This window comes from Lepidochelys kempii, chromosome 3 (genome assembly GCF_965140265.1).
Source record: "Lepidochelys kempii isolate rLepKem1 chromosome 3, rLepKem1.hap2, whole genome shotgun sequence".
Taxonomy (NCBI): Eukaryota; Metazoa; Chordata; order Testudines; family Cheloniidae; genus Lepidochelys; species Lepidochelys kempii.
The window spans coordinates 100,302,052-100,429,641 of record NC_133258.1 but is presented as its reverse complement, the minus strand read 5'-3'; the positions used below and the strand labels follow the sequence as shown (position 1 = coordinate 100,429,641).

At 41.4% G+C, this 127,590-nt stretch overlaps 1 protein-coding gene and 1 long non-coding RNA gene across 7 annotated transcripts; both read right to left on the bottom strand.

The window, feature by feature from the left end:
* Positions 1-1,312: 1,312 nt before the first annotated feature.
* On the bottom strand, positions 1,313-13,464 carry LOC140909020 (uncharacterized). Of its 2 annotated transcripts, XR_012158052.1 has the most exons (4): positions 13,393-13,458; positions 5,609-5,738; positions 5,024-5,357; positions 1,313-1,487 (listed from the first exon to the last, which is right to left on the bottom strand). It is a non-coding gene; the product is annotated as an uncharacterized lncRNA (long non-coding RNA). The 2 variants fall into 2 exon arrangements; XR_012158051.1 differs by lacking the exon at positions 5,609-5,738 and having other exon boundaries at positions 13,393-13,464.
* A 26,682-nt stretch (positions 13,465-40,146) lies between these two features.
* Positions 40,147-126,200, bottom strand: ENPP3 (ectonucleotide pyrophosphatase/phosphodiesterase 3). 5 transcript variants are annotated; one of them, XM_073337330.1, is made up of 25 exons: positions 125,991-126,200; positions 113,897-113,975; positions 109,181-109,303; positions 106,882-107,007; positions 103,331-103,391; positions 98,012-98,109; positions 95,515-95,594; positions 94,649-94,768; positions 93,362-93,471; positions 88,689-88,754; positions 81,003-81,075; positions 74,854-74,962; positions 74,547-74,675; positions 73,029-73,060; positions 64,889-65,016; positions 62,697-62,763; positions 59,579-59,666; positions 58,414-58,586; positions 58,279-58,330; positions 57,322-57,476; positions 48,545-48,683; positions 47,444-47,521; positions 44,267-44,399; positions 41,792-41,948; positions 40,147-40,459 (listed from the first exon to the last, which is right to left on the bottom strand). In XM_073337330.1, the coding sequence occupies exons 1-25, from the start codon at positions 126,105-126,107 to the stop codon at positions 40,286-40,288; spliced, it is 2,667 nt and encodes an 888-aa protein (XP_073193431.1). In that variant the 5' UTR covers positions 126,108-126,200; the 3' UTR covers positions 40,147-40,285. The 5 variants fall into 5 exon arrangements, with proteins under 5 accessions (XP_073193431.1, XP_073193432.1, XP_073193433.1 ...); XM_073337331.1 differs by having other exon boundaries at positions 48,545-48,680; XM_073337332.1 differs by having other exon boundaries at positions 57,385-57,476.
* Positions 126,201-127,590: the final 1,390 nt, after the last annotated feature.

The following is a 127,590-nucleotide window of genomic DNA, read 5'->3' as shown; positions in this document are numbered from 1 at the left end:
GAGACTCCCCGCCCTTTTGTTGTATTAACAATTGTGATTAAAATAGAGATAGAGGATGTATGTGGATGGATGCTTGGTGTGGACAATAAATGAATGATCAGGGAGGTGCCAGCCTAAGAATCCAGTGTTGATCAACTGAAGAAGGTGTCAAGTGGTAATAACCAGAGGACCACCCCCCCCCCCCCCGGAGGGCAGACTGGAATCCACCCAACAGCCTCAAGAATGGGAGAACCAAAGAACAAGATAACATCTAGCAGCACGGAGCCGTCAGGAATGTGCTATCTGCTGATTGATTCAGCAACAGCATGATGAAGCAATTCCCATAGACTGGCATAGGAAGAAATTCCTATAAAAATAAACTCTAGAAACTGAGAACTTTGGGGTCTGATTCTGCAAACCAACTTCCAGGAGCATCAGTTGAGCATCTGACAAGGCCCTGGCCAGTGGCTTGGCATGAGCAACTCTAAGGCTGGTAACTATGATAACAACCTTGCAGAACCTGTGTGTGTGTGTGTGTGTGAATAAATATGAAATTGAATGGAATGTTATAGCTATAACTAACTGCTTACTATGATTCTTTCTGTATTCACAATAAATGTGGTATTTTGCCTTTTTCCCTTTAATAAGATCCTGCTGGTTTTTATTTTATTGGTATAACACCACCAAGCTAAGAGATTTGAGACATTGTAACAACCCATTGGTTTTCCATAGAGGTTCTCTGGTTGTTTAACAGGGCCTTAGTTTTATTCTCTAAAACACCAGATTATTTTTAGACCACCACCAAAAAAAAATCTAAATTTCAAAGCCCATCTCTTGTTTTCAAAGTGTTTTACTGATCCTCAAGGAGAACATGGGTTTAACAGTAACTTGCCTGATGATATAATCTCTGTCATAGCCTTTGGCTATAATTGGAAATTAGCAAAGTCTGGACTGATTTCAGCCTTTCCATTGGACTGGGCAGGTGCAAGTCAATAAAGGCTCTGTGCCTATAGCTACTGTTTGATTATTTGCACTGATAATACCAAACTGTTGCAAAGGACACAGTCAGTCAGTAGCACTGACCTATATTTTAGCAACACGGAACACCGGTTTTGCAAGTTTTCATTTTCCTAAAGTATATAAAAATATTGTTTGCCTCTCAATTAATCCTGAAATACAGTTAGGTGCCTTTGAACTGTTATGGCTGAAATACTACAGTAACAGCATTGTGTTGGCTGCTGTTACCAGTTATGACATGAGAAGACAAACATGGGAAACATCTGAGAGACTTTAATCTTACCCAGGAAGATTTTTACTGAAACAAAATATGCTGGTGTCAAAAGTCAGTTTATTATTTGTATTTTAATCTACTTTAGCAATCACAGGTCTACTCTCTAAATCCAATTAGGAGATCATAATGAGAAAAAAATCCATGTTCTGATGCATCATTAAATAAAGTCTGAAGAAATCCATTGTTCCCCAGATACTGCCCATGTAAGAAAGTAGGTCTGTGTAAAAAGAGGAAAATGAATTAGAGCTATTAGTTCTGAGGCCTCTTGAACACAAGAAGTTAGTTCAATAGCACTTATTATTCTAGTGATGTTAAAGGCAGTGCTAATGAATTGGAAACAGAGAGCAGAGCTTCAGTTATTTGGGTATGGCTTAGGTCAATAGGTTCAGGGGGGGCAGCTGCAACATCCACTGCAATCCAACTGATTATACAAAATATAACAATTTTAGAAATTGAACACTGTATTGCAGTTCAAAATTAACACAAGATTAGATGGATACAGTCTTGATTTCTTAATCCACATCACCCCATCCGCATATGGTATCCCCCTGAACTGACCATATTGTTACTGCCCTCCCCTCCAACTCTCTCCTCTCTTCTGTGAGATCTACAAGGAATTAGCCAACTAGTAGTTCATATGCTGAAGGACTGTTGGGATAGCTGATATGTAGTAATAAATAAATAAATAAATGTTTTATACAAAAGTTACATTGACTATAACTCTCTTCCAACCACGATATGTTGCTTGTCTTCTTGGGGCCAGATTTTATCATGTTTACTCCCCTTGGTTTGACAATTCAAGTTAGGTATGACAACATGGATAAGGGTGGCAAAAAAAACAGGCCCTTAGAGTATAAACTCTTCAGGATAAAGTAAAACACATAGGAAAAGTTTAAAAGGTAAATGCTGAAAGAAGAAAAAAAGTGTACTGCAAATCAATCTTTCTGAGAAGAAATATTTTGAGTGGGATTTTCTAGGGTGCCTACGGCCCAGATTTTTAAACCTATCTAGGAATTTCTGTGCTCAGTATCGCAAAGGCTAGCTGTTTTAGGATTTAAATCTTTTAAGATCCTAAATCAGTTGGCTGTTGTGATGTTGAGTGCAGCAATGCCTAGATATCTTTAAAATTTGGGCCTATGTTACTTAGAAGCACAAGTTAAACTGACTTTCAAAGCGATTTGTGTTTCTAAGTCTCTCAGGTGCTTTTGAAATGCCACGTTTCTTTATTACAGACTTATATTCAGACAGCCAAAGACTCTTCTATGGCAAACATTGTAACCAAGGGACAAAAATACATGTGTCTAACACACGTGAAAAATGCCCTTTAGTTACCAATTATAGGAAGCAAAGGTAGAGTCTCCAATTGACAAGGATTTCATCAGTGTTAGGCGTTCTCTTTTCTGGTCTTGTTTGACAGTGACAAGAAAGGTGGTGAACTCCTAATTCAGCATGAAGCATGTGTATGGTATTTTCCCCATGGTGTACACTTGGATTATTGCTTAACTACATCATTTTGTCCACTTACAAAATTATTTCCTGTAAGAATTGGATGACTGAGGGTCTAAAGTATTTCAAAATTCAGTAACTATACACACCCTATTGAGAAATTCTAGGGCAGATGATATCCTGAGTTTCTTCATGCATCTTATACTTCGTTATTGAAGCGTTACAGGTATTTGATCATGAGATCAGAATTATACAAGGGTGATCTGGTGCCCATAAAGTAAGAGCCACATATCCCTGTGCAGACATTTGCCCAAAATCCAAAGAGAGATCCTTCTGTGAGAGCAAGGAGGTGGCCGCCCCACATTTCCATGAGTAAAGGAAAATCCAAGCACAAATCCAGTTCTGAATTATGTAGTACAAGACTGAACAAAACTGTATGCTGTAATCACAATCCTGGATTGAAAGGGTCTGGGACAGGGTATGACCAGTTTAAGTTGATAAAAAAAAATATCACTGTGTTCTGCATCGCAGTGTCCTATTTCAAATATTACATGTCACTGTAGAGTTCTCCAGAACTGACAGATGATGGCTTTCTTAGAGTTCTTACTGGAAGCTAGAGCCTGGAATGCAAAGTTTTCACTTCAGTGCTGTAACAAACCCTATTTCACATGGACAAGAGAATATATCAGCAAAAAAATGTCATGAACAAATATGTGCTTTCTAAAACTACAGAGTGAGGATTTCAGGGCTGGCATACCTAATAGCTCTCTGAACTATCATCCAAGAAACAAAGGTTGGATTTTCAGGACATAATATACGTGTCTCAGAGATCGCACAGACCAAAAACTGCTATGGGGGCAACACACTAAATCCCTGAAAAGGGCTGCTCTTCTAACCCTGGGGAGCTCCTCCTGGTGGAGACTCATCAGGCTGCTATACTGGACCCAAACTTTGGGTCCCATGTGCTCTTGACTTTCTAGGCAGAGTTGAAGCACCATCTCTCTAGCTCTGGGTCTCTCAACCCACTGGCCAGGTTCAGACCCCATGGCTGACACTCCCTTTTGGTAATGGGGATGCCATAGTCCAATTGTCTAAGCTCCAAAACTGGTGCCAGCTTTCCTAAGCCTCCCCTGTAGCTGTTGCATCCTCTGGTTTTCTGTTTCCCTCTTCCGGGACTAGATTACAGGAAATGCAGGTTACACACAGACTTTGCAAAAGGAATTTCTGAACACACACCCACTTCACTCTTAGACAGTACAAGAAATTACAGATCTATGGAAAAACAAGAAAACTTGAATGCAGATCACTGCCACAATTTCCTCACCACTCAAAATCCCTGTGGCATTTGGTCAGTGTCTTTTCAAGGATCCAAGATTCCTCCTCTCCTCAAGTTCAGCCTTGTCTACTGCTGGTCCTGATCTGCTCCCCTCTCTCCAAGGGCTGCTAAAACAACCTCTTAATGTTCCAAACCCTCCTTCCCCATCTGGTGATTCTCCTCAGTGACTTCAAGTTCCTCATCAGATGAGCTGTTGATAAGCTCACCTAGATAAACTGATTCCTTGGGTGAAAGCTAGCTCATTGTCTGTCTTATGGTATTTGCATTTAAGTGGAGACCTTCCAGGTTAATGACCCTTGATTGCTCTGCATTTTTAGCCTTCTGCTTGATGCAAAAATTTCTTCTGATACCTCTATGAAGCTTTCAGCACAATATGGAGGGTAAAAAGCAAAACTGGAGGTATGCATAGACTTACAATCCAAATGGTGGTGTGACATACCAGGGTACAACCCAGACCAATGAGTAGCTATGTCCCTCCGGCTCTGTAACCTGGGGTGCCCTTTACAATGCCTTACTGCTCACAAACAGCCTCCAGCATATAAATCACTTCCAGCTACATTTGTGTGTGCTGCAGTCAGCCAGCCACACCTTGACTCTTATCAGCCTTAAAGTTTACCATATACTACCAGTCTCAGATTTTCCCCTAGAAACATATGTACTACCCAGCACCTCCTGGGCAGAGCAAATATATTGAGCCTATTATTCCTTTGAGAGAATAATACGCACACCATTTGTTACCCCAGATGGGGTCACCAAGACACTTCATCTTGAACACACTGGATTAGATTAAAACAATAAAAACAAGTTTATTAACTACAAAGAGAGATTTTAAGTGAGTACAAGTAATGAGGCATAAAAGTCAGAAATGGTTAAAAGAAAAATAAAGATAAAACTCTTACTAGTGCCTAACTTAACAAACTATGTTAAATTCAAGCAAAGTTTCTCTCCATATGCTCCAGCAGATTACTCACCAAACGCTCAGGTCAGGACCCTTCCCCAAAGTCCAATGGCTGCTTCCTTTGTCTCTTCAGGTGCAGTAAATTCAAGTGACAGGGAGGGAGAGGGAGTGCCCTAGGGTATTTGTCCTTCCTTTTATAGTTTCTGTCCCCCTCTTGAAAAATATTTCCAGCTGAGAACCAGGAGTCAAAAAGTCTATGTGGAAGGATCTTCCCTGCTGTTTTTTTCATCTGTTTTAACTTCTTTGTCTTCCCTTTCTGCTTGATGACTGCTTAAATACAAATTAAGCAGACCACACATTCCTTTGTTTAGGACAGACCTTCTTTGCCAACTTCTATTTGAGCAGGGCTGTGTGGTTTGGAACATGTGTTAATTACATCATTCAAGGGAATCTTATAACTTCACATACAATGCTACCACACATATTGTACCAGAACAATAATGACCAGCAAATTATGACTTTTCAAAGGATAGCTTACAAGGCATACTTTGTACAAAGATTATTACAGTAGTGTGTATGGTGTGAATATAGGGGTGTATTCTAGCACAGGTACTTGCAGAACAAAATTGAGTTTGTAGTTTGATAAAAATACACATACTAATTTGTCACAGGTAGTAATAGGCAGGATCTTATTTCTCACTGGAAATCGCTCCAACCCATTAAAAGACTCTGTTAATGGATGCTGAATGGAGCCCCATTTGTTCCTCTTTGCCCAGAAGAAAAGGTCACTGCAACAGAGGAGGGTATCTTGGATTAGGAGGTATAGTGTAAGGAATAAGAATGGGGAAACTCTGAGCTACAGAAAGGATGCAGAGGAAGAAATGAGTATCCCAGAAGAGCACAATATAACATCTCATCATTTATGTCAATTCTTCTTAAATGAGAAACAACACTTTCTTTAACAACGTTCATACATGTAATGTAAATCTAGCAAACAATTCCATCAGATAAAACAGAGAGCATTTGAAAATTTCTCAGAGGTTATACTTGCACAAAACACATGCACTTTTAGAGGTTGTCAGGATACCACCTCACACACACTCTGAACTTTGGGGTACAGATGTGGGGACTCACATGAAAGACCCCCTAAGGTTATATTCTACCAGTTTAGATTAAAACTTCTTCAATGCACAAATTCCCTTCCTTGTCCTTGGACGGTATATTGCTGCCACCACCAAGTAATTTACACAAAAATTCAGGGAAGGGTCACTTGGAATCCCTACTGTGGAAGTAGATAAAGAGAATTTGGATGCAGGCCTCTGAAATGAGCAGGAGTCAGGCTAACTCTAGCTTTATTAACGTGAAATTTGTAGAAGCGGGGATAGTGCGAAGCGAGTGGAAAACAACTGTGAAAGAGGCTGTTGTGACCTTGTATGAGATAAGAATAGAATGCAGACTAAGAGAAATGGTGAGAAAAATAAGAGATCATGAAGGAATATGTATAAACAATATGCAGTTGTTGCTTATTATTGTCTGTAATAAAGGTATAAATACTTGCTCTAATTGTTTATCTTAGAGAGACCTGACTAGGTGGGGGAAACCCTGTGTCCTAGTGCACTCTCTCCCTCTGTGCAATTGCTTGAGATAATAAAGTGTATCTGACTTGCTGCACCCAACCTGAGAGTGAGAACTGTGTTTTTCTCTGACAATCTGGGGGCTCGTCCGGGATGGCAACGCCTGCTGAGACAATGGCAGCTGCTATGGATCATTCCCTTTCAAACCCCATGGTGCCACAATAGAGGTGTCATAAATATAAAGGGAAGGGTAAACACCTTTAAAATCCCTCCTGGCCAGAGGAAAAACACTTTCACCTGTAAAGGGTTAAGAAGCTAAGATAACCTCGCTGGCACCTGACCAAAATGACCAATGAGGAGACAAGATTCTTTCAAAGCTGGAGGGGGGAGAAACAAAGGCTCTCTCTGTCTGTGTGATGCTTTTGCCGGGAACAGAAAAGGAAGGGAGTCTTAGAACTTAGTAAGTAATCTAACTAGATATGCATTAGATTCTGTTTTGTTTAAATGGCTGATAAAATAAGCTGAGCTGAATGGAATGTATATTCCTGGTTTTGTGTCTTTTTGTAACTTAAGGTTTTGCCTAGAGGGATTCTCTATGTTTTGAATCTGATTACCCTGTAAGGTATTTACCATCCTGATTTTACAGAGGTGATTCTTTTACTTTTTCTTCAATTAAAATTCTTCTTTTAAGAACCTGATTGCTTTTTCATTGTTCTTAAGATCCAAGGGTTTGGGTCTGTGTTCACCTATGCAAATTGGTGAGGATTTTTTATCAAGCCTTCCCCAGGAAAGGGGGTGTAGGGCTTGTGGAAGATTTTGGGGGGAAAGACGTTTCCAAGCGGGCTCTTTCCCTGTTATATATTTGTTAGACGCTTGGTGGTGGCAACAATAAAGTCCAAGGGCAAAAGGTAAAATAATTTGTACCTTGGGGAAGTTTTAACCTAAGCTGGTAAAAATAAGCTTAGGGGGTTTTCATGCAGGTCCCCACATCTGTACCCTAGAGTTCAGAGTGGGGAAGGAACCTTGACAAGAGGTAAGAGACCTTTTGAAATCTCTATTGGGATATCAGAGGAGGACTGCCTGTGAGGCCGTCTGTCCCTTTTGGGCTTACGCCATCCTAACTTATTGATTGTGCAGCAAGATCAGATACAGAGCAGTGCTGGGGAACTGTTTTTCCACCCCCAATAAGTTTAATGTACTGGTACTGAGGGGTTGTTACCGCCTCACCTAAGGGAAAGGTTGTATTAAGTCTGAACATAAGGTAAAGATGCATCGTGGTACGCAGGAATAGAGGCCTTGGGGGTGTGTGTGTGTGTGTGTGTGTAAGTAAAAGAGAGAGAGTGAGAGAATCAGTGTGAATGAGGGTCACCGGAAGATGCCCAGAGCACCCTGAGAAGCCAAAGGCTCGTAACCAGGGCTGCCTCTAATGCAAGCCCGGTGGACTGCACCTCAGTGGATTGGTAAAAGAGCCTGACTAGGGGGGCTGTCTCTGCATGGCATCGCCCGGCGAGCAGCCTGCCTGCGTCTAGGGTTGTGTGCCTCTATCCATCTTGTCCCCTGTCCCTTAAAATTAGAATCTTTACATGCGTGAACATCCATCTAAACAATTCCCACTAGAAGGTATCTTCGATTTAAATAAAATTATACACCTCAGAGGAAGCCACAAGGAGACTCCACAAGTCTCGGGTGCAGAGTCTAAAGGACTCCCAGGAAAAATTAAAAACTCAAGTACAGGCTTTAAAACGAAACGTAAAGCATTAGGATGCCTCCCAAATTATTTTTGTTAACCCCTCAGCTTCTTTATACTCCCAATTAGTTAAGGCTGAAGTCAAGGAGGGAAAGGAACGGGTTAATTTGAAAAGTTAGTTTGGCCTAGAGATAAGAAGAAAGCTGCTTTGCGTTGAAGGTCAAGAATTGACATAGATCATGCCAAGCACAAAAAAAACCCTGCTTTCGGCCCCAGCTGGCTGTGAAGAAAATATAGACAAAGGTAAAACAAAGGCAAATAAGTTGCAGGACTGAGATTACATTTGCGAAGATTAGCCACCCGGTGAGACCCAACAGTCTGCCTTTGCAACCCTGGAGCTGGTGTGGTTTGAGGACACTAAAGAAGCCACAGGCAGCTGGCCCGAACTGGAATACCTCCCAAAAGCAGAAGCAAGTTGGAAATTTTTACAACGTGTCTCTGAACAATTTGTGCACAGGATAACCTCCCATCTCTCTCTCTCTCTCTCCTACCCCCTGGCCTGGCCAGCCCGGGAAATGTTTTTGTGAGTATAAAACGGGGTCAGGGTTTGAGCATTAATGTTTTTTTCTTCTCTTGAGTACTGTTATTTTATTAATTAATGCTTTAAATTCAGTCACATGGTGTGTTCTCTTCATCTCCGCCCTATGTTCTTGTGGTCTTAGCCTGATCAACTAATGCACAGGCAAATTGGTAATGAAAATCTGTCACAGTTGTAATGGAAAATTGAGGATGGGGAGAACCCTACAGCATGCACACCATCTCTCTCTTTTGCCCTTGATATTTTACGTTTGCTTTGTTTGGCACAGTTGGTATTTCCAGGGACACTAATAGTATCAGCTACGGTAACTGACCTTTTAGAAACATGACATGTACAATTCCCTGGGCTACTTGCCCCACAGCAGCCCTCACTTCCTCAAGCTCCACTTCACCCTGACCTCAGGGCCTCCCTCCTTGTGCCTGATATGGTGTGTACTACTCAGCCTCTCCCACAGCACAACTTCCTCCCACAGCTCCTGACACGCACACCCAACTGATTGGCTGGGAGGCTTTTAACTAGTTTCAGCCAGTCCCTGATTGGCTTCAGGTGTCCCAATCAACCTAGCATTCTCCCTGCCTTCTGGAAAGTTCTTAATTGGACCCAGGTGTCTTAATTAACCTGAAGCAGCTTCCATTTCACTTAACCTGGTACCAGGGATTTGTTTAGCCTGGAGCTAATATATCTATCTGGACTTCAGGAAAGCAGACTTCGACTCCCTCAGGGAACGGATGGCCAGGATCCCCTGGGGGACTAACTTGAAGGGGAAAGGAGTCCAGGAGAGCTGGCTGTATTTCAAGGAATCCCTGTTGAGGTTACAGGGACAAACCATCCCGATGAGTCGAAAGAATAGTAAATATGGCAGGCGACCAACTTGGCTTAATGGTGAAATCCTAGCGGATCTTAAACATAAAAAAGAAGCTTACAAGAAGTGGAAGGTTGGACATATGACCAGGGAAGAGTATAAAAATATTGCTCGGGCATGTAGGAATGTTATCAGGAGGGCCAAATCGCACCTGGAGCTGCAGCTAGCCAGAGATGTCAAGAGTAACAAGAAGGGTTTCTTCAGGTATGTTGGCAACAAGAAGAAAGCCAAGGAATGTGTGGGCCCCTTACTGAATGAGGGAGGCAACCTAGTGACAGAGGATGTGGAAAAAGCTAATGTACTCAATGCTTTTTTTGCCTCTGTTTTCACTAACAAGGTCAGCTCTCAGACTGCTGCGCTGGGCATCACAAAATGCGGAAGAGATGGCCAGCCCTCTGTGGAGATAGAGGTGGTTAGGGACTATTTAGAAAAGCTGGACATGCACAAGTCCATGGGGCCGGACGAGTTGCATCCGAGAGTGCTGAAGGAATTGGCGGCTGTGATTGCAGAGCCACTGGCCATTATCTTTGAAAACTCGTGGCGAACCGGGGAAGTCCCGGATGACTGGAAAAAGGCTAATGTAGTGCCAATCTTTAAAAAAGGGAAGAAGGAAGATCCTGGGAACTACAGGCCAGTCAGCCTCACCTCAGTTCCTGGAAAAATCATGGAGCAGGTCCTCAAAGAATCAATCCTGAAGCACTTGCATGAGAGGAAAGTGATCAGGAACAGCCAGCATGGATTCACCAAGGGAAGGTCATGCCTGACTAATCTAATCACCTTTTATGATGAGATTACTGGTTCTGTGGATGAAGGGAAAGCAGTGGATGTATTGTTTCTTGACTTTAGCAAAGCTTTTGACACGGTCTCCCATAGTATTCTTGTCACCAAGTTAAGGAAGTATGGGCTGGATGAATGCACTATAAGGTGGGTAGAAAGCTGGCTAGATTGTCGGGCTCAACGGGTAGTGATCAATGGCTCCATGTCTAGTTGGCAGCCGGTATCAAGTGGAGTGCCCCAAGGGTCGGTCCTGGGGCCGGTTTTATTCAATATCATCATAAATGATCTGGAGGATGGTGTGGATTGCACTCTCAGCAAATTTGCGGATGATACTAAACTGGGAGGAGTGGTAGATACGCTGGAGGGGAGGGATAGGATACAGAAGGACCTAGACCAATTGGAAGATTGGGCCAAAAGGAATCTGATGAGGTTCAATAAGGATAAGTGCAGGGTCCTGCACTTAGGACGGAAGAACCCAATGCATAGCTACAGACTAGGGACCGAATGGCTAGGCAGCAGTTCTGCGGAAAAGGACCTAGGGGTGACAGTGGACGAGAAGCTGGATATGAGTCAGCAGTGTGCCCTTGTTGCCAAGAAGGCCAATGGCATTTTGGGATGTATAAGTAGGGGCATAGCGAGCAGATCGAGGGACGTGATCGTTCCCCTCTATTCGACATTGGTGAGGCCTCATCTGGAGTACTGTGTCCAGTTTTGGGCCCCACACTTCAAGAAGGATGTGGATAAATTGGAGAGAGTCCAGCGAAGGGCAACAAAAATGATTAGGGGACTGGAACACATGAGTTATGAGGAGAGGCTGAGGGAGCTGGGATTGTTTAGCCTGCAGAAGAGAAGAATGAGGGGGGATTTGATAGCTGCTTTCAACTACCTGAAAGGGGGTTCCAAAGAGGATGGCTCTAGACTGTTCTCAATGGTAGCAGATGACAGAACGAGGAGTAATGGTCTCAAGTTGCAGTGGGGGAGGTTTAGATTGGATATTAGGAAAAACTTTTTCACTAAGAGGGTGGTGAAACACTGGAATGCGTTACCTAGGGAGGTGGTAGAATCTCCTTCCTTAGAGGTTTTTAAGGTCAGGCTTGACAAAGCCCTGGCTGGGATGATTTAACTGGGAATTGGTCCTGCTTTGAGCAGGGGGTTGGACTAGATGACCTTCTGGGGTCCCTTCCAACCCTGATATTCTATGATTCTATCTCCCACTACTTTTCTATAGCCATCTGGCCTTGCCCCGTCACATTAATTAAAATCTTATTAGGCTCCAAGGGGCTACAATAGGTGGTGTCTTCCTTTTCAGATCACTGTGTGTTTGAAAGCAGGAGTTAAAAGTAGGAGTTAAAAGTAAAAGGCAATCAAAAGTCTGGTAAAGTTAATTGTGTCCTTTTTTAAGTAAGAATCTTTAAGCTGTGGATAGCTTTGGATCCAAAAGCAAGCCGGAAAGCATCTGTTTTAATGTAAATTACCTAACTGATAAGGTAGAAGCCACTGAAACCTGGGCTGCCTATGAAACAAATACAAGAAAATATGGGGAATTCCTCTGTTTTGCCTGAAATTAACAATGGTATTTGTATAAAAAGGAAATATTTTAAGCAATGACTGACTGCCCAGAAGGGGTAGATCTATGTTCTTTTTGACTTTCAAAAAATCAGAGAAAACTGATGCCAGCTGAAAAGCAATTCAACATATCATGAATTTACTGGCACAATAGGAATTATGTTCTGTGTTCTATGTCCTGTTTTGTGATGTTTGTCTTGTGGCCAGAATTGCTGTGTTTAATTTTTCATAGGACAATTTAGTTTAAAACTAAATAGAAGGGTTAAATCAAAATGCAGATACTTGTTTTATTCAACTACAAAATACAAAGTGTTTGGATAATATCAGGAAAATGTGATATACTGAAGTTTACTACATTTGCATAAGAAAAAGAAATTTCATTGACCAGATCTTTTAAATTAAAAATTGTTGTTAAAATTTGCACACCAACAGTCTTTGGAAGCAAGGACATGAAAGGTTAAGGATCCCATATTACACATGGGATCCTTCTGGCTACCTCTAATTTCTAGCCAGAGGGCTGGGGAGGGAGGAAAGCTATTGGACACCAGAGATTGTACCAAGTGGACTCCTCAAAAGTGTGTGTGTGTGCTTGTCCTGGCTTGTTGCTCTAAAGCTCTATAATAGTCATTTTACTAGAAGGGTGTATGTGGCATACATTGAACAATAAGACTAAAGTGCTGTATAATGGGCAATGTATTTGTGTTCATTTTTGAATGAAGGTGTGTGAGTGGAAAGTGAAAGTTTCCTTTGTAGGTTAAAAGAAGCCAAAAAGGAAAAAAAATAAAAATAAAAAGAACTGAGGATGAGTTAACTCAACGCTGTAGCTGGCAGGTTTGGTCCAAAGATAAGACACTGGCCCGCCCAAGGACACTGCTCCCAGCTAAGACTTGGCTGACAGCCAAGAAAGAGCGGGGGCTTGAATGTGCCCAAACAGCCATGATATCTGCAAAACACTGTCAGGCATTAATGAAATATGTTAAGTCTGTTTATACACAGGTGAAAGAAGCACTACCCAAGGATCCCCCCAATATATCCCCCAAACCCCTTCATCCCCTTTCCTGGGGAGGCTTGAGAATAAAATACCAACCAGTTGCCTTAGCAACGTGAGCTCAACCAGACCCTTTGTCTTTAGGACACTGAAATCAATCAGGTTCTTTAAAAAAGAACTTAATATAAAGAAAAAAGTAAAAGAATCACATCTGCAAAATCAGGATGGAAGGTAACTTTACAGGGTAATAAAAAGATTTAAAACACAGAGGATTCCCCTCTGGGCTCAGCTTCACAGTTACAAAAACAGGATTAAAAATACCTCTGTAGCATAGGGAAATTCACAAACCAAAACAAAAGATAATCTAATGCATTTCCTTGCTCTACTCACAGTTTCTGTGGTTTTAGATTGATTATTCCAGGTATATTTTTCAGGAGCTATTGTACCTGCTTGGCTTCTCCCTCCATCCGGAGAGGGAACAACACACAGAACAACAAAACAAATCCTTACCCCGCAGATTTGAAAGTATCTTCTTTCCTTATTGGTCCTTCTGGTCAGGTGCCAACTAGGTTATTTGAACTGTTTAACCCTTTACAAGTAAAGCAATCCAGTACAACTGCCAAGGAGGGATTTTATGCTGCTCTTCCCCCTATATTCATGACAGAGGTCATAGGTAAAATTCTCCCTCCTGTTATAAAAATGTAAATGCTGAATAATTCCATTGGTTCTGGGTTTACAGTACGCTCGAGTAACAAACCAATTGGTCCTGTGCCTTTGGAACCCCAAACATTAGTCTTTATCTGGACATATGCTTTTGCGATCTGATTGTGTTTTATTTATAAATACTTTAAAATGCCAAAACTTTGGTTAAAATATTAGGTGTTCAGGCCCATGTACCGTACAATACATATTTTGATCACACAAGGATTTCAGAGTTACATAAAAACCCAAATCATAAATACACAAGTTAGATTCCCTTTCGGCACAGGAAGAATATTAAATAGGATAGTTCTTACATGTTGGACTATATCTTCCATTTAATTCTGTGTTCTATTCCCCTATTTCAACTACCCTGTCAGCCTGTTCTAAACCGATAAAGACAAACACTTAGAGAGACAAGGCGGATGAGGTCATATTTTTTATTTCACCAACTTCTGCTGGTGAGAGAGACAAGGTGAGCTGAAGAAGAGCTCTATGTAAACTCACTTGTTTCTCTCACCAACTGAAGTTGGTCCTATACAAGATATTACCCCATCCACCTTGTCTCTCTAATATCCTAAAACCATCACTATTACAACACCACTGTATAACGACAAACACTGTAAAATAAACATTGGCCAGCTAATGTTGATTAACTAGTTTCCCATGCCATCTTTTTTGTTCTTTGAATCTCAGTCGCTTAGCAAAAGAAAAATACTCCAGAGCAACAGTGGTTTTACAAAGCTTCATTGGTTACCTGTAACAGCAGCAACTAATGACATAGGGTATGTGAAAATAACACAGCACTGGATTGTTGCTAGAGTGAATACAAACTTGACACATGGGTCCAAATGATATCTGGACTGTTATCGAGGATCCACATAACATGAGTACTGTAAACGCCCACTTTCCTATTTCACTACCATTCTGGAATGAAAGAAAAGGAGTACTTGTGGCACCTTAGAGACTAACCAATTTATTTGAGTATGAGCTTTCGTGAGCTACAGCTCACTTCATCGGATGCAAAGAGTGAACATTAATTCACAGGCTAAATGTTCAAACAATTTTGATTAATTACTCACAAGCCAATTCACTGAGGTCACCTTTCCTACTATAGATTTATAGTGACGACATTTTAAAGTTTCACATAAATGTTATACTGTCCCAAGGACTTAGAGAATACTTAACTATTTAGAGCCAACTCCAAACCCTTATGATGAAGCCTAAAGACTGAGTGCAACTCTCAAGAATTCTCTTAAGCTGCTAGATCCCAATTCTCACTTACACTAAAGTTGTTTTACACCACTTCGGCAGTGGAGAAGGGCCTTAAAGTGAATGTCAGAGCAGTGTAAAGGGCCTTTGTGTAAGAGAGAATTAGGTTCTTATTTTCACTTTCTTTACGCATACACCCATAAAGGGTTTTCATATTCCTTTGCAAGTTAATTATGGTAAATAAGTGTACAGTACTCAACAAAGAATTACTTTCTTAGTTTAAAGTTACTTTTCAATATCTAAACTGCAACTTGTTAGAGAAATCTAGATACAAAGGGTGAAATCCTGGCCCTAGCTAAATCAAAGACAAAACTCTCATTGACCTCAGTGGAACCAGGATTTTACCCAAAGTCTATGACACCGGGACATATGCACATGCATTTCATTATCAGTTCAGTACCCACTTCCAGAAAGTAAGTAACTTGAGGAGAAAGTCAGTAATTCATCAGATTTTATTCATTTCACAGTTCAGCTCACTGCAGGAGTTAGTAGTACAAAGATGCATGAAGCATGTGACTGCAATTAGTCTTTTTTCAGTTGTGCTGGGTGGCACTCTAAACAAGTTGAAAAAGAGACAGACATTTAAAGGCGCCTATCCAAGATAGGTATCTGCAAGAGCTCTCCTCAGGTGGCCAGCTTAAAACTTCGGACTTCTCCCATCAAGGTTTCTTTGGCTTTCAGGAAAAAGTTATGAACAAAACTGGCCTTTATATCTGGTTCCCAAGGGGCCATCCATTGAACTATTCCTATTAAAAAAAACTAAACGTCAATCAAAGCAAAAAGCCATATTTCTTACAAAAATCTGTAGAGACTCTACCAGAATGCTAGTTTTAGTTCATGGATCTTATCCAAAAAGAAAGCAAGCTATTTACTGCTGCTTTTGTTCCTGGAAAATTCTATGAGCTGCCTGTGCAAGATTGGGCCATGTAGTTTGCAAAAATCTTCTGGAGGAGCCAGCTTGTCTTAGACCATGCACTTCAGCTGTTGAACATCTTGTCTTAACAAGATATCTTCCATTGTTCTGTCCAGAGTGTAACTCAACACTGGGGTGTTGTTCTTGCCTCTACTAGTTTATCTTCTAAGTTGCAGTTTCATAGTCAGTACTTTTCAGGTACCTCTTTCACAAACAGCTAATTCTCTTGCCATTTCTTTGTAAGTATCTGCTTTGTTTTCAACATGTTTAGGGGTTCATAATATAGCAACGTATAATCTTCTTAGGCCACTGATGATAGGATCCTGGTACGCGCTACCAAGCAATCTTTCTGCAACCAGTAGTCAGACAGACAGCCAAGCCTTTTTCACCATTTAAATCTATACCCATGTCCCTTTTTCTGGCCTCAGAACCCCTTTATTACTGCCAATAACAAAGTCTTCCCTGCCACCTGAGTTTCCCTCCCTCCTCAGGGAAACAAACTATCACAACTGCTTCTTTCCTTTCTGGGAGAAAGTTTCTTAACATAAAAATCAGCTTAACTCAAAGCCAGAACTCAACAGCCTTCTTCTCCAGACTCAGCAATCCATCATGCCCCTCAGAGGCTCCTAATGCCCTCTTAAGTATTTTTGCACCTGCTTCTCACTGCAGGTAGCTTCAACTGGGCCTTTCCCTGTGGCAGGCATGGAAGTCTTCTTCCCCAGTCCTCTCTGAATCTGGTTTCCTTCTGGATCCCCTTTAGGGATCTCTCATCAGTTATTCATGTATGAGGGCCCCAGCTCTCAGTGCCTCTGATCTTTCTAAACCGTAGAGCTCTGTCCTCCGGATTCTGGGACCCTCTAGAGAGGCCTTTCCTAGCCCTTATCTGTCTCTTCCTCTTTGAGGGAGCAAGTTCTCTATGAAGGACCGCCCTTGGGCTACCATCACATGATTCTTGGTCACTTGACCCAACCATCAAAGAGCCCCGAACCCTTAAAGGACCAGCCCATCCCTGTGACCTTGCCTTTTCCAGGGTAGATGTATTTCATTTAACATACCATAAACACAAGCACCTTGGAATACCAACATTCTTACTGCTTAGCTTTCTCACTCTTTCCTAAAAGGAAATATCGAGAGAATCCCTTTCTTCTCCTAGCAGGACACCCTATTAGGCCTTGTCTACAAGGGGTAGTTTTTTCAGAATAACTTTTTGGGGTTAAACTACCTGGCATCCACCCACAAAAGTCCTTTTTTCCAATTATCTGGCATGTTGTCCCATATTAACGTATTTGCTTTGGAAGTGAAATAGCTGCTTTTGTCAATTACCAGTGATTACTATATCATGCAATTTTATATGATGTACTTAGTAATTAATATTGTTGCTATTTCAATTCCCTCATTCAAAGCAAATTGGAAGAAAGGGAACTCCCTTTCTGAGGTGCGTTATCAGTAGTTAACTGTCTGTTAGTTTGGCATATATCATCCACCCGTCAGCAAGACTCAAGAATTTCTCTGTTAGATTCCATATTTCTGGTGCCTGATGCCCTTACTTTTTGCTCTTCTACAAATATTAATTTTGGGGTAACCCTTAATTAACAATAATATACATGTTAGGGGGCTTATTCCTTCACCCACTTACTTCCCTGGTCCTTCTCGCATGAACAGAGAGCAACAATACCCGAAGTCCAAAGGTGCAAACAATTCGATGTTTATTGGGGTGAACTTCCAGCAAGCATGATTCCAGTTTCCTTCCTTAGTATCCTCCTTCCCAGCTCTGACACCACAAAGCCTTACACCTGTGTCCCTGTTCCCATTCCTGCCCTTAGCCAAACATGATTCCAACTTCCTTACTCCCATTCCCTGTTCCCATTTCCCCCTTTAGCAAAACATGATTCCAATTTTCTTACCCCCATTCCCTGTTCCCATCTCCCCCTTTAGCAAAACATGATTCCAATTTTCTTACCCCCATTCCCTGTTCCCATCTCACACACCCACATGCCCACCCCCACCCACACCCCGTCACTTCCTCATTGACTACAGATTATATAGTAAAACTTGAGTTCTGCTTAGCTATACCTTAACCAATCATTTTCCTGAAATTTAACTAACCAATCCTAACATATTGTAACATGATTATGTAACCAATTATATCCCACCACCTCAATTAGTTTACACCCAGCAAAATTAATTATACAGCAGACAGGAACAATCACAGAACCAGACAGAGATTATACAGACAAACAACAGCAAAGTGGGAACTATAATGACAAAACAATACAGAAGTGAGGATTTCACATCCCAGCTATTGATAAGTGAGTTCTTGCCAGACAGGATGCTATCAAACTAAATTTCCTTTTACATTTTCTAGGCACTTCCCTTTCTCTGGAGGTGATAGGAATACAATCCTGTCCTGATAGTGCCTAACAGCCCAATAGCACCTTATTTCAATGTGACTAGTTTGGAATGTGAGGATGTGACCGTTCGCTTCCCAGCTTATGGCTGCCTCTGCTGCTTAGCCAAAGGCCTTAGCCTAAGAACAGGGCCTCAGACTGTCACAGTAAGAGAAGGCCCTTACACCAGCAGACAGTGATCTTGATTCTTTCTTTTATACCTCTATCACTAGCCAAGTGATAAGAATACACCTAAATTCTTAGAGTACAGGCCTTTGCAGACAGGCCTGAATATCTATATCCTAACAATACAAATCTGGGATCTATGTATGACACTACACTTCTCCATTGTTTCTTTTAGCAAACTAAACATTCTGAGTGCAGGAAATTCCAAAAATTGTTTATACATCATTAACACAGCCACATCAAACACATGTAGTATTTTGTTATTCCTCTTTTTCTCATGAAATGTGAAGCTTAATGTATTTTATTACCAATATAAACTATCATAGAATATATAGGCTGTACAATATAGCAAAGTGAATAGTCTCTAAGCCACTGTTTCTCAAATGCGATCACCATGGCCGAATGTGGCCACCAGGGGATTTCCCTGCCGCCAGAGCAGCATCTTGGGCGGTGATGGGTGGGGGCAGCAAAACATGTCTCCGGAGACAGGTGGGGCACAACACTGAAGTAGCAAGGTGAGTTCTGTACCGGGGGGGTGGCGGGGGCTTAGTGAGGCTCGGACTTCAGCCTTGGGTGGTTGGGTGGCAGTAGGGTGACCAGACAGCAAGTGTGAAAAATTAGGACGGGGGTGGGGGGTAATAGGAGCCCATATAAGAAAAAGACCCAAAAATCGGGACTGTCCCTATAAAAATCGGGAAATCTGGTCACCCTAGGCGGTGAGGACTTAGGTAGCCTGGCTGCAGACTAGGGCTCAGGGGGCTTCAGACTCTAACCCATGGCCGTGTGGCAGCAGGCTCCAATCCCCAGTTCTGGCCATGTGGTGCTGATCTCCAGTCCCGCTGGCAGCCTCTGGCCCCAGGTGCTGACCCCTGTCCATGTGCTTCAACCCCCAGCCCTAGTCACTGACCTAGAGTGCCAGCCCCAGGCGCAGACACTGAGCTCCAGTGCCTACCGGCCCCAGGTGCACATCCCCAGTCCTGGCCTTGGGCTCCCGCGGGAGCTGGCTCTGGAGGCTGCCCCCTAGCCCTGGCTCTGTGGCAGCAGCCGCAGACCCCAAGTGCCAGGCCCAAACCCTGGTGGCAGCCAACCCCCAGCCGCACGCTCCAACCCCAAGCTCTGGCTGCTGACCCCATGCACTGCTCCTGGATGTCGGCCCTCAGTTCTGGCAGGAGCTGGCCACGGGCGCGATCCCCAGCCCCAGGTGCAGATACCCAGCCCTGGTCATGTGGCAGCAGGCACCAACCCCCGGCTCCGACAGGTGCTGGCCCTGGACACCAACCTCCGGTCACACAGGAGCAGGCTCTGGTGGGTGCTGGCCCAGGACACTGACTCCTAGCTCCAGCTGTGCAGCTGCCGATGCAGACCCCAAGCACCGACCCTGGGTCCCGACTCCCAGTCCTGGTGGCACAGCAGCAGGTGTTGGCTCCGGGTTCTAACCCGCAGCTGCATGGCAGTGGGTGCCGATCCCTGGCCCTGGCCACACAACTGCAGGCACTGACCCTGGGCTCCAGTGGGTGCTGGCCTAGGACGCCAACCTCCACCCCGAGGCGCTAACCCACATCTCCGACCACGCGGGGGCGGCTCCCTGCCAGCCATTGCCCCTGGCCTCTGCTGCTTCACACACCCCCCTCAATCCAGGTCTTAATTTGCCAGGACTTGCTGTGAAAAATGATATTAAATGTACAAATATCACTTTTGACAGCATTATTTTTATTATGGAGTCTGCAAAAAAAAAAAAAAAACCCTACATAAATAAATTGCAATGATCTGGATGTTTATACATGCATATTTATTTGTTTTTCCTAAACTTAATTAAGTATTTTAGGGGAAAGTGTCAGTGCGGCCACCAGCAAGAGTTGGTGGCTGCATTCTGAGGCCACCAAAAATTTTGTTGTGAGAACCCCTGCTGTAAACTGTCTTAAAGGTTGGTATTTCCTAATTTTTGAGGGCTTGATTTCTGATCCTTGAAGTTCCAGTAATTCTAGTTTTGTTTGGAATGTATAATCTAAATGTCTTCCAGCACCACAATCCAATGCGTTCTCTGTCCAAGATCCTACGTACTGGTATGTTGGATCCCACCAACATGTCAAAGAAAATTTATGACACACATCTCTACAACAAAGACATTAACTATTGTATAAGCTGTTTTGCCAGCAAAAACAAGTTATTACCAGACCCTTGGAAATCATCCTTTTCCTTTGGTAGAAGTCATCTGGTCTTTGTACTGAGTTTTATATTAAGCAGTCTGACACAAACCACTTGTGGCTGTAGTACTGAGCTCATTGATACAGCTGCAGTATTTAGACAGAAAATTGTTAACATGAATTAAGATGGAGGCTAGCACAACCCACTTAACTTGTAAATAAAAGTGGATTGCGTTTAATCCTTCTGCCCGTCAGAGTTGGCAGCAACAAGGGCCGGGTTCAGTATCTAGGGGCTCCATTCCAATAACACAATGCAAAACTGGCTCAAGCCCCCACCCAGTGACCTGGGACAAATATATACTAACTACCCCCTCTCAGAGGCAATACTTCCTCTCTCACAAGCACAGAGTCTGAGTGTAGCAAAAGACTTTTAATAACAGAGAGAAACAATGTGGCATTATGTTGGGGAAACACCACCAACAGGATTCATAACACAACCCATGAGCAAAAACCCACCCAAGCAAATTGGGCCATTTCCTTTTCCTTTGGCTCTTGAGTCCAGCAACCCAAAAGTCTCTGTCCCTAGTCAGTGCAACCCCAGAGTTCGAAAGTTTATCTGCAGAGTTTTACCTCCCAGCCTGGGTGGAAATGGGGGGGCGGGGTTTAAGGGAATCATAGAATCATAGAATATCAGGGTTGGAAAGGACCCCAGAAGGTCATCTAGTCCAACCCCCTGCTCAAAGCAGGACCAATTCCCAGTTAAATCATCCCAGCCAGGGCTTTGTCAAGCCTGACCTTAAAAACCTCTAAGGAAGGAGATTCTACCACCTCCCTAGGTAACGCATTCCAGTGTTTCACCACCCTCTTAGTGAAAAAGTTTTTCCTAATATCCAATCTAAACCTCCCCCACTGCAACTTGAGACCATTACTCCTTGTTCTGTCATCTGCTACCATTGAGAACAGTCTAGAGCCATCCTCTTTGGAACCCCCTTTCAGGTAGTTGAAAGCAGCTATCAAATCCCCCCTCATTCTTCTCTTCTGCAGGCTAAACAATCCCAGCTCCCTCAGCCTCTCCTCATAAGTCATGTGTTCTAGACCCCTAATCATTTTTGTTGCCCTTCGCTGGACCCTCTCCAATTTATCCACATCCTTCTTGTAGTGTGGGGCCCAAAACTGGACACAGTACTCCAGATGAGGCCTCACCAATGTTGAATAGAGGGGAACGATCACGTCCCTCGATCTGCTCGCTATGCCCCTACTTATACATCCCAAAATGCCATTGGCCTTCTTGGCAACAAGGGCACACTGCTGACTCATATCCAGCTTCTCGTCCACTGTCACCCCTAGGTCCTTTTCCGCAGAACTGCTGCCTAGCCATTCGGTATCCTTACTTGGTCCAAAGCCAATTGCCCCACCTCTCCATGGGGCTCTGCTCCACCAGCCACTCCACTCTGCTCTACTAGCTGTCCCATGAACTGCTCCAGCCATCCCATGAACTGCTCCAGTCCACCAGCTGTCCCACAATATATCTTCAGCCCCCCCACCACTTAACACAGTGCTCAGTGACTTCAGCTCTTAGTAATTTTAGCTCTTTAGCAATTTCAGCTTGTAGTAGGGGAGCCTCAATGCTAGTACACCATTAGCCCAAAGTGAATTCAGCTCAGCAGTCTGTAACTAGACTCCTAATTGAATCAAAATTAGCTCTGATACTCTACAGTGAATAGAAGAAGGGGAAGAGTACAATTGGCATTTCAGGCCATACCACCAAACACTAATACCTGTCTCCAGTCTCTCTCAAATTTACTGGGTTTTGGAACCCATGACTCTTGCCTAGAGAGTGCTGTTTAGTCGATGGCGAGTCCCTCCATCATAACAAAAGGCCAAGTACAGTTCCACTATCCTTGATTCACGTAATCAGGATAATAACAGTTTATTCTTCCTGCCCCAATAACAGAGAAACTGGGGCTCCTACAGCAGCCAAAGTGATCATCTAGGCAGGGTGGGTGTGCCTATGCAAATGAGATCAGCCCCTGAAGTTCTTTTCCACTACCTGCCACAACTCACCACCAGATGTCAGGGTAGAGCTCATCCTGACTCTGCTTACATCTGCTAGCCTTCATCTTATGAATACATTAGGTTAATTATATAGATATAGATAATACATATAGATAGTTAATGCATCAGATCTGGTTGGAAGAAAAAAATGAAAGACATCCACAAAATTGGTGGCAGCAGGGATGGTGGTATGAGCAATTTTAAACTTGAGACAACAAGCTGGTCTACACCCAGTTTTTGTACCAATTTAACGGTATCAGTTTAGAAATCTAAGTCTTTACCAAAATAAACACATTTACTACGTCCACACTAGAGGTGGCACTGCTAGAAGTATATCAGTTTCTAAACATATATTGGTACAAAAACTGGATGTAGACCAGTCCAGTGTCCGGTGCTGCTCATATAACTGTCATGTTCCACATAAACTACTATTCTTTTTATTACTGAAGGAGGTAAGGCAAGACTGCTTCTTCTGTGGAAAGAGGGTTTGACAATGCTGTGTACCCAGCATCTTTGACAAGCTCTGCAATGGGCTTTTAAAAAGTGTCATGGAATGAGAGTTTGAAAGGTCTGTGTTATTCCATGTTCACACACTGCCATTTACTGCTCTTTCCCCGGGCTGTGATACAGTACAGAGATAAAGCTTAAGTAGCATTGGCAGGGCATGCTGAGCTGTTAGTCAGCATGAGTTTTAGAGGGGCACAGTACCCTGGGATGGGGAGGATGTGGGTGAAACTTTTTAATTAGGGAAAGAGTGCTGTAAGCTATGCTCTTTGGCTTCTGTTGCTGTCGTTTAATTGCACTGACGCCAGATACAGAAGAGCCATCTTGCCTTTCTGTCACTGAGCAAGGAGAAGTTTAAAGCAACTGTTATTTTTCAAGCATGCTGTGCATTCTCGAAAACCATTTAGTTAAATAAAAAGGCTGATGTTTTCCAAGTTTTGGAAACTCTATTTGCGGCTGCAGTTTTCATAGCTAGACACAAATCTGCCAACTCTTTTCCTGAAAACAACTGGAAGGCCTTTCCCATTTCTTTTGTAATTGAAACTCGCCCTAGCAGCTGGGGTGATGGACATTTCATTGTGTTGGCTTGTGTGATAGGATTCTGTAAGACCGTAGGAATATCCTTTTCGAAATATTTCCTCTCAGCTATTCTCCTGCCAGCTTCTTCCCATACCCAGTAATTTGTAGTTACCCTCAAGTCCAAGAGATACAAACGGCATGTTTTTCCCTCTGGTAACATAGAATTAAAGGGTATAGAAGTCAAATTTAGTTCCAATGATGACTGAAAACAATGGGATTTATAGAGAGAGAGATGAAGGCGTTCAATGATGTTTTACTTTACAGCTAAAGAAGCTGGAGGAGCTCTTATCTGTGGACACAGGCCTTTGTTTATGAAAACTGCCATCCATGTAGAAAGTTCATCTGGTTCATCTGAACTGCATGATGCAATTTTGGGGTAACTCTTAATTAAAAATAATATACACATCTGGGATCTGTTTATGACACTGCACTTCTCCATTGTTTCTTTTAGCAAACTAAACATTTTGAGTGGAAGAAATTCCAAAAATTAAGGTTGTTTATACATCAACACAGCCACATTGAACACATGTACCAAGTTCTCTGTGTAAGAACAGGAGCTATTTATTGCCATGGATTTTTATGCAGAACTCCCAATAGCTTCAAAAGGAGTACCCCACAGAGAATCATGACAGGAGAGTTTCCTGCACATAAATGTGGCTATTAGCCTTGCTACAACCTTTGCTGATTGTTCTGGTGGACAATGAACTTGACAGACTGTACTTGGATTGACACGCTGGATCCAACATGCTCTTAACTTGCTAGGTCTGAGAAATTAAGTTGTGCTGAATAGAATGAATATTCCTGTCTGTGTGTCTTTTTGTAACTTAAGGTTTTGCCTAGAGGGATTCTCTATGTTTCGAATCTGATTACCCTGTAAGGTATTTACCATCCTGATTTTCACTAACAAGCTAGACTCAAAGTTCTGTTGTCCTTCCCTTACCAACCTCTGCTTCCACATGGAATTATATGTTAAGCTCACTGAGAGACTACAAGTCATATCCGAAGTACCTAGAGATGAGCGTATACCTGCCATCCCCTGCATTGTCGAGAGATTAACTACACAACTGTTCTGTTCTGCAGACTCAGCTACCCAGTCTTCCCTCTGAACCTGAGACACAGACTGTTGACTTATAGAATCAGCATGGAGACATTCTTCTCTCAACAACCTTGTCTCCTCAACAAGCTGGCCAAACACAGCCACTTGGTTATAGGACTGTTCAACTTTCTTAACAGCTTTCACTCCATATGAGACCTTCTGAAAGCTATCCACACTGGATCTTTCAAAAGGAAAGTCAGTGGATCCATTCACAACAGAAAATTTCTGGCTGTTAGGAACTGAAACTTTCTTGATTAAATCACTTTCACACTCTTCAGTTGCAGTAAACTGCTTGCAAAGACTACCATGACGATTCCTTTCCCCAGGAGCTTTTCTAAGCAGTAATTCTGCCTTTACCCTCTTCACCTAGGGCTTGCTCTAAAGGAACACTTTCCTGAACAACAACAGACTCTTTCTGGGTCTCACTTACATCCAGAATCACCTCTGGCCCATCAGGCGGATTCCTACACAATCCCCTTTCAGGCAAACTTATAGACTTCCTAGATGAAAGATTACAATTATTCTCCTTCCCTTTGCCACACACAAGCTCAGGAATCAGAGTAGCAGCCATGTTAGTCTGTATTCGCAAAAAGAAAAGGAGGACTTGTGGCACCTTAGAGACGAACAAATTTATTTATTTGAGCATAAGCTTTCATGAGCTACAGCTCACTTCATCGGATTCATGCAGTGGAAAATACAGTGGGGAGATTTTATATACACAGAGAACATGAAACAATGGGTGTTACCGTACATGCTGTAACGAGAGTGATCAGGTAAGGTGAGCTATTAATGGCAAGAGAGAAAAGAAACCTTTTCCACTGAATGCATCCGATGAAGTGAGCTGTAGCTCACGAAAGCTTATGCTTGAATTAAAAAGCTCGTTTCTATTTCCAAGGCAATTACTGCATTCATAGGCAATTACAAATTAAAATCTTCTACCTCTCAGACTAGAAGCTACACTGTACAGACGCTTACAACTGAGGAAGCACTACATTAAGAATTCAAGTACATTCATATCTACCCATTGTGCAGTACAGACCATGGGGATGCCATCTACTGCTAGCGGTGCACAACCTTCAGTGTGAGATTGATCTAGTCAGCAAACTTCGACGGAAAACACAGACCACTATTATAAACACTTGTGAGATACTTTGACAATTAAGACTATGCGGTGTGAAAACATTTCATGTTCGTAAGTTACACAGTGTTGATATTTGCCATTTTTGCCACATGTTAAACAGCTTCATCATTTTTGAGAATAAATCCTTGCCCATGCACAACCAATACAAATTTTTCAATACATTGTTGTTTTCAATACATTGTTGAGCTTTGGCCAATAAAAACCACATTAAGGTGTTTAAATTAACTGAAACAGTAAAAACAGTAGTCATAGTCGTGTTGCAGTGTTTCTGGAATTGTGCAAAAAAATGACACTCATTTTGGGTGCCATTCTTTCACCTCACCTACATGCAGAGCCATCCCTAGGGGATGACAAATCTGGGTGACTGCTTGGGGCCCTGCACTCTGGGGGGCACTGTGGGCCAGTGCAATTGGCTCCGGCCGCATGGGCAGCCGATGAACTGCTGGTTGGGGGAGGCTACTCCCAGCCCTGCCCCTTCCACCCAAGGGAGAGTGTGGCCCCAACAGTGCTGGGAGGGAGAACGCTTGGTGCCACCGCAGCCTCCCCAGCCCCGAAGCACCGGGAGGGAAAGCACACGGCGGCACCTCCGCAGCCCCGGGATGGGTGGATTTACTACAGTGATGGAAGCACCCCATCCATCACTGCAGCTGTGCCACTGAGGTGTTTCTAGTGTAGACATATCCTCATTGTCTTAATTAGGTGATCCATTGCTTGGTTACAAGCCTACCTGAGTTGAGCTGTTTCCTCAGGCAGAAGTCAACTCATTACCCTAGGTGCTTCTATTTGAATGGAAGACCATCCAAGTTAACAGTTCCTGATTGCTCTGCATTGTACACCCTCTGATATCATCTCTTGGAATCACGTGCATGAAGGAGGCAAAAAGATGACAAAAAGAAAAGGAGGAGTTGTGGCACCTTAGAGACTAACCAATTGATTTGAGCATGAGCTTTCGTGAGCTACAGCTCACTTCATCGGATGCATCCGATGAAGTGAGCTGTAGCTCACGAAAGCTCATGCTCAAATCAATTGGTTAGTCTCTAAGGTGCCACAACTCCTCCTTTTCTTTTTGCGAATATAGACTAACATGGCTGTTACTCTGAAAAAAGATGACAGTGAAGGCACAGAACAGTTTTACTATCAAAATACTGCTTACAAAAACAAAATGGTGCTTGTAGATTGATACAGATGCAAGCAGACTTACATTAATCCACCACAAGCCTCACATTCACTACTTCATTAGAAAGAATGAGGAGTACTTGTGGCACCTTACAGACTAGCACATTTATTTGAGCATAAGCTTTCGTGGGCTAAAACCAACTTTATCAGATGCATGCAGTGGAAAATACAGTAGGAAGATTATATATATGTGTGTGTATATATATATACACAGAGAACATGAAAAAATGGGTTTGCCATACCAACTATAACAAGATTAATCAGTTAAGGTGAGCTATTATCAGCAGGAGAAAAAAAACTTTTATAGTGATAATCAAGGTGGACCATTTCCAGCAATTGACAAGATTGTGTGAGGAACAGTGGGGGAGTGGGGGTAATAAACATGGGGAAATAGTTTTACTTTATGTAATGACACATCCACTCCCAGTCTTTATTCAAGCCTAATGTAATGGTGTCCAGCTTGCAAATTAATTCCAATTCAGGGGTCTCTCGTTGGAGTCTGTTTCTGAAGTTTTTTTGTTGTAGTATTGTGACTTTTAGGTCTGTAATCGAGTGGTCAGAGAGATTGAAGTGTTCTCTGACTGGGAGACTACAGCGGGTCATACTGAAAGGTGAACTGTCAGACTGGAGGGAGGTTACCAGTGGAGTTCCTCAGGGATCGGTTTTGGTACCAATCTTATTTAATCTTTTTATTACTGACCTCAGCACAAAAACTGGGTGTGTGCTAATAAAGTTTGCGGATGATACAAAGCTGGGAGGTATTGCCAATTTAAAGAAGGACTGGGATACCATACAGGAGGATCTGGATGACCTTGTAAACTGGAGTAATAGTAATAGGATGAAATTTAATAGTGAGAAGTGTAAGGTCATGCATTTAGGGATTAATAACAAGAGTTTTAGTTATAAGCTGGGGACGCATCAATTAGAAGTAATGGAGGGGGAGAAGGACCTTGGAGTATTGGTTGACCACAGGATGACTACGAGCCGCCAATGTGATTTGGCCCTGAAAAAAGCTAATGCGGTCTTGGGATGCACCAGGCGAGGTATTTCCAGTAGAAATAAGGAGGTGTTAGTACCGTTATACAAGGCACTGGTGAGACCTCACCTGGAATACTGTGTGCACTTCTGGTCTCCCATGTTTAAGAAGGATGAATTCAAACTGGAACAGGTACAGAGAAGGGCTACTAGGGTGATCCGAAGAATGGAAAACCTGTCTTATGAAAGGAAACTCAAGGAACTTGGCTTGTTTAGCCTAACCAAAAGAAGGTTGAGGGGAGATATGATTGCTCTCTATAAATATATCAGACGGATAAATACCGGAGAGGGAGAGGAATTATTTAAGCTCAGTACCAGTGTGGACACAAGAACAAATGGATATAAACTGGCCATCGGGAAGTTTAGACTTGAAATTAGATGAAGGTTTCTAACCATCAGAGGAGCGAAGTTCTGGAATAGCCTTCTAAGGGAAGCAGTGGGGGCAAAAGACCTATCTGGCTTCAAGATTAAGTTCCATAAGTTTATGGAGGAGATGGTATGATGGAATAACATGATTTTGGCAATTAATTGATCTTTAACTATTCATGGTAAATAGGCCCAATGGCCTGTGATGGGACGTTAGATGGGGTGGGATCTGAGTTACTACAGAGAATTCTTTCCTGGGTATCTGGCTGTTGAATCTTGCCCACATGCTCAGGGTTTCAGCTAATCGCCGTATTTGGGGTTGGGAAGGAATTTCCCTCCAGGGCAGATTGGAAGAGGCCCTGGGGGTTTTTTGCCTTCCTCTGTAGCATGGGGCACAGGTCACTTGCTGGAGGATTCTCTGCACCTTGAAGTCTTTAAACCATGATTTGAGGACTTCAATAGCTCAGACATAGGTGAGAGGTTTATTGCAGGAGTGGGTGGGTGAGATTCTGTGGCCTGCATTGTGCAAGAGGTCAGACTAGATGATCATAATGGTCCCTTTTGACCTTAATGTCTATGAGTCTATGAGGAGGCAATTTGATCAAGTACACCTTTGTATTGCTCTTTTTAAATATTATTTTTTTAGAGAACAAAAACCTGAACAGAGAGCTGGTAAAATATAACAAGCCTTTTAAAAATATCTACAATTTAATTACATTGGACCTGACCTTCAATAAGCTGCTGTCAACAGCAGCAATCATCTATTAAATATAAAGTAGAAAGTGTTTTTTGCTTTAACAGCGATGGTTGTCACTGACGGTGAGGAAGTGGTCCCAGGGAAACACAGTTGCCCTTATTACAAACTGTGATGGTGCTAAGCAGAAAATTGCTTAGCCAACCCTCTGTCACTCCAGCTCCAATTAAGGGAGGTGAATTGGAGCGAGGTAGGTCACCTGGCCCTGATTGGGAAAGCTGGAACAGCTGCTGCCTCATCAGGCTTGGGCTGGATAAAAGCCCGAGGGGAAGGAAGCCAGGAGATGAGCTAGAAAGAGGGAAGCTGTATGAGAGGAAAGGTAGTGGGGGAAGCAGGGAGTGATAGCTTGCTCCCTCTCTCCTGCTGGTGGACTGTAAGTAGGGGACTACCAGTATGGTGGAAAGGTGGTGGGAACACAACCTGTAAATAAAAACACAGGTGAGCACTGCACCAAGGTCTCTGTGTGACTTTCTCAGCCAGCGGGAGCCAGGAGGGCTCTGCAAGGACCCCGTTAAACAAACCCGCCTTGATTTTTCCTGGTTCTGCCTTTAGGATCACAAAATTGAATTTCTGGGAGCAAGGTGGATTGGAGGATCACTCTCCTCCCTGTGACAGAGACAAGGTAAGCTGGTTTATTTATCTAGTTGTAGGGGAAGCAGTACCTTAACAGTCCTCCCTGTAATCATTTTCAGGTGTGGTTCTAATATTCAACAACTCTAGAAGATCCAGGCCTCCCAATCTCCATTAATTTCAATGGTAGATTTGTGGCTAAATCACTTATCCCCTGTTGAAAATATCACATTTAAGTGTAGGTAGGCCTGTCCTGACATGAGCAATTAAACACATGGATGTGAGGGGAGGCTTCCTTCTTTGGAAGATAGGATTAGGGAGGTAAATGAATCACCAGGCTGCAAACAGGACTTTGGTCTAACAAAGTTAAGTAAATAGGTCACTGGGCTAAAAAGACAGAATGTCTGAGCAGCTAAAATAAAGAGAACACCCATGAAACTGGTTACTATGACCAAGATAACAATAGACAAGTTAAGTTAGGAATGTAGAGATGAGGTTAAGAGTAGGCTGAGAGTGAACAGAGCATGCAGTACAAGGACTGGGTCCTACACTGTAACCAAGCCATTTCAAAAATGTATGATGCAATGAGATATGTAAATGTGTATAAAAGGAGAGGGTTTCTATTTTACTTTGGATCTGTGATGTACCCTGCATTCACCCCCTGCATTTGAGTCTGATCAACTCAGCATAGCATTGCTATTTGCCGAATAAAGATACCTCAGTGACATAGTCTGGAACTGAACTGAGTTCTTGGGAAGCTGAGTGTAAAGAGGTCTTGGAGGGAATCCCAACACTCAGAACAGAGCAGTGGTGGGAGGCTAATTGCTGGCACTCAGTACTGTCCATTTTTACAAACGGAAAATAAACTGATTTCCATTTTGCCTCTTTTTGATACAGAGATCTCTTGAGGCAGGTGGAGAAATATAGCACCAAAGCAGTTGCTATTTTCAAAGCATGAATCTTGAGTTGATGGCTCATGTATACTGGGAAACAGGAAGAATTTGAGACCATTGAGAAGGAAAACCTCTTCTCCATTTCCAGGGTAGAGAAGAGAATGTGAATCTTTTCCTTAAAATTGCAACTCTACTTGCTTGTGTAACTAGTTATTAAATGGTACTGCTAATTTGTGTTCATTTTATTGCTATAAATCTTTGCATGCTTCACCCTTAATTTCTGGATAATAAACTTCCTCTCTTTTATTTGCTCCTCCTCTGGGACATTATTTTCTTTTGCCACTTTCCTGTGAAAGTGGTTTAATACCCTGAATGAGCAGAATGGGCACAGTGTCACACAGTTTTACCTTTTTAGGACTTTAAGGGATCATGTATCCTCTCTCTCTTCCACTTTTCAGTATTCCCAAACTTTTTAATTTTCCTGTGCTTTCTGATTTTAACTATATAAGTTACATGTAACCTTAGAATAAACACCCTTTCCCCTATTAATACATTCTGGAGTTGTGCAGTAAGGACACAACTAAGTCTTTTTGTTTAAGTAGCGAACATAGAATGAAAGGTATGCATTTAAATAGCATTTGAATAAATAAGATTTTTTTTTAAACAGGTCACCCAGATAAAAATCCCAGTACTGTGTTTTTATGGGTTAGAAGAGCAGGATCTTTGTCTGAAGCAGCTAATTGTTTCCTATACCACAAACTCAAATGGTGTCCCATTTTCAAATCTAGCTAGCTGTGAAAACACCTTTAGGAATTGCAATAACTCCAGGATATTGCAATCAGCACTGGATGTTTACTTATAATGTAGCACAGGATATTTTTAAAACATTATCAGCACCAGATAAGATTTTATATTTACTCCCGAATGGTAAAACTTAGGGCTGTCAATTAATCCATTAACTCATGCAATTAAATAAAAAATTAATCGTGGTTTAAAAAATTAGTCATGATTAATTGCACTATTAAACAATAGAATACCAATTTTTTTCTACATTTTCAAATATATTTCTATTACAACACAATATACAAAGTATACAGTGCTCACTTTATATTACTTTTGATTACAGATATTTGCACTGTAAAAATGATAAACAAAAGAAATAATATTTTTCAGTTACCTCATACAAATAATGTAGTGCAATCTCTTTATCGTGAAAGTGTAACTTACAAATGTAGATTTTTTTATTATTATTTTTGTTGTAGTTTGTTTCATAACTGCACTCAAAAACAAAACAATGGAAAACTTTAGAGCCTACAAGTCCACTCAGTCCTACTTCAGCCAATCACTCAGACAAACAAGTTTGTTTACATTTATGGGACATAATGCTGCCTGCTTATTATTTACAATGTCACCTGCAAGTGAGAAAAGGTGTTCACATGACACTTTTGTAGCCAGCGGTGCAAGGTATTTACATGGTAGATATACTAAATATTCGTATGCCCCTTCATGCTTTGGCCATTATTCCAGAGGACATGCTTCCATGATGATGATGCTTATTAAAAAAAGTGTTAATTAAATTTGTGACTGAACTCTTAGGTGGGGAATTGTATGTCCCCTGTTCTGTTTTACCCACATTCTGCCATATATTTCATGTTCTAGCAGTCTCAGGTGATAACCCAGCACATGTTTGTTTTAAGAACACTTTCACAGCAGATTTGACAAAATGCAAAGAAGGTACCAATGTGAGATTTCTAAAAATAGCTACAGCACTGGACCCAAGGTTTAAGAATCTGAAGTGCCTTCCAAAATGTGAGGGGGACAAGGTGTGGAGCATGCTTTCAAAAGTCTTAAAAGCGCAACATGGAAATTACAGAACCTGAACCACCAAAAAAGAAAATCAACCGTCTGCTGGTGTCTTTTGACTCAGATGATGAAAATGAACATGCGTCAGTCTGCACTGCTTTGGATTGTTAGCGAGCCGAAGTCCTTATTAGCATGGATGCATGTCCTCTGGAATGGTGGTTGAAGCATGAAGGGACATATGAATCTTTAGCGTACCTGGCATGTAAATATCTTGCGATGCCAGCTACAAAAGTGCCATGTGAACACCTGTTCTCACTTTCCGGTGACATTGTAAACAAAAAGCAGGCAGCAGCATCTCGTGCAAATTGTAACCAAACTTGTTTGTCTGAGTGATTGGCTGAAGTATGACTAAGTGGACTTATAGGCTTTAAAGTTTTCTTTTGTTTTTGAATGCAGTTTTTTGTACATATTTCTACATTTGCAAGTTCAACTTTCACGATAAAGAGATTGCACTACAGTGCTTGTATTAGGTGAATTGAAAAATACTATTTCTTTTGGTTTTTACAGTGCAAATATTTGTAATAAAAAATATAAAGTGATCACTGTACACTTTGTATTCTGTGTTTTAATTGAAATCAATATATCTGAAAATGTAGAAAACATCCAAAAATATTTAAATAAATGGTATTTGGCATAGACTGTCGGTCCTTCGTCAGTTAAGACTGAACTGATCACAACACGTCTTCCAATCTTCTCTCGCTCTGGCCATCCTTCGCCATGCTTGTCCATATCTCCTTGTTAGGAAGTCATCCCACCTCTTTGGAGGTCGACCGCATGGCTATTTCTGTTCTCATGGGTACCACTCAGATATAGCTGCAGCCTATCTGTTGTCGCTGAGTCAGGCCACATCTCCCGCCCACCGCATTTTGCTGAGCCTGCCTTCGACAACAACATCTCACACTCCAGACTGCTGCCTAATTATTTCATTGGGGATGTGATCACAGAGCAAAATGCCCAAAAATGTTCGTTCCATCGCTCTCTCTGTGACAGTTGGTATTCTTCAATCTTTGTCAGTGACCATGTTTCGCTGCCATATAACATCGCAGGAAGCACGGTCGAGTTAAAAAGATTCGCACGAGTTGTTTTGCTTTCCTTGGAGGATGTCCTTGATGTCATTGAATGCACACCATCCAGCTTTTTTTCTGTGCAACAGTTTGCCTTTCTGATCATGGCACATGTTGACATGTCAACATGTGCCAATGGTATTCTATTATTGTTTAATTGCCATTAATTGTAGTGTTAATTTTTTTAATCGCTTGACAGTCCTACTAAATTTCACCCCTGTGCAGAGGGGAAGCACAAGGCCTGCGCACCACTTAAAAATCCCACTGAAGCTCTCAGAGGCTTGAACCGTGGTGAATTTCACTCATATATATTTTCCAGGGTTATTTAGGGGATGGCTGGGGCAATTCCTCCCCTCGTTTTCACCTGTCAACCCCATTGAGCACAGTAGGATTGAACTTACTAGGGTGTAACTGAGGACGGAATTTGGCCCATTAGGACTGCGCTATGGACTTGATCCAAAGCCCATTGACAGCAAGGGGAGTCTTTCCATTGAGTTCAGTGAGCTTTGGATCAGGGCCTATGTCAATCGGGCCCGAAGGTATAGTGGATGATTTTTTATTACAAAGTAATCACTGTTGCATATCATAGGTGCTAGAACTAGGGGTGCTCCCACACCTCCTGGCTTGAAGTGATTTCCATCATATACAGGATTTACAGTTTGATTCAATGGCCCTCAGCACCCCCCTATACAAATTGTTCCAGCACCCCTGCTGCGTACAGGAAAAAATAATGCAAATCTATAACCAAAGCTTACTGCTAGTTCTGTATAACTTATCAGTCATTTTAGCCAAGAATTTCAAACCTACTAAATGGATTTTAAAGGCTAATTTCAACCATCCAGGTTGAAATATTTTGGCATTACTACATCGTTTGTATTTTCACACACAATCTACCTATGGATCCTAGACACAGCGGTAAATAAAACTACCATTAAAATTAAAAGTTTCACAGAACTAAACTGCAAGATTTGTCCAGCTATGTAGCCCATGTGTTGAACTACAGTACTGGTTTCCAGATCCCAGTGATGAGGGCACTGGCTTCTGGTAGGAAGGAAGGGAAAGAAGGAAAAAACAACCCATAGACTTTCCACCAAATCAGTCCAAACTCCAGACATGTCTTGAGTTACTTATGACTAAACTCACTTATTGACTTCAGTAGTGAGGAAAATCTTCCCTGTGACTGTCTCTGTAAACAGCAAGGAATGTTCGTTTTCAGAAGGTCTGTGGACAGCTAAAAGGTTGACTCACAAAAATCTTGAAAAAAATATACTGTCAGGGCAACTGTCAACACAGGTTATGAGCACTGGGTGTGCCAGGGACTGTGGTTTGGAGCTGTAGGAATTGGCTCCATGCTAGCTGATGACTCTTCTACAGCAAGGGATCGGCAGGAGGTTTGCCCTGCCAGTGGAGCAGAGCAGGGATGAGACTCTAGCTCTTTACTCATAGTAGGCCAAATTTTGCGGTTCATTATTTTTGTGCAACCCCATCGACTTCAACCCTCGTGACTCCACTGTGCCGTATAAAAGCCTTTTTGTAGGTTTTAACTAGTGTGGAATGAATAATGGGCAGGGGGGCGGGAATGGAATTCCACACCTATTCATTCAGATTATAGGCATAGTAATAATCCCTATCTCTCATATAATGCTTTTCATCAGTAAATCTCCAAGTGCTTCACAATATTTAATACATTTATTCTCCGAACACCTGCGTATGGTAGGGAAGTGTTGTTATCCCCATTTTTGGAAACAGGAAACTGAGACACAGAGTGCCTCAGTGACTCACCCGAGGCCACACAAGAAGTCTATAGCACGTCAGGAAACGGAACCTGGGTATAAATCTTAAACTAGTGCCCTAGCCCCTGGACTAGAATATTCAGCTTGCATGTGTTCAGGACCTTTTCATGTTCGCTTTCTGAGACCACATGAGCAGTCAGGCTCTCTTAGCACACACCTTCTTTGAAAAGTTATTTTTCAACTCAAATGCTCAAAAAATTAAGTGTGAGTTCAGAACTGCGTGTTTGATTGTAATACTCAACATTCATGTACTGCTGGTTAGTTACAGAAGTTTTCCTTTCCTGAATCGTAGCACTTATGACAGGTGTCACATTTCTATTCGAAGACCTAGATTCCTTGACAAATGAAACAGGAACAGTGGAAAAAGATTATACACACACACACACACACACACTTTCTCTTTCAGTCTTGAATTGGGGCCTGCTATGCTGAGTAGATGAATGCCCCCTCAGTGATGCACAAGCCCCTAAAGGGGACATCTCCAGACATGAGAAGGAAGTTCAAACCCTGGGCCTCTGCTGGAACTGCCATCTAAGGTGCCAGCTGTGATATGGATATCTTACAACGAGGAACTGGACTAAAGTCACTAGCTTCTTTCACACATACCACCAAACAGCCATCAGCTGGCAACTCTCATGCTGAGGATAAATCACAAAAGCACTATCTGTTCAAAAACTAAGTACCAGCTGTGCAGGGCTGTGTGTTTTAAAAGACATTCATGTGTTAGATAATTTTTTAAAAAAAAAAATCTGAGATTTTCAGGAATAACAGATACTACAACATATGTGTCAAAGTCTGAACAACCTTTGAAAAACATAGTTTGGCCAGTTCTGAACATATAGATACAGATTTTTAAAGTGCCCATGCTTTGCGCATAACTGTACTTAAAAACAGATTTATTCTCACTTTTGAAATTAATTTTATGATTTGGAATGAGTAATTTGCATGCCTAAATCATTTTTATAGAATACGAATGTCCATTGACTAAATTAGGAGTGAGATTTACCCTATGTTGAACATGAACTTGTGTGCTCAAAAAGATGGTTCTGCCACCAGGAGTGGCGTGGTGGTGTTGTTCTCTTGTGAGGAAACAGAAGATGTGGGTGCCCAAATGTCGCAGATTGAAATATAATTATATGTTAAAGAAGATAGCTTTGTGGTCTAACCACACATTCAAATCCCATCAGGTTTGACTCAGACCTTCATCCTTGTGGAAAAGGAGAAATTAAATACCACTGAGCTTGTTTATGTGTAAGTATGGGTCTCTCAGAAGAGGCCTTAAAACAAGGTCCTATCTGTTCTGTGTGTACTTGAAAGTCAGTTTTAAAATAGACATTGCAACTTGGAGACTCAATTACAGGCTCCAATATTGATAATCATGACTGACTACTTGATAGTGCCTACAAGTCAGACAGCTGGTCATCTACCTGCCATTTATACCTACATTGCAACTGGGATCTCAACCCCCCACCCCCACCGCCTCCGTGTAGTTGAATTCATAGAAGAAGAAAATACAGGTAACAGAGTATCACAGAATGGTATTAGAAAACGGCAGGTTTGCTGACATATAGAAGTGGAAAAACAGTCTATCAAACTGGTTTTCCCTTGGTCTTCATTACAGAAATAGTCTTTCATATGATTTGCAATGCCAAGGTCTCTCTAGCACAACCATTTTACTCTGTAAACCTACAACATAGATTATGGTGGAATCTCCTTCCTTAGAAGTTTTTAAGGTCAGGCTTGACAAAGCCCTGGCTGGGATGATTTAATTGGGGATCGGTCCTGCTTTGAGCAGGGGGTTGGACTAGATGACCTCCTGAGGTCCCTTCCAACCCTGATATTCTATGATTCTATGATTTGCAGTTTTTAAGAGACTCAGGAATATAAAATTTGGCGTATATTAAAAGGCTGGCTCAGAAATGAGGATTTGACTTATCTTGAATTGTTCTTATCCAGTTTGCACAAACCAAATCAAAGCTAATGTGGGGGAGAAACCTCAATATTGATGCAAAATGAATACAATTATTATAACAATAAAAATTAAGTTGTTCTAAACTTGTTTGCACTTTTACTGAATACAAAGATTAGCTACAAGAATGCCATAGCTAGGATGATTGGAGATATAACAATATTTATGTTTAGCTAGTAGTTACAAAATGTTAAGCGAATCAAAGAAATAGAAACCTTCTAAATTTCTATCTTCTATGAACAAGTAAATCAAGCATGTAAACATTCATCTTTTAGAAAGAAACATGAATATGAAAGGAATGTAGGGTATGTTATCAGTGCAACAAATCTAGGCAAAGTGGGCTCCACCAACACCCACCCTCTTGCAAGAAAACCTACTATTATACTGGAGAAAAACTTTTGTGTATTTCTTAAATGTTATGACAAAACTCTGTGAAATGCATACTTGTAAATATGTAGCTAAATGCAAAGTCCCTAATGTCTTTGCTGTGTAAACAGTAAAAATGTTTTTGTGTTCCACCATGGAATCTAATGACCTAGCTAAACTAAGCTGTGAAAGAAGTCATTTAAGTATAGAATCTTTATAGTAATGGGGAATTAATTAGTTACTGACAGTTCACAAGCAAGTCCTCACCTAATTCAGGAAGACAAGAAAATCATCATCCCCAAAATTAGCATTAACAACTTAAACTAAGCCAAAAACAACAACTTTCTAAAAGTTATTTAATTTTAGTTCTCAAAACAGTTTTAAAAAATTCTTAAAAAGAAGATCAGGAGTGTTTGGCCTTTTTGAAAACAGAATGTCATTTCCTGTCAAATTTTAATAAAATTGCAACAGTATCTCAGAGAATGGACTGAATAATAAAAAAAGAAGAGTTAAAGCTAGCTTTGAAAGTTATCTGATGCTTTGCTGACACAAGAAGAACAAAGGCAAGTAAAGAAAGGTTGCATATGCGTTAAAACAGACTGCATATGCAGGACCTGAAAGTGTCACTTAAGACAGGGCCTGCACTAAAAAGTGAGGTTGACCCAGCTATGTTACTCAGGAGTGTGAAAAATCCAGATCCCTGAGAGACGTAGTTAAGCCAACCTAACCCCTGGTATAGACAAAAATTCTTCTGTCAACCTAGCTACTGCCTCTTGGGGAGGTGGATTACCTCCACGTACAGGAGAACCCCTCAGGGATGCAGCTGTGCCGCTGAAACAGTTCCGGTGTAGACAAGCCCTAAGCCAACACTGAAGGCAAGAAACCAATGAAAGGATGACAACAACCAACTTTGAATGTAATCAAACCTGAAAGAGGTGATCCCGTTCTCCCCCCTATAATTCATTAACATAGGAAGGAGAAGGGTATAGAAACACTGAAGGGTACAAAACCCCTCTGCTACCCTGCTCAAACAGCACTCCACAAGCCAGCCACCACAGACAGATAAGAAAAACAAAGAAGACTTAAGAAGAAATCTACCCAAGGAAAACCTCCCGCAAAGGCTTGAAAATCGATTGGTGAGAAGAAGTTAACTAACATATGCCAAGGAATTAGGTTTAAAACTCTTCTAATGATTTTGTTGGAATATTGAAATGCTGTTGTAACTTAGGCCATGTCTACACTGCACTTCTGTAGTTAAAAATTTCATAGCTAAGGGGTGTGAAAAAAATGACAAAAGTTTTAATGACGAAAAGTGCTGGTGTGGACAGCGCTTTGTCGGCAGGAAACACTGTCACATTGATGAAGTTCCTGCCCGTCGTTTGGGGTGGTTTTATTTTGTCACTGGGAGAGAGCCCTCCCAGCAACAAAGAGCAGATACACTGCTTACCTGACAACTGTAGCGGCACTGCTGTGCCATTGGAAGGTGCACAGTGTAGACACAGCCTTAAAAAACTATCAGCTTCTCCAGTTAATCATCGGGTGGTTAGACCATGTATTCCTGGAGAGGAGACAGGAGCTAAACAGAGGAATACTGGGATGTAAGTGGAGTTAGGTTTCTTAATATCTACAATTGGCCTGTTTTCAGACAGCTCCTTAAATGGCTTCTTCTAAGTAACTAATTTAAAACCTTCAGTTTCATAGGACCTAGTTAAGATAGTTTATAGTTTGGCAAAGTAAGTAGTTTAGATTATTATTAACAATAATTAGACAAGCTTCACTTCCCTTAAATTCTTTTGCCAATACATGACCAGTTTTAAGTATCTAATAAGATACTAAAATGACTTCATAATAATTTGAGAAAATGGTAAGTTAAGACCAAAGTATACTAAGAGAAAAGTGTCCCCTCCCAGAGAGGCAGTTCACTCTCTAGGGTGTAATCTCCATTAAAAGCTCTCCACGGAGAGACCATACAGAAGACACTGTAATGGAGGTAAACAGTTGATCATTTGTGTTTGTTTGTTTAATGATTTCTTTTCCTTTAATAAAAAAATATAGCCCTGGTTAATAACTATGATTATTTTGCTTGGTCTTGATCCTGGTGTCCTGTAAGGTATGTAAAAGAACCACTGTGACTAAATAGTGAGAACCACATCCCAGAGTTGGCAGTAAAAAAAAACAACTAGAAGGAGCTGGCCTACCAGCTCTTGTTTCTCTAGACTAAATATTTGTAGTAATTTTTAAAATAAAATTACCTGGCAGTCAACAAATTAAAACTACCCCTTTCAATGCCACACTAAATAAATGACAAAAGACTGAAAATTTGAGAAAAAGTAAATAAAATTATGTTTCTTTTATTACAACGTTTGTTTTCTTGATCAACTGAAGAGCTGTGGTAGCTTTTTCTTTGAAAGAAACATTGATTTACTTAGATTTATTTGTCCAAGTTACTGACACATGCTCAGTTAATGATAGTCTCAAATGTTGGCAAAAACGTCTTCAGCTGTAAAATTTCAGAGAGAGGCTGATCTCTGTCCTGGTAAAAGTCAAGCCCAGTTACAAGTTCCACATCTCGAATATGTGCTGCATGAGCCCAAACTCTTTCTTCAACCCACTGGGACGCCGGTTTCCCATCCTGCCAAAGCAAAACGAGCAAAGTTCAAACACTGGTTATTCCTTCACATGTTACCAAACAACAGAATAGCCTTGTACGGCATAAGGTCCTTCACTTGAAAAAGCTCTTTCCACTCTTCCTGAAAATCTCTGTAGTCTTGCATTTGGGTGTCTGGTTTGAATAGGGTCAAATGAATGTTTTCTCTCCTTCCTGATATCAATTTACTCTACTGAACAGATATTGCTGTTTCCAATTAGTTACACTCTACTTAATTGATTATTTTGGCTGAACAGTGGAGTGTGAGAATAGAATGTATAGTATAACTCCAGTACCCCAGATCCATCTTTTGAGGAATAACCTGTATTTTGGGAGAGGATTGTAAGCAAACAGAAGTGACAAAGAAGCAAAATGCTGCTGATAAATGGTTTCTTGACGTTTCGATGGCCATTGAACTATAAAATATGGTGGAATCACATTTCCACTTGCACTTACAAATCAGTATAGTCTTATCTACTGTCTACATTAAGTACTGCCCCCCCTCAAAAAAATCAAAGAAAACTAAAATATAAAGAGTAATGGTCCAAAACACTATAATGTTTGTACTATTACTATAGAGTTTTTTTCATAAAAGGATGGTAACTTATTTTTCCATGATCATCTCCTATTTACTATGTATTGGTAGTGTATCTCTAAACATCAAGGTTATTGGTTATTAATTTAAATCTCAGAAGAAGCATTCATGTAAAAGTACACTATCTGATGTCAGCCAAAGACAAATAAGGAGTAATATTTTCCTTAGCTATGCTGGAGGGAGTAAGCCTGCTAATGCTATTACACCATTAAAATGGTCAAAGAACAAGTTTTATTCTTCAGAAAGCTGCAGTGATCCCACCCTATACATAGAGAGAGAGCTGATCTAAGTCACCTCTAATCTGTAGCTCTTCCCAGCCCTGCTACATACTCCCCACTGCCAACTGCTGAATGATAGCTGCTCTGAGTCCATCAGACCCACAGGATCCTTCCTTTCTTCCTGCATGGCTGGCTAGCTGCTTTTCTACTTAGCTGTCTCACTCTCTTCTGTCTGCCTTACCTGCTCCACACCCTGCTGCCCCAGCTTCTCACCCGCCCAACAATCTTTGCAATTTACAGCTGCTACCACTCACTTGACAACATGAACAAGCCCCTCACAAGCTGCCACTAGTTCCAGCCTTCACTCTTGACTGTTTTTTGATTAAATCAAGAATGACTGAGTTAAATACACAGGAATCTAAAGACTTCCCCCAGAAGCAATTCTGTAGAAATCACAGCTCATGCACACACACTGTGCAGAGACATGCACAAAACCATACTTACAGCACAGCTTTCACTGTTGTCAGGTCGATGAGGAATGATAAAAGACAAAACATCCAAGGAGCCCACACAGTTCAGTGGCGTATTGGACTGGTTCTTACAGCTGGTCAGCACCACAAAGTAGTGGGTCGGGACAGGGATTTGTGTGTTGTTTATATGCCTATAAAAGAACGTTAATTAAGGGGTAAGTTTGATCATCAAGGGCATAAAACGGGATGGACAGACTTTTTGGCCTGAGGGCCACATCTGGGTATGGAAATTGTATGGCGGGCCATGAATGCTAATGAAATTGGGGGTTGAGGTGTGGGAGGGAGTGAGGGCTCCGATTGGGGGTGCGGGCTATGGAGTGGGGCCAGAAATGAGGAGTTCAGTGTGAGGGAGGAAACTCTGGGCTGAGGCAGAGAGTTGGGTGTGGGGGGGCTGAAGGCTCTGGCTGGGGGTGTGGGCATGGGGTGCGGCTGGGATGAGGGGTTGGGGGTGCAGGAGGGTACTCTGGGCTGGGACCAAGGGGTTTGGAGGGTGGGAGGGGGATCGGAGCTGGGGGAGGGGGTTGGGGTGTGGGAGGGGGTCATGGGTGCAGGCTCCTGGCGGAACTTACCTCAAGCAACTCCTGGAAGCAACAGCATGTCCTCCCTTCAGCTCCTAAGCAGCAGCACAGCCAGGAAGCTCTGTGCGCTGCCCTGTCCGCAGGCGTCACCCCTGCAGCTCCCATTGGCCGTGGTTCCCAGCCTCCTGGCTGCCCCCATGCATAGGAGCTTGGGGGGAGACATGCTGTTGCTTCTGAGAGCCGCGTGGAGGCATGGCACGCACGGAGCAGGGTAAGCCCCCAACCCCGCTCCCCGGCTGAAGCGGGGCAAGCCCTGGGCCCCTCTCCCTGGCAGGAGCTCGAGGGCTGGATTAAAATGTCTGAAGGGCCAGATGCAGCCCCTGGGCTGTAGTTTGCCCACCCCTGGCATAAAAGATAATATACTGTACAAGAACTGAAGTGAATGGGATTGTATGGTATGTATATATACACTCAATGCAGAATTTAACCTTTTTAAAAAAACTTGAAAACAGCCATATATATATATATATGTTTGACTGAATACTCCAGTATTCTCCATATATATATATATATATATATATATGTTTGACTGAATACTCCAGCAAGGTGAGACGCTCTAAAAGCATTTTAAGCATGTGATTGTCCCACTGAAATCAAACGGACTACTCACATGCTTAAACTTAAGCATGTGCTGAAGTCCTTTGCTGGATCAAAACCAAAATGCACTGCACCTTGCAGGATTGAGCCCCATATTTGCATTTCATTCTGTTAACAATTTAGAATATAATGAAGTTTAATTTGCAAAAATTAAAGAGAAAATTAGTGTGGCAGGGTGGGTTGACAGTGCCTAACCTGAACTGCCATGAAGAAAATGACACCTGGTAACCTGTTGTAGAAAGCTAAATCCTTTTAGGATTCACAAATTAAAAATTTCCCCAAAATTAAAAATGATAGTCATCCCTATGTAGTAGGGCCTAATTCTTTGAGGTGCTGAGTGACTCCTGGATGTGCTGTATACCCTCACTTCCCACTGACAGGCACTTTATACATAGCATGATTTAACATGCAGAATGAAACATGTTTGTGAAAAATTGTAGACAGTGTTATGTGGTTGTCTGGGTATTACAGCATATTAGTTAGGAGGAATCTCCAGCCTGTCATCTAGTCCACCCTCCTGCATCATGACAGAACTGATTTCACTATTCCCAAGACATCCTTGTTAGATGTGGTATTAAGTCTAGCTTTGAATACAGCATCTCCAATGACATCAGTTCTACAACCTATTAGCCAAGAAGGTCAGGGACACAACCCCATGCTCTGGATGTCCCTAAACATCCAATTGCTGGAAGCTGGGACTGGATGACATGGGATGGATCACTCAGAATTGCCCTGTTCTATTCATTCCCTCTGAAGCATCTCACATTGGGCATTGTCAGAGACAGGATACTGAGCTAGATGGGTGATTGTTCTGACCCAGTATGGCCATTTTTATGTCCCAATGTTGCAGAGGCCCCCCCAAAAAGTGGGCTCCCCCTGCGTTTCCATGGGAACCAGATCAGGGTTGCCATCTTATATCCCATGCACCTGCAACAGCATGTGGTTAGCACACTGTTTATCTGATATGTGTGTATAGTGTCTGTCTCTAGGTATGTAATTGTTATGACGATTTTCTCTGTATTGCAATATTAAGTTCCCAAGGATTTTGCCATTTTGTGAGTAAGCATTATATGAGAGGATATACTCTGTGCTCCTCTCATGGATACTTTACTTTTGATCTTTCTTGTTTCTCTTAACCTATAACAGAAGTCATTCAGCCTGAACGAATATGGCTGGAATGGAATGAAATATGGTTGGAAAATGGAAACCATAACAGCAAATATATCTGAAATAAGCCAGAGTGTGACCTTTCTCTGTTACCTTTTTGTACTTACTGTGTAATTTCATGAAGAGCATCAAAATGGCCATCATAATTGTAATCAAACACTGGTCCGCTGATCACATTCAGTCCATTCCTCTCCGCAGCATACTTCAGAAGCAGCACATCATGGAAATAGTTCCATATCTCTGTCATTAAAATGACAGTTGAACATAATTAATACCCGTTCCAAAATGCTCTACCTCTATTACATTAATGATCATGTGAATATTTTTTCACTTTTTGCCATAGGCAAAGAATGAAAACGTAGCACATTCGTCCAGGCTAAACTGTCACTTCTTCTATATTTTATATATTTTTTAAATATTTCACTTAAGCAGATTTAGAGGGAAACTATTGTATTGACACAATCAGTGTACTCTGTTCACCTATGGAAGAGGTGTGGTAAAGGCTATGCCATTGCAAGCTTCTCCACACAGTCCAGCGATATGCCTCAAGCTGAATTTTTAAAGAACAACTCTTGAACTGAGAGGACAGTTTATTTTCAATACCTAGCAGTTCTTGGCCTCTCTGCTGAGACTACCGACAATGGTGCCAACTGGTGCTCGCTGAGATGGTGTTTTTTGGGATGTGGATATTTATTCATAGGAACTAGTCTGAGTCAACTGACCACATTTCAAATACCAGTGGGCCATTTAACTTATTTTACTTATGTCATTTAATTAAACATTTATCTTTACAATGTAAACTAGTGATAAAAGGTGCACAGTTATGGACAGTGTGGCTAAAAATATACTCTTTATGTTTACCTGTTACTGATATACCTGTAATCTATAGTCTGCAGTAACTGGCCAGTGAGTTTTATATTTCTTGTGACAGGGTGTTCCATCTCTAGTTATTTATTTTCCCTTAGGGATTCAGGTCACTTTGCTGTTCTGGGTTTCTTTGCTTTATGTGGTATGAGCGAATGGGATATGAATGAACTGTGAAAAGCAGTCCAGTCATTTTTATTTTCTTTCTTTTTTCTGTTACTTGCTGTAGTATTTTCTATATTTCTCCTTTGTCTTAGAAAACCAGCCCTGGACTATTAGACAAAACATGCATCTGTAGACAAGTCATAGCTCATGGTTTCTAATAGCCAGAAGCAAGGACAGATGGATGGGAATAACAGGGTTCATTGTAGTTGTACACAAGCACATCTGCCTGATATGCATTTTCCAAATAAAGGTCCAGATTCTCTGGTTTGCTGAGATTCTGCATGGTGAAGCAGGGGCAGTGTCACAGAGCTAGTTACTAATTCCAGTCTGCCTACTTCTCCTCCTGCATGGGGTCAAGAGAAGATAAAAGAGGAGCCAGGCACTCCATCTGTGTATCTACTGGTGACTTCCCCCATACCAGGAGAATCCCCAGCAACAGCTTTGCAGCCAGTCTCTACCTCCTCAGCACCACCCTGAGTGGTTCAAAGAGAGTAGTGAGGGGAAAGAATCTCCCCAAAGTCTTCATCTTCATCATCTGGACCCATGGAAAAGAAGCCCTTGAGGAATTCCACCATGATTTCAACAATTTCCATCCCACCACCAACCTCAGCCTGGTCCAGTCCACACAAGAGATCCACTTCCTGGACACTACAGTGCTAATAAACAATGGTCACATAAACACCACCCTATACCGGAAACCTACTGACCGCTATTCCTACCTGCATGCCTCCAGCTTTCACCCTGACCACACCACACGATCCATCGTCTACAGCCAAGCTCTGCGATACAACCGCATTTGCTCCAACCCCTCAGACAGAGACAAACACCTACAAGATCTCTGTCAAGCTTTCTTACAACTACAATACCCACCTGCAGAAGTAAAGAAACAGATTGATAGAGCCAGAAGAGTTCCCAGAAGTTACCTACTACAGGACAGGCCTAACAAAGAAAATTACAGAACGCCACTAGCCATCACCTTCAGCCCCCAACTAAAACCCCTCCAACGCATTATTAAGGATCTACAACCTATCCTAAAGGATGACCCAACACTCTCACAAATCTTGGGAGACAGGCCAGTCCTTGCCTACAGACAGCCCCGCAACCTGAAGCAAATACTCACCAACAACCACATACCACACAACAGAACCACTAACCCAGGAACTTATCCTTGCAACAAAGCCCGTTGCCAATTGTGCCCACATATCTATTCAGGGGACACCATCACAGGGCCTAATAACATCAGCCACACTATCAGAGGCTCGTTCACCTGCACATCCACCAATGTGATATATGCCATCATGTGCCAGCAATGCCCCTCTGCCATATACATTGGTCAAACTGGACAGTCTCTACGTAAAAGAATAAATGGACACAAATCAGATGTCAAGAATTATAACATTCATAAACTAGTCGGAGAACACTTCAATCTCTCTGGTCACGCAATCACAGACATGAAGGTCGCTATCTTAAAACAAAAAAACTTCAAATCCAGACTCCAGCGAGAAACTGCTGAATTGGAATTCATTTGCAAATTGGATACTATTAATTTAGGCTTAAATAGAGACTGGGAGTGGCTAAGTCATTATGCAAGGTAGCCTGTTTCCTCTTGTTTTTTCCTACCCCCTCCCCCAGATGTTCTGGTTTAACTTGGATTTAAACTTGAAGAGTGGTCAGTTTGGATGAGCTATTACCAGCAGGAGAGTGAGTTTGTGTGTGTATGGGGGTGGGGGGGATGTGAGAAAACCTGGATTTGTGCAGGAAATAGCCCAACTTGATTGTCATGCACATTGTGTAAAGAGTTGTCACTTTGGATGGGCTATCACCAGCAGGAGAGTGAATCTGTGTGGGGGGGTGGAGGGTGAGAAAACCTGGATTTGTGCTGGAAATGGCCCACCTGATGATCACTTTAGATAAGCTATTACCAGCAGGACAGTGGGGTGGGAGGAGGTATTGTTTCATATTCTCTGTGTATATATAAAGCCTGCTGCAGTTTCCACGATATGCATCTGAGGAAGTGAGCTGTAGCTCACGAAAGCTTATGCTCTAATAAATTGGTTAGTCTCTAAGGTGCCACAAATACTCCTTTCCACTTTTTAGTGCAATTGTACTCGATCTGGATATACTGAATATGATCAGTTAAGAAAAGAATTTTTAAAATCTTTTAATTTTTTCTTAATTTTCTTTAGTCAATTATCATTTAATAAACTGCAGGAAAATGTTCAGCATTTTTTGAGGTTCAGGTTTTGAGAACCTACTTTTGAATTCTTCATACATGGGCACAATATTGCTGGTAAGTAAGGCATCATATTGTTCTGGACCAGTTGCATTGAAATCTGTAAAAAAACCGAAACATGCATTAATGACTGATATATAGGAAGATGTTTCTCAATGTTCAGTTTACGTATCCCTGCAGACTGAAGGCAAATTATTGCAGGTAATTAAAATCTCACATTAATAAGTGAACTATATAAATATACATACATAAATAATACATAATTATATATACAAACACGCAGCTGTTTGAACAGGATTGGGGGCTTGTTCTGTTATACTGGAAAATATTACCCTGGGATAGACAACAAAAATATCCCTTACACCCCAATAAAAGGTCTCCCTCCTTTAAATTTCTCAGAAAAATGTAATCTGTGAGGAATGTCAGGGAGGAACCATTAGCACAAAGTATGTCACATCTGTTCCCTAGGATTTTGTTTACTGCCTCAAGCCTATTCAGCTTTTAGCAACCTATATATTTTAAAAAATAGATGCATTTACTTGATCTATTTATATTTCAATGAACTATTCTAGAATATACATTTTTTCCACTGGGAAGCAGGTCCCCCAAGACAAGGCTGCTCACATGCACCAAATTGTGTGGTACCTTTGTGATGGGAAAAAAGGGCTATGGGCTGACAACTACTGTTTGACTGTTGCAAAACTAACCCTTCCAATATATCAAACCTAACATAAAAAAAATCAAAATTTACATGGAGTGACACAGCATGGGCCAGATTCTTGACTCCACTCTGGTCTCTTTATGTCATTCTGGTCAGCTTTCATCACAGCCAGCATATCTTCCATTTTTAAAGTAAACCTAAATCTTCTGAACTGAAAATATTTGGGCAGGATTACCATGGATATGTGGGTGGCTGCTGCAAAATGTATTGACTTTCTAATAGTAATTTTACTGCTTTTGGTTAATGCACAGCCACTGGAAACCTCTTTATTTATTTATTTATTTTGCACAGCACACTTATCCCAGGCAGGTTGCTTTGGTGTTTAGATATGCTTTAAACACAAACCCACATCCAGCTGATTAAGACTTTCTAAACACTAGCTATAAAAAGAATCCTACTGACTGGGAGGATACAGGAAGCCGTGGGTGATGTTCAGGTCTAGCTGGTAGTCAGAGCAGTTTTGGCTTTGAGTAGCCGGGATTCTAACATCAGCCCGCAGACAGTCTGGAATAGTGGAAGGAAGTGAAGATGCGTCTGCCTGCTAAAAAGAAAAAGGGGGGAAATAGTGTTACACCCACAGTTGTGGCTAACCTTATACCCTGTATGGTTTGTGACTTCCTAGAATGGTTTTCATTGAATCTTTTCCTATTTTCATAATGAATCAGCTCAATACAAGTAATGGAAAATTATGTTTTCTGTAGTGTTTTTCCTTGGTCCTTCTGTTTTTCAGTAATCCAATTAGGGAAAACCCTTAGCATGGTGTAAAATGGTAGTAGCAAGACTAAGGTAGTATCTTAGCCCAAAAAGGTGACATGTTTGGCCCATTCAGCTCTCTAAAAATAAATTCACTTCCTACTGCAGAGCAGTTAACATGTGAGAATCACATACTGGCTGATGTTATTTTAGCCATATCCAGATGGGCTAAGCAATGACACCAAGAAACTGTATGGACTAGATTCTCAGCAGCTATAAATCAGTACAACTCCTTCCACTTCAATGAAGCAATATTAATTCACACCAGCTGAAGAGCTGACCCACAACATTTCAACTGTAATTTCGGTATTTACAACTGCTAGGATTGCACCCACGACAACACCAGAATTGTATTTTATCTGCACAACTGTATTTTATTTTTCAGCAGCAGCTCTTACTTCCATTTAATTTCTTCTCCGTTTTGTTAAGAAAGGTATTTTATCTGATATGAGGCTATAATTAATTAGATCCATCATTCACAACTCATGAGCTTTCTTCTGTTTTATTCTTAACACGACATGTTGAGGTTTTTTTATGTGTTTTTTGTTTTAATGATCTAGGAAGCAGCCTAAGCTTTATAAACCTTTATCAGATAGGAAGAGGACAGATGTAGTGCAACATCACTTTTGATCTGTTAAAGGTGAACTGCAGTGGGGGAAATCGTGCTTGTGCCTCTTTTTTCCACTTTGTATGAAAATCTCTGTAGGTGCCCATCCTATGTTCTAGGTGCGCATTACATTGAAGAAATATAATGTAAAGGATAAATAGCTATCCATCAGGAAATATAAGCCACAATCCTGCACTGAGATCCATTAATTTCAACCTCTAGCCCCAGAGGGTGTCCTGCTGAAGTCAACAGGGATCCACATGGGTGCAAACCTGAATGTTAGTAGATCTGATTGCAGCATCAGGGACACAATGAGGATTCTAACCTAAATCACTATAGCCCTCCACCTCCACCTTCTCCAAAAACCTGGAGGGAAATATGGAGTTTGCAGCACGTATAGAAAGTTAACAAATTGAGGCTCTGACATACTCAAGGGGAAACTGTGATCCAAAGTCAAGAACATCCATGGACAACACCTTTCCTCCCCACCCACCCCAGCAGTGCTCTCCTGCATCTTGCAAGGAACTCCAGCTGAAGCATGTCCACTAACTGGGGTAGTACATCATGAGGAGAGAAATGATCTCTCAGGAAATCAGGCCAAAAACTATTTAAGGCTTGGTAGGTTAACATCCAATTACATCTGGAAACTTATTAGAGAAGTGCAGAGCCTGGTGTAAAGGTGGAATTGTTTCCAGTGTGAAACTCCACTTAACAAGCAGGTGGAAGCATTTATAAGAACATCAGAATGGCAATACTGGGTCAGACCAATGGTCCATCTAGCCCAGTATCCTGTCTTCTGAAGGTGGCCAATGCCAGGTGCTTCAGAGGGAATGAACAGAATAGGTAATCATCAAGTGATCTATCCCCTGTCGCACATTCCCATCCTGACTAATAGCCCTTGATGGACCTATCACCCATGAACTTATCTAATTCTTTTTTGAACCCTGTTATAGTCTTGGCCTTCACAACATCCTCTGGCAAAGAGTTCCACAGGTTGACTGTGAAGAAATAGTTCCTTTTGTTTGTTTTAAACCTGCTGCCTATTAATTTCATTTGGTGACCTCTAGTTCTTGTGTTATGAGAAGGAGTAAATAACACTTCCTTATTCACTTTCTCCACACCAGTCAAAATTTTATAGACCACTATCTTATTCCCCCTTAGTCATCTTTTTTCCAAGATGAAAAGTCCCAGTCTTATTAATCTCTCCTCAAATGGAAGCCGTTCCATACCCCTAATAATTTTTGTTGCCCTTTTCTGTACCTTTTCTAATTCCAATATATCATTTTTGAGACGGGGCAACCAGATCCTGCACACAGTATTCAAGATGTGGGTGTACCATGGATTTAAATAGAGGCAATATGATATTTTCTGTCTTATTATCTATACCTTTTCTAATGATTCCCAACATTCTGTTAACCTTTTTGACTGCCGCTGCACATTGAGTGGATGTTTACAGAGAACTATTCACAATGACTCCTAGATCTCTTTCTTGAGAGAGGGGCTAATTTAGGCCCCATCATTTTATATGCATGGTTGCAATTACGTTTTCCAATGTGTATTATTTTGCATTTATCAATACTGATCAATATAAATATTATCAATATCAACTGATTAATAACAACATTATTAATAGCTTCTTTTTCTGAATGGTGTCTAAACGTAGCCCTATGTGGAGCTGTCATAAATATAAAGGGAAGGGTAAGACACCTTTAAATCCCTCCTGGCCAGAGGAAAAACCCTTTCACCTGTAAAGGGTTAAGAAGCTAGGATAACCTCGCTGGCACCTGACCAAAATGACCAATGAGGAGACAAGATACTTTCAAAGCTGGAGGGGAGACAAACAAAGGCTCTCTCTGTCTGTGTGTTGCTTTTGCTGGGACCAGAGCAGGAATGCAGGTCAGATCTCCTGCAAACCTATTACTAGCAATCTAGTTAGATATGCATTAGATTCTGTTTTGTTTAAATGGCTGATAAAATAAGTTGTGTTGAATGGAATGTATATTCCTGTTTTTGTGTCTTTTTGTAACTTAAGGCTTTGCCTAGAGGGATTCTCTATGTTTTGAATCTGATTACTCTGTAAGGTATTTACCATCCTGATTTTACAGAGGTGATTCTTTTACTATTTCTTCAATTAAAATTTTTCTTGTTCTTAAGATCCAAGGGTTTGGGTCTGTGTTCACCTTTGCAAATTGGTGAGGATTTTTATCAAGCCTTCCCCAGGAAAGGGGGTGTAGGGTTTGTGGAGGATTTTGGGGGGAAAGACGTTTCCAAGTGGGCTCTTTCCCTGTTGTATATCTGTTAGACGCTTGGTGGTGGCAGCAATAAAGTCCAAGGGCAAAAGGTAAAATAGTCTGTACCTTGGGGAAGTTTTAATCTAATCTGGTAAAAATAAGCTTAGGGGGTTTTTCATGCAGGTCCCCTCATCTGTACCCTAGAGTTCAGAGTGGGGAAGGAACCTTGACAGAAGCTTATTACAGGAATCTAATCACAAGTTGACAAACACACGAATAAATGGGGCAAGGGCCATCTTAGACAGAAAGTGTCATTTTTTCTCACCACACACAGATGAGAGTGTGCTCATAACTATGGCTGCTCCCTGAGCATCCAGGAACAGCCCAAGATCTAATACCACATCTCAGTCATGCATCTGGGCTACAAATGGCATTCAAAATCCTCCAATCAGAGGAACTAATATAAATCCCACCAACTGTTCTGGCATCTTGTCCTAAGCCACCAACATTATTTCACTCCTCTCCAGATACACAGTAATTCTCATCCAAGCCTCAAATTTATATAGACAGTGGGTTATTTATTCTACTGCTCCAGCCAAATCAAAAGAATAGAGATGCAGAGCAAGTTGTCATCTGAATATTGAATATATCACAGACCATATATCTTCACTAACTCTCCCAGTCACTTCATCTACATGTTGAGCAGGAAGAGTGTTAATATAGATCCCTATTGTACCTCGCAAGAGAGAACTCTCAAGTTGGAGAAATAAGTACCCACAAATAACCTCTGTGTTCTCTCAGAAAGATAAGAGAGGAACCACTCAGCTCTGTAACACTCTTGCTAGGTTCCACAACCAAATCAACAAAACCTCATGATCAGCAGTATCAAAAGCTGTTGACAAGTTTATAATAAGCATCAGTGATACATTTATCGTCACCCTTTGCTCGAAGGAGAGTCCCAGCTAATCCAATCAATGCAGTGTCTGTCCCACACCCTAGTGACTATGGCCAAAGAAACTGGAAGGCTTCAGAAACTATCAGAGTTGCTGAGCCACAACCTACTCAATGACTTCCCTGTCCCAAAAAAATGGGAGATTTGCTATTGGTCAATAGCTAGGCAGAATGTATGTATCAAGAAGTGGTCCCTTAAGCAATGCTCTCATGATAGCCTCTTTAAGAAATCTCTTTCTTCATAAGTTTCAGAGTAACAGCTGTGTTAGTCTGTATTTGCAAAAAGAAAAGGAGTACTTGTGGCACCTTAGAGACTAACCAATTTATTTGAGCATGAGCTTTCGTGAGCTACAGCTCACTTCATCGGATGCATACTGTGGAAAGTACAGAAGACGTTTTTATACACACAGACCATGAAAAAATGGGTGATTATCACTACAAAAGGTTTTCTCTCCCCCCACCCCACTCTCCTGCTGGTAATAGCTTATGTAAAGTGATCACTCTCCTTACAATGTGTATAATAATCAAGGTGGGCCATTTCCAGCACAAATCCAGGTTTTCTTCCCACCACCCCCCTACCCCCCAACACAGACACAAACCCACTCTCCTGTTCGTAATAGCTTATCTAAAGTGATGACTCTCCTTACAATGTGTATGATAATCAAGGTGGGCCATTTCCAGCACAAATCCAGGGTTTAACAAGAACATCTGAGGAAGGGGGAGGGGGGTAGGAAAAAACAAGGGGAAATAGGTTACCTTGCATAATGACTTAGCCACTCCCAGTCTCTATTCAAGCCTAAGTTAATTGTATCAAATTTGCAAATGAATTCCAATTCAGCAGTCTCTCGCTGGAGTCTGGATTGGAAGTTTTTCTGTTGTAAGATCGCAACCTTCATGTCTGTAATCGTGTTACCAGAGAGACTGAAGTGTTCTCCGACTTGTTTATGAATGTTATAATTCTTGACATCTGATTTGTGTCCATTTATTCTTTTACGTAGAGACTGTCCAGTTTGACCAATGTACATGGCAGAGGGGCACTGCTGGCACATGATGGCATATATCACATTGGTAGATGTGCACGTGAATGAGCCTCTGATAGTGTGGCTGACAGCCCCCCAACCTGAAGCGAATACTCACCAGGAACCACATACCACACAAGAGAACCGCTAACCCAGGAACCTATCCTTGCAACAAAGCCCGTTGCCAACTGTGTCCACATATCTATTCAGGGGACACCATCACAGGGCCTAATAACATCAGCCACACTATCAGAGGCTCGTTCACTGTACTTTCCACAGTATGCATCCGATGAAGTGGGCTGTAGCTCACGAAAGCTTATGCTCAAATAAATTGGTTAGTCTCTAAGGTGCCACAAGTAATCCTTTTCTTTCTTCATAAGCTACACAGACAGACAATCTGTTACAACAGGTTAGACTCAGAAGACTTTTGTCACTGGATCTATAGCTGTATCCTCTCTCATTTCCTCTATCTCAGGTCACATGGTGAACCATGGTGACCTGTGAAGAAAAAACAGTTACAGTGACTTTAGAAAACTACTCCATAGATAAAATTACCCAATCCATTCTCCAGTTCATGTTACAAGAATAAGATTTTTTTAAACAACCCAGTAATTAATGTTTCCAGATGCATAATTTATTTTCATCACATGACGAACTAAATATAGTATTCCGCAGCTGTTGTGGTCTGTCATGTCAATTTTCAGCCACTTCCAGGAGGGGATTTTTGGGGTAATACCAGCAGAAAAAATACTTAAACCACAAAAAACAAAGATCCCATAAACCCAAAGCACCAAGGTCTTTTTTTCCATAAATCATAAAATACCAAACAAGTCTCAATTCTGTTTTCATCACAGTGCAGTAAAGATTTTATTCTTTAAGGATAAGATTCAAAAGCTAATCTAATTTACAATATTTTTATACTAAACAAAAAACCCTTGCATGTAATTTTCTTTATCTACAAACACACTCTAGAGTCATATCCAGAGGAACTACAGCAAACTCAGAAAGGCAAATAAAATTATAGTGTTCCAGAGTGCAAATTCAACTTACAACCAACAAAATATTATAAAGGGTATGGTAGCTTTGAATTCTACACAACAGAATTAGTGTTCCAGCCTGTTACATCCTGATTGGGTGGGAGAGGTGGGTGGCTTGATGCAACCAATTCCTTCCTCTCGAGGAGATGAGTATGTTACCTCAGAAATGCATTCCAAGCACCAATAGTTTAAATCAGATTTTCCTCTGAATCAGAGTCACAGGTAACAGAAAATCCAGCTGCTGTTACTGGTATACTGTCTGTAATTATGATAATATAAATATTTGTGACAGCTTATTAATATCCAGTCAGAAAGAATTGTTCATTCATAACACTGCTAATCACACACAAAGAAAATTACATATAAGAACTTTTTGAGCCAGATTTTTGGCCCTGCACTGGCCCCTTTGCACTGATCCTGATTAACCAGCCACCTGAGGGAAACCCCAGGTGACAGTCAGTAAAGACTCAGCCTGCTTCATTTTGTTGTCCTGCTTGAGTCTCTCTGTATCTGTCTAGCAGTCAGAAACACATCCGCCTAAAGGCACTGCTAACCACACAGCATTGTTTCTCCAGCTTATAGGTAACCGCAGGATGTACTGCTCATTTAGAGGAAAACTATTTCCATGGACCTTGGCATCTCCATGGTATGGTGCCCAAAGCATACAAGCAGATACAGTTACTACAGCCACCTAGCATTCATCTATTGGTAGAAGTAATGAGGCTTTTGGCATGCTTAAAAGGGAGCGGAGCAGGCTGCGGCCGGGTCACTGCACTTACCATGTGGTAAGTGCAGGGTCGTGCCTGGCTGCAATCTTCAGGGGAGTGGGGGCAACTCTACAAGGTTCACCCATCCACAGTTATAATGAGAGCATATATCAATCACACTGCTAAGGAATTGTAAATACACGGAATATATTTGCAACAGAAACTGCATTAGTAGAAACTATTCAGTAAGTTTGTATATTTTTGGAAAGCTTTCTTGGCAGAGAAAGCCAAAAATAAGCATAAGAAAACTTGCAAGGACTCATTCTTGGAAATCATAGTTTGACTTTTTTCTGACTGATAGACAAACTGGAGCCCATGTGCATGACTGCCACTGAATGACCAAGAGAGAGCACTCATCTTTTGGTTTTAGTTGTGTTTATTTTCTCATTTATTATTATTTTCTCTCATTGTTCTTATTCTATTCCCCTCCTTTGCCCTGTGGGACTGTGTAGTAGTTTTTACTCAATGGCCAGCAGGCCTAGTGGGCAGGCCACGGCTCAACAGTCCCACCATCCCGCAAAGTCCTGGCATGGGGGGAGGAGAGGACGCAGGGGGACCCAGGACCTGGCCCAAGTATAGTCCTGGTCACCTCTTCCTGATACAAGTGACCAGCTTCCCTTGAGCTACCCCGTTCTCTATTCAATTTGATGCATGGGCGCCCCCTCAACATGGAGTTCCCAAACAGTGTCAGCAGTTCAGTTAGTCAGATAAGCATTCCTCGACTCTCTTCCTAGAGCCCAGTTATTTTCCCTCCACAGGGAGAAAAAAAAGGGGGAAAAGGCTCCCAGTTGGGTCTTGGCCACAGTCCAGACCCCTTCTTGTGGGTTGCTTTGCCTCCAAAAGCTGCAAACCAACTACTTCTCCTTCATTCTCATCCCCACCCACCCACCCCCATCCCAGAGTGACAGAGTCCCCTTTTGAGCAGATCCTCCATTTGGAGTATGCTTCACAGCTGCGGAGGGGCAGGGAAGGGCCCGCTTTTCCCAGTACTGCTTCTTCATTCCCTGCAATTTCGACACCCATGGCTAGCTCATGCCAGCTGACTCAGGCTCACAGGGCTCGGCTGTTGAATTGCAGTGCAGACATTCGGGCTTGGGCTGCAGGCTGGACTCTAGGACCCTGTGAGATGACAGCATGAGAGATGCAGCCCAAGCCCGCATGTCTACACTGTAATTAAGAGCTCCTTAGCTCGAGTCAGCTGGCATGGGCCAGCTGCAGGTTTTTAATTATCGTATAGACACACCATTAGTCTCTGTGTTGGGTCTGTAAATGTCCTCACAGACTGTAAGGCAGGTTCTGTGCCTCTGCTTTCCTATCCTATTTCCCATTTTATACAAACAGGTTTAGTTGAACCAACTTAACTGTTGTGCTTCAATCTTTGTATCTTTTGTGCCCCTATCAAGTGGCCATTTCCACATTTTAAAATAATTTTTAAGTTATTCAAGGTACAATTAGTTTTGGTTATTATACAGGTTGTTTTTCAAGATACGCTAGATTTGGACAATTCAGGTGTGTTTAAAAAGCATTACAAATATGTTGCTTAAACCCCCTGCCACCATTTGGAACCAAACACTAACCTGGAACTATATTGCTTTGGGGGAGTAAAATAAAATTCCACCTTTCCATTACCAGACTCCAAGTAAACTCAACCTGTTCTGTTCTCAAAAGAAAAAAGATTACATTGCAAGAAAGAAATAATCCGGAAGAGTCATATAATGTCCCCTGGTTCATAACCAATTTTCCTAACGAATGCTCTGCATTTTCAGAACAGTGGGTCATTCCATTATGAATGGTAAGTATATTTGATAACCTACAGTTTTATTGACAGTGTATGCACTCCACAGTGGCATCCAGATGTTGTGACTGTATCCACTCACATACTGATGATGGTGAAGAAGGCAATAGGTGTTTTGCTTCTGTAGAACTCTAGGTCTGCCATAGGGCAAATTATAGGTCTCCGCCTTCTTTACTAGAATGTAAACAATAGTTACTGAATTTTGTGCTTATGAAAAGATTTTTCTTGACAGAAAGGCATATGGGATGAGCAAAAATATACATCAAATGCAATGTTTTAATTGACTAAAATATGTACAATCTAATAAAGTATAAAGATGTTTAAGGATCTGTACTTCTGGATATTTGAAATTGTGCAACAATATTTTTCACGATATGTTTAAAATACATAAGTTACTCAAATATGACAGAGAAAATATCACAAAAATCCAGGGCTTGATTCTCCTCTAATTTATGCTAAGTTTACACTGATACAGCTCTGTGGACGTCAGTGTGTCAGTGAACTAAGAATCAGGCCCTAGCTGACTATGAAGTTTGTTATATAAACCAAGTGCCAAGAACATCCACCAAAAGAATCCAGTTATGCTCCCCAAAATTATGTGAACAGATGAAGGGCAAGAGATGGCTGAAAGGCTGGGAATAGTAGTTTTATCTCCTGTTTTCCTAAAGTACCTTGGGCCTGATCCAAAGCCCACAGAAGACAATAGGTGTCTTTCCATTGACTTTAATTGGATTTGGATCAGGACCCTAGGGAGAATTGTTGCTGTAAAAGATTCTCAGCCAACCTCTTCTCCACAGACAGGAAAGAGAAAGGGGGAAATTACTAATTATGGGCTAGATTTGGTCATCCTTGCTTACCTTCAGTTGCACTTTACTCTGCAAATAGTCCCACTGAAAGCAATAATATAAAATAAAAAAAAAACCACAAGGGCATAGATTTTACATCACCCCTGCTCCTTTTATTTCCAACAACTTACTTCCTTCTGAGGTGAGATTTAATCTTTGATTTATTGCTTCCAAATCCAATGCCTGTAAAATATAATATTAAAAGATTGTTCAGGAAGAATTCATGTTCTGATTGATTAAATAAAAACTCTGGACCCATTACTTACTAATGCGGCACATGTGCATCCTAACCCATCCAGAGGAGTTGATGTGGTAAAGGGGCATGAAGATGGAGGTGACTCTTCTTTTGAATGCGATGGGTTATAGAAAGGTGTCTTCAAAAGATGATTTAAACTGCCATGAGTTCCATTGTTTGGTGCAGGTTTAATACGCAGCAGATCTGATTAAACAGGTTACAAAACATTTGAAATTTTTGCAAAAACATCCTGATGCCCTACAGAAGAAAATACCAGGAGTTTCATTTGCCTGACAGCTACTCCTTTATGCATTCCTTCTAAATATGACAGCAGAATTTCAATTACCTGAACCACTTGGGCACCCACAAATGCACACATGGATAATTGAAACGCTGAATAATAAACGGTTGAGTTAATCGGGATTCAACAAAAACAAAACTGAAATAAATATTTAAAATATAATCCAGCACTGCAACAAACAATGAAGAACCTGTTTAATTAACCAATTGCTTATAAGTCAGGCAGTTGAGTTTGCAATTTGTTAAATATGGAGGGTCTAATAGTTTCCACAGTATAACATATCTGCTATGTTTTATGTAAAGTTAAGCATTAAGGTGTTGCAGGCTGGTCATTTCTGGGTAGTTTTTACACTTTTAAGTGGTGGTGTAGGCATGAGGTCTGATTATTTTAACCACGTTACAGGTGTCATTATTTGAGACCATTACATTACATGAGGAGGAACACTGAAATGCTTCATTTTATGTGATCGTTAAAAAAATTACAGAAAATTCCACCTCAAACTTTGGGATACAGTGGCCTATCTAAAATTCTGACGAAGAGTTGCAACTCTCTGCAAGATTCCTGCCCCAAGATGGCCACAAGGAGCTCCCATATGAGCTCATGAATATTTGCAGCACATATATTTGTTAGGAGCACTTTTCCACTTCATGATTCTGTCTCCAATCAGGAAAATTTCCCTACTTTGCAGCTAATTTCTTGATAAGTGTGAGCCAATATACATAAGCTTGAAATCCAATGTGATGTCCGTGGGTGGGGCGAGGCATTTGGTACAGTGTTATTAGTTTCTGGATGTATTCACTAATGTTTCTGTAATCTTTGTCTTAGCTCATAACATATTAGCATCTGAAAACCTGCTTGTGCATTACTAGCTGCAGTACTGGTTGTCTATACTCACCACACATTAGATTATAAATTTCTATGTTTTCAAAAGGTTCCACTTCAGTTTTTTCTTTAAAGCTCGGGCCATGTGCCATGAAGATGGCCTGGATTGTAATAATAAAAGCTGTTATCTAAAAGAATTCAAACTAGAAAACAACAGGAGTTAGATTTTAAAAGAACTAAGAGTATTGGGGCAGATTCTGCACTCTGTCACAATAGTTAATATCAGTGGGATTATTCTGATGTAAGAGAGCAGAATTTAGTCTGGCAAAAAATGCCTTAGGCACCTAACTACAAAAGTAGGTTACCAGCTGTGGGTCACAAGCAGGTAGGCGCCTCCCTGCAGCCAGGGGCAGTGGAAGCTTCCTAACGGAGGGGAGGCCATCGGCACCTGAACCGTGACCCCACCCCTCACACCACCTCTTTCCCCTGAGGCCCATACCGCCTCTTCACCCCCAAAACCCCTCCACCCATGGCTCCTCCCTGTCCTCGTTCCAGCGCCCCGCCTGCAGTCTATACTCAGGCACATATCTCCATGAGAGGGTCAGGGCTGAGTACACACCCATGTCATCAGTATCTCCCATTGGCTATCCTAGATGGCTCCCTGCCTAGAGTGCTGCCTTTTATGAATTTCAGACGAAGGTGCCTATCTCTCTGCATGCATTCTATAGAGAGCCTATGCACCTAACTCAGGCTTTGAGAATTGCTGTGTTGTTCCTGTGTTTTTCTAGGGCCTAAAAGTTACAATGCCTAAGTGAATCTAGCCCTAAGTGTCTTAGGCTCCTATGTCCCATTTTCAAAATTGATTTAGGCATTTAGGAGATTAAATCTCACAACAGTTGACTGGATTTACACTCCTAAACACTAAAGTCACTTTTGAGAAGGGGCCTTAGACGCCTAAGTCACTTAGGTTTCAGAGTAGCAGCCATGTTAGTCTGTATTCGCAAAAAGAAAAGGAGGACTCGTGGCACCTTAGAGACTAACCAATTTATTTGAGCATGAGTTTTCGTGAGCTACAGCTCACTTCATCGGATGAATACCGTGGAAAATACAGTGAGGAGATTTATGTTCTGTGTGTATATAACGTGTAGCTCACGAAAGCTCATGCTCAAATAAATTGGTTAGTCTCTAAGGTGCCATTGGTACTCCTTCTCTTTAAGTCACTTAGGGTAGGGCTACAGAGCATTTTGGAGCACACCTCCTAGCCTAGTTAGACAGACTCGGGCTCACACTGGTGCTCTACAAATAGCTGCACAGACACTGCTTTGAAGTTGGGGCACAGGCAGGAGCTTGGGTTCCAAACCCCACCCCTTCCCCCCTAGGCTTCAGAGCCTGAGCTCCAGCCTGAGCCGCAACTTCAAAGTGTCGTCTACATAGCTGTTTTTTAGAGCACTAGCACAAGCACTGCAAACCCAAGTCTATCAATCCGGGCTAGGAGGCTCACTCCAAAATGCGGTGTAGACATAAAACTTTAAGAACATTTTTCTCTGCATGGCTGCAGCAACTAAGTTCCATGATCTGGGCTGCTGGTCACTAGTTTATCAGAATCCCAAACCACAGCTGAATTTAGGATTCCACCTGAGGCCTGGGTCTACACTGAGAAGTTATATCACCATAGCTACGTCAATCAAGGGTGTGAAAAAACACACCCCTCGCCAACATAGCTATGACAACATAAACCCCAGTGTAGACACAGCTATTCCAATGGAAGAGGGCTTTTGTTGACATAGCTAACTTAGTTCAGGGAGGTGGTGTTCCTGCATCAACATAAAAACCCCTTCTGTTGATGCAGGGTGAGTCTATGCTGGTATAGTCTCTGTGGTATAGATATACACTCAAATATTCTCAGAGTTTTAATCCAAATACTCCTTTGGGATGCTCAAATCATCACTTAAGCATTTATATGCCTAAGAGTTAATATGAGCATCCAAATATAGGTTTTGGACATACTATTAAAGACTCATTCATAAACTGAGAACAGGGTAGATGAATAGATGAACAAGGACTGAATCCTGAAACATATCTGTTACATGGAATGGGTCTGAAGCTTATTACCAACAAAGAAGAGAAGGCCAGACACATACTTCTGTTTATCTTTTTCCATAAAACAAAGACAGGAGGACATCAAATGAAATTAAAGGAACAAAATTTAAAAGGGATAAATAGAAATACTTCTTATACTTAGTATAAATGGCCCTTAAACTGTGGAACTTACTGCAGCAGGATATCATTGAGGCAAATAAGCCAATAAATTCCATCAATTATATAAATTTTTACATGACTAATAATATCATTTGCATTTAAAATAACTAGGATTAAAAACTTTAAGGGCTGACACTTAGCTATGGTCAGGAAATTGTGCCTCAAAAGTATAAAGTATTGAAGTGCATTATGGAAATGTTTATGCTTCTCTCAAGCATCCTGAACTTGACCACTGCAAGAGACAGGAGACATGACTAGATGGACCAATGGTCTATTCTGGTATGGCATTTCCTTTGTTCTTTTAATAGGAAAGGGATTTTGAACTGACTAATATAGAAGAACACTTAATGCTTTCTGACTAGCACTTCTAAAGAACACAAACAGGATGCTGTCAAAGGAAAATATTATGAAGGTATATTACCTCATTGTAAAGCACTAATTTGTCCTTACACATACTGTATCAACAGAATAAATAGGATTAATGTTCTCTATGAACACATGCCATCTGAAATGTAAATACTTGGTAAAAAATGAGGGAATTTCTGATGATTATGTTCTCATGTGCTTTTAATGAGGCTGTGTGAACTCTGCAGAGTTCTGTTTCTCACCATGATGTGTTTAGTTTAGGTACTGTCGTTTATATGACTCTTATATTTTTTAGATGCACTGAGACATGGCTAAGTATTAGACTCTTAAAGGTGGTGCACAATCATAGGACTTTGCAAGCACAATTGCGGCTGGTCTGAACATTTGATTGTCTCCGCGCAAATTGTCTCTGTAGAGAATAGATTTCCAGGGTTAGATGTCTGAATGCCCATGTAAGAAAAATCAAATTGCAAAAATTGTCATATAGTACAGTGTATGGTTTATTTACAGCAAATATGTAGTTGGCTATACAGTGGGACATGCGTTTTGAGAAGAAATCACCTTACCTCCATACTTTTAAACTCATTGTCATAGCCATGATTACCTCCACCACAAAATGTATAGGCTTTATTCCTAAGAAGAAATCATTTTATATTGTAAGTAAAAATGGTACAAATACAACAAAAATTCTAGTTACCCCAACAAATCGGACTTTGGGTTACCTCCTGAGAAGAATGTTGCATAATATTTTGGTACTGATTGTTCTTATAACACAATGTTGACTTTTGCAGAGACCTCTGCTTCTCTTAGGTTACTGAGATTACTTTAACCAGGAATTTACCCCAAGATTCTAGCTACTGTACAGTGCATTTATGCCTCTGAAATAAACAGAGTAAAAGGCTGACCTCCGAATTGGGAAGTTCCAAAAAAATGTATCATCTCCTTGGGGCTAGTTTTATAATAGCCTTCCTTACTATTCACATTTTAAAACAAGACTTCTTCCTGGAAAACCCAACTATGGCAGTCCTGTTGAAACAATTTCAGATGGCTTTGCCTTATGAAGGAGCATTTAAATTTAAATACACCATTCTAAAATTGTTTGCATTTTTTCTACAAATTGCAGCCTTAGTTTTGATTTTGTATTTTAAATACAATAGAAATGTCATACTATTTGACTTACAATGAGTAGCACTTGAAAGGAGAAGACAAATATGAAAACACCCCAAAATAAATATTTCTCTTTAAATATCTAGGACAAATATTGGACACTACTCAAAATAAAATATGAAGTCAAATGCTAAACAGGCATTTTACCCCTCTCTCAACAAAATTTAAGTTTTAAAAATATTATTAAATAAGATTACAGGAAAAAAAGTCCTCTGCTCAGAAACAGATAGAAGGTATTTAAGAGAAAAGAGAAAGAGAGTATTTTAAAAACCATCCAAGAAGCAGGAAAAGGTTTAACCATCTGGAGATCATTTAGGAATATGTATCCATATGTAAAATACAGTACAAAATATATTTCCAAAAGCTGAGCCAATAATAAGTGCAAGTAGAATTTGCACCTGTAGTGCAACTGAAAATGCAAATGGGATGAAAGGAGCTCACAATTTCTGACTTTCTAAGATTTATCACCTTCATTTTTCCACATGAAAATTGGTACCCCAACCCTAGGCTTATAATTTATTACCACTGCACCTCTGAGTGCACACACAATATAATTTTTTAAAAATCTACTCCCATGTATTTACAGTGTGTGTATGTGGAACACCGACAGACCCCGCTCATCGGTGGGCAGGATCGAACCTGGGACCTCTGGAGCTAAATGCATGCGCCTCTACTTCATGAGCTAAAAGCCATTTGATTCTTAGCTAAGACTGGAGAGCAGACTCATTAACCTCTCTCTGTAAGTGTTCTCAGTGCCACTAGATGGGACAGAGTACCACACCCAGGAAGTGTCTGGGTTACATATGCCTACAGTATATACAGTTTGTGTACACACATGATTATAAGCAACTACGACAGCTAAGATCAGATAACTATTTCCATTCTAACCATCCCTTTTTCAGTAAATCATATCTGTTAACCACATCATTCACTTTTTGGTATATGTTTCAGGCTTAGTCTCTTCCCAAAGGTGATTTATTTTTTCAAGTTTGAGTAAAAATGCAGAAAATGTGGCAGAAAATAGACTTCCGCCATTACAAAAAGGGTCCTGCAAGATTTTTTTTGAACTGCTCTGCCCCTGGTATGGCAGGAGATAGAAAGCTAAAACTTGACAAGGTAAGAGTCCTAATTAAAAAGTGTTCTGAATATTTCAATGAAAACTAACTGAGTTATGAACCTTTGAAAAACTACAGCACTTTTTGCATGATGGATTCTCATTAATTGAGCATATAAAAAGCCAATTCTGTCAGCCCTAGATGGTTAACTGATGTGATGAGATATTTAGTGAAGGTGAATAATGAACAAGACTTCAATTCACCTCATTTACCATGCAGATTTGAAGAGAAAACTCTATGCACACCATGTAAAGCAGTGGCTATCTGGCTTACACAGACACACACAATTATTTCCTTTTATATAGACTCCTAAACATTCATCTAACAGTCTGGAAAATCCAGCATTCTAAGGATCAGCTATTGTCTTCACTGCAAGAGATGCAGTCTTTTCAAATAGAAAGCAAATGACACATCAGTGAAGGAAATGAGGCCTCTTGAACGATAAGGGTAAGAATCAATTGACAACCATAATTTACCTAACAGCCAACCACTGCCGGTCCACCATAAGATGAACTTTGTCAATGCGAATGTTGTTAGCATAATGGAATCGCTTTGGCAAGTTGGGTGTCAAGTAGGGTTTGAAATGCTGGTTGGGTTTTCGGCACTGAAAAACAAGAAATGGTCCAATCACGTTCAGATTTGCACTACATCAAACACAAACACATCATTCAGCAATGGCCATAGATACTGTGGAGATTGGCACACTAAATATACTGTATATGTTGATTGATAGCTAGAACAATAATTTCTTCACTGACTTATTCCACCACATTTTGGTCCCAGTTGACAATGGATAGTAAAATGTCTTACTTGGATCTGTTACATAGGCCTTTGACAAGATGTACTGTAAGTGTGTCAGTCCTTAGTAGGAGGCTGTTGTAAAGTTATTGATAAGAACAAAGAACTTGTAATGGTAAAGATATTGGTATATGCTATGGTTAATATTATTGGCATCCATACACTATCTGCAGTTAGTATATCAGTTCACATTCTATAAGCTAGTAGCTAAAGGTCCCTGAAAGTTACTCATTTTCTGCAATCTTTTACCAGTTTACCATGCAATAAATAGGGAAGAGGAATATATCCTTCACATGCCTATAAGGTGTCATTTTGAAATCATTAAAAATTATAAGCATGCAAATCACTTTCTTGGAAAAAGTCAATATCCAACTTTTGGCACTGTTGCTTATAAATGTATAATTACTAAAAGAGATAAGATTTGCTGAGTTGCCAAATTGTAACTTTGAAACAATCTGAATAGATTCTAATGAGATTTAATATAACAAATGTTTTTTCTAACATCCGCTAGTGTAGCTACAGTCAGTGTTCCTTTCTGGTTAAGAATCTGTAGGCTCTCAAAACACAGAAGTTGCCAAAGTAGAAGAATAAAGGATCATAAGTTTATATTATGTGCCACAACAAGTACAGATCTGAACAAACAGAACCAACCTGGTGACCTCACTTCACAACTGACCACCCCTAAAACCTTGATTAGGCTTTCTGAAATTCCTTAAAAACAATATATATTTCTTGTTTGAAAATATGTAATGGGAATTTAAAAAAAATAATGGTGCAACTGTAAAAATTGAGACGCTCCCAGTAATTCTGACTGGGAGATACTTTGTTTAAGGAATCTAGAAAGACTGAATTTTAGATAGGATCAGCTCTCATTTTAATGGTATTGGTAATAGTGATACCTATTGAGTTTTACTGCACTGGAGAATAGTGGTTCAATCTTACTGTTAAGCATCGGGAGGGCAGAAAAAAATGAGAAAGACTTTGTATGAGAAAGAAAGTGTGAGGAAAGTGAAGGCTTATGTACTACAGTAGAACCTCAGAGTTACGGACAACAGATTTACGAACTGACTGGTCAACCACACACCTCATTTGGATCTGCGAGTACACAATCAGGCAGCAGCAGAAAAAAAGAAAAAAAAAAAGTAAACACAATATAGTACTTTGTTAAATGTAAACTACTTAAAAAAATACATTTGACAAAGTAAGGAAACAATTTCTGTGCGTGTTTCATTTAAATTAAGATGGTTAAAAGCAGCATTTTTCTTCTGCATAGTAAAGTTTTGTAGCTGCATTAAGTTGAAGTTCAGTTGTAAACTTTTGAAAGAACAGCCATAACGTTTTGTTCAAAGTTACAAACATTTCAGAGTTACAAACAACCTCCGCTTCCAAGGTAATTAATAACTATGAGGTTCTACTGTACCTTTATAATTATCATTGTGCCTGCTAAAGCCAACTGTAAAATAGGGATCAAAGTAGCTATCAACAGCCCCAGGGCTGCTCTAATTTGCTTCCAGTTGCCAATGGCCCAGGAGGTCATTCCTCAGCAGTGCTCCAGCCATGCCCCTTTTCTCTGACCCATAACTCCTTTAGTGCGGGAGGGAAAGATGTGGCACAGATCAGCTATTCCAGCTCTGTGTTACCTGAGGAGTCCCAGTTTCCCAAAGGAATATTCAGCTGGCCAATTAACATGGCTTTATAGTACCTATAGTAGAGCAGTTTTTAAACTAAGAGCTGGTTTAAAGCTGACAGAGGGAGGAGCACGTGGTTCAGACAGAGACATCCATTAGGGGAGGATCTACTAACGGAGATTCTCTCTGTCCTCGTAAGGAGGAGAGGATGGAAGATGATAAAATATGGGTAGGATCTGGTGAGAAACAGTCATATGAAAAAGAGGCCCTTTCAATTACATCACATAATGGCAGACAACTAAAAAGTGACCATTTTGAAGTGCTTATATTCAAATGCTAGAAGTCTAAATAATAAGATGGGTGAACTTGAGTGCCTTGTATTAAATGGGATATTGATATAATAGGCATCACAGAAACTTAGTGGAATGAGGATAATCAATGGGACACAGTAATACCAGGCTACAAAATATATCAGAAGGACACAACAGGTTGTGCTGGTAGGGGAGTGACACTATATGTGAAAGAAAGCGTAGAATCAAATGAAGTAAAAAAAAAAAAATCTTAAATGCACCAAATCTTACCATAGAATCTCTATGGCTAGTAATTCCATGCTAGAATAATAAGAATATAGCAATAAGGATACACTGCTGACCACCTGACCAGGATGGTGATAGCGACTGTGAAATGCTCAGGGAGATTACCATTAACAAAACTCATTAAAAATGGGGGATTTCAATTATCCCCATATTAAATGGGTACACGTCACCTCAGGATGGGATGCAGAGATAAAGTTTCTTGACACCTTAAATGACTGTTTCTTGGAGCAGCTAATCCTGGTACTCACGAGAGGCAATTCTTGATTTAGTCCTCAGTGGAACACAGGATCTGGTCCAAGAGGTGAATGAAGCTGAACCACTTGGTAATGGTGACCATAATATAATAAAAATTAACATCCGTGTGGCATGGAAAACACCACAGCAGCCCAGCACGGTAGCATTTAATTTCAGAAAGGGGGACTACACAAAAATGAGGAGGTTAGTTAAACAGAAATTGAAAGGTACAATATCAAAAGTGAAATCCCTGCAAGCTGCAGGGAAACTTTTTAAAGGCACCATAATAGAGGCTCAACTTAAATGTATACCCCAAATTAAAAAACATAGTAAGAGAACCAAAAAATTGCCACCGTGGCTAAACAACAAAGCAAAAGAAGCAGTGAGAGGCAAAAAGGCATCCTTTAAAAAGTGAAAGTAAAATCCTGATGAGGAAAATAGAAAGGACCATAAACTCTGGAATTGAAGTATAAAAATATAATTAGGAAGGCCAAAAAAGAATTTGAAGAACAGCTAACCAAGGACTCAAAAAGTAATAACAAAATTTTTTTTAAATACCTCAGAAGCAGGAAGCCTGCTAAACAACCAGTAGGGCGACTGGACAATTGAGATGCTAAAGGAGCGCTCAAGGACGATAAGGCCATTGCAGAGGAACTAAATGAATTATTTGCATTGGTCTTGGTCTTCACGGCTGAGGATGTGAAGGAGATTCCCAAACCTGAGCCATTCTTTTTAGGTGACAAAGCTAAGGAACTGTTGCAGATTGAGGTGTCATTAGAGGAAGTTTTGGAACAAATTGATAAATTAAACAGTAATAAGTGACCAGGACCAGATGGTATTCACCTAAGAGTTCGGAAGGAACTCAAATGTGAAATCGCAGAACTATTAACTGTGGTTTGTAACCTATAATTTAAATCAGCTTCTGTACCAAATGACTGAAGGATAGCTAATGTGACGCCAGTAATTAAAAAGGGCTCCAGAGGTGATCCAAGCAATTACAGGCCGGTAAGCCTGACTTCAGTAGTGGGCAAACTGTTTGAAACTGAAGTAAAGAACAGAATTGTCAGACACATAGATGAACATAATTTGTTAGGAAAGAATCAACATGATTTTTGTAAAGGGAAATCATGCCTCACCAATCTACTGGAATTCTTTGAGGGTGTCAACAAGCACGTGGACAAGAGGGATCCAGTGGATATAGTGTATTTAGATTTTCAGAAAGCCTTTGACAAGGTCTCTCACCAAAGGCAAAGTAAGCAGTCATGGGATAAGAGAGAAGGTGCTCTCATGGATTGGTAACTGGTTAAAAGTTAGGAAACAGAGGGTAGGTATAAATGGTCAGTTTTCAGAATGGAGAGAGGTGAATATTGGTGTCCCCAGGGGTCTGTACTGGGACCAGTGCTATTCAACATATTCATAAATGATCTGGAAAATGAGGTAAACAGTGAAGTGGGAAAATTTGCAGGTGATACAAAACTACTTAAGATAGTTAAGTCCAAAGCAGACTGCAAAGATCTCACAAAACTGGGTGACTGGGCAACAAAATGGCAGATGAAATTCAGTGTTGATAAATGCAAAGTAATGCACATTGGAAAACATAATCCCAACCATTCATATAAAACAAACAAAGTAAAGTATTTCTTCAAACAATGCACAGTCAACCTATGAAACTCCTTGCCAGAGGATGTTGTGAAGGCCAAGACTATAACAGGATTCAAAAAAGAACTAGATAAATTCATGGAGGACAGGTCCATCAATAGCTATTAGCCAGGATGGACAGGGATGGTGTCCCTAGCCTGTTTGCCAAAAGCTGGGAATGGGCGACAAGGGATGGATCACTTGAAGATTACCTATTCTGTTAATTCCCTCTGTCACAACTGGCATTGGCCACTCTCAGAAGACAGGATACTGGGCTAGATGGACCTTTGGTCTGACCTAGTATGGCTGTTCTCATGTACCTTTGCATCACTCTCAGGGCTGGACTTAATTGTGTCTAGCTGCCTATTGCCCTCAGGGACCATTCCAGGAGCTAGAGAGCACCAGAGTAAAGCAATGCTCCAAGCACGTACTGTTTTCCCTGGTTACGCCCCCTATTCTGGAAGCCAGCAGTGGGGCGCTCTAGAACCACTACTGCTGGTTCTGTGCCACCCAGGGGGTTCCCCTACACAGGCAGAATCCTTATGCAGCTTGTTAAGCTAGCTAATTGGTCTCTTTGTACCATCAGAGCAGCACAAGGGGCGATAGTGGATGTAAGAATCTGGTCTGAGGTGTTCAGCTGCTAGAGCTGTATACTCTGTTAGTATTAACCCTGTGAAATGAGAAGAAGTGAGCCTGAACAACCAAATAAGCAACTGAGATTGATAATTTTTTTTTTAGAAAAGGATTCTCCGAGATGGCTACATGACACCTATTATATATGCCATGAGACAAGGTCACTCCTTAAACTCTGTATGTTCTCATCTAGGGCAATGATAGAGGAAAACATCAAATGATATAATAGAATACACCGGTAGTTGGTGCAAGAAAAATAGACTGAAAGAGGCTAGGAACCCTGGGCTGCACTACATACTCATGACCAACGATAGAAAGAAAAGTGGGAATTCCCAAAATTCTGGGCTATAACTATATGAGAGACATTTCACATCTCTTTTCATATACTCTGAATGGCTATTTGGATTATTTAGTTAACACTTAACTACTTAACAGGGATGGGGAGCTAATAACTGATGACATCAAGAAAGAGGAGGTGCTTAATGCTTATTTCACTTCAGTCTTCACTAAAAAGGCTAATTATGACCAGATACTCAACACAATAAATATTAACAACCAGGGGGAAGAAATGCAAGCCAAAACAGGGAAAAAACAGGTTAAAGAATATTCAAATCAGCAGTGCCTAATGAAATTCATCCTAGGGTACTTAAGGAACTAGATGGTGCAATCTTGGAAGGTTAGCAATTATCTTTGAGAACTCCTGAAGAACAGGAGATGTCCCAGAAGACCAGAGAAGGGCAAATATAGTAACTATCTTTAAAAAGGGGAACAAGGAGGATCCGGAGAATTATAGACCAGTCAGTCTAACTTCAAGACCTGGAAAGATATTGGAACAAATTATTAAACAGTCAATTCGTAAGCACCCAGGGGATAATATGGTTATAAGGAATAGTCAGCATGGATTTGTCAAGAACAAATCATGCAAAACCAACTCAATTTCTTTCTTTTGCTGACCTTGTGGATGCGGGGGAGGAGTAGAGGTGATATAACTTGACTTTAGTAAGGCTTTTGACACAATCTCACATGACTTTCTCATAAGCAAACTAGGAAAATGTGATCTCAATGAAATTACAATAAGGTGGGTGCACAACTGGTTGAAAGACCAAACTTAAAAGAGTAGTTATCAATGATTTGCTGTCAAATTGGGAGGGCAATTTGTGGGGTCCTGCAGGGGTCAATCCTGGGTCTGGTACTATTCAATATTTTCATTAATGACTTAAATAATGGAATGGAGAGTATGCTTATAAAATCTGCAGATGACACCAAGTTGGAAGGAATTGCAAACACTTTGGAGGATGGGTTTAAAATTCAAAATGACCTTGACGAATTGGATAATTGGTCAGAATTCAGCAAGATGAAATTCAATAAAGAAAAGTACAAAGTACTTCACTTGGGAAGGGAAAAAAAATCCAGTGCACAACTACAAAATGGGGAATAACTGTCTAGGTGGTAGCACTGCTAAAAAGGATCTGGGGGTTATAGTGGACCACAAACCAAATATAACTCATCAGTGTGATGCAGCTGCAAAAAAAGGCTAATATGAGTCTGGGGTGCATTAACAGGAGTGTTATATGTTAGACACAGGAGGTAACTATCCTGCTCTACTAGGCATGGGTGAGGCCTCCGCTGGAGTACTGTGTCCAGTTCTGGGCACCACAATTTAGGAAATATGTGCATATTGGAGAGAGTCTAGAAGAGAGCAACAAAAATGATAAAAGGTTAAGAAAACCTGATCTATGAGGAAAGGTTAAAAAAAATGTAGTTTTGAGAAAAGAATACTGAGGAGGGACCTGATAACAGTCTTCCAATATGTTAAGGGCTGTTCTGAAAAGGATGATCATCCATTGTTCTCCATGCCCACTGAAGGTAGGACAAGAAATAATGGACTTCATCTGCAGCAAGGGAGATTTAGGTTAGATATTAGAAAAAACTTTCTAACTATATGGGTAGTCAAGTTCTGGAATAGGCTTCAAAGCATAGGTGCCAGCTCCATGGGTGCTCCATCCCTGCAGCATCCATGGAAAAAAATTAGTGAGTGCTTAGCACCCACTGGCAGACAACTCCCCCTTCCTCCCAGCACCTCCCGTCCGCCAGCAGCCCCACTGATCCACTCCTCCCCCTCCCCACCAGTACCGCCTGCCCACTGAGATCAGCTGTTCTGCATTGTGCAAGAGGTGCTGGAGGTGTGGGGGAGGAGCGGGGACGGGAATAGGTGGGGTAGGAGCTGGGGGGAAGGAGGCAGGTGGGGATGGGGCCTTGGGTGGAGCGAAGGGTTGAGCACCCCGGGGTCCCGAGGAAGCTGGTGCCCCTGCTTCCGAGGAAGGTTGTGGAGTCCCCATCATTGGAAGCTTTTAAAAACAAGTTGGACAAACACCTGTCAGTGATGATCTACATTTACTTAGTCCTGCCACAGTGCAGTGGACTGGCCTAGATGACTTCTCGGGGTCCCTTCCAGCTCTACATTTCTATGATTCTATGATTAAAAGTTTAAATGCTAAAGTCAATCTAAATTATAAAGACAAAGAAATGCAAAAATGAAGCTTCCCACAATAACATTAATTTGGCCACCTTCCCCCTCCCTCCTATTTTAAAGTAGATACTGAACTCTGTAAAAAGTATTGAATTAGCCAGCGAAAGAAAAAAAAAGGAGAAGAAATTACTGCACATGTTATGAGGCCGAGTTAACCTTTCTGTAGGAAACCTGGGCCTGTTTCTCCACTGCCTTGCATTTGTACTCTAGAACCCAGCTCTCAGATAACTCTTTCTCCACCTGCCAGGTGGCAGGGCACAATCTGTGGATCCACTCCAGTGCAAGTCAATCAATTCGTCCTACTCTGGAGTGTGGGAAATTTTCTTCCCTTGATCCCCCATAGAGATCCCCTGGGCCAAGCCCACATACAAACTGCAGCATCTAGGATTTGCCTCTGATTGTACTCAGAGTCACACTTGAGTCAATATCCCCATTAAAAACAATATGGAACTGGTGCAAATGTTAGGGTTTGAGAAGTGCACATGCAATATAGCCACAAAAATATGCCTTTTAATCAAAATACCATGAAGAGGAAATAAATGTACAAGAGTTTACTCACGGTAAGGTTTTTAACAATTCCTTCAGAATCAACTGTTTAAGAAAACAGACAGTAGAATAAGTTGCATTCAAGCTATTGAAAATTCAAAGCACTGTGCAATAATTTGCGCTATTTTTGCATCCACTTGTATACTATTTGTAAAAGTGAGCACCAAGTGCTTTGTCAGCCTCTGCAGATTACGCAGCCATGTACTTATTAGCGGCCAGAATCACTAGATAGGAACTCAAAAAGGTGGACTGCAGAAAGCTGCCATAGCAGTATCTAACCAAAGACAAAGCTGACAAATCACTGGAGACAGACTCTCCACCTCTACCCCATCCCCACTTTGGAATATCAGATTTTCAGTACTGGACAAGATATCATTGGTCCTTTAAGTTTTGTTTCCTGGCTTTGGCAGCGGTCATACCTAATGCTTCAGAGAAAGGCAAATCTGCTGCCATAATTCATCATCCGAGAGAGAGAGAGAGAGCGAGAGAGAGCGAGAGAGAGAGATTTTAATTTTTGTTGTTAACATTTAGTTTTGAGTTTGTTTTTATTTTTACTGAACCCTTCTGCTTCAGGGAAGGCAAATGTTTTTTAGGGATAATAAGATGCCCACAAGAAATGAAACAGTAATTACATTAATAATTTTAAAAACGCTAAATCTTATTCAGTCCCTCCTCTGAGCTTCTCATCTTAGCTTGCCTATTCTGTTTCTGTCTTGTTTAGAGTGCAAGCTGCTCAAGGCAAGGACTGTCTTTATTTCATGTGGGATCTATCCTAATGCCAAGCACCTTCGCTATACATTAAAAATGTGAAATAATAATAAATAAGCACAATAGCTTCCTGGCTCCTAAGGCTCTAAAACAAGCATGACTTTTATGTAGGAATTCTGGATGCTCATTGAAACGAGTGACTTCGGGCTTTTACTTTACCCTATTCTATTCCCTGACTGAGAGGGAGAACTTTTGTCAAACTGATAACATCATACACGACAGGCTCATTTAAATGGTCTCCATTATTATTAATTTGTATTGTGATCTCTCCTAGAGGTCTCAACCGAGATCAGGGCCCCACTGTGCTAGGTGCTGTACATACACGTATTAAGAGACAGTCCCTGCCACGAAGAAATTACAATCTAAACGGAGAAGACAGACTCCAACTGGGAGAAAGGCAACATTATTAATCTCATTTTACAGACAGGAAACTGACACACAGAGATTAAGCGATTTGCTGGTGGGCAAGAAATCTGTGGCGGGATGGGAACTGAACACAAACCTATCCTTTCTTTTTCCACATGAGATGAAAACTGAAAGTGCAATCTGTCACAAGAGTTTTTATCTTTTAGCATCATCTGGAGTTACAGTCAAAGATCACTCTTGCAACACTGTTTCTATGAGCCAAAGACATGGTCAGCTGGCACAGCAAAGTATTCACTATAGACATCCCCAAGGTTCAAAACTATTGATTATCCACTTTCCTTATTTCTTTCCTTTCTGTTGTGCTGGTTGTGCACTAACAGCATGGGTTCACACTTACAAGTAAAGTAGTCTTCTGGAACATTGTAAGCCCGAATGCGAGCTGCAGGCCCATCATACATGTAGAAATTAATTTGATTAAAATAATCCGTCATGTATTCTAACTGGTTGCAGTAGGTCTTATCCATTCCTAAAATGAGAATACATAAATATTTATTTTGTTATATTAGAAATTGCAATATTGACAAGACTATTTATAGTAGTTTATTAAAATAGTGACCATGAACACCAGACACCAGGAAGAAAATAAACAAAGATATATAGTAGAACAGATACTGAAAAGTTAAGTACAAAACTAGATAAAGTACCATGATCAGCCAAAACAATGAGATTTACACAGTTGTGCAGGTTCCTCTGTTTTAGTCCCTCCATTAACATTCCCAATGCCTCGTCTGCTAACTGCAAGGCTTTAATGACCTAAAGAATAAATAGAGTTTCATTAGAATTTCTCCTTGCTATTGATTTCAATACCCCTAATCAATCTATCAGACTGTATAATCAGAGTAGGGAAAAAAAAACAAGTTTCTCGATCATCTTTCTACTCTTATTTTTTTCTTTGTTTTTGAGCTCAAAAACAATTCTGTCAACATCACTGCATTTTATTCCTGCAAACGCCCACCGAGTCCACAAAGCAAAGCATGGTTTGTACTGCTTTCTCCATATAAAAGAAAACCCCAAACCACCATATTAAGTTTTGCTATACTACATTAGAAGTAAATTTTGTATAATAGATGCTAAAACTTGTGTTTAACAAAGTGCCAGAGTCAGGTCAAATTTGACCCCAAATGTAGGATTTAAAAAAAAATATTCTTGTATAAAATCGTAGACCTAGAAACAGCGGTAAGGAAATTATTTTTCTTGCATGTATCATTTTAAATCTGAGAGCATCCCTTTATTATCAATAAGCACCATTACAAGAATGCATATATATATACTGGGCTAACTGTTCGTTCAGTAATAAAGTTGTAATTCCATTGAGCTGTTACCCCTACAAAGTGAAATTCCCTTTCCAACTTGGGTAACTAAAGCCCTCCTTCTAAACTTCAGATGGCAAGTACACCCACAACAAAGAGCAGTTCCCCTTTGGCATCCCACCTCCCTTCTCATGCTTGCCAGCTCATGTGGTACAGAAGAAGAGATCGCCTTCATTTTTTCTGCTGATAGGCATACCTCTTCACCCTCCTAACAGAAAGAAGACATACACTTAAATAATTTAAAATACATAAGTATATGTATTTGGTCTGATCCTGCTTCCTGTTTATAGCATTGCATGTGTAACTAAGAGGGGATAACTAAGTTAAATCACAGGCTTTATTTCTCTCTCTCTCTCTTTTAAAAAAAAAAAAAAAAGAATGACCACTTTTCTTGAATAGTTGGAAGAACACCAAGACAGAATGACAGGTTTCAGAGCAGCAGCCGTCTTAGTCTGTATCCGCAAAAAGAAAAGGAGTGGCACCTTAGAGACTTAACAAATTTATTTACTGGTAATAGCTCACCTTACCTGATCACTCTCGTTACAGTGTTTTTGGTAACACCCATTGTTTCATGTTCTCTATGTATATAAATCTCCCCACTGTATTTTCCACTGCATGCATCCGATGAAGTGAGCTGTAGCTCACGAAAGCTTATGCTCAAATATATTTGTTAGTCTCTGAAGTGCCACAAGTCCTCCTTTTCTTCAAGACAGAATGGAGTATTCATCACAGCATAGACTGAGAGAATAACAATAGCTTTGATTCTGTTCACACAGGCAGTTATGAATAGATCTAGGCAATTTTTTTTGCACAAATAGCTTATTCACTGAAAAATGCAGTTTCAGGTTTGCAAATTTGGGTCGAATTCAACTGACAATAGTTTTGGCCCCCAAACAAATGAAAAATAATTTTTTTAAAAGTCAAACTGTTTTATTTTGATATGTTCTAAATTAAACAAGTTGTCTTTTCATTTCTAAACTATGTTTCATTTTGAAATTTCACTAGATTTATTTAAAAAACAAAAAACAGTGGAAAAGGAAATGAAACAAGAAAATTTGTTTTGGATCAAACTAAAACATTTTATTAGACCCCAAATGAATTTTTAAATATTTTTATTGCATTGAGAAAAAAATAAAATATTTTTGTTGCATGTTGATCTGAAACAACATTTTTAAAAAATATTTTGGTTCAGCCACAAAACCAAAAAATCAATTATTCAGCTCTAGTTATGAAGAAAGATACAGTAACTTTCAGATTCTTCTGATTTCTGATATCACGATGCCACCAGAAATCTTATATTACGTTGCGGCTTTATGTACTACTTAGGCCTGGTCTACACTAGGAACTTACATTGGCATAGCTGTCTCTTGGGAGTGAGAAAAATCCATACCCTTGAGAGACGTACCGATACTGACCTAACCCCCAGAGTAGACAGTGCTAGATCAACGGAAGCATTCTTCCGTCAACCTAGCTACCACCTCTCCGGAAGGTGGATTGATTACAGTGACAGAAGAATGCCTCCCGTTGGCATAGCTAGTGTCTATGCTGACATACCCTTAGATTGTATGCTCTTCAGGAAAGAGTCTATGGGCTTGTCTTCCCTACCGCACTCAATCAGCACCGCTGTCATTGACGCAGCGGTGCTGATTTAGCGTGTCTGGTGAAGTCGTATTATGTCTACGGGAGACTCTTCCGTCGATGTTATTATTCCACTTCAAAAAGAGGCAGAAGCGACATACCAGGGTATAGACATCACTTTAAGTCCATGTAACTTACATCACTCTGGGGCTGGTTTTTTCATACCCCTGGCCATGTAAGTTACATTGACTTAAGCAGTAGTGTAGACAAGGCCTATGTTTTTTATGTGTTTGCACTAGTACAATGGGGCCCTAGTTAGTGATGAGCTGCCAGAAGCTGAAGAACCAGTTCCTTCAGTCGCTCCGGGTCTTTGGTGGCAGTTCGGCGGCACGTCCTTCAGTCACTCCGGGTCTTCGGTGGCACTGAAGGACCCGCCGCCGAAGTGCCGCCGGAGGCCCGGAGCAAGTGAAGGGCCCGCTGCTGAAGTGCCGCTGAAGGCTCGGAGTGCCGCCGAGTGAGTAAAAATTTACAGGGGAGCCTCCCCAGCGGAGAGCTCAGGTGGGACGGTCCCGCGGGCTGCATGTGGCCCGGAGTTTGCCCACCCCTTTAACAACCGGTTCTAAACCGGCTTAAAAATTTAACAACTGGTTTGCACAAACCGGTGCGAACCGGCTCCAGCTCACCACTGGCCCTAGTCCTGATGCTGTAGCAATATGAATAATTATAACAATAATGCTGCATGTCAAATAGGGTGGGTAATCCTAGTGAAGATCACTTTTGAATTACATGGTATCTCTAAAATATTCCAGATCCTTAGCCTTCCATATAGAACTTTTCCTATAACTGGAACTGTAGGCAGTAGCAAACCCAAGCTGCTAATGGTTGGATTCCATTCAAACTATTACAACTTACAGTACTCATATTGCTTTAGGTTTAAATCAGAATGATTTGTCTAGTCTCAGCTATCAAACATTTTAAACCTAAGTGAGATTTCTAAACCTTGCAGAGAAAGTTATTCTATTTTGCTTTTCTTATGATTCAGAACCAAGGAACATTGAATGAAACTGAAAGTGAAATGAAATGCAAATGAAACGTGATTAACCTGTAGAAGTCATGTCCAGTACAAAGTCAGTAAGGCCAAGAGTTATCAGAAATCAAAAGAAAATTAAAAGTTTATATGGATAATAAGAATACTAACAGTTACGTTAGACTGAATTTATACATAACCGTAGGAACCTGAAAATTACTGTATGCATGATATATATACACATGTTATACACAATTTAGATTAAAATACCATTAAGTTTTCAAAATCAAGCACTCAAAAGTTAGGGAAGGCCAGAATTAAGGTTGCCTGTGTGTATGCATTTTGATACAGTCTTTAATTACATAATCACATGCTGTTCTTTTCCAAAGACCTCCTGTGTTTTTTTCAAAGAACTCAGTGTATATGATGGACGGTTCTCAATAAACTGCGGGTTAATATTTGGTTTTATCCTCAATGTTCAGTGACCCTAGGCCTTATTTACAACACACTACTGATTTACAACACACTACTCAAACCCTGCTCTGAAGACAGAATTATTAATTTCCACATGGGCTTCTTTGACACTCATCACTGTAGTATCATATGAGTGCTCCACAAACATTAATTTATCTTTAGCCCACAACTGTGAGATGAGGGACCACTATTATCCACTTTTTATAGGTCAAGAACTGAGGCACAAAGAGAGGAAGGACAAAAGTAACCACTAATTTTGGGTGCCTGTCAAGGGGGCTGGTCCTTAAAGGGGAGTCAGGAACCAGCCTAGCTTTGACAGCAGAAGAATGATGAGACTCAGAAATCTTGGGTTTCATTCCATGCTCTGGAGAGGAGCATAATCTATTATTCTCAAATGTGATCCCTTCTGCCCTGTCTCCTCCAACATCCTGTCCCTGTCCCAGTCTTGTCTCTTCCCCTATGCCGGGATGCTTGTCCCAGTCCCCTTCGCCACTCCTCAGGCTTCTCATCCAAGTTCCAGTCTCCTTGTCCAGCCAGTCCTAGTCTCCCCATCCCCGTCTTCTTTCCCTGCTCATCTTATTTTCCCCCTCCTGGCTCTTCATCTGATGTTTTTCCCTTTCCCCTGGCCTTCAGTCATCTTTATGCCCTGCTTTTATTTGCCCCCTATACTGGCTCCCAGTCCCAGTGTCCCTTTTTGGGCTCTGCATCCAATCTCAGTCTCCCACCTCATCCCCATTTCTGATTCCTTGTCCAAGTCTCTTTGCTCATCCAGCTCCAGTTCTCCCCCCACACACAATTCAGCTCCTTGTCAGATCTGCCCCCTTTCAGCCACTCTCAGCAGGCTCCTCCTATCAATCTCATCTCTCTCCCCTCCATGCAAATGTGCCTCTTGTCCTTTCTGCATTCTGGTCAAAGGCAGTCATTCAGAGCACAGGAAAGACAGGCTTCCTATTTTGAGTTCTGATACCCAGAACCTCCCTGGGCCAGAGCATCCAGGAACCACAACTGTAGGGAAAGTCCAGCTTTGCCCCTGTACTCCTTGGCTGCAGCATGCTCAGCAGCAGTTCTGTGGGGAAGCATGAGAAGTCCAGTCACATGTAGAAGCTGTCAAGGGATGGAGTATGTATAGTCACTCTGTGGCTAATCATCACTAGGCTGGTCAGCACTAGGATCCGTGAAGAGCTGGAGCACGCTCAGTGAGGGCAGAGCCTTTGGAGATTTTAGCTGCTTAAACTCTAAGAAATCTCTACTGGGCATGTGAAAACATCAGCTTTTTCAAGGGCTTATAACTTGTCCAAATTTGGGTGAACACAAAGGTCAACTCCTCTACCAAATTTCAAATTCGTGCCCCAACTACGGGAGCACTAGAGCTTTTCAAAGAAAAGTTTGCCGGATTTTTTTTAACATTGCAAAAGAACACGTTTTTCCCTAGCCTCATTTTTAGAAAGATCTGAACCATTTTGGCTGAATTTTTTTTTTAAAAAACGTTAGACTGTTACAGACCCCCGGCATGAAAAATTTCAGCTCAAATGGTTAAAGTTTGGCAAAATCATAAGCAATTGAAAATAGGACCTTATAATGGGAAGTGTTGAGCAACCCTAACCTTAACCTTAATATGAAGAAGGAACGTAAACTCTCCTGCTTCTAGACATAAACCGTCCACTAATCAACATGGATTATGCATGGGTAAGGAAGAAATTTCCCCTATAGGCTGGTTGTTCCATACTTGTCCACTAGAGGGACCATAACATCCTTTGAAGACCACTTTTAGAGACAGAACACTAAATTAGATCAACTATTGGGTTGATCTGGTATGAAAATGTCTATGTTTCCCAGGAAGAAGTGTTCTGTGTGCATGTAAGTGAAAGTGAAATATGCTTTGAGTTAGGAATAACAGAAAATGCGATGAATGATGTGGACTAAATAAAATACATATTAACTAGAGTTTGTATTATATTTCACACTCATAAAAGAATTTAGCCAGCTCTACGAATTTGTCACGTGGCTTTCAAGGATCACCTATCAGCCAAATGAAAGTTTGTTCTAACTATGTCCATGGTTGAATTTTAATATCCTTCCTAGAACTGTGTAGGTCTGAACCAATTTTCTGCAACTCTGGTTAGACTACAGCTCTGCTTTTGTACTTGCAGCAGTGCTGGAACCATGCTGGGGTGGGGCTGACTACTCTCAAGAGGCTAAACAAAATGAAAATAGGGATGTTGAGGGTTAGCACTGTTTGTTGAATTCCAGTATTGAATAATAGTTACTATGTGTAATTAACTAGACATGACATAAAGCAAAGTCATGCTAATCAGGACTCTGCAATCCCTTCTGAACTATATAAATTACTGTATACCATTATTTCTGGAGCAACTTAGCTTAAGATTTAAAAAATACAACTTACTCCACCACTAACTGGTCCATATGAGTGTCCAGAACTATCAGGTTCTTCAATATACAAAGTATAGAAATCTGGCCTAGAAACCAAAGAAACCAAAGAAAAGAGCACTGTGAGAATTTGGGAAAGTTTCTGTAAAATCTTTATTTAAAGAAAGGAAACACTGAATAAAATTCCAAGGAAACAAAAAAAACTTACCTCAGTTTAAGCAGTTTCCTCTCAATTGCTTTGTGAGAATAAACACTTAGGCCCACATTTCCAGAAGTGGCCTTCATTGTCTTTAGTTGAGCATCCAGAAATAGAGGCACCCAAAATTAGAGGTCATGTCCAGTGGTGCAAGTGGAATCCATTTCTGACCGTACGGGGGGGAAAGGGGTAGCAGCTAACAAGGGGCACGTGACCCTCCATGTGACTCCGCCCCCCCATCTGCCCCCCCTGCTCTCCCCATTCTCTCTCCATGTTCCACCCCCCTTACCTGGGGAGGCTCTCTATCCTTCTCCTGCTGCCCTGGAGATTTCAGAACTGCAGTGGGGAAAGGAGCAGAACGTTGGGCCGCAGAGCGGCCCCATGCCCGCAGCTCCTCCGTCTGTACAGCAGCAGCCCCACTGGAGGACAGAGCTGGGGGGGGGGGGCTGGGGGCAGTACAACAGCGCCGGAGGACAGGGCTGGGGGCTCTCCCAGGAACCTCAGCAGGAAAAGGAGCAGAAGGTGACAGCTCTTCTGGTGGCTGTACCACGTCCGCCCTGTCCTCCGGCGGGGCTGCTGCTGTACAGACAGAGCCAGAGGAGACACAGCTCCATGGAAGGCCCAGCAGCCCCACATTCTGCTCCTCCTATGTCTTTCCGGTACACGGTACCAGCTATAAATATCTTGCCGGACCAGATTGCTCTACTTGCATTGCTGGCCATGTCTAAAATATCTGAGTCTACTGCCAGACTTCTTCCTGCTTTGCGGGGTGAGATTCCAGAGAACTTCATCTAACCCCCTATTTCTATGAGGTATTCACCTATAATCCCTCACATAAAAGAATGAAAAGCTTTCTTTCAATTTATTCACATGTAACACAAATTCACCTGGCAATTCATTGCCCCATTTGACTACACAAAAATAATTCTTAAAATAATATTATTTAACTTAGCCAATCACAAACAGAACAGGAACAAAATGGCCATCCAACTGCTAACCTACATTTCCCAGAACACCACAGACCTAGAGCCTGGGTTCACAACCTCTTTTAGGTATAAAAACTCTTGGCATACGTCTATTGCAGGACACTCAAATTACAAGGAATTAACATTAATTCTTGTTTGCTAACCTGTAGCACATAGGAACAGAGTAAATTCCCACAAAACCACAGTAAAATGACTTTTAGAGAACTGAGCTGTAGTCTGTATTACTGTGTATAATGTACAATATTTATTCTTCCCAGAGAAGACTCTTAATTCTTTGATACACATAGATCCACAAAAGTACAGGCTTTATTAAACAGACTTTCTTCCTCTAACTCTCATCCAGGCATTATCTGGATGTCTCAGAATTCATCCAGGAAACACCAAAGAAAAAAGAAATTGTAAGCCAGCAATAGATAAAACAAACCCCAGTTTATACATTCCCATTCAGATATGTATACCCCACACTCATACTGTCAGCCCTGGTCTACACTAGGACTTTAGGTCGAATTTAGCAGCGTTAAATCGATTTAAACCTGCACCCGTCCACACAATGAAGCCCTTTATTTCGACTTAAAGGGCTCTTAAAATCAATTTCCTTACTCCACCCCTGACAAGTGGATTAGCGCTTAAATCGACATTGCCGGCTCAAATTTGGGGTACTGTGGACACAATTCGATGGTATTGGCCTCCGGGAGCTATCCCAGAGTGCTCCATTCTGACCGCTCTGGACAGCACTCTCAACTCAGATGCACTGGCCAGGTAGACAGGAAAAGAACTGCAAACTTTTGAATCTCATTTCCTGTTTGGCCAGCGTGGCAAGCTGCAGGTGACCATGCAGAGCTCATCAGCACAGGTGACCATGATGGAGTCCCAGAATCGCAAAAGAGCTCCAGCATGGACCGAACGGGAGGTACGGGATCTGATCGCTGTTTGGGGAGAGGAATCCGTGCTATCAGAACCCCGTTCCAGTTTTCGAAATGCCAAAACCTTTGTGAAAATCTCCCAGGGCATGAAGGACAGAGGCCATAACAGGGACCCGAAGCAGTGCCGCGTGAAACTGAAGGAGCTGAGGCAAGCCTACCAGAAAACCAGAGAGGCGAACAGCCGCTCTGGGTCAGAGCCCCAAACATGCCGCTTCTATGATGAGCTGCATGCCATTTTAGGGGGTTCAGCCACCACTAACCCAGCCGTGTTGTTTGACTCCTTCAATGGAGATGGAGGCAATACGGAAGTAGGTTTTGGGGACGAAGAAGATGATGAGGAGGAGGAGGTTGTAGATAGCTCACAGCAAGCAAGCGGAGAAACCGGTTTTCCCGACAGCCAGGAACTGTTTCTCACCCTAGACCTGGAGCCAGTACCCCCCGAACCCACCCAAGGCAGCCTCCTGGACCCAGCAGGCGGAGAAGGGACCTCTGGTGAGTGTACCTTTTAAAATGCTATACATGGTTTAAAAGCAAGCATGTGAAAGGATTACTTTGCCCTGGCATTTGCGGTTCTCCTAGATGTAGTCCTAAAGCCTTTGCAAAAGGTTTCTGGGGAGGGCAGCCTTATTGCGTCCTTCATGGTAGGACACTTTACCACTCCAGGCCAGTAACACGTACTCGGGAATCACTGTAGAACAAAGCATTGCAGTGTATGTTTGCTGGCATTCAACCAAAATCCGTTCTTTATCTCTCTGTGTTATCCTCAGGAGAGTGAGATATAATTCATGGTCACCTGGTTGAAATAGAGTGCTTTTCTACAGGGGACACTCAGAGGAGCCCATTCCTGCTGGGCTGTTTGCCTGTGGCTAAACAGAAATGTTCCCCGCTGTTAGCCACAGGGAGGGGGGAAGGTTGAGGGGGTAGTCACGCGGTGGGAGGAGGCAAAATGCGACCTTGTAACAAAAGCACATGTGCTATGTATGTAATGTTAACAGCAAGGTTTACCCTGAAAGAGTGTAGCGACTGTTTTATAAAATGTGTCTTTTTAAATACCGCTGTCCCTTTTTTTTTCTCTCCACCAGCTGCATGTGTTTCAATGATCACAGGATCTTCTCCTTCCCAGAGGCTAGTGAAGCTTAGAAAGAAAAAAAAACGCACTTGCGATGAAATGTTCTCCGAGCTCATGCTGTCCTCCTACACTGACAGAGCACAGACGAATGCGTGGAGGCAAATAATGTCAGAGTGCAGGAAAGCACAAAATGACCGGGAGGAGAGGTGGAGGGCTGAAGAGAGTAAGTGGCGGGCTGAAGAGAGTAAGTGGCGGGCTGAAAACAGGGCTGAAGCTCAAATGTGGCGGCAGCGTGATGAGAGGAGGCAGGATTCAATGCTGAGGCTGCTGCAGGACCAAACCAGTATGCTCCAGTGTATGGTTGAGCTGCAGCAAAGGCAGCTGGAGCACAGACTGCCACTGCTGCCCCTCTGTAACCAACCGCCCTCCTCCCCAAGTTCCATAGCCTCCACACCCAGACGCCCAAGAACGCGGTGGGGGGGCCTCCGGCCAACCAGCCACTCCACCACAGAGGATTGCCCAAAAAAAAGAAGGCTGTCATTCAATAAATTTTAAAGTTGTAAACTTTTAAAGTGCTGTGCTTAAAGTGCTGTGTGGCATTTTCCTTCCCTCCTCCACCACCCCTCCTGGGATACCTTGGTAGTCATCTCCCTATTTGTGTGATGAATGAATAACGAATGCATGACTGTGAAGCAGCAATGACTTTATTGCCTCTGCAAGCAATGATTAAAGGGAGGAGGGGAGGGTGGTTAGCTTACAGGGAAGTAGAGTGAACCAAGGGGCGGGGGGTTTCATCAAGGAGAAACAAACAGAACTTTCACACCGTAGCCTGGCCAGTCATGAAACTGGTTTTCAAAGCTTCTCTGATGCGTACCGCGCCCTCCTGTGCTCTTCTAACCGCCCTGGTGTCTGGCTGCGCGTAACCAGCAGCTAGGCGATTTGCCTCAGCCTCCCACCCCGCCATAAACGTCTCCCCCTTACTCTCACAGATATTGTGGCGCACACAGCAAGCAGTAATAACAGTGGGAATATTGGTTTCGCTGAGGTCTAAGCGAGTCAGTAAACTGCGCCAGCGCGCCTTTAAACGTCCAAATGCACATTCTACCGCCATTCTGCACTTGCTCAGCCTGTAGTTGAACAGCTCCTGACTACTGTCCAGGCTGCCTGCGTACGGCTTCATGAGCCATGGCATTAAGGGGTAGGCTGGGTCCCCAAGGATACATATAGGCATTTCAACATCCCCAACAGTTATTTTCTGGTCTGGGAATAAAGTCCCTTCCTGCAGCTTTTGAAACAGACCAGAGTTCCTGAAGATGCGAGCATCATGCACCTTTCCCGGCCATCCCACGTTGATGTTGGTGAAACGTCCCTTGTGATCCACCAGAGCTTGCAGCACTATCGAAAAGTACCCCTTGCGGTTTATGTACTCGGCGGCTTGGTGCTCCGGTGCCAAGATAGGGATATGGGTTCCGTCTATAGCCCCACCACAGTTAGGGAATCCCATTGCAGCAAAGCCATCCACTATGACCTGCACATTTCCCCGGGTTACTACCCTTGATATCAGCAGATCTTTGATTGCGTGAGCTACTTGCGTCACAGCAGCCCCCACAGTAGATTTGCCTACTCCAAATTGATTCCCAACTGACCGGTAGCTGTCTGGCGTTGCAAGCTTCCACAGGGCTATCGCCACTCGCTTCTCAACTGTGAGGGCTGCTCTCATCTTGGTATTCATGCGCTTCAGGGCAGGGGAAAGCAAGTCACAAAGTTCCATGAAAGTGCCCTTACGCATGCGAAAGTTTCGCAGCCACTGGGAATCGTCCCAGACCTGCAACACTATGCGGTCCCACCAGTCTGTGCTTGTTTCCCGAGCCCAGAATCGGCGTTCCACAGCATGAACCTGCCCCATTAGCACCATGATGCATGCATTGTCAGGGCCCATGCTTTCAGAGAAATCTGTGTCCATGTCCTGATCACTCACGGGACCGCGCTGACGTCGCCTCCTCGCCCGGTATCGCGTTGCCATGTTCTGGTGCTGCATATACTGCTGGATAATGCGTGTGGTGGTTAATGTGCTCCTAATTGCCAAAATGAGCTCAGCGGCCTCCATGCTTGCCTTGGTATGGCGTCCGCACAGAAAAAAGGCGCGGAACGATTGTCTGCCGTTGCTCTGACGGAGGGAGGGGCGACTGACGACACGGCTTACAGGGTTGGCTTCAGGGAGCTAAAATCAACAAAGGGTGTGCCTGTACATCAAGGAGTATTTCAGGCAGGACTGCACGGAGGGTTCCAATAAGAAATGGTGCACCTAAGTTATCGTTGTTATTGGAACAAGGAGGTTAGCCTGGCCTCTGATTGATACATGGCTAGATTTACCTCGCTGCACCTTCTCTGTGAGTGACTGCAGTGTGATCTAGACAGGGGAGGAGGCAAATGAGTACAAAACAAATCTGGTCTATTTCTTGTTCTGACCCACTCCATCTATCTTTTACATCTTTGGCTGGCAGCAGACGGTGCAGAAGGACTGCATGCCATCCACATCTCATGGCTGCTCGGCAGAAGATGGTACAGTACGACTGCTAGCCATCTTCATCTCTTGCCTGCCTGGCATAAGATGGTACAATACGACTGCTAGCAATCCTCATCTCTTGCCTGCCTGGCAGAAGATGGTACAGTACGACTGCTAGCAGTCCGTATCGCCTGCCCGCTCACCATAAGACGGTTCAATAGGACTGACTGCAAGACTAAAGAGAATGGCCTGGTCAAGTCACTCCAAATTTAGTCCCTGCGCCCATGTCTGCCCAGGCGCTCCCAGCCGACGTGGCCAGGAGCACCTCGGACACGACGAGGACGACTACCAATCGTATTGCACCGTCTACTGCCAGAAGGCAATGGGTTGCTGCTACTGTGCAGCAAAGCCGTACCGCGTCTGCCAGCACCCAGGAGACATAGGGTGACGGTTACCTGAGCGGGCTCCATGCTTGCCGTGGTATGGCGTCTGCACAGGTAACTCATGAAAAAAGGCGCGAAATGATTGTCTGCCCTTGCTTTCACGGAGGGAGGGAGGGAACGGGGGCCTGACGACACGTACCCAGAACCACCCACGACAATGTTTTAGCCCCATCAGAGTGCTCCATTATGAGTGCTCTGGACAGCACTCTCAGATGCCCGATTGTTTGCCATTGCTCTGACGCTGGGAGGGGCGCTTACAGGGTTGGCTTCAGGGAGCTAAAATCAACAAAGGGGGTGGCTTTACATCAAGGAGTATTTCAGGCAGGACTTCACGGAGGGTTCCAATAAGAAATGGTGCACCTAAGTTATTGTCCTTATTGGAAGAAGAAGGTTAGCCTGGCCTCTGATTGATACATGGCTAGATTTACCTCGCTGCACCTTCTCTGTAAGTGACTGCAGTGTGATCTAGAAGAATGAGTCCCCTAGACAGGGGACGGGGGGAAGTAAATGAGTACAAAACAAATCTGGTCTATTTCTTGTTTTGATCCACTGCATCTATCTTTTACATCTTTGGCTGGCAGCAGACGGTGCAGAAGGACTGCATGCCATCCACATCTCATGGCTGCTCGGCAGAAGATGGTACAGTACGACTGCTAGCAGTCCGTATCGCCTGCCCGCTCACCATAAGACGGTTCAATAGGACTGACTGCAGGACTAAAGAGAATGACCTGCTCAAGTCACTCCAAATTTAGTCCCTGCACCCATGTCTGCCCAGGCGCTCCTGATCGACCTCACAGAGGCGACCAGGAGGACCTCAGACATGACGATGACGGCTACCAGTCGTACTGTACCGTCTGCTGCCACAAGGCAAGGGGTTGCTGCTACTGTGTAGCAATGCCGTACCGCGTCTGCCAGCACCCAGGAGACATAGGGTGACGGTTACCTGAGCGGGCTCCATGCTTGCCGTGGTATGGCGTCTGCACAGGTAACTCAGGAAAAAAGGCGCGAAAGGATTGTCTGCCCTTGCTTTCACGGGGGGAGGGAGGGAACGGGGGGCCTGACGATATGTACCCAGAACCACCCGCGACAATGTTTTAGCCCCATCAGGCATTGGGATCTCAACCCAGAATTCCAATGGGCAGCGGAGACTGCGGGAACTGTGGGATAGCTACCCACAGTGCAACGCTCCGGAAGTCGACGCTTGCCTCGGTACTGTGGAAGCGCTCCGCCGAGTTAATGCACTTAATGCACTTAGAGCATTTTCTGTGGGGACACACACACTCGAATATATAAAACCGATTTCTAAAAAACCGACTTCTATAAATTCGACCTAATTTCGTAGTGTAGACATACCCTCAGGGACTTGGTTTACCTCTTTCATCTCTGCCTCTCGATCCAGGAAGATAATAGGCACAACCATAATTACAGCAGCCCTTTATATCCCAAGAAACAATAACTGAGCTAGCTAAATACAGCCTCACTTGTTTTACAAGCATATGAAAATAATGTGAAATCTATACGAGTGAAAATCCTTCTAGCAGGTTTCTTTAACGCTGAGTTGGATATTATCAAGCTTTACCTCTCTGATTTGGAACCATCAAGCCATGTGAGTATTTCTGAAATTCTCTGTTGATATATAATTGATCTAAAATAAAATGAAATTAAAATAAAATAATAATTAATAATTAGGTATTGTCAGAAAGCATTTCACAATACAAAAATATATATTTTCGAACACCCAGGAATGCAAACTTTCCTGGTAATTCATTTAGGGCCTAAGAGTTGGAGTCAAAAAGATAACAGGTATATGTTTTTGAATGTTAATGAATAAATGAGATCCTTCACTGTTTAATTTTCCAAATATTTTAATGAAATATAACAGTTCTAATGACAATTAGTAAGGTCCTGATCCTGCAAACACTTGAAAACATGCTTAACTTTGTACATGTACAAAGTTAAATAGGTATGTAAGAGTTTATAGGTTCAAGGCCTATAAACAGATAAGAAGAACTGTTTCCTTTATATAGCACATACCATCCACGGACTTTGATATATGTTACAAACTTTAAGTATTCTCACAATACCCTTGTTAGGTAGTTTAGTATTATTATCCCCATTTTGCAGATGAAGAAACTGATGCACAAAGAAATTAACTTTCCCAAAATCACACACAAAAGTCTTTGGCAGAGCTGGGAATAGTAACCAGGTCACCTGACTCCCAGTCCCTAACCACAAAGTCATCCTTCTTTGTACAGACTTATAAAGATAAGCCTGTAGCATGTTATTCTAATGAGGTTACAGGAATTATATAAAAGGTTTGGGAGATGACTGAGAAATTAATAGGAAAAGTTTAGGATACTAATATTAAAGGCAGCTGTAAGGAAAAAAATTCTAACTGTGAGGTTAATTCATCATGGGAGTATCTTATCAAGAGATGAAGTATATTCTCTATCACTCTGGCAGCATAAAGGAGAATCTGGCCCTTCATGTCTGCCTAAAAGATATGCTGTTGTTCAACCACAAGTTATTGTACTAATGAGTGAAATTCTATGCAGAGCCATCCCATCCATAGGATGGACCGGGTCAACCGCATGGGCCCCGCGCTTTGGGGGGTCCCGCGCTTCGGGACGTGGTGTCCAGGGCAGCCTGGGGGATTAGCGGGGGCCTGCCACCAGCAGCAGTGAACAACCCGGTCCCAGCCCGCCCCACCCCGCCCCGCTCCACCAGCTCCTGGCATTACTCGGGGGAGAGGGCGGAAGCCAGAAAGAGGCGGGATGGTGGCTTGGGGGAAGAGGTGGAGTGGGGGCAGGGAGGGAGCAGAGCTGGGGTGGGAAGATGCAGGGCGGCACAGGGGTGGGAAGAGGTAGGGCAGGGGCTAGGGGGAAGGGGTGGAGTAGGGGTAGGGAGGGGCAGAGCAGTGGTGAGAAGAAGCGGGACGGCGCAGGGGTGGGAAGAGGTGGGGCGAGGGCTTGGGGGAAGGGGTGGAGTGGGGGCAGGGTCTGGGCTGGGGTGTGTGTGTCCTGGGCCCCGCACCCTCCTAGGGACGGCCCTGATTCTATGGCTGGTATTATGCAGAAGATTAAACTAGATGATCTTAATGGCTCCTTTTGTCCTTAAAAACGAAGTGAAATCCTGACCCCATTAAAGTCAATGACAGAATTCCAATTGACTTTGATGGGAGCAGAATTTCTATGAATTTTAGAAGCCATATATGTTGGGATTCCCTTCGAGACCTCTTTCTACTTGGCTTCCAAGAGCACAGTTCGACTCCAGCTTTTGGCACTCAGGTATCTTTATTTGCATATAGCAATGCTATGCTGTGTTGATCAGACTCAAATGCAGGGGATGGATGCAGGATACATTACGGATCCATATTTACACAGAAACCCTCCCCCTTTTATATACATTTACACATCTCATTGCATTTACTAGACATTACAACACACATTTTTGGACTGGCTTGGTTTCTCCGTAGGAACCAATCCCTGTACAGCATGCTCTGTTCATGCACTGTCCATGCTCGACCTACTCTTTACCTCATCTTTACATTCCCAACTTATCTTGTCCATTTTTATCTTGTTCAGAGTCAATGGTTCCCTGGGCATTCCCTCTCTTCTCTTAGCTAGCTCAGACATTCTGTCTTTTAGAAAACTGACCCATTTTCTTATCTTAACATCTTATGATCCATTTACCTCCCTAATTCTGTCTCCCAAGAAATGAGGCCTCCCCCATGTTCAATTATTCATGTCAGGCCAGGCCTACCTACATTCCATTGCTTCTATTTTTCTTGTTTACATTACCATTCATTTCATAGAATCATAGAATCATTGAATATCAGGGTTGGAAGGGACCCCAGAAGGTCATCTAGTCCAATCCCCTGCTCAAAGCACGACCAATTCCCAGTTAAATCATCCCAGCCAGGGCTTTGTCAAGCCTGACCTTAAAAACCTCTAAGGAAGGAGATTCTACCACCTCCCTAGGTAACGCATTCCAGTGTTTCACCACCCTCTTGGTGAAAAAGTTTTTCCTAATATCCAATCTAAACCTCCCCCACTGCAACTTGAGACCATTACTCCTCGTTCTGTCATCTGCTACCATTGAGAACAGTCTAGAGCCATCCTCTTTGGAACCCCCTTTCAGGTAGTTGAAAGCAGCTATCAGATCCCCCCTCATTCTTCTCTTCTGCAGGCTAAACAATCCCAGCTCCCTCAGCCTCTCCTCATAACTCATGTGTTCCAGTCTCATTTGCATCATATTCCTGTCTTTCTGTGCTCTCTTTTTCAAGTTTGCCCAGCAACACATGCCTAAGACCACAGTGGCTGTAATCATTTGGACTCCTCTTAATATTAGGTTGAAGGTATGAACTAGGGTTGCAAGCTCACTTCCTCTGGTACAGCTCAGTAGGCTGTCTTCACTGCCTATACAATATTGTCCCCAATTTCCTGTTGCTGGGCTATTAGTTGAGCAATGGGCACCAATGGCTCAATTTTCCTTTGTACTAAATCCATAGTACTAATGGACAAGGGAGGTATGGGTACAAAGAGATTGGTCACCAGTGACTCCCACTCAGTGTTGTCTGTCACGGCCTCTGTCACATTCTCCTCCATCTGTACTTGGCCATAGGGCATGGGTCCCAATTTGAATCAGAGAGGTAAAGTTCAAACAAAATCCATCCAGGCTTCTCTGGCATTGTGTTGTCCTCACTGAAAAATTGTGGTATCCCATAGCACATACGGTGTCCCCACGCCATACCACCTCCTTCACTCTCTCTTTAATGACTAGTCGGGCCTTGCTTGTGGTCAGATTCATTCGTGCCAAGCACTCACAAAACCATCTGTGCTTGATTCGTTTACAGAAGGCTGTGTTTATTTCACATCCTTCTGGTGCTGCCATCTTCACACTGGGATAATGCACTTTATAGGTTCCATTTTCTATTGTACCCATACTAGTGACATATAACGATTCTTTAGGACTCCATGTCCACCTAGGAATAGCAATCATAACTGGCACAGTTGAATTATTAATTTTACATGGTGCTCAAGGTCCAGGTCCTTCTAACACTGTAAATTGCAAATTTTCTTCCCCAATATTATAAATTCCCTTTTCCACCAACTGTGGTCCAGATAAGTATGCTGTGTAACAAGCTTGGCCATTCAAGTCATGATACCACTCCAAGACCTCTTTCTACTTGGCTTCCCAAGAACTCAGTTTGACTCCAGAGTTCGTCACTCAGGTATCTTTAATGGCATATAGCAATACAGGGGATGGATCAGGGTACCTCACAGATCCAAATTCACCCAGAAATCCTCTCCCTTTTGTATACACTGGCACATCTCATTGCATTACTATAGACTGCAGCACACATTTTTGGACTGGCTTAGTTACTCTGCAGGAACCAGTCTTTGTAGAAAATGCTCTGTTCAAGCACTATTCATGCTGGACCTGCTCTTTACCTCATCTTTACATTCCCGACTTATCTTGTGTATAGTAAATTGTCCTGGGTGTTGCCCCTCTTATCTTATCTTATCGGATGCATCCGATGAAGTGAGCTGTAGCTCACGAAAGCTTATGCTCAAATAAATTGGTTAGTCTCTAAGGTGCCACGAGTACTCCTTTTCTTTTTGCGAATACAGACTAACACGGCTGCTATTCTGAAACCTGTCATTAGTTAGCACAAACATTCTGTTTTCAGCCTGCTAATCTATTTACCTCCTAAATCCCATCTTCTGAGAAATGAGGCCTCCCTCATGTTCAGTTACTCATGTCAAGTCAGGCCTATCTACAATCTATACATTTCCTATAAACAATACACTAGGAAACATTGACTTGTTGTGAAGATACTATATGAGGATTCTCATTGTGAAAAAAATCAGAGAAACTACAATATATTTTGCAGATTTGCCTGGAATATTTTTCTGTTTTTATCAAAATTGCAGGACTGTTTTCTAGTGGGAAACTGTCATTTTGCTATAATTTGAAACTATCAAAGCCATCTAGGGGATAGAAATGCCCACCAATTATCCACAGTAACTGGGCATCTAAGTCCCTTAAGTGGTTTTGAAAATCTCAGCCATAAATGTTAGTTTCACTGGAAAAGTGGAATAATTTGACACTAATCTGGTGTCTGTTTCCCAGAACTTTGGTAAGAGCTCTAATACTTCATCTTTATTAAAAAAAACTATTGCCAACTTGCAGCTTTGGACCAGCTTGTAAGACTTGTGTCATAAATCTTTTGACTATTCTGAAACTTACTTGTTGTACAACCTGTACAAATTGGGGTATGTTCCATTAATAGGTACATCTGATCCAGGCCAAAAGAAGGTGCCAGCCTTCAAATTCTGATACATTGCTGTCAGCCAGATCTAGGTAGAGGACACAAATATCTTATTTCAAGCCATTCACACTACTGGATAACCACATACAAGACAGTACAAGCCAAAGTACAGATTCAGAAAAATGCAAGGGCAGATCCTTTGCTAGGCTCACATTTTTCAGTTGTTTCTTTCACCTGCCCTACCATTACCCAACTATTGCAATGTTTTGTGATTTGATATTTTTCTCCTGTTTACAGGATTGAAGATGGGATGTTGCCCTCTATTGGCTGTTCACAGTTTAGCAAGAATGTCAGGGTATTTCTATACCTGACAGCTAACAATGATCTTCCTTTTGTTCCAGTGATAAAGGCCTGTGGTTTTGGTTGTGATAGGCTAGGACACAGTCTGAGCTCAGCAGCAGGTATATGTTGTTTTATTACACAGAGGGGATAAACTTGCCATATTTAGGGTTGCAACCACAGTCCCCGTTACAAGGCTGATTGGATTCCTCATGAAACAACAACAAAAGTTGTATATTTGAACCCACGCAATTTTTAGTTCTTTTTCAAAATGTTTGGTGCTCTGTTTATATTTTGAGATTACTGGTGAAAGAATATCAGTTTTAGGTCAGAGCTAAAGTTATCGATTTGTGATGAAATACGCAATATTTTATACTTAATAAACTACTTGGGCAGTGAGAGATCTATGATGTCCTCAACTGCACATTCCCTTGCTTTGTAAATGATGGGACAGATAAGGACAGTTGACACTCAATAACATTAAACTGTTTTTGTTTGTTTGTTTGTTTATAAACAAAACTTTTTGTTTTTAGATTAGACTTTCAGACCTCATGTAAAGGGTTACTGCTGCAGTTTGCACAGCTAAGTTCAAAGTGCAAAATCTAGTAAAACTCCCAGTCACTTAAGTGGTGCCAGCATTTTACTTCAGGTCTGAATATGGGCCAATGCATTTTAAATTTGCTCATAAAGTATCACCATTAGATAAAGTTTTCAGATATAGAAAATAATTCAGATGTTAAAGGTTAAACAACTTTTCTTCCTGTATCAAAGGCAAACCGTCCATTAAAAAATCAGCAATACACACCGCAGGATATGGACTGTGGAACAAACTGATGAACCTTGATATCCCACAACTTGGTATTTTATGCTTTGACATGAGCTAATCTGGAGGTTATGACAAGCACCATAGAAAGAATGACACATACTGGCTGTCCTTTCCACCAGATAGGGTTGAATTTTGCCTGCCCAGAAAGTGAGAAACTCTGGCTCAAGTTTACATCATACATGTTGTTGTCAATGATACCATGAGATTCTGGATACAAACCCTAGGAATGAAAATAAATTAAGAAAGGTGAAATATTTCTCTCATTCTTAAAGTAAAATTAAATCTATACTGTGTTCCATTACAACTGAAGATAGAAGTTAGAGATAGAAAAGATTTATCACGTCATCCTTTTATCTGCCAATCTGTTCAACTTCCATATTTTCATCCCGATTTCATTTAATTGGTGAAATTACTATAACACATGAAGCCTTATGTGTCTGTAAACAGGTATGATAGATCCCAATTGGTTACATATAAGCAGCAAAAACAATTTTAATATGTCACTGAGACCAGCACTCCTATACAGGTTTCAGAGTAGTAGCCGTGTTAGTCTGTATTCGCAAAAAGAAAAGGAGTACTTGTGGCACCTTAGAGACTAACAAATTTATTTGAGCATAAGCTTTCGTGAGCTACAGCTCACTTCATCAGATGCATTCTAACAAAGAGCAGGAATGAATAATCTGTCCACAGGGCTAGGCACAGACACCTCTGCTAAAGAAGGCAGCATATTTATGTAAACATATGAACTACAGCCCCTTTCTCCTCTGCTGCTCTCTGCCATGCCCTTCCACGGTTCCTAGTCCAATCCCTCCCTTATTGTTATTTTCACTGTAGTGTCACACCTAAAATGAGATTGTTAGCTCTTTGGGATAAGAACTTCCTCTTTTTCTTTTGTCCTGCTAAAGCACCTAACATTTTGCAGGCTGTACAAATAGTGAAGAATAAAAATAATAAATTTTCACTCACCGTGACAATAGTGTAGTGGTTTGGGAAAGTTTTGGTGGGGTAAACAGCTCTCATGTACTTTGAATGCGTGCCACATGTTTCTGCAACAAATCATGCTGAGTGATTATAAGATTACTTCCCAAGCAACTGTAATATTGAAAATTAGAGCTGGTCACAAAACATTTTTAGATGACATTTTCCACCAGGTTCAGTTTCTGTGATTCAAGGTGTCATATTCCTCATATGCAAATATTCAGACAGACAATCTCTCTACGGTACTTGTATAGCCCCCATTACTGTAGCACCTCACATTTTTTAATAGCACAACACTCCCATGAGGTAAGGAAATGCTAATAGCCCCATTTTACAGATTTGAAATTGAGGCAAGCATACAATGGCTAAATGATTTGTCCAAGGTCACACAGGCAGCCTGGCAGAGCAGGGAATTAATCCGGATCTTCCAAGGCCAAGACTAGTGACCTAACCACTGGACTATCCTTCCTGTCTCCTTTGAATAATCACTTCTCTTGCTGTGCAATGGTTTACTGAAATCCAACTTCATGCTTCTGTTTAAAAAGTTTCTGTCACTCAGTCAGAGATCAGAGAAAGAACTGGGGGTTCAGTGATCCCCCACACTACATAAAAAGCGAACAGTCAGGTTGAACAACCCATAGGCTGAAAACTGTTCATCCAAACTATTTGTCAAAGTGCTTATGAATAACAAACAAGCACAGTGGATTCATCAGGCAAAGTTTGCAAATAATTCACAGACAGTGAAAAGGGTTAAATTCATAATGAACATTACCTGCAATTAATAGTTTGACTAGCTCTACTGAATGTAATACCTAGGTTTTCTGGGCCAAACTATTAAAAACCATCTATGGAGTTAGTAAAGATACAAGGATAGATCACAACAACCTCTCAGGTTTGTGATAACAGCATGAGTGGTGGCAGCGAATGTTTTTTTAAGGTTTTATATTATCATCTACTGACCACCAATGGTCCACAAAGACCTCCTGTGGGGTCTGCAGAGTTGCTGGTGTCACCAGGCTAAATCACTGATAAGTCTTCAAGCACAAAATGAGTTTATGTTCATGTTTCTCTTCTTAATCCTTTCCTAAACGTACTTTGTTATGTAACCGAGCCCTACAGTTGCTGCAGACAATGTGTGGGATCAGCTGGGAAAAGGAAATGGTCCTTGAGAGGAACTGGTTCATGATATGAAAGTTAGCACACCACTGTTTTATCATCTCGCACATGTAAATAACGGGGTCCCCCCCCCAGCTACTATAATAAGAAACAAAGTGTGTGAGTCCACAAACCAATGTTAACATTGAAAACAGATGCGTGTGACTGGTCAGTGTAAACCAAAGTTCAAAATATCCTCCTGGAAGCTTGAGATTAACATTTCTTTCATTCCAGTAGGAAAGATACACTTCCCTTAAATCTGTTTCAAACAGACTTTGACATAAACTTGGACTTTTCATGAAATGACTTATTAGCTGATTGTATTTCTTCTGCTGACTCAGTAACAGCAAAGCATAAAACACTTATGCAAGGGTCAGGTCAGTTTGCTCATTAGTCAGAGTTATGACTCTCTTACAGCCCTTGTTATATTTAACAGGTTAGCCACAAAACAGATAAGTTTGTTTATCCAATTACATTTAGTGGCTTCCAGCAACCATGTCAAGTTTTTAAATATATAATATAAAAAGTAAACACATGATCATTCTGTCACTTTCAGAGTCTGGTTCTTGTGGGGAAAGTGAAGAAGATGATTGAATTGAACCATAGGGACACTAGAAGCAATGAGGCTCTGATTCTAAAGTATTCCCATGAAAACCATATTCAACTTATGTGCAAGTTTTGAGGGCCCACTACAGCAACATGCTGATGACCCTCTATTCCCACTAACTTCAGAGCACTGTGCATCTTTCAGGAGTGTGGCTGTACTAATTAAGTGAATCAGCATATTAAAGTTTAAATTTAATAAATTTGAGTGAAGTAATTGATGATAGTTGATGAACATTTAAATACGCAGCTGTCTATGAATAGAACAAAATTCCAGACTCAAAAAGACTGTTTCTTTGAGTGACATTTCACTGTTACACAGTTCATTGCTCTTTAGTATTATGATATAATTTAATGACATTAAGTGATGATCCTTTGGACATTTTATTACAATTTACAATAATTTAATAAAATGGAGGATAGAAAATGTATTAAAACTTTCACTGGAACTTTTTCAGCTTCAAACTTTATTTGAATGAATGTTTCACAATATTTATTTAAATAAAATTTGAGGCTGCAAGCCAGTATTGGTGGCCACTGGTGCATGGGTGACTACAATGAACTCTAACTCCCAAGTTAATCCTGAGCAAACCACTGATCCAAGAACTACTATGAAATATTCCTCTTGTTGACCAGGGAGTCACATGTATAAAATGGTGGAAGAGGGAACTGAAGAAATTGCCAGCAGGTTCTGTTTTTAATTGTCACTTCTTTCTTGGTAACTTACTGAGTTTTTCGATATTCGGCAGTAAAGAAGTCCATGTTTGTAAATATTCTGCTCTAAAACCATCCATCGAAAAAAGGATAAGCGGTGGCAAATCAAACCTGCAAGTAAGTGGGAGTTTGTCATCAGAAAAGAGTTTTAGCCACATTCTGCGGAATGCATAGTTATGTCAATAGTGTTGACCCAGAAGCCAGGAACAGAAGTTCCAAATACTTTTTTTTACAAGTTTATAATCCTTTATAACAATAAATCATTATTCAAAAGGCAAAGGAAGGTTATTTACATTAGCTTTCAAAAGTGTGCTATCAAACAGCTGCAGGGGTACAAGAATAGGAACCCTAAGTATACTTAGAATTTAGGAAAAGTAACTTATAGGTTTTTATTTTAAAACAAACTATAAATATAAACAAATAGATGATGGGCCAAATTAGCTGGAAGATACTGCTTATGCCAGGGTCTGAATTTTGTCTTTTGTCTCTCAATATATCCTGAAATCCTCTTCAAGCATGTCCACACAGATGGTCTGAACATTCTAACAATCAGCCATTAGGTAGGGTGATCAGATAGAAAGTGTGAAAAATTGGGATGGGGGGGCGGGGGGGGGGAGGTAGTAGGCGCCTATATAAAAAAAAGCCCCAAATATCGGGACTGTGCCTATAAAATCGGGACATCTGGTCATGCTACCCTTAGGAAACTTTGCCTATCTGGCCTACATCTTGGGGAATGAAGCTTTCTTGTGGAGGGTTTGTGCTAACTCTCTCCTGATTTCCTTTCTGAGAAGTTTAATAAGCAGTCCAAGTTCTTCCCACACCAAATCCTTCCACAACCTCCACTGAGCTGGAGCACACTTTCTCAATATCCAACTGAGCTTAATCAGTATTACCAGGAGAGTTTAGCCTCTAATAACATGTTATTCTGTAACAGCTAATATAAAGAATCAAGGCTAAAATCCTTAGCTCTGAGTGACTTAATCAAATATAGTAGGTGTGATGTTAGGATACACAAATATAAACGGCCAGGTAGAAAAAAAATTAAATTGTTATGGTAAACTCTTACCAGGAGGAAACAGCTGTGACAATAAAACTCTGTGGTTGGCTAAGAATTGACCATTGTTCTACCACATACAATCCGACAGGAAAAAACACATTAGTAAATGTTAAGTAATAAACATTATAAAACTCCGTTTTTAATAATACAGGGTTGACAAAGGTAGTACCCAGTGCTTTCAGTCCTGTAATTCAGCCATGTTTGCTAAACATAATTATATATTTTATAGTTTCCTTAGAAACAATTATACCCGGGAATTATATAGAAAAAGCAGCTTTGTCTAAATTAGGGATCTGTACACATGGGACCTAGCAAAAAATTGAATTAAAAATCTTTATGAAGGAACATCGTACTCCATATATACACCCTCTCCACATTGAGTAAGAACTGTTCTAACAACAATGCTATGTACAGTTATTGCTAGCAGGGTTTTAACACCGTTATGCTGTTTAATGCTGAGAGCGATTAACTGTTTTCACTGTTGGGAATGGCCTGTAGGCCTATTTGCTAGCATGCATCTCCGTAAAAGCACCCTTTCCATGCCAATAAGGAAACCTGCTAGCAGCAGCCACATTTCAGACAAGGTTGTAGGTGGCACATTCCTGATCTAAACCTAAATCTGAACAGGGTCTTAAACAGCACTGTGATTTTAGGAAATACAACATTTAAAGAGATACTCACCTCCCTCTATCCTATGAATCTGTGCTTGAAACTGGGCAGGTTGTTTGTTAATCTAAGAAGTATATTTTCATACTCTATGCACAGAATCCTTGCATGGAGAAATCCTTGTTCTTTGGGATGAGACTATATTACTAAAAGTGTTCCTAGTTATAAATGCAGCTAAAGTTATCTGCAAATACATAATATAATGGTTCACTGGTCAAGTCTATGTTTGTAAAGAAACCACGTATTATACTTTGAAGACCACCTTTTAAGGTGGTGTTCTACCCTACCTCCCCATATGCATCAGCAATATTGTATATATAGAAATAGCTGCATACCTGTTTCATAATTCTTCGTGATTTTTGAAAGTGTTTATATATTATATGTTTCCATCCCTTTCTTTCTCCCCCTCACTTTGCCAATTCCTCTCAACTGACCTTTCTCCCCAAAGCTACCTCAAGTAAAAAGTCCTGACTAAGGTAAGAAATGGCATTCAGAAATCAGAATAGCTGTTGCTTTCTGCAGAGCTGCTGACAAAAAGAAATGACTCCCAAGTAATTGCTTCAAAGTTGCACAGAGAGAGAGAACAATGATATGTGATGGACTATGAACGACTCAGCTAAGAAAAAAATACTAGGGGTTTTTTTTTTCCTGAGAAGTAGATGTACAAATCATTCCTGGTTTTCATAAACAACTGAATTTTTATGTGGAATTGATCTCATGTATTCTATTCTAAAGTGTGTTGCGACAGATCATTCCCAAATTTAATTAAAAAAAAAAAGTGTATACTGGTTGAGCAGAAAAGCTGGCTAAGTCCAAAGTATTATACTCTCTGCCTGCATCATCAGCTGAATTCTAGGGAACAGGATTCAAAGCCTTCCAGAAGAATCAATGTAATATAGTACTGGTATGAGACAGATAGATTATCCATCCCAGGGGAGTACTACATTATATTATTCAGTAGGATTGGTATTACAGTAGCATTTAGGGGCTCCAGTCATGGACAGGACTCTGCTGCGCTAGGCACTATACAAATACATAACAAAAACTGTCCCTGCCCTGGAAAGCAGACATTCTACATAAAAGATGATAGAAAAGGAGATGGATACAATAGACAAGGGGAACACAGCGGAACAATGAGGAACTGGTCAGCATCAGTGTATATACCTTTCTATACTTTTCTCATTGTATAGAGAAAATATACTAATATTCCATCCCTTTTCTATCAGCCACTTCCTTCTAGGCTAAGAGCTTTCCATGTTAATTTATTATTAAATATAAGTGAGACAGCAGGGGAGAAAAGAAAAAGGGGACTACTGCTAAGAATGTCCTCTGAAACCTGCTAAAAGCTGAAATCACTAAAAAAGAGAAAGAAGAGCATGCTGTGCATAATATATGCCGATAGCTTGGACGAAGGTATTATCAGCATGAGTTTGGGATAACCTGTGGATAACTCTTGACTTCATCACTTGTGAGTGGTTTCAGAGTAACAGCCATGTTAGCCTGTATTCGCAAAAAGAAAAGGAGTACTTGTGGCACCTTAGAGACTAACCAATTTATTTGAGCATAAGCTTTTGTGAGCTACAGCTCACTTCATCGGATGCATACTGTAGAAAATACAGAAGGTGTTTTTATACATACAAACCATGAAAAAATGGGTGTTTACCACTACAAAAGGTTTTCTCTCCCCCCACCCCACTCTCCTGCTGGTAACAGCTTATCTAAAGTGATCACTCTCCTTACAATGTGTATGATAATCAAGGTGGGCCATTTCCAGCACAAATCCAGGTTTTCTCCCACCCCCCCCCAGCCCGCCCCAAACCCACTCTCTTTGTGTGTGTGGGGGTGGGGAGACAACCTGGATTTGTGCTGGAAATGGCCCAACTTGATTATCATACACATTGTAAGGAGAGTGATCACTTTAGATAAGCTATTACCAGCAGGAGAGTGGGGTGGAGGGAGAGAAAACCTTTTGTAGTGGTAAATACCCATTTTTTCATGGTTTGTATGTATAAAAACACCTTCTGTATTTTCTACAGTATGCATCCGATGAAGTGAGCTGTAGCTCACGAAAGCTTATGCTCAAATAAATTGGTTAGTCTCTAAGGTGCCACAAGTACTCCTTCACTTGTGAGTGTTGTGGCCACCCCATACTCTGGATATCACTTCCACATATGAGTTATCAGTTTGTGTGTATTTTATATATAGTATATACAACAGTGTGGTCACTTAATAGCATTTGTTATATGTGGGCATCTTGGTGGTTCTTATCATAGAATCATAGAATATCAGGGTTGGAAGGGACCCCTGAAGGTCATCTACTCCAACCCCCTGCTCGAAGCAGGACCAATTCCCAGTTAAATCATCCCAGCCAGGGCTTTGTCAAGCCTGACCTTAAAAACCTCTAAGGAAGGAGATTCTACCACCTCCCTAGGTAACGCATTCCAGTGTTTCACCACCCTCTTAGTGAAAAAGTTTTTCCTAATATCCAATCTAAACCTCCCCCACTGCAACTTGAGACCATTACTCCTCGTTCTGTCATCTGCTACCACTGAGAACAGTCTAGAGCCATCCTCTTTGGAACCCCCTTTCAGGTAGTTGAAAGCAGCTATCAAATCCCCCCTCATTCTTCTCTTCTGCAGGCTAAACAATCCCAGCTCCCTCAGCCTCTCCTCATAACTCATGTGTTCCAGTCCCCTAATCATTTTTGTTGCCCTTCGCTGGACTCTCTCCAATTTATCCACATCCTTCTTGAAATGTGGGGCCCAAAACTGGACACAGTACTCCAGATGAGGCCTCACCAATGTCGAATAGAGGGGAACGATCACGTCCCTCGATCTGCTCGCTATGCCCCTACTTATACATCCCAAAATGCCATTGGCCTTCTTGGCAACAAGGGCACACTGCTGACTCATATCCAGCTTCTCGTCCACTGTCACCCCTAGGTCCTTTTCCGCAGAACTGCTGCCTAGCCATTCGGTCCCTAGTCTGTAGCGGTGCATTGGATTCTTCCATCCTAAGTGCAGGACCCTGCACTTATCCTTATTGAACCTCATCAGATTTCTTTTGGCCCAATCCTCCAATTTGTCTAGGTCCTTCTGTATCCTATCCCTCCCCTCCAGTGTATCTACCATTCCTCCCAGTTTAGTATCATCCGCAAATTTGCTGAGAGTGCAATCCACACCATCCTCCAGATCATTTATGAAGATATTGTTCTGACATTGTATGTGTGTGTGTGTGTGTGTGTGAATATCAGAACCACCAAGATGCCCACATATAACAAATGCTATTAAGTGACCACACTGTTGCATCCCTTGCCCTGTGCTCTTCCAATTGCCTGCTGATGTCACTCGCATGTTGTCTAAAGTTTAAACTGTGTACTCTTCAGGACAGGAAGCAATCTTTTTCAACTGCTGTAAAACAACTAATGCAATTTTAGGCACTGTACAAATAAGAATGATTTCTTATTACAGGATTCCCAAAATTTGTGCACTTTGTTATTTCTGAATCTTATAACATTTTTCTCCATCAGAAAAGGTTCAGTTACAATGTTGAAAAGACAAATGCAAAAAAATTCCATTTGCAGACTGATAAGTGTACAAATCATCCTACCCTTCTGGGCACTGAGAAGTGTTAAGTGATGGACACGCTTCTTTCACCCAAGGCGTTTCACCTGAAAAGCATAAAAGGTGTCACTGCAGCACTGTAGAAAAGTAAATATACAACACAAAGCAGTTTCCTTTCCACTCCCCTGTGATTTTCTGAAACTCTGCTTAATGCTCCTAAACATTTATCATATGCTGATGATCCACTAGAGTCTCTTTAGAAGAACAAAAGGAGTCATGAGAGAGGCAAGAAGGACAAATCAAAGAGGAAAGGAATAATAGAGAGAACTGATGGGGCAGAAAAAGCAGTGGATTATTTTTAAAGTCTTCTCCCTCCCACAGAAAAGCCCTCCCACTAAGGATCCCAAGGCAGGCGGAAACAATAACCATTTTCAAAGTAAAAAGAAAAGGAGTACTTGTGGCACCTTAGAGACTAACCAATTTACTTGAGCATAAGCTTTCGTGAGCTACAGCTCACTTCATCGGATGCATACTGTGGAAAGTGTACAAGATCTTTTATACACACAAAGCATGAAAAAATTCCTCCCCCTACCTCACTCTCCTGCTGGCAATAGCTTATCTAAAGTGATCATTCTCCTTACAATGGAGATCTACAACCTATCCTGAAGGATGACCCAACACTCTCACAAATCCTGGGAGACAGGCCAGTCCTTGCCTACAGACAGCGCCCCAACCTGAAGCAAATACTCACCAGCAACCACAGACCACACAACAGAACCACTAACCCAGGAACCTATCCTTGCAACAAAGCCCGTTGCCAACTGTGCCCACATATCTATTCAGGAGACACCATCACAGGGCCTAATAACATCAGCCACACTATCAGAGGCTCGTTCACCTGCACATCCACCAATGTGATCTATGCCATCATGTGCCAGCAATGCCCCTCTGCCATGTACATTGGTCAAACTGGACAGTCTCTACATAAAAGAATAAATGGACACAAATCAGATGTCAAGAATTATAACATTCATAAACCAGTCGGAGAACACTTCAATCTCTCTGGTCATGTGATTACAGACATGAAAGTTGCAATTCTTCAACAAAAAAACTTCCAATCCAGACTCCAGCGAGAAACTGTTGAATTGGAATTCTTTTGCAAATTGGATACAATTAACTTAGGCTTGAATAGAGACTGGGAGTGGCTAAGTCATTATGCAAGGTAACCTATTTCCCCTTGTTTTTTCCTAACCCCCCCCCCCCCAGACATTCTTGTTAAACCCTGGATTTGTGCTGGAAATGGCCCACCTTGATTATCATACACATTATAAGGAGAGTGGTCACTTTAGATAAGCTATTACCAGCAGGAGAGTGGGTTTGTGTGGGGGGGGGGGGTGAGAAAACCTGGATTTGGGCTGGAAATGGCCCAACTTGATTATCATACACATTGTAAGGAGAGTGATCACTTTAGATAAGCTATTGCCAGCCGGAGAGTGGGGTGGGGGGAGGTATTTTTTCATGCTTTGTGTGTATAAAAGATCTTCTACACTTTCCACAGTATGCATCGATGAAGTGAGCTGTAGCTCACGAAAGCTTATGCTCAAATAAATTGGTTAGTCTCTAAGGTGCCACAAGTTCTCCTTTTCTTTTTGCGAATACAGACTAACTTGGCTGTTACTCTGAAACCTGTCATTTTCACAGTGACCTTCATTGTGAATTATTAAAGCCAACAATTATAAATCTAAATAAAAAGTGAAAATTAAATACAGCCAGGAGAAGGGGTGAGAACAGGTTCTGGTATTATGATTAAAACACTGAAATAGTTTTTTTGATTCGTTCCCACCTCACAATTTCAAAGAAGTCCATTTATAGATGCAGGCGCTATAGAATCTATAGATCCTTTATACCCTCTGACATTATAGTCATGAAGTGTGGTTTGTTTTGCCAGTGGCATTTTTGCTATATCCATTAACATATTTGCATACAGAACAGACAAAGAAGGTTGGAGACAGGTTCTTTGAGTTGGAGTCTATTTTGTATTTTTCCTATAGAAATGCTAAAGTATCTATAACAACATGCCACAAATGTTCTCATTAAAGTACCACGTAACTCCAGGCACCTATTTTGTGCATCGTTTGAAATAGCGATGGACTATAATTAAACTCTCAGATCCAAACTCCCCTAACGTCATTGGTTTTGGGAATCCAAACCTGAATCTGGGTCCACATTTAATGTCTGAAACCAATATATATGAGTCAAATGAAAATCCCAGATCTAAACATCCTTATGAAAATTTCAAACCCAACAGCCATGAATTTTAGGTTGGGCCGGGGGGGAGGGGGGTGTGTCTTAAATCAGGGTACAAAATATATATATTCTATATTTAAGTTAAATTTCTTTTTCCATCTGTATATTTTGGACTGCTAAAGATTAAAGGGAGGGAGGTGCTTTTAACTGAAATACTGAAGCAGTGTCATTGAGTATTTCTGCACCACAAAGTGCCCAGGATGCAACAGAGTTCATGACACTGCTCTAAAAGTCCACTGTAAATGCTGTCCTTGTGTGTGGCAATGAGAGTATGATATCACCTGCCAGTGGCTGACCCACAAAAAAGTAAGGAAAACTACTGCTATTGTCTGTTAAGGAAGATCCTCTTTAGGACAAGTGGCAGACTAGGGGCACCGGAACAGGGGGGGCCAAGAAGCCATGGCCCCATCAATTTTAAGAGGCATAGCCCTCCCACTTTTTACCTACTTTAAGGGTGAGTGTCGGGGGAGAGGGCAGAGAGGAATGAGTCTGGGCGAGGCCTGGGGGAAGAGATGGAGCAAGGACGGGGCCTGAGGGGGAAGGGGCAGAGCAGGGGACAGGGCCCCAGTTCAGGGCCCCCCCACACTTTTAGGGAGCTTCCGGCACTGCTGGGCAGAGACCCGTATTTTCAGAAATAAAGGACTACGGGTTCTAGCCCCACTTCTCAGGTGCATGTGTGATGTACCCAGTAATTCTATCTGCTATCTTCAGCTCATGGACTCATCTTACACTCTCTAAAGGAACAGTGCTTGGTATATAGGGTCTACTGTCTTAAACAATGTTAAAATTAATTTTAAAATGTGCTTATAATGAAATGTTATGAAAAAGTTACATTAACGATGGTAGTGACATGTTTTTTAGATTTCACCCAGGTCAGAGCAGGGACGGTGCCTTCTTCCATTTTGGGAAAGCACATTATAGGTGCTCCTGCAATAATAATATCTTTTCGTGTTTCTTAGGATTTAATTTTACACAAACTACATTCCTTTCCAGCAATCACCTTCCTTCTCACAAACCTAAATACCAGGTGTTTCACCACAAAGCAGCCACTCCCCAAGTGTCTCAGGCACTCAAAACACATTTACAGCTACAAGAAATCTAAACTTGCTCAAATAAAAGCTGTAGGTATCTTCAGTTAGGCACCAGAAGGGTTTTATCAGAGTTGCTAACAATTACAAAGCCCCATATGTTTATTTTATATGTATTTCATGTATATTCACTTGGGTAGCTTCCTGTAAATATCCCTATAATAGAGCAAATCACACTTTTAAATATTAATTTTTGTTTTACCTTTGCAAATACTTTTGTAGTTTACACAGCAGTCTTTTTTCTCCAAGCAGTCTTCAGAACAAGAACAGTGGCTTCCAGTTATCCGTGTCTCACCACAACGGAGTTTAGTGCATGTCCATATCTGAGCTGAAAAATTATTAATTGGTTGTTGTGATAGAATTCACCCCTGTGTTCATGCCCTACACCCTACTGTAATAATCTTTGCACAAAGTATGCCTTGTAGGTATCATTTGAAAACTCATAATTTGCTGGTCAGTATTGTCCTGGTAAAAGATGGTGGCAACATTGCCGGTTAAGTTATAAGATTCCTCTGCAGGGTGTTCTTAACACATGTTCCAAATCCCACAGCCCTGCCCAAACAGAAGTTGGCAAACAGGTCTGGCCTAAACAAAGGAATGTGTACTCTGCTTAATTTGCATTTAAGCAGTAAAGAGAGTCATCAACCAGGAAGGGAAGACAAAGGAAGTTGAAACAGGTGAAAAAATCAACAGGGAACATCCTTCCACATAGACATTTTGTCCCCTGGTTCTCAGACGTAAATGTTTTTCAAGAGGGGGACTGAAACTATTATAAGGAGGGACAAACATCCCAAGGCTCTCTCTCGCTCTCTCTCTCCTGGCCCATTGCATTCACTGCACCTGAAGAGACAAAGGAAACAGTTGGACTCTGTATGAGGGGTTTTTAACTAAAGAGTTTGGTGTGTAAGACTGCTGAAAGTATATGGTGCAAAACCGTGACTGAATCCAATATAGTTTGTTAAATTAGGCACCAGAAGGGCTTTATCTTTATTTCTCTTGTAGCCATTTTTGACTTTTATGCCTCATTACTTATACTTGTTCTAAATCTATCTCTTTGTAGTTAATAAACTTGTTTTACTGTTTTATCTAACCCAGTGTATTCAAGCTGAAATGGTTGGGCAATTCTATTTGGGGCAACAAGTTGTGTGCATATTATTCCGTTCAAGGAAAAATGGACTTAGCATATTTGTACTGTCCAGGACAGGGCTGGGCAGTATACAACATGCATTTCTGAGAGACGATCTGGGCTGGAGGTGTGTTGGGATCACCCTGCAATATAACCAAGGCTAGTAAGAGCCAGGATGTGGATGGCTGGCTGCAGCACACACACAGACATAGCTGGAAGTGACTTTCATGCTGGAGGCTGTCTGTGAGCAGACCAGGCTGGAGGCTGCACCAGCAAGGTATTGTAAAGGGAACCCCAGATTATAGGGCAGTGGTGACATAGTTATTTGTTAGCCTGGATTGTACCCTGGTATGTCACAGTTGTGTTTTCGTATGAAGAAAAAAACCACAATTCCATTCAGAGCACTGAATGTATTCATCTGTGGTGAAATCAGCAGGACTGACAAGCCCATTGACGCTATTGGGAGCTGTTTTGAATCAATTGTCTCTGAGGGAAGAGAAAGAACAGCGAAGAAGAAATGTTGCATGATTCCCAGCAGATGGCAAACAGACCAAAGAATGAAGGAAGGTGTACGTGTTACAGAACAGGAGTGAGAGAGAGAGCAGAACAGGAGAGATGGATTTCAAGAAGCTGTCAAGGGAACAGTTAGAGTTCAAAGGACCATGCAGGAAAAAGACACTGGATGTGATACAGAAGCAGACAAGTCTGCTAGAGAACTTTGTAGCCCGTGGATCCAATTCATCCCGTTAACATAACCATCGTGTGCTGCATGCTGTTCAGAACACAGGGTACTGGGGGCATCCATTAATCGCCTCCCTGCCTTCTGAGGGGGAGGTAGTTGTCCTGTCATTCCATGCCCCTGGACAAGGAGAACAGCTATGCTCCCACTCAAGATATTCATGACCTTGTCTGGACTAACAAGGATGATTATGAGAGAACTGGTTATCTGTGAAATAGTTTGCTTGGTTTTATGTTGGCCCAGTCTTGTTCGGTGTGAATCAATGAAAGTTAGTCATTGAACATATATACTTGATTTAAAAGTTTACTGAAGTACGTTCTTCCTTAATAAAAAAAAATGTGGATGTCTTTCAGGAAAGAAATTAATCCCAGTTTATATTTCATATCATGTCACCTTCAAGTACAAATAGCATGGCACCTTAACAACATGCATTCAACATTCATACACAACAGCTCCAGAATTCATTACATGCCATAACAAGTCTCTAAAATACAAAAGATGGCTGGGAACCTTTTTTGCATCTGTACCCGTGGCAGAATAAATAAACATAGCACATTTATCATTTCCCCTCACCCTCCCTCCAGAAAAATTAATACAAAGACTAGACTAACAAATCTCACATTTATGGGAACGTACTTGGTTCCAGACAGGTACCCTCATAATCCCAGCAGCAGTTTTGAAGCTCTTTACAGCCACCATCACACTGGCAGCCCTGCCCCTTTTTATTAAATGGCTCATTACATCTGTTTCTGCAGCTGACTGTAAAGGGAAAAAAAGATGGTTTTAGCACCAAAATTATTCCAATCCTTAAGCATACAACAATGAAATGGAACATGGCCAGGAGCCTAGAGTCAGAATGTTCTGAATAATTGTCAAAAACTATTTCCCAAATCACTTGTCAACATATTTAGTAAAATTAATAATATAAGCTTATTTCCATCAAAGTTGGGAGATGTCCACACAAAACTTTGTGTGTGCGTATGTAAAATTAGGATAATTATAAAAATAAAAATAATATGAATATCATGATGAATAATGACATGGGGAAAATATGTGAAATTCAGACCACGTAAACAGGCCTTGTAAACTTAAAATTGAAAGTAAAAAAATATTTTAAACTATTAATTTTAAAGTTATATAAAGAGATACAGTCATATATGTTCACAAAGAACTCTGTGCCAAAACACCTGTCTTGAATCCTCCCTTCTAAAGGTCCCTGAGGGTTTTGGCTTCAATCCTCTGAATGTGCTTAACATTATGCATTTCTCCCAAAGTCTGAGTAAACAGGTAGTCCTTGCAACATGCCTTTAACTTAAGCGCAACAAATTCAGGCATTTTGGTCCAAAGGAAGAGAGGGTTCCTGTGGCAAAGTATACTACCCTTTTAAAATACAATCTGAAACTTACAGGCAAGACATCCCTGGCAGAGCCCAGGAGCACGCTGCCCAGCTCTTGGAGCTGGACTATATGAACAGGAAAAGCAAGTTCTTCAGATGAGAGGGACCAGAAGCTACGTTGGCAGCTATAAACTGCAGGTTCCCTTTCCCCACACACCCACACCCTGCCCCACAGGCACCAGGATGCTAGCCTGATCTGGGCTCTAGAGATTTTGTTTTCTGACTCTGAGTTTGTTTGCTCTGAGGCAAGGGCCTTATGAACTTCCTTAAACTGCTCCTCCCCTGACTTGATGCCTAAGGGAAAGGGGAAAAGCTTGCCTGCCACCTAGAACAATAAGAGAATTAGGAACTCTACTCATGGATTCATAGATATTAAGGTCAGAAGGGACCATTATGATCATCTAGTCTGACCTCCTGCACAATGCAGGCCACAGAATCTCACCCACCCACTCCTGCAATAAACCTCTCACCTATGTCTGAGCTATTGAAGTCCTCAAATCATGGTTTAAAGACTTCAAGGTACAGAGAATCCTCCAGCAAGTGACCCGTGCCCCATGCTACAGAGGAAGGCGAAAACCCCCCAGGGCCTCTTCCAATCTGCCCTGGAGGAAAATTCCTTCCCGACCCCAAATATGGCGATCAGCTGAAACCCTGAGCATGTGGGCAAAATTCACCAGCCAGATATCCAGGAAAGAATTCTCTGTAGTAACTCAGATCCCACCCCATCTAACATCCCATCACAGGCCATTGGGCCTATTTACCATGAATAGTTAAAGATTAATTAATTGCCAAAATCATGTTATCCCATCATACCATCTCCTCCATAAACTTATGGAGTTTAATCTTGAAGCCAGATAGGTCTTTTGCCCCCACTGCTTCCCTTGGAAGGCTATTCCAGAACTTCACTCCTCTGATGGTTAGAAACCTTCATCTAATTTCAAATCTAAACTTCCCGATGGCCAGTTTATATCCATTTGTTCTTGTGTCCACACTGGTACTGATCTTAAATAATTCCTCTCCCTCTCCGGTATTTATCCCTCTGATATATTTATAGAGAGTAATCATATCTCACCTCAACCTTCTTTTGGTTAGGCTAAACAACCCAAGCTCCTTGAGTTTCCTTTCATAAGACAGGTTTTCCATTCCTCGGATCACCCTAGTAGCCCTTCTCTGTACCTGTTCCAGTTTGAATTCATCCTTCTTAAACATGGGAGACCAGAACTGGGGCAGGATCAGTTTGGAGGTCTTCTTAAAGGGGACTCTTTCTTAAAAATTAGTTTGCCCTTCCCCTTTCTCAGATCCTATCCAGTCCTAAAATTAAGTTTGGAGGTTTGAGTGCCTTTAGTCACCAAAGCTATGGCAATAACACACAGGGAGAGAGTTCTCTCACACTGTGAAGCCCCAAGCCATTTAGGGCTTTATAAGTCAAGCCCAACTTCATCTGGAACCAAAAAGGTAGCCAATAAAAAGCATGCACCTGTAAATGTATTGTAGATACAGATCAGAGCATTTGTACCTCAAAGTGTCATATTTGAACCAGCAATTTATGACGTAGACGTGCAACTACCCAGATTTACAGTTCCACCACATTTGCAAAAATGCAGGTGCACATTTTGCAAATGTACACTTCTCTATTCCCCATCACTGACAATTTGTCAAGTGTTTTCTAGTTGAGTTCTAGTCTGTTAAAAGAGGGTTTGGCTGCTGCTGATTTTAATGGATGTATTTACATTCACCCAATATGAAAAGGTAATCCTACCTTGTTTTCCTACATGAATAATCCATTGAATGTCTGACCTTGTTCTTGGGACTTTCAACCACCCTAAATTGTGAAGAAGGGTGGAATGGACCTAACTGAATTTAAGTTATTTTGCATTTAACATGCTGAGTCTCAGGGTATGTCTACACTGCACAGTTAATCTGGGTTTATCTGGTTTTAGCCCAACCCCCCTACCATCCACACAGAAAAATCTCTGACCCAGGTTTGGAGGTGCTTTAAGCCCAGCTTGTTTACCTAGCTGAGGTGTGTGGGTTAGAGCCCAAGTTGGGTTCTACTCTAACTTGGGCTGGCACCTGCTCACTGTGCAATGAGATGCCAGCAAAACCACTTGAGTGTTAACAGTCCTCCACTGCCCTTCCCACAATTCTCCCTGAAGGACAAACAAGCTTTCCAACAAGAGACTGAGAAAGACTCCTAGAGTTTCTCACAACAAAGAACCATGGCATATGCCCCCAGACACACACGGACAAGTGCAGCGACAGTTAGGACATAGTAATGCAAATATGGCTTTGCTGTGTTAGTGCTCACACCCAGGCTAGACTAACCCAAATGCCAGTCACCAGGTTAACTGTGCAGTGTAGATATAGCCTAAATCAGGAGCAGTGTCATCCTTTTTTTCTATTTGAAATGCAAGTTTTCATACTCTTAACAATATTAAATTCCTTTTTATTATTTGTTTAGAGACTATATAATGGAACAATAGAATATTCAGGTGCAGAAATCTAATTATATTTTTCAAAAACTTGAGATATTGCAGAATTATTATGGGAGCTATCCTGAAATTTACTCTGAATACTTAAGTTTATCCCATAGGATCAAAGTCATTTTCATAAGATTTAATATCTCTGACTTTGTACTGCAACTGCTTGCTATTGTGTTACTATTTCATAAGCTAGGCCAGTCATAATGAAAGAAGTAAGAGTAAATGGGCTTGATTCACAATTGCCCTGCAGCTTGCAGTCAAATACACCAGGGCAAAGTGATTATAAAAGATGGTATTCTGATCTGCTAACATTTTACACCACTTTGCATTAATTTTGTGCAGGCATAATTGATTCCTCAGGGTGGAAAGCAATGGCGAATCAGGCTCTACATGTCCATAAATGATACATGGCAAGTTGAGAATACATCATACTATTTGGTTAAGAGTCACTGAAGAGTAACTACAGTTCATCGTCATAGTTACAAAGAATATCACAAGACTCCAGAAGAAGGAAACAAGCAAGAAAAATAATGAGTGGGGAAGAGTAGGAAAACAAGTTTAACACATTAATATAGATACCATAAGAATGAGGAAAAAACATTTCATCATCATTCTGTGGCTGCACAGATAGAATTTGTTTTAAATGAATCTATCCAATTGTTGACATTTCACTGAGCCGGTTGGGACATTTTTGACAAAATAAAATGTCATCAAAGTAAGTTGTTTTGTCAAAGCCAAAATGTTTTATGGAGGCATATCAGTTTCAGCAAAGTTTTTGTGTGAAAGGGCCTTTTTTGGATCAAGAATTCTCTGGTCACTTCTGACAAAAGAGAGACCGAATTGAAAAGCTCAGGCTTTCAATCTGAAAACAGATGTTTCAATGTATTTCCATTTTCCAAAAGCATTCCAAAGGTTTTGATTTTGTTCCAGTGCAGAATGAAAACAAATTTTGAAACCTCAAGAAATGCCATGAAATGGAATTGTTGTCCTCCAGACAGCATTGCATTCTACACTGCATTCTAACTAGACTAGTTCTCATTAGTAATTAGAGCTGATCAAAAATCAGAATTTCCATCATATGGGAAATTCGGACATTTCAATATGTTTTTGTATTGAATCAGGATGAAAAGTCTAAATAGCAAATTTTCTCATGGAATGGAAAGTTCAGACAAGTGTCAGTTGGGAACTGCTGTATACTTACTTGGCCCATCATCCTCAGATCTTAATCCAGACTATCTTTCATAATGCAGCATGATAATGTGACTCACATACTGGCCAAATTTTTTAAAGCTGTCCACCAATTTTGGCGGCTTTCTTTTTATGTTGCGCACCCTGAGAAACCTAGGGCCTAATTTTCACAAGTGTTGAGCACCCACGGTTTATTTTTAGTGAAATTATAAGTCATCCTCTGTTTAAATGCTTTGCTGGATGGAAGTGTAAATTAACACTGTACTGAAAATATTGTAAACGTACCTTGTACTTGGTCTTCATGTTTTAGTCCTAGTCCCAAGCCTAGTCCAAGTGATATAACCACCAAAGAGACTAAAAGAACCTGTCACAAAAAAGTCATATACTGTGAGGTATTTCATTTGCAGGTGACACAAAAATTGGGGGAGTGGTAAATAATGAAGAGGACAGGTCACTGATTCAGAGCGATCTGGATCACTTGGTAAACTGGGCACAAGCAAACAATATGCATTTTAATATAGCTAAATGTAAGTGTTGTAGCCCATAGAGCCAGCGTAGCCCTTTATTTTACTCAGCAGTAACACAAGGAACCTACAGTCCTGTATCCTATGTAAGGCATTGGCTTAAGTAAGTAGAACAAAAAATGTAGGCCATACTTACAGAATGGGGGACTTTATGCTGGGAAGCAGTGACTCTGAAAAAGATTAGGGGGTTGTGGTGGATAATCAGCTGAACATGACCGCCCAGTGCAATGCTGTGACCAAAGGAGCTAATGCAATCTTGGGTTCCATAAACAGGAAACTCTTAAGTAAGATTAGAGAGGTTATTATACTTCTGTATTTGGCCTTGTGTGTCCGGTATTGGAATATTGTGTCCAGGACTGGTGCCCACAATTCAAGAAGGATGTGTGAGGGATTGGGGGTCTCAGAGCCAGGCCCGCAGCTCCCCAGGCAGTGCTCAAACCATGGCTGCCACCTGGCAGCTATCTGGAACCTGTGGAGAAAGGGACTGGTGGAGCTTTAGCTCACCAAGAGCTTTGCTCATGAAACTCCTGACTGGGGAAGATGTCCAGCCCCACTGATTAGCTCAAATGCACTACATAAGCCAAAAGGAAGGTGTCTGAGTAGCTATATGAATTTTTGGCTGGCTGCTATTGTGGACTCTGCCTACTCACCTGATTTCTGAGCCCTGCCTTCCAGCCAGTTCTTGCATCCCAGCTATTCTAAACCTCCTTTTCTCAGATCCCTGTCTGCTCTCAGTTCCTGCTTTCCCATCTCACTCCAGGACCGTGCTCCTACACACTACCCCGACTCAGACTCCAGCTCTGACCTTTGTCTTGGCACATGACTCTGTATCCAGCTCTGCCCCTAGCACTGGTTTCTGGCGTCCAACTCTAACCATTAGGCATAACTGCCCATGCCTTGGTACTTACACAATGTTGATAAACTGGAGAGGGTTCAGAGAAGAGCCACATGAATGATTAAAGGATTAGAAAACATGCCTTACAGTGATAGACTCAAAGAGCTCAATCTATTTGAAAAGTCATGGAAGATGGGAGAGATTCCAGAAGACTGGAAAATGACACTATATTTGCCCATCTATAAAAAGGGAAATAAGGACAATCCGGGGAATTACAGACCAGGCAGCTTAATGTCTGTACCTGGAAAGATAATGGACCAAATTAAGCAATCAATTTGCAAAGATTTAGAAGATAATAATGTAATAAGTAACAGTCAGCATGGATTTCTCAAGAACAAATCATGCCAAACCAACCTGATAGCTTTCTTTGACAGGGTAATAAGACTTGTAGATGGGGGGAAGCAGTAGACATGGTATAGCCTAACTTTAGTAAAGCTTTTGAAATTGTCTTGCATGACCTCCAATAAACAAACTAGGGAAATGCAACCTAGATGGAGCTACTATAAAATGGATACAAAACTGGTTGGAAAACCATTCCCAGAGAGTAGTTATCAGTGGTTCACAGTCATGCTGGTAGGACATAATGAGTGGGGTCCTGCAGGAATCAGTTCTGGGTCCGGTTCTGTTCAATATTTTCATCAATGATTTAAATAATGGCATACAGAGAACCCTGATAAAGTTTGCAGATGATACCAAACTGGGAGGGGGTTGCAAGTGCTTTGGAGGATAGGATTAAAATTCAAAATGATCTGGACAAACTGGAGAAATGATCTGAAATAAATAGATGAAATTCAATAAGGACAAATGCAAAGTACTCCACTTAGGAAGGAACACTCAGTTGCACACATACTAAATGGGAAATGACTGCCTAGGAAGGAGTACCGTGGAAAGGGATCTGGGGGGCATAGTGGACCACAAGCTAAATATGAGTCAACAGTGTAACACTGTTGCAAAAAAAGCGAACATCATTCTGCGATGTATTAGCAGGAGTTGTTGTAAGCAAGACACGAGAAGTAATTCTTTTGCTCTATTCCACACTGATAGCCTCAACTGGAGTATTGTGTCCAGTTCTGGGTGCCACGTTTCAGGAAAGATGTGGACAAACTGGAGAAAGTCCAGAGAAGAGCAACAAAAATGATTAAAGGTCTAGAAAACATGTCCTAAAAGGGAAGATTGAAAAAATTGGGTTTGTTTAATCTGGAAGAGAGAGACTGAGAGGGGACATGATAACAGTTTTCAAGTATGTAAAAGATTAGAAGAATTGTTCTTCTTAGCCTCTGAGGATAGGACAAGAAGCAATGGGCTTAAATTGAAGCAAAGGAGGTTTATGTTGGATATTAGGAAAAACTTCCTAACTGTCAGGATGGTTAAGCACTGTAATAAATTGCCTAAGGAAGTTGTGGAATCTCCATAATTCGAGATTTTTAAGAGCAGGTTAGACAAACATCTGTCAGGAATGGTCTAGATAATATTTGGTCCTGCCATGAATGCAAGGGACCATACTAGATGACCTCTCGAGGTCCCTTCAAGTCCTATGATTCAGCTTAACAAAGAGAAGGTTAAAGGGTGATTTGATTACAGTCTATAAATACCTACATGGGAAACAAATATTTAATAATGGGCTTCAATCTAGTAGAGAGAGGTATAACAGGATCCAGTGGCTGGAAGTTAAAACTAGAGAAATTCATACAGGAAATTAAGAGTACGTTTTTAACAGTGACAGCAATTAACCATTGAAACAAATAATCAAGGGTGATGGTGGATTCTCCATCACTGACACTTTTTAAAACAAGACTCGATGTTCTCAAAGATATGCTCTAGGAATTATTTTGGGAAAGTTCTATGGCCTGGGTTATACAGACTGGATGATCACAATGGTCCCTTCTGGCCTTGGAATCTTTGAACTTTATCACATATGCTGTACATCAGTAGTATCTATGAATGCTAACAAATGAAAAAATTGGGGAGATCCTGAGTTGAGAGGTGTGAGAGTGTCTGTAGTTATAAGCGTAAAAGTAAAATTTGTGATGTGCTGCTTATATTTTAGCAAGAAGCTACCACAAAATTTTGTCCCCTTTAATCTGTGAGTAATCCCATGTGGTAAGCAGGGATGTATTTGCTTGCAGAGGGGGGAGGGACCAGTGAATCTATTAATTTGCTTTCCACTTAAAAAAAAGCTTCCTCATAACCAAGGAGGGAGGCAGCACTTGATAAAATACTTATGTTAAGCACATTTTCCTTGAAGTGATTACACTTTGATCTTAAGAAGTACAGCATATATTGATAATGTAGCATGCAGTTCACCTTGCATAATTTGAAAAAGTTGTATTTTAATCACGTCTCTTAGCATAGGTAAAAGATTTTAAACCATGATCAAATAAAAAAAAATCACTATTTTCCTCAATACCAAAATTCTATTCTCTCAGCCATAATCTCTAGAACCCAAGTTCCCCCCTCCCTTCCTTGAAATAGCTGGGGCGGGGGAAGATACATCTGAGAGCTTTCCCAGTGGGTCATCAACACAAGGCTCAGGGGAACGAAGGATGAAAATAAATTCCAGAGTCTGGGAGACCTCACTTAGAATGCCCTGCCATCAATCCCCTAATATAACCAAGAGGACTAATGGCTCAAATTAATTGCAACTATAGAAAAAAAAATTAAGATGCAGTCTGAAAAGTAGACAGGAGTAGGCACAAAACCTCTTAAAGATTTCTAGATGATTATTAATTATTATTATTTGTATTATCATTGTGCCTAAGAGCCCCAGTCAGAAACCAAGACCCCATTGTGCTAAGCGCTGTACAAACATGTACGTTTCAACTGACAAATATTTGATAACGAGTACTTATAATGAAATACAGATGTTCTTTACATGCCTCACATGGGAAATCTCAATTAATAAACAGGCAACTACTTTCTCTGCCAGAAGCAATTTCCTAGTGTAGCCCGACACAGAGCATATTGTGGTAATCCATTCACAGGGATAACCCTGGTGAGGTCTGCTCTGCAACCACATCAGCATGTGATTTAGGGGTTAGGGAGAAAGCTAGAGAGGCTTGTGGGTGTTTGGTAGGCAAAAAGAGAAGACTCGGTGCAGCTAAAGATACATGCTGGTTGACAGCCACAAGTGAGAAGCTACAGTTCCTTTCCCTCAGCCTAATCTGCAATCAGGACACACAGTCTCCTTACCTACCCGAAGTAGAGACACAATGCAGACCTGTTAAGTCTCCCATTTTCTCCATGAGACTATTTCAGGTCCCCTTCCCAGGCTCCTGAGCTGGAAGCTTCATCTCTCAAGGTAACAAGGAGACTCAATAGGAAATAGCAGTTGGAGCATCTCACTTTACACCCTTCCCTCAGTAATAGACTGCAGCAACTTAGCTGAGAATGGCCATAGAAACTAGGAGCCAGAAGAAGAAACTAAGGAGGATGCTCATATCTGATATGACACAAACAAATGAGCCCTCTCTGGCTTCTGTTCCTCCCCCTCCCAGCTGTGGCCCTTTCCCCACCTGCATCTGCCCTAACACCCCACAACAGGGTTCATCTCAGAGGCTCCTTTCCAGCCTCAACTGCTGCCAAGCTCCATGTAATCAGGTTCAGAGGGGTAGCTGCTGTGTCTCTCCTACTCTCCAGCTCTGTGCTCCTGCCTTTGCAAGCTCACAAGCTGCAAGCTAATGGTAGCAGTTCTTCTTTCTATCCCTTTCCTTGTTTCAAGATGCTGGGGACCACTGCTGGGTTAAGGGAAGTAGATGCTTCTCTAGTGCCCCAGAGGAAAAATGCCCAAAGGAGCGACTGAAGAAAGAAGGGTGGAAAGAGAGAAGTGCATGGAAAATAATTTCCCAAAGGGGAATTTAAAGCCTTCATCAGAGGCAGTGTCATCTCTTATGCCACACAGGAGTAATCAAACGCCTTAAATTGCGAAAGAGTTGTGCCTATGGATACAACAGCTAGCAAGGCACGACTAAGGTTATGGAATGAAAGACTGGGTGCAGTCAGATGCACTGAAATAGATCTGGAACCCCAGGAGGACCTTCCCAGAAGGGCCGACACAGGCTGGTCAATGTGGTGATGCCTGAACCACCCATGCAAGCAAACTGGTAGATCAAAAACTAATATGATCAAATGAGGAGACTCTAATGACACGAATATATGCCAGTGCGGTGAGGTGCAGACCATGGAGCACCTGCTCGTTTGCTGACTCTTTGGGGAGACCTATATGAAGGAGGACCTCGCTGCAGCAATGGATAGGACCATCACTTGTGCACAGTTCTGAAAAATTATCTAGTTTTTGACAAGGACACGAGAATCAAAAGCTTCCATCTTTAAAAAGAAATGGAGAGAACATAGAATTGATACCCATTTGAAGAAAATTAAGACCTTGGATGTAGCTTATGCTTCTGCCCCCTCCCCAGAGAAGCTCAGAACCCTCATCAATCTAAGCAACAAACTGTCCCAAAAGGTTGAATTTCCTTTATTCTGTTTGAAGCAAAACTACTGGAAATCTGGCAAGAGAGCGGGCAAGCTGTTTGCATACAGACTTAAGCAAAAGGCTAACAGAAATAAGATTGCTACTATCATGAATAGCAGCAATAAATTATCTACAACACAGTTAGATATTAATAAACAAAATGTCAATGATCTCTGACTCTCAGAAGAAACTTTTAGATGCCCCTCTAGAAATCATGAAACTGATAGGCTATAAAAGAAACAAAGGTCGTAAAGACTCCTGACGGGTTCCCAACTGAATTTTACAAAAAGTTCTGTGAAACTTTAATACCTAGATTATTGAATATGTCCAATGAGGCCAAGAATGAGCAAACTCTCCCACCTACTCTAAGAGAAGCTGTAATTTCAGTTATTCCTGAACCTGGGAAAGACCTTGGACTAAGCAGTAATTACAGGCCAATTTCTTTAATCAATTGTGGCACTAAGATTCTCATTAAAACTCTTGATATGCAGCTGGACAAAGTCCTCTAACACATCATACAGATAAATCAGGCAGGCTTCCTTCGTGATAGACATAGCTTAGATAATTTGCATCAACTGATTGACATTATCAGTGCTCTGAGAGATTCCAAAGAACCCTTAGCTGTCATTTCCTTAGCTGCCAAAAAGGCCTTTGACCACATAGGCTGGAACTAACTTTTTCATGTGTTAGCAAAATTTGGTTTTGGTAAACAATTTATAGCTTGGATTCAGCTTTTATGCTCTATCACAGCTTTCAGGGTAGTTGCCAATAGTATTATTTCTACCCCATTTCCATGACAGAGAGGTAAATGTTTTCGCTTTAGAACCCATAGACATTGCCACCCAAGCAAATCATGGCATCTAGGTGGTCAAACAGATGCAGATGATGCTCTTGTAGATGTATCTAAGCCCAAGGTTACCGTTCCTAACCTTTGAACCACTATTAATATGTTTGGACTCCTCTCAGGATAGAAAATTTCTTGAGGTAAATCAGAAATCTTAGTCATTAACAAATATGCCCATAAAGGCCTTTTCTCGAATTGGGATTTCCAATAGCAGTCCTCTTATATGAAATATTTAGGAATACTGATTCCCAGTAATATTCAAGACATCCCTAACATAAATATAGAACCAATTATTGCACAAGTGGCTAACAATTTGGGGAGATGGAGTTCATTAACCCTCAGTTTGTGGGGTAAAATTAATATACTGAAGATGAATGTTCTTCCTAGAATTTTGTATGTCCTGACAGGTCTCCCTATTTCTATTCCTCAAACTTACTTTAAGAAATTCAACAATATTTTCAGAATGTTCCTTTGGGGCACAGGTAAGAAACCTAGACTGGCTCTGAACAAATTACAGCTTCCCCTTTCTCTGTGAGGATTTTGTCTTCCCAACTTGGAAAATTATCTTATCTCCTCTATATTGAGCCAGTCATCTTTGTGGCTATTAAATATGACCACACAGACCCACTTTGGGTTCAGATTGAATGAGAACTGGTATATCTTCTCTCCCTTTTAGGCATGGTAGGGTTAAATTATTACAGATTTGATGGCTCCAGAGCTCCCACAATAATAGCTGTAAGGCAAAACCTTCATGTGGAGGGATTGGATGGACAGAGAAATAATGATTATCACAGCTAATTGACAATGATAAATTAAACCATAGATCTTCAGCAACAATTTGGCATGCCCTGCTCTGGAGCATGGAAATACTCCAGTTAAAGCATTTACTCACAAATGTACTTGAATTGGATGCATTGGGAGCTCCATATCCTCCAGAACTTTTATTATTTTGGAGGAAACTTCCTGGAGTCACTTGGCCAGTGGGATACTTTGATGATTTTCTGGCCCCAAAACCTCTGCCAAAGATTGATAACTTGAGAGTTGCTTGGAATAGAGATTTGAATACACAACTACCTCTAACCTAGTGAAATACAATTATTCCTAATGTTAGAAAGCAACTATAGCCCTGAGCAGGGCTGGCCTTACCATGAGGCGAACTGAGGTGGCCACCTCAGGTGCCAGACTGTGTGCGGGAGAGCCACCACTAGGAACCAGAGTGTAGAAAATTGTGCCTGCTGCTAGTGCATATGTATTCTCTATGCCCTAGATGCACAGAGATAGTGGAGTGCTGTGCTAGAGGAAGGAGGGCACAAGAGACATAACAGGCAGGCAGGAGAAAAGGTGAGAGGAGCTGATATCTTCCCTCACTCAGGCCCTGCTACCAGCCTGCTTATTTGTCCCCTTCAATTGAGTGTTGAGAGCCACTATAGCTGGCACAGAACAGCAGTCATGAATGAAAGAAGAAAACGCCCCTCTGGGGCAGCATTCAGAAAAAAAAGAAAGCAAAGGAAGCTTTTCCATCTAAGCAGGAAGGAGTTCTCCTGAGATACATAGACACAAATGTTCACGGTGAGACTTCCGGCCCCAGTGAGGATGTGAGTGGTGAGAAGATGCCTGATCTTCCAGTTAGTCAGAATGCAGGTGACCTGGCAGCTGACCTGCAGCATCCATATCTCCATCTCAAATGGATGTAACCATGCACATTCCTGAAGAAAAATGTAGATCAGAGAAGAGTGTGGTGGAGGCGCAAGAAACAGCAGCTGCTGAGTTTTGTTCCTTAAGTCCAGATGATCCAGGACTGTGGACCCACTTGAGCAGTAGCCTGAGGGACTTCCTTGTGCTGCATGGGCCACAGCAAGTGAAAAACTTCATGTTCCCCAAAGACAATGAAAATAGAAGCTTCCATCCAACAAATTACTGGCATGAAATCCCCAATAGTGACAAAGTGGAGAAGCCATGGCTTATGTACTCAAAAACCCAGAATGCTGGATACTGTTTTTGTTGCAAACTCTTCCAGTCTAATGTTCCAGCCACATTGGGTTCTACAGGAACAAAGGACTGGAAAAATCTGGCTAGAAATCTGGTATGCCATCAGAAGGCAGCAAATCACCAGAGAGCATTCCATAGGTGGAAAGAGCTTGAGATGAGACTAAGGTTAAAGGCCACCATAGATGATCAGCATCAAAAGAAGATTGCATCAGAGTCTCTTTACTGGCAAAATGTTCTGAAAAGGCTCATTGCCATTGTGAGAATGCTTGCTACCCAAAACTTAGCACTGCGTGGCACTTCAGATCAGCTGTATGTGCCAAACAATGGAAACTTCCTTAAAACTGTGGAGCTGATGGCTGAGTTTGAGGCTGTACTCCAGGAGAATCTAAGAAGAGTCACCACCCAAGAAATGTACACACACCACTACCTTGGAAAAACAATTCAAAATGAGATCATACAGTTACTGGCAACAGAAGTCAAACAGAAGATTGTGGCAGATCTAAAGTCAGCAAGATATTACTCTGTTATTCTGGACTGCACACCTGACATCAGCCATACGGAACAAATAACTTTAATGGTGCGTTTTGTAACAACAACAGAACCTAGTGAAAATGTCCCTGCAACGGTGACTGTCAGAGAGCATTTTCTAGAATTTATTGACATCGATGATACTACAGGAGCTGGTCTGACAAATGTGCTTCTTAAAAAGCTGGAAGATATGGGAATTGCGATAGCTGACATGAGAGGTCAAGGCTACGATAATGGTGCCAACATAAGAGGAAAAAACAGAGGAGTGCAGACATGGATCCGAGAGTTAAACCCTCGAGGTTTTTTTGTCCCATGCAATTCTCATTCATTGAACTTGATGGTCAGTGATGCAGCATCAGCTTCTAGTGAAGCTGCTGAATTTTTTTAATGTAATTCAAAGCATCTATGTATTTTTCTCTGAATCAACTCATTGATGGCAAATTTTGAAGCAACATCTGGGAACATCCTCTCTGACACTGAAACCACTGAGTGCCACACAATGGGAAAGTCAAGTGGAGGTGATAAAGCCTAACAAACACCAAATTGGGAAGATAGATGATGACACAGTTGCCATTATGGAGGATAATGCTATGTCAGGAACTGTTCGTGAGAGAAGAGTGGCAGAGCGAAATGGAATCACCAGAAACATACATAACTTCACTGTGTTGTAGCATGACATACTGTTTGAAATAAATGTTGTGAGCAAGAGACTCCAAGGTGTTCACGTTGATATATCTGCAGCAATGGAACAACTGGACAAAGCAAAATCATACCTACAGTTTTACCAGTCAGATGAGGGATTTCAAAACGTTCTGAAGCGTGCACAGAAGATATAGAGGAATTTCACTGAAAGCTATTTTCCCACCCATTCAAGAATACAAGAGTCACTGAAGAAGAAGACATTTTGATTACGAGGCACGGGATAATCCCATAAGAGACCCCAAACAACAATTCAAAGCTGAATTCTTTAACCAGCTGCTAGATTGTGCAATACAGTCAGTTGAAGAACGTTTCATGCAGCTCAAGGAACACAGCAGTATATTTGGGATGTTGTATGATATTCCAAAATACCTCACTCTACCTGAAGAAGACCTACACCAGCAATGTAGGGCACTAGAGACAGTGTTGGCACATGATGACATGTGCGATATTCATGCGAGTGATTTAGGTGATGAACTGAAAGCCCTTTCAGGATACATTTCAGAAGGATCAACTCCAAAGGCTGTTCTGGAACATATGTGCACAAATAAGTTCACCACCATCTTTCTAAATGCTTTTGTTGCTCTGCGCATACTTCGAACACTTCCTGTAACAGTTGCCAGTGGAGAACACAGCTGCTCCAAGCTGAAGTTAATAAAAACACATCTATTCTCCACAATGACACAGGAGAGGTGGGTCGGCCTTGCAACCATCTCAATAGAGCATGAGCTGGCCCAGACTGTGGACCTTACAGGAAGCAGTTCAAATCTTTGCAGCCAAGAAGGCACGGAAAGCACCACATTGATTATTCATACAGATAAAAATGCCAGTGTTTACTATGCAGACAAGAAAAGTTACATTTGCTGTTCAGGCATTTGAAAGTTAAATGTTACTTAAAATTTTTGAACAAGGCATTTTAAGTTGTTAGTTCTCCTTTATTGGGGTAAGTAGCAGAGCTGTACCATGAGAGGAGTAGAATAGGAAGAAGGCAGAATTGAGACCTTTCAAAGTTTTGGCCCAAGTGAGAGGGCATGGGGGCGTCATTTGAGCTCCCCGCCTCAGGTGCCAAAATGTTGTGGGCCGGCCCTGGCCCTGAGACTATGGCTTATTCACAAAAAGACACTTTTTTCGAATATGCTGATCCCCCCATAGACTAATGGTAATGGGCCTCATAAATGCTGACCGTTGTTGGAAATGTAGCTCCTTGGTACTACATGAGTTCATATGTGTGGGAGTACCCTTGTATCAAGAATATCTGGTATGAAGTGGGTCAAAGGGCCAATCTGATATTGGATGCTAAATTACAGCTCTACTCCTTAAACTTTATTTTTAGATACATTCCTAATAGGTGGCGACTACCCGGTAACAAGGCAGCATTCAGACTTTTCTGCATGGCTATGTTCTATTACTGAAGTTTCCAGTGTTATAGATTCCTTCCAGCCTGCTTTTAGAAGTGAGTTTCTTGACTTTTTTGTGGTAGCCGTGTTAGTCTGTATCAGCAAAAATAACGAGGAGTTCTTGTGGCCCTTTAGAGACTAACAAATGTATTTGGGCATAAGCTTTCGTGGGTTAGAACCCACTTCATTCTTATGCACAAGGCCTCCTTGTTATTTTGACTTTTTTGGTTACAGAGAAAAGCTTGAAAAAGTGCACTGAGCATACCACAAGGCTCAAAAAAAAGGAGAAAACAAATAAGAGCCCCAAATTTATATTTACAAGCCAATCTCATTAGGGAGAAGGGGGAATTGACCCCCTAATACCTTAATATTTGGGCATGACGATATTATCTGCATCTCTATTCTTTGTACTTTTTCCTGTATCTTGGTACAAGGGCATTATTCACCAGTTATTTGACTGTGTTTTCTGATTTGCTAATGAAATATCTGAATACACAGAGACCAAAAATAAACTAAAATAAAAACCACAGCTCCGTTAGCCACTAACGCAAGAAGTTAACGTTTCTCATTTTAAACAAATACGTAACATATAAAGCGCTAAATACATTTTAGGCTCTTAGGATAATACAACAAACATAATAATGTTACAATAAAAGTGAGGTGGTGAATGCACAAGCTTATTTGTTCTGTGTTGCAGTTCATTGAAGCCTGAAGGTTTTGTTTTTGCCATACATAAAAAGAACTGTTCGTGTATTTCAGTAAAGCATGCAGTACAGATTTATACTGATAACAAAATAGCTCTGATATTGTTGAGGCTGCCTGACCAATACTATAAAATTCATAGAGTCCTGCCAGAGAAGTTCATGCATCCGTCCTGTAGAATTCCAATCCCCTTAAGTATAGACTGGACAAGTTTATATAGTTAAATTAAACACGGTGAAATGTCTCTCTAACAAATATCAAGTTTATAATCAATAAGAACAACATTCAGAATTCTGAAAGTCTGAAAGAAACAGAACAGTCACTACTTACACCACAGAGTATCTTATATTTCAGAAGTGTTTTTTTCTTAACAATTTCCTCTGTTTGTAAACCCATTAACTCCATCTGGCTGCTTTGATGTGCATTTGTTTCTTTGTCAGATAGCATTTTGCTGTGAGTCGTATCTTCTAATATTGCTATAGTCCTTTATCTCCTTTTTCAGTTCAGCTACAGCGAACATTTCATCTTGGCATGAACTGAACACCTGGCACTGTGGTTTCAGGATTTTAATGAGATCAGAGTCCCTGAGTCATAGGGCTGCAGCAAGTCACAATAACAGGGAAACACATTCAGCAGGATCAAAGTGTGAGAAGCATAATCAAGGTCATAGTTTTGGTTTTGTGGCACCTTAGAGACTAACAAATTTATTTGATGCATCCGATGAAGTGAGCTGTAGCTCACGAAAGCTTATGGTCTAATAAATTTGTTAGTCTCTAAGGTGCCACAAGTCCTCCTTTTCTTTTTGCGGATACAGACTAACACAGCTGCTACTCCGAAATAGTTTTGGTTGTGGTCAGTACATGTAGGGTTTTTTGTGTTTTAAAATAAGGAGAGTACTTGAAAATCATAGTTTAGGATTAATTTGTGAGCCAACAGTAAAGCAATCAAATAAAAAATAATACAAGTGAAATTCAAATACTTGATTAAAAGCCTCTCTTCAGTTCAGCATGCCATTCATTATCCTCAAAGTTACATAACAAATATTAAGCCAAATCCATTATCATATAAGTGGATTTTTGGCTTGGATTCTATACCATATCTTTGTGTCTTTTTTTCATGCTAGTCCTTGTGTTTTGAAGTCCTTTCTCTTTCTTCTGTATCAATCCTGCCTTAAAATTCAATTTTTCCATGAAGCCTTCCAGTTAAAATTCATCAGTAATAGAACTGATTGTTTAAAAAAAGACAAACCAGTATTGCCAACTCTAACCATTCCCAAGTGATGAGCAAGACAACAAAAATAATTACATTGACTTAAAAATCATGAGGCTGAGCCCTGGTGCTAGGGGTTCTGCAGGGCTGCAGTGAGGTAGCTCCTCACTTTCAACTACAGTACCCTTTCCATGTCCTTTGGCACCAGCTCCGCCAATTCAGTGCTGGGGAATCCAGCCCTAAGGGGGCCAAGAACAGCATGGTGTAATCTTTCAGGGAGAACCCACCGGTGCATTTGAAAAAGAGAGCAGGTAGCCCCTAAACGTAGTATGGTGACCTACCACCCCCCGCAAGTCCCCTGTAATTCAAACACTGCTCTCTCCTCCCTCTTTCCTTCCCCTTTTCTCTCCTACACCTTCCTCTGAGCTCCCCTGTGGGCCCTGTCACGCAGCTCCTTAAGAACCTGGTATCACTTCAGCATGCAGGGGCAAAGTACAGTTTGGCCCGGACGCCTCCTCCTCCTACTTCTTCTGCTTCTGGCTTCTAGCACTAAGTTCCATAGCACTTCTGTTAATCCCTACGTCCAGTTAGCCGAAAATTTCAGATATCCCCCTGGCCATTTGTACAAAGAGGAATTTATTGTAGTTCTCATGGTGCAGAAGTCATCTTATTGGACTACTTGCAAGCATTTTAGGAGCAACACAAAACTGTAAAGCTCAAG

What these genes read in the sequence shown, in the direction of transcription:
- ENPP3 (XM_073337330.1), bottom strand. Translation starts at nt 126,107, where the DNA reads ATGCTATCTGACAAAGAAACAAATGCACATCAAAGCAGCCAGATGGAG. An exon ending in ACTTCTCAGTGCCCAGAAGG is followed by an intron (nt 98,110 to 103,330) that starts GTAGGATGATTT and finishes ACTTACTTGCAG; the next exon opens with GTTTGATTTGCCACCGCTTA. An exon ending in GATGGTTCCAAATCAGAGAG is followed by an intron (nt 81,076 to 88,688) that starts GTAAAGCTTGAT and finishes TTTGGTTTCTAG; the next exon opens with GCCAGATTTCTATACTTTGT.